Source organism: Carex rostrata, chromosome 22 (genome assembly GCF_964058835.1).
Source record: "Carex rostrata chromosome 22, lpCarRost1.2, whole genome shotgun sequence".
Classification (NCBI taxonomy): domain Eukaryota; kingdom Viridiplantae; phylum Streptophyta; class Magnoliopsida; order Poales; family Cyperaceae; genus Carex; species Carex rostrata.
In genome coordinates, this window is record NC_135939.1 from 3,098,989 (window position 1) to 3,243,167 (window position 144,179).

General features: G+C 34.5%; 11 protein-coding genes across 17 annotated transcripts; 5 read left to right on the forward strand and 6 right to left on the reverse strand.

Moving 5' to 3' along the window:
* The first annotated feature begins 20,968 nt into the window (after positions 1–20,968).
* Positions 20,969–24,495, forward strand: LTA2 (2-oxoacid dehydrogenases acyltransferase family protein). Its single transcript, XM_078323861.1, has 7 exons — positions 20,969–21,704; positions 22,038–22,346; positions 23,302–23,493; positions 23,578–23,665; positions 23,757–23,827; positions 23,923–24,006; positions 24,155–24,495. The coding sequence occupies exons 1-7, from the start codon at positions 21,141–21,143 to the stop codon at positions 24,257–24,259; spliced, it is 1,413 nt and encodes a 470-aa protein (XP_078179987.1). The 5' UTR covers positions 20,969–21,140; the 3' UTR covers positions 24,260–24,495.
* Positions 24,496–26,381: 1,886 nt separating this feature from the next.
* LOC144573824 (Copper transport protein family) lies at positions 26,382–27,553 on the reverse strand. Its single transcript, XM_078323580.1, has 3 exons — positions 27,132–27,553; positions 26,867–26,948; positions 26,382–26,735 (listed from the first exon to the last, which is right to left on the reverse strand). Exons 1-3 carry the CDS (start codon positions 27,297–27,299, stop codon positions 26,554–26,556), a joined length of 432 nt encoding a protein of 143 aa, XP_078179706.1. The 5' UTR covers positions 27,300–27,553; the 3' UTR covers positions 26,382–26,553.
* Positions 27,554–29,685: 2,132 nt separating this feature from the next.
* On the reverse strand, positions 29,686–34,966 carry LOC144573823 (Agenet and bromo-adjacent homology (BAH) domain-containing protein). 2 transcript variants are annotated; one of them, XM_078323578.1, is made up of 6 exons: positions 34,487–34,966; positions 32,823–32,908; positions 32,606–32,734; positions 31,067–31,729; positions 30,727–30,949; positions 29,686–30,639 (listed from the first exon to the last, which is right to left on the reverse strand). In XM_078323578.1, exons 1-6 carry the CDS (start codon positions 34,776–34,778, stop codon positions 30,152–30,154), a joined length of 1,881 nt encoding a protein of 626 aa, XP_078179704.1. In that variant the 5' UTR covers positions 34,779–34,966; the 3' UTR covers positions 29,686–30,151. The 2 variants fall into 2 exon arrangements, with proteins under 2 accessions (XP_078179704.1, XP_078179705.1); XM_078323579.1 differs by lacking the exon at positions 34,487–34,966 and adding an exon at positions 33,090–33,350.
* Positions 34,967–50,913: 15,947 nt separating this feature from the next.
* Positions 50,914–59,758, reverse strand: MSH6 (MUTS homolog 6). The gene is made up of 20 exons (XM_078323862.1): positions 58,666–59,758; positions 57,423–57,519; positions 56,810–56,912; positions 56,677–56,730; positions 56,500–56,574; positions 56,034–56,102; positions 55,867–55,950; positions 55,277–55,468; positions 54,694–55,172; positions 54,458–54,587; positions 53,763–53,854; positions 53,466–53,644; positions 53,177–53,379; positions 52,985–53,086; positions 52,741–52,903; positions 52,162–52,595; positions 51,984–52,063; positions 51,802–51,901; positions 51,566–51,695; positions 50,914–51,380 (listed from the first exon to the last, which is right to left on the reverse strand). Exons 1-20 carry the CDS (start codon positions 59,531–59,533, stop codon positions 51,148–51,150), a joined length of 3,867 nt encoding a protein of 1,288 aa, XP_078179988.1. The 5' UTR covers positions 59,534–59,758; the 3' UTR covers positions 50,914–51,147.
* A 2,726-nt stretch (positions 59,759–62,484) lies between these two features.
* On the forward strand, positions 62,485–65,698 carry LOC144573872 (ultraviolet-B receptor UVR8-like). The gene is made up of 11 exons (XM_078323646.1): positions 62,485–62,665; positions 62,758–62,902; positions 62,998–63,108; positions 63,210–63,270; positions 63,481–63,599; positions 64,053–64,138; positions 64,228–64,429; positions 64,535–64,588; positions 64,952–65,062; positions 65,185–65,241; positions 65,334–65,698. The coding sequence occupies exons 1-11, from the start codon at positions 62,619–62,621 to the stop codon at positions 65,538–65,540; spliced, it is 1,200 nt and encodes a 399-aa protein (XP_078179772.1). The 5' UTR covers positions 62,485–62,618; the 3' UTR covers positions 65,541–65,698.
* A 1,778-nt stretch (positions 65,699–67,476) lies between these two features.
* Positions 67,477–68,860, forward strand: LOC144574078 (protein CURVATURE THYLAKOID 1A, chloroplastic-like). Its single transcript, XM_078323929.1, has 5 exons — positions 67,477–67,744; positions 68,030–68,133; positions 68,219–68,326; positions 68,425–68,496; positions 68,591–68,860. Exons 1-5 carry the CDS (start codon positions 67,600–67,602, stop codon positions 68,654–68,656), a joined length of 495 nt encoding a protein of 164 aa, XP_078180055.1. The 5' UTR covers positions 67,477–67,599; the 3' UTR covers positions 68,657–68,860.
* Positions 68,861–71,637: 2,777 nt separating this feature from the next.
* LOC144574079 (cyclin-A3-1-like) lies at positions 71,638–74,381 on the reverse strand. Its single transcript, XM_078323930.1, has 7 exons — positions 73,816–74,381; positions 73,037–73,269; positions 72,837–72,912; positions 72,636–72,746; positions 72,409–72,558; positions 72,137–72,271; positions 71,638–71,719 (listed from the first exon to the last, which is right to left on the reverse strand). The coding sequence occupies exons 1-7, from the start codon at positions 74,146–74,148 to the stop codon at positions 71,642–71,644; spliced, it is 1,116 nt and encodes a 371-aa protein (XP_078180056.1). The 5' UTR covers positions 74,149–74,381; the 3' UTR covers positions 71,638–71,641.
* Positions 74,382–81,803: 7,422 nt separating this feature from the next.
* On the forward strand, positions 81,804–84,854 carry LOC144574040 (14-3-3-like protein GF14-C). 2 transcript variants are annotated; one of them, XM_078323864.1, is made up of 5 exons: positions 81,804–82,201; positions 82,879–82,957; positions 83,578–83,700; positions 84,301–84,417; positions 84,518–84,854. In XM_078323864.1, the coding sequence occupies exons 1-5, from the start codon at positions 81,804–81,806 to the stop codon at positions 84,575–84,577; spliced, it is 777 nt and encodes a 258-aa protein (XP_078179990.1). In that variant the 3' UTR covers positions 84,578–84,854. The 2 variants fall into 2 exon arrangements, with proteins under 2 accessions (XP_078179990.1, XP_078179989.1); XM_078323863.1 differs by having other exon boundaries at positions 84,301–84,854.
* A 19,748-nt stretch (positions 84,855–104,602) lies between these two features.
* LOC144574041 (uncharacterized) lies at positions 104,603–109,669 on the forward strand. Of its 4 annotated transcripts, none has more exons than XM_078323866.1 (11): positions 104,603–104,934; positions 105,644–105,799; positions 105,961–106,027; positions 106,351–106,437; positions 106,518–106,639; positions 106,945–107,027; positions 107,244–107,456; positions 107,916–108,170; positions 108,420–108,644; positions 108,785–108,976; positions 109,224–109,669. In XM_078323866.1, the coding sequence occupies exons 1-11, from the start codon at positions 104,705–104,707 to the stop codon at positions 109,472–109,474; spliced, it is 1,881 nt and encodes a 626-aa protein (XP_078179992.1). In that variant the 5' UTR covers positions 104,603–104,704; the 3' UTR covers positions 109,475–109,669. The 4 variants fall into 4 exon arrangements, with proteins under 4 accessions (XP_078179992.1, XP_078179991.1, XP_078179993.1 ...); XM_078323865.1 differs by having other exon boundaries at positions 109,221–109,659; XM_078323867.1 differs by having other exon boundaries at positions 107,292–107,456; positions 109,221–109,659.
* A 2,037-nt stretch (positions 109,670–111,706) lies between these two features.
* Positions 111,707–118,237, reverse strand: LOC144574043 (ubiquitin receptor RAD23d-like). Its single transcript, XM_078323869.1, has 12 exons — positions 117,951–118,237; positions 117,597–117,758; positions 116,795–116,848; positions 116,062–116,108; positions 115,906–115,965; positions 113,867–114,047; positions 113,348–113,512; positions 113,156–113,230; positions 112,999–113,046; positions 112,407–112,516; positions 112,189–112,267; positions 111,707–112,075 (listed from the first exon to the last, which is right to left on the reverse strand). Exons 1-12 carry the CDS (start codon positions 118,014–118,016, stop codon positions 111,950–111,952), a joined length of 1,173 nt encoding a protein of 390 aa, XP_078179995.1. The 5' UTR covers positions 118,017–118,237; the 3' UTR covers positions 111,707–111,949.
* A 7,826-nt stretch (positions 118,238–126,063) lies between these two features.
* LOC144574214 (protein FLX-like 3) lies at positions 126,064–128,833 on the reverse strand. Of its 2 annotated transcripts, XM_078324118.1 has the most exons (5): positions 128,461–128,833; positions 127,854–128,131; positions 127,622–127,761; positions 127,051–127,201; positions 126,064–126,444 (listed from the first exon to the last, which is right to left on the reverse strand). In XM_078324118.1, exons 1-4 carry the CDS (start codon positions 128,713–128,715, stop codon positions 127,062–127,064), a joined length of 813 nt encoding a protein of 270 aa, XP_078180244.1. In that variant the 5' UTR covers positions 128,716–128,833; the 3' UTR covers positions 126,064–126,444; positions 127,051–127,061. The 2 variants fall into 2 exon arrangements, with proteins under 2 accessions (XP_078180244.1, XP_078180243.1); XM_078324117.1 differs by lacking the exon at positions 126,064–126,444 and having other exon boundaries at positions 126,686–127,201; positions 128,461–128,832.
* Between the last annotated feature and the right edge of the window lie 15,346 nt (positions 128,834–144,179).

Consider the following 144,179-nt stretch of genomic DNA (forward strand, 5'->3'; position numbering starts at 1 on the left):
ATATATATATATATATATATATATATATATATATATATATATATATATATATATATATATATATATATATATATATATATATATATATAGAGGTGGGCTACGGTGAGTTGCGAAGTAAAACGCGTTTCTACTTCACGCCGTATTTTTATTTTGAAAGTCCAAATGACCGATCCGAACCGTTAGATGTTTAATCCATATTGAAATGTGCTTGGAGACCAAATTTTATATTTTTTGGAATTTTTTTACTATTTATTATGCATTTTTGAAAATTATTGTTTTGCTGTGAACAGTAGAAAACAGTAAAATTTTCTGGACCATCAGATCAGCGACTTTCAAAATTGCTTAATAAATAGTAAAAAAATTCTAAAAAATGTAAAATTTGGTCTCCAAGCACATTTCAATATGAAGAACAAGATGAACGGTTCGGATCGACGTTTTGAACTCTAAAATCGCAAAATATGAGCGTGAAGTAAAATAGTTGCTTTACTTCGCAACTCACCGTAGCCTAGCTCATATATATATATATATATATATATATATTACAAATTGGGTTGGCAACAGTTTTTTTGTATGAAATTAATCTGGCTACATCTCAATCTGTGCCACATAACTTTATTTCAAATGCGAACATAGGCTTAACTTAAATTAGCATTATTCAAGTAAACTTAAATCTTCTGAATTGTTCTCAAATTATCATAGATACAATTTCAAATTATTATAACTTAGGGTTCCCCTAAGTCCGGATCCCCGGATCCTCCGAAGTAACTCAAATCCGGGCCAATCCTGCCGAGGTCGAATGCATGGGGTTGCATTAATATTCATGCTAAAACGGATCGACAGTTCGGATCTAAACGCAGAATTTGAGTTACTTTCAGTGGATTGTATTTGGTTCCACTGGACCTATGTTACCCTGATACTCAGGGATGGTCCTCATATCCATGTCTGACACGTATCGGACACCGACACGGCCTCAATACATTTATTACTGTGGGATACCTTAATGTGATAAGGCGGAATTGGTTATTTTTTTTGTTCCCCTGACTCCTCGCGTGAATCAAACCCACGCCTTCTTAGTTAAAGGCCAAAATGCTTTACCCCACTGTACTAGACAATCCTTTATGTTATACGTTAGTAATTGTTGAATTTAATATATACTTGGGTTAAACTCTTTTTTTTTTTTTTTTTTTTTTTTACAAATATTAAAGAGTAGAACTAGGGTGTTCTTAAGTTCACCAAGCTCCTTGGTGAACTCAAGTCTAAAATCCGTCAAATCAGCTTTAAATAATGAATTCAAACCGTTGAAACCAGCCTACCTTACGAGTGATCTGTCTACATGTGCAAATTTTAAACATTCAAATTAATTTAGTATAAAGTCAAGCGGTAAAAAAATATTCAAATAATGAATGCATTAAAATTAATTTATTAACCTTCTAATTTTGACCGATTTTGACTTTATACTAAATTAATTCGATGTTTAAAATTTTTCACATATAGACGCATCACTCAGAAGGTAGGTGGATTTCAACAGTTCGAATTCGTCATTTGAAATTAATTTAACGGATTTTAGACTTGAGTTCACCAAGAGACTTGGTGAACTTAAGAACACCCTAGATCTACTCAATATTAAAATATTATAATTAAAATAATTATGTTATAAGTTAAGTTATGATTATGATTAATTCATATATTATAATTAAAATAATAAAAAATAATATATATAGAGAGAGAGAGAGAGATAGGCTAATGTGCTTTAGGTAGCATATGAGTCGAAATACACACGGTCCAAATTTGAAATTTCAAAACTCAAAAAGTCGATCTGAACCGTTCATCTTGGTCTCCATATTAATATGTGCTTGGAGACCAAATTTTACATTTTTCTGATTTTGTTTACTATTTATTAAGCCACTTTGAAAATCGCTAATCCAACGGTTTTACTGTTTTGTTAAGCCACCGTTGGATCAGCAATTTTCAAAGTGGCTTAATAAATAGTAAAAAAATTCAGAAAAATGTAAAATTTGGTCTTCAAGCACATATTAATATGAAGAACAAGATGAACGGTTCAGATCGACTTTTTGAATTTTGAAATTTCAAATTTGGACCGTGTGTATTTCGGCCCATATGCTACCTAAAGCACATTAGCCTATCTCTCTCTATATATATATATATAATAGATATATCGTATCCTATATTTTTTCAAATTGCCGTATTCGTGTTGTATCCCGTACCTGTATCCATGCAACATAGCACTGGAACAGTGGCATTTTTAGAGAAGGAGAACAGTGCAGTACAATAATTCGACCCATTTTCTAGACTATATATGTAGACTTGCTACACCATACGTTTACATAGCCGCTGTTGCCGAAACTTTGGAGAAAAATAGTTTAAACGTCCTGAGCCGTGCGATGGAGATCTACATAAAATTATCCAACGGCTCGAGCGATCGATCCGTTGAAGACCCAAAACCCCGTTTCACTATAAATATACCCATATGATCACCATAACTTGTCTCCTCCTCCTAACTAGCTACCATGGACCGAAATTTTCAACCATTGCCAATTCCTGGGAGAAATTTTGAGCCATTACCAATTCCAGGGAGATTTTTTGAAGATAGCAGGATATTGGCTATGGTATTCCTTGCCAGGCATAGAAAAAGGGAAGCATCTGATTCCCTGTTTGCTGCACAAGAAGCATTTCGACCCGATGACATTAATACAATAATGTCGCTGCATGTTGCAACCTTGAATTTTCACCAAGCTTGCGTCAATTTTGAACATGCTATCGAAACTGGGAAGAGGTATGGAGAGAATTCAATGATCATCCTGAGACACGTTGTGCCAAACCTGCACCCAGTTGCACCTGCACCTAGCTAGGCCTGAGCCCGTTTGGCCAGTTGCTTTTAACATTAGCCCTATTCCCCTCCGCCGCACTGTACCTGCCCTCCGTCGCACGGTATCTGCACCTGGGCGCATCAGGCAGCTGGTTGCGGCGAATGAGCAAGACGAGCAAAACTCGGCTGCACCCGCACCCAACGTGCAATAATAAATAAGCCAAATTTGTGATTTTGGTGCAGCTTCTTTCCTGGGAACATATTGAATTACCGTGTTCACATTTCTTGATTGTTCTTTATTTTTTTCTTGGATTCTTTTTTTTTCTTGTTTTCTTGGAATATGTCCGTAGATAATATACAGAGGAAAGCTATACATGTGATGTTTATGTGATGTTTTTCTGACATGCTACGGTTTCTATGCTTGTGTTTTTATTTTTGCTCCAGTATTTGTTTGTTTTATGTCACTTGTGTTTTTATTTTTATATTTATATTTCAAATAGGTGCTGACATGCTCATCTAAACCAAACTACATAGCCTAGCTTTATATTTCAAATAGGTGTGATATGCTGCTGAATTGCACATTGTGCTTATATGAAAAAGAATGGTTCTCATATGGTTCTTACATGATACTTGAAAAGAAAAAATGGTTCTTATTTTTTTAAAATTGGCGCACTTGTTCTGGCCATGACCGTCCTCTAAACCCTTCTGCTCCAATTTTTCTGACAGAAGCAAAGTCTCTGAATCCAAAATAGAAAAATTAATTCCCTTGAGAGACGAATAGAAGGATTTTTGTTTGTTGTTTAACGGAGTGGGAGAGTAGTTAACAGACGTTATAATCAATTGATGCAATTTTGATGAAAGATTAATCGTACGGTGTAAAGAGACTTCGGACAGTATCTAGTTCAAAGGCATTTGGATAGGTTCCGAGTCCCCTTTCGAATACCCGAACGAACGGTCCAGCGCAAAAAAAATTTCTCTAATTCGAACTCTGATTTGGTATGCGGACGGATTCAAACTCTAATCCAGTATGCGGATGGATCCAATACGCGAACGGATTCGTTCAGATTTGGCGTCCGAATTTGTGGTGGAATCTGAATTTAGAATAAATAGATGATATTCATAAATTCATTTAATTTTTATTTTTAATTAGAGTTGTAAGAAAAAAAAATTTCGGGGACTCTCCCCACGGAATCCGTATCCTCTGTATTACTACAGAGAATCACCTTCACTTTACGGTTTGAGATTAAATCTCAACCGGTTTGGGATTCGGATAGCAATAGGGAACAGTATTTTTAGCTTTGAGATTCGTGCCACCCTAAAAGGAACGGTTCAGATCTAGTAACTTTACGGAACAGTATCTCTATTACTACAGAGATACAGATTCCTCCCCACGACCCTATGGAAAATGTTAAAGAAATCATAATTTCCTAAACCTAGATTGCCTCCTCTCTCTCCAGCGCCCGTCCTCCGATCCTCCTCTCCCCCGACACTCGCGCTCTTCTCTCTCTCCCGACAGAATCATAATTTCCTAAACCTAGATTGCTCTAATTGTTTTGGAAATAGATGCAAATTGGATAAGTAGCTGAAGTGATGCTCATTTATGATTCTGTCTAAAAAAAAAATTGTATTTAAACAATTGGTACCATTACCACCTTAACCATAAAAAAAAACAATTGGTACCAGCTTCTATTTTCACAAATATAAGTTAATTATGTGGCAAATACTATATTACTGTTGTGCTCATGAAAGATAGCAAAATTCAATAATACTATTTGATTTTTCTTAACACTACATTTTTAATATTATTTGCAGAGATTAGTAAACAAGAAAGGAAGAGGCAATAGGTGCAGAATTCAATATTCTTAGCTAATACAATGTAGGATGCTGGCTAAAGAGATAAAAGTTTTCTTTTTTTTGGCATAGAGAGAACAATGTTTTGGTATAGATTGAATTTTATGTTTATAGTTTGAATTTTTGATGTGTTCAGGATTTTTTATTTTTAATGTCATTGCTTTGGTAATTAAAAACAATATTGATATTATTAAAGAGCTTGTGTTGTCACTATTTTCTATGTTCATATTTGTTGTTATTGACAATACTTGTTGTAATTGAGATAAGAGATACTATCTTATGGTTGAAATAGCAATAAAGTTTAATTTCACCTTCATTTGTTATGAGATAAACAAAAGAGTTCAAAATTATGGTATCCTGACAGCACCCCTTTAATGTGAAACATTGTGCCAAGTAATGTAAAAACTGCTGTTATGTTATCTGTTTTGATTTGCAAGAACTGAGTTTACTGTTGTTTGGATGCACCTGTTTTGAATCTGTGTTTTGAATATAGTTGTGCACTTTATGAGAAAGTGTTCATCTAAAACTAGCAATCTAATCTCACTTATTTCAAAATCCAATTTTTACATTGCATGCAACGATATTGCACACAGCTATTATAATTACAACATACAACCATAACACACATATCCAGTTAAAAGAACAATTCACAATCATAATATAATAACTACAACAAAAATGAAACAAACACAATGATAAATTCACAATTGGTCCCAACTATGTACTTCACATTCAACCAGGGGAAAAATAAAGTTAATTCACAATTGATAGCAGCAAATTTTACAACTAAGATCTTGTTACATTCACAATTGAGCACATGTCATTTTTCATTACCATTTGGATCCTGTCTTCTACTTTGAACCTCGTCGAATAAATCCACGACGAGCAGTGTTTGCATTTTTTTTTTCCGTTAGCTCAGCTCTTATCCTTCGTGCCTCAATATAATAGTACCATCTCAAGTTTCAATTTTGCACCTTTAATTGTTCATAACTTTGAAATTTATCAGTTTCATACCAGTATAAAAAAAATTTAGGTAGTCAATTGCCATCTTAAGGTTTTCACTGATTAAAAAATGTTTACAACGTAACAGTATCAAATTTATCAATAACTGCTCAATTTATCAGTTTTCTAGACATTTCTAATTGTATCTCTGCTATCCTATCAATTTCGTACCAGTATCAAAGTGATAGCAAGCAAGTCCTTTTTGTGGTACTTAAGAACTGGATTCAATTTTCACACTTTGTGGTACTAAAATTTTTGTAACAGGTTAAATCTATAATTGCCTCTGCTAAAACCCATTAGCACTAGTGTCCTTACTGCCTCTAACCCTTGTCCCAGAGGCATATAAATCTGGAAAGAAAAAAAATACAATCTCTACAAGAAAGGTGTTTAAATACACGTTGCTCCTCATAGTTGAAATTTTTAATCCAGTTTTTCACTGTTGTCGTTGGAGAGAGAGGAGGTGCTGGGCGCGATAATGAAGAATGCGATACAGAGGGGGTCAGCGAAGAGGGTCATGGAGAAGAGGTGGGATCGTGAAGGAAAGGGTCATGTCGGGATGGAGAGGGTGGGGCGCTGTCAGGATGGAAAGAGAGGAGAAGGGGTTGAAAATAAAAAAATAAAAAAAATTTGGAGGAGTGGACTGGACGCCTCCAGTGATAGGGCAAAATTTTAGCGACAAAATTCGCTGATCTGAGATGCATTCCGCACAGTTTTTGAAGCGCATCCAACGTACCAAAAACGTAAGAGTAAAAACTCAAATTACTGTATAACTCAGCGTAGCTCATCTCCATATATTATATATGAGAACGGATTAAGTTACAATAATTTTTGAGTTACAACAAGTATTTTCTACATTTTCAAAGTTAAAATTATCGATTCAAATCTGTTAATTAACGAATATAACTTACAAGTTACTCCGTTAATCTTCGTGCGGAAGCGAACTTTGCGAGTGGAGCAGTATCACTGGTTCTGCAAGGAATCACAAGCCAAAGCCGGAAGCCTTGCGTTTTCCACGACCTAAGACCTTCTTGTTTTAACAGAGTATTTCTTGGTGTTTTTCTTGTATTACGAAATTAGTGGATATGTTATTTCTGTTAAGTAACAAAAAGAGAGAGAGGGATTGGGTTTATATAAAAAAACCAATGCACCTCTTCATAATTGATCAGCACCTTTTCATAACGGGTCAGGTTTTGAATTCGGGTTTCCCATAACGGGCGTATTATTTAATAAATCCAACATCTCCCACTCGCAAAAAATGGGATACCCGCTATAAACTAAGAGAACGTAATCTCTAATCTTTGTTAAAATTCATACAAGGAAATAGGCCGTGACCAGCATATTTTAATTTGAGAGTCTATGTTGTTATCCAACTGTTAGGTATGTATAACAACATCTAAGTAGAGTAAATATGCAGTACCCCAGATCATCAAGTTACATTTTTAAGTATTACAGGATCTCTTTTATTTATTGATACAACCATACTTATATATTCACAATTATGTTACATAAACATAATTGGTGCACCAGTGAATATAACCTAATGTAACACTCAAATGATCTTTTTCTTTTATCTAGAATCTCTTCATTCCAAATCAATTGCTATTCAGATATGTTCCATTAGATCGCATCATACATGATTATTGGTAACATTCCAAAATAACTAATTGAAAAGAAACTTCAAGTATTTAGTAAAAAATCAAAGAGTACTCTGAGATCCTTTTGATCTCGCGGGTCTCACACAACAAAGAAGAATAGATCATATCTTCTGTTACCCTGTTGGTCAATTGCACATATGGTATGAAACATATGTTACGGTATTATTCTCCATTTCTTATGGAGCGTATGTCTAATTTAAAATCCAATACTGTACAAGTGATAGTTCATGTATACATAATATCTAACTTGAGTCCACAACTCTATTTATCATATAAATTCAATAACAGGACTCCCACTTGGCATAAGACAGTTAAGGTGAATAGTGGGTATTTCACCTTTGGCCATAATAATATATTCATATGACCTCATCTTAATTCTCTATCAAGGCGATATATATTTTTAAGCACTTGCTCTCACATTTTGTATCATGTCTAGCTTAAAATCAATCCAATTTCTACGTCCTACCAAGACATAGAAGCGATTGCCTGTGTGAGAAGGCCAATCCACTGTCTGACATACCTTTCATTTTATACCTCATGTGTTATGCTAAATATATTGGTATTAAATAATTTGTAACAATTATCACATAAATGAATAAGAAAATAGCATTCATTGCATTTATCCCACAAATATAAATATACATAATATATACTGTTCAATCAAAAATATAACTACAATCTACGTAACCCCGGAGATTTCACATGGCCAATAAACACATCTCTATGTATTGCCTTTGTAAAAGGATCTGCCACCATTTTGTGTGTAGATATGTACTGCATGCAAACTTGCTTTCTCGTCACCATGTCTCTAACGAAGTTATACTTAATATCAATGTGTTTGGTCTTTGAGTGATACTTAGGATCTTTTGTATAAGCGATTGCTCCTTGGCTATCGCTGTATACCAACACTGAGTTAGTTTCATTTTCACCGAAACCGAAGTGATTCAAAAAACTTTTAAGCCAAACTGCTTCTTGTACTGCTGCTAAAAATGCTACAAATTCAGCTTCCATTGTGGATAAGGATATGCAACTCTGTTTCTTACTACTCCAAGAGATAGCTCCATTACTAAGTAAGAAAACATAGCCTGAGGTAGATTTTCTTTCATCTAAATCTCATCCCCAATCAGCATCTGCGTAACCCATGAGTTGCATATTTCCTTCTTGAAAACACAACGAATAATCTGCAGTACCTTTCAGATATCTAAGTATTCTTTTTACTGCTTTCCAATGGGACTGTCCTGGATTGGCTTGATATCTACTCACCATCCCAACAGCGAAACTGATATCTGGCCTAGTACACATCATAGAATACATGAGGCTGCCAACAGCACTTGAGTAAGGAACTTTTTCCATTTGTGTTTTTTCATCTGGAGTCTTTGGACACATTATTAAACTAAGACCTTCGCCTTTTGCTATAGGAGTATCAATGGGTTTATAGTCTTGCATATGGAATTTTTCAAGTACTTTCTTGATGTAATGCTCTTGCGATAAAGCTAACATCTTCTTGGAACGATATCTTTGAATCTTCACTCCAAGAATGTATGCTGCTTCACCCATATCCTTCATATCAAAATTGGAGGATAACCATTCTTTAATGATCTGTACATACTCTTTATTGTTACTAGCCAACAGTATGTCATCCACATAAAGTGATAGAATCACAAATTTATCTTTGGATCTTTTGACATACACACAATGGTCTTCATCAATCATTTCGAAATCAAATGATATGATTGCTTCATGAAACCGAATGTACCATTGTCTGGAAGATTGCTTGAGATCATAAATGGATCTCAATAATTTGCACACTTTGTGCTCTTTTCCTTCGGCAACAAAACCGACAGGTTGTTCCATATATATCTCTTCTTCCATATTGTCATTTAGAAACGCAGTTTTAACATCCATTTGATGCAATTCCAAATCTAAACTGGCAACGATAGCTAGTATCAACCGTATGAAAGTAAATCTTACAACAGGAGAGAAAGTCTCTTCGTAGTCTATCCCTTCTTGCTGTGTATACCCCTTAGCAATAAAACGTGTCTTATACCTCTCAATTGAGCCGTCAGCTAGACGTTTAATCTTGAGAACCCATTTGTTCCCAATTGCCTTGCGTCCTTCAGGGAGATCAACTAATTCCCAAACATTATTTGATCTCATTAACTCCATTTCTTCTTCCATTGCTTTCATCCATTTCTCTTTAGCAGGACAAGTGAGAGCCTCTCGAATATTTCTTGGCTCTTCTTCATCTTGCATTACAATCATGTAAGATTCATTTTCGATTGGAAAATGACGTTTAGGAACTCTAGCACGATTGCTATGCCTAATTTGTGATTGTGCTGAACTTGGCTCAGCATCATCTGACTTGCTTCCACTTGGATGAGATACTGTTGGAGGTTCAGGAATATGTACCAAACGATTTGCAACAATCAAATCATCTTGCTCCTCTACTTCATATAGAGAAAATTCCTGACATGTCTCGCCCTTTCTTGGAAATTCATTTTCCAAGAAAATGACATCTCAGGACTCAAATTATGTTACACTCTCACTCGATTGTTCACCAATGAACACATAACCTTTGGAATGTTCAGAGTATCTTATAAATATACTATTTTTACCTCGTGGACCCAATTTACCATGTTGATGAGATGAATCATGAACAAAGGCAGCGCATCCCCAAGGTCTCAGATTACTAAGATTTGATTTTCTATTAGTCCAAAGTTCGTAATAAGTTGAAGAAACAGATTTAGAGGGTACACGATTGAGGATATAGGCAGCAGTCAATAATGCATCACCCCAAAAATTAATTGGCAGATTTGCTTGAGCCATCATTGACCTAACCATTTCCAAAAGAGTCTGATTTCTCCTTTCATCCACTCCGTTTTGCTGTGGAGTATATGGTATGGTTAGTTGCCTTAGTATTCCTTTTTCTTCGCACATTTGTTTGAACTCATCAGACAAATATTCGCGACCGCAATCTGTTCTTAAGGCCTTAACCTTTCTGCCTAATTGATTTTCACATAAGGTTATAAATTTGGTGAAACAAGCAATAGCTTCAGATTTATGAGAGATCAAATAGACGTGACCATATCGTGTATAATCGTCAATGAAGGTGATAAAGTATCTACCTCCATGCCATGCCCTCACATTCATTGGTCCACAGATGTCTGAATGAATTAATTGCAACGGAAATTCAGATCCGGTTCCTGTTCCAAATGGTTTTCTCGCCATTTTTCCTTTTAAACAATTTTCACATGTTGGTAGACTAACCCTTTCAATTTAGCCTAACATGCCTTCCTTGGCTAATCTATCCATTCGTTGCTGTCCAATATGGCCTAATCTCATATGCCATACATTCACATCAACATTTTCATTAGCATATGATGTAATTAAAGAAAAATGAGTATTAGAAGAAGTCATCATATTAATAACATCCAGAATTATAAAACCATTTGATACATATCCATAACCATAACACACATCATCCAAATACAACTTAATACTAGTGCCACACATGTTCAAAGTAAATCCAAATCTAAGAAGAACAACTACGGATACAAGATTCCGTCGAATGTCAGGTGCAAAGAGAACATCATGTAAGAGGAGGGTTCGACCATCACGCATATCCAACTTCCATGTGCCCATACCCTTGACTGGTACACGAGAGTTGTTTCCTACATAAAGTCATTTTGAACCTTGTGGAATTCGACGAAAATCCACAAACAAGTTACGGTTTTAGGCTACATGGTCTGTTGCCCCTGAGTCTACAGTCCACAAAGGATGTGAATCAGCAATAAAAACAGAACTGGAAACATATGAAAAATATGAAAGTTTTTCTATAATTTGTACCTTGCGGGACTCTTTGCATTCACGAGCATAGTGACCCTTCTTGCCACAATTGAAACACTTGATCTTAGCTTTATTATGCTTCTTAAAATTCTGAGAAGCCTTTCCCTTGCCACGATCTTGCCCCTTATGTTTTTTCTCTTGTTTGCCCTTATGACCATAATTTGACTTACGCTTCAGGTCTTGCCCTCCATGAGAGCTTGAACTAGCCAAATGCACAGCAGATTCAGTTTCTTGAGGCTTTGATGCCTCTATACAATCTTCCTCGAATTCCAGATGCCTTGCTGCATCATTGAGAGTTGTAATACTCTCATTGTGGGTCAGATTCACCTTCATGTGTTCCCAAGTATGAGGAAGTGAACGAATCACTGCTTGAAGTTGTTGCTCATCAGTCAAAACATGGTCAGCGTCCTTCAACTCACTAATCATATTTGACATCTCCCTAAGATGTTGCCGCATGCTATGATTAGGACGCTTCTTGTAAGTGTCAAACTTGATGGTGAGTTGTCTCAGTTTTGTAACAGAAGTTCCACCGAACTTTTGCTTCAAAGCAAGCCACATCTCTTTTGCAATCTCATATTGCCTAAACTCACGCATCACATCATTGTCCATACTGTTGGGTTTTGCGCGGTGTGCTAACCGGAAACCCTTTTAGGCTTAAGTTGCGGAATGACCGCAGAACAAAAATTTCTACGGCCAACTTAAGCTCAGGATTAAACGGGGTATGTCAGGAAACTTTCCAAGGCGGTCCACCTTCAGTATTCCTTTGGCATCAAAACCCAATTTAATCCTTTTACAGATCTACTCCATGATTGATTTCTAAAACTTTAATCTACTTACAAATTAAATAGATTAATATAACATATTTATACCTTGTTTCCAAATCACAGTTGGAATGCAGACCGAGCGAGTAGAGCCTCACCAGGGAAGGAATCGACTCGGAGTATCACACGTGTGATACCTCTATCGGTTATCCACCAGGACTAACCGGAGAGCGGTTTATTTCTTCTGCCAGAAATACCGTAAACCGCGGAATTCTGCAAAAACACTATTCACGGGGAAAAGACGAAAACCCGTAAACACGAATTTTCGGTTGCTCAGTTTTATCAATATGCAAAACTGACATACCGCTAAATTCGGTAAAACACTATTCATTGATCCCGTAAATATACTCCACAACAACCCGCAAGATTATACGTCAACTACGTATAACTTTCTTTTCTCAACCGAAACACTATTTGGGAGAGAAACCGAGAAAGAGAGAAAATACCGATTCGTTTCTGCACGAAAAGATACATGTGAATGTGCATATGTATATATGTGAATATATCTTTCTCTCTCTACCCCTCCACCCCTATTTATAGTGTTTAGATTCGGTTGCAAAAGACCAAAATGCCCTCCAAGTTCGGCCTATTTACAAGATATGCCATTGACACCTCATCCTTTTATATGTGAAATGACCAAAATACCCCTTCCACACCCTTCCACATTCTTCTCCATGCTTCTACACATGCAAGGTGGCATAGGTGTGAAATGACCATTTTGCCCTTGTGGATAGGATTGATGACATGTCATCTGGATAGGATCAATGACGTGTCATGCGGATAAGCACGAATCTGAAAAGACCCGAATGCCCTCGGCCCGAACACAAATAATATTCGTATAATTATTCTGAACAATTATATATATATTTTTCTTTCGGTTATTTGTTTCGGTATCGATGACGTGTCATCTGGATAGGATCGATGACGTGTCATGCGAATAAGGACGAATCTGAAAAGACTCGAATGCCCTCGGCCCGAACACAAATAATATTCGTATAATTATTCTGAATAATTATATATATTTTTCTTGCAGTTATTTGTTGTTTCGATAATTTATACAATGTGTCCTGCACATTTATAAATTAACCGGTTAACTTTTATACAACGTGTCATACACGTTTATAAATTAACCAATGTTTTTGCTTGTTATTTTTACATAACATTTATAATTTAATTATAACATGTATAATTAATTATAACCATCTTATCATTGATCATAACCAATTTATAATCAATCAAAATAAGATTCTCCGATTAACTCCTATATGGTGTGACCCAATAGGATCTGTGTTATGTTGGTAAATAGAGTTAAAACCGTTTTAACTTCTATAATCATGGGTGGCGTCTGGCAACACATCATGACCATCCAATTACACAGATGATGCTGTACTGTACAATATCACGATCCAGTAAACAATTTACTTGTGTCTGTTCTTCTGTCTCATAGCTATCAGATTAGTTTCAAGGTAGATGTGTGTCATCCTTGCTAACTTAATCTTTTCTTGATCTTGAGCAGATTATCAAATATAATTACTCTTGTAATTATACCGCTAGCAGATAATCTTACTCTATCAAGGGGCCCAGTGATGCTATAGCTCGTATAGAGATACGAGGGACAAATAGTATTATTGGTAAACTATCACTTCCTCAGCTAAGCTATACATATGGAAAAGCTACCGTTATGACTGCTTTTTACGGACAGCGGTGGATAACAATCACACATACATATTTCTCAGTGGGAACGATAAATACCTCATACTGTAGAACGTGACACTGAATGAAAACATAAATGACACGAACACAATTCTATTTAATGTTTCATTCGGGGTCTGTCAAATACCATGTTTCTAAAACATGTATCTATGTGATTAAAATGACATCTCGTGTCAGGTGGTTTGTAAAACTTAACCATCTTTTAATCCACATACTAACCTTATCGCGGTAATTAGTGTTCCTGCTAATTACCTTGGTCAGTGACCTTTTAAGAGTATATATCATCTATATTATGGAGTTTCACAATTTCAGTCATGAACTCGAAATGATCCATAAATTCAATAATACTCAAGGCAACAAAATGCTATATAAATAAACATTCAATTCATGAACAAAGCTTTATGATAAATTATCGTATTATTGACTTCTAGATTATTACAAACTAACACATACTGCTCAGCAATGTAATGCGAGCAATGGATTTCTTCTTTTTCCAGGACTCATATGCAGCACAATCAGCAATGTGCTTTTCAGTTGTACCTTTTTCTGGTTTGGTTAGAATATGATCCAAGACCGAAAGAACCTCTTGTTCTTCCAGGACATACTGAATTTTCATGGCCCAAATTTCATAATTATCGTCATTCAGTTTTTCATCCTTATTGAGTTCTGCCACAATATTCCTAGATGCAGATGACATTTCACTAAGAAATTACAATTAAACTAAGTTAGGACATATCACAATTTTGATGGCTTAATAGAAATTATTTAATACCTAGCATAACACTTCTAGTTTTACAACAACTGTGAAATAATTTAATAATAATAATACCTATAGATTAAAATCGAAAGATCACTAAGTTTCACAATCATCATTTAATTCTATAAATTTTATTATCATTAATTATTCACTGTGCAAAACTCCCACTGAAAATTATACATTTAATATATAATTTTAACAAACAAAAAAAATCCGTACAACACATAATTAAAATTTCAGTGGTGCTAATATATATAATATATATATATATATATAGTGTATATAGATTATATAGAATATTAATAAAAAAAATTCGAACATAATATATATAGTTTACATTCAAAAAAAATTATTCACTATACAAGAAATATTGAAACTATATAGACTAGAAAATTTATACAAGTCGTATATATAATATACAAGAATCAAAATGGTAACAAGAAAGTTATTCTAGTATAGTGGTTAGTGTACTTGGCTCCCACCCAAGAGACATGGGTTCGAGCCCCAGTGGGAGCAAAAAAATTTCTCTTTTTTCGGGGTTCATGAGGAAGAAATGGACCAAGTTCATTTAACTTGAACCGGTGCGATAGACTGTTGGGTTTCGGGGTAACCAAAACCCGTTTAGGCTTAAGCTGCGGAAAGAACATAAAACAAAAATTTTACTTATAACTTAAGCCAAGGATTAAACAGGGTATGTCAGGAAACTTTCCAAGGCGGTCCACCTTCAGTATTCCTTTGGCATCAAAACCCAATTTAATCCTTTTACAGATCTACTCCATGATTGATTTCTAAAACTTTAATCTACTTACCAATTAAATAGATTAATATAACATATTTATACCTTGTTTCCAAATCACAGTTGAAATGCAGACCGAGCGAGTAGAGCCTCACCAGGGAAGGAATCGACTCGGAGCATCAGACGTCTAATGCCTCTATCGGTTATCCACCAGGACTAACCAGAGAGCGGTTTATTTCTTTTGCCAGAAATAATATAAACCGCGGAATTATGCAAAAACACTATTCATAGGGAAAAGACGAAAACCCGTAAACACGAATTTTCGGTTGCTCAGTTTCATCAATAAGCAAAACTGACATACCGCGAAATTCGGTAAAACACTATTCACCAATCCCGTAAATATACTTTACAACCACCCGCAAGATTATACGTCAACTACGTATAACTTTCTTTTCTCAACCGAAACACTATTTGGGAGAGAAACCGAGAAAGAGAGAAAATACCGATTCGTTTCGACACGAAACGATACGAGTGAATTAGCGGTTTTTCTCTCTACATGCACCCCTCTATTTATAGGCTTTTGAGGAGGTTCGCAAAAGACCGAAATACCCCTCAACATATGCCTATTTACAAGATATGTCATTGAATGGATAAGGATGACATGTCATGTGGATAGGATTGATGACGTGTCATCTGGATAGGATTGATGACGTGTCATGCGGATAAGGACGAATCTGAAAAGACCCGAATGCCCTCAGCCCGAATACAAATAATATTCGTATAATTATTCTGAATAATTATATATATATTTATATTCTATAAGAGAATTAGCTGATTTGTTCTTGCAATACCAGTTTAAATACCACGGATGTTCGCGAAACATTGTCTCCGACCGAGATACTCGATTTACCTCTCACTTTTGGGGAAGCTTTCAAGAAGCCATGGGTACGAAGCTGAGATTCAGTACAGCCCATCATCCGCAAACCGACGGTCAATCCGAACGAACAATACAAACGTTGGAAGATATGCTTCGATCCTGTGCTCTAAGTTTCCGAGACTCCTGGATCAATCATTTATATTTGGTAGAGTTTGCGTACAACAACAGCTACCATTCGAGTATCGGAATGTCCCCACATGAGGCACTTACGGGACAGCAATGTCACACGCCGCTGTGGTGGGGACCCGCAGGTACATATTCACCTACCGGGCCTCAGATGCTAGAAGAGGTTGCTGAAAAGACGAAAGTCATTTTGAGTCGACTTAAGTCGGCCCAAAAGTGACAAAAGAAATATGCAGATGTGCATCGAAGACCATTGGAGTTTCAAGAAGGGGATCACGTGTGGGTTCGAGTTTCTCCCGTCAGGGGTGTACATCGATTTGGCGTATCGGGTAAGTTGAGTCCTCGATATATTGGACCGTTTCAGATTATGCGGCGAGTGGGACCGGTGGCATATGAGCTTGCATTGCCACCAGCATTGGACCGGGTTCATCCGGTATTTCATGTGTCACAATTGCGCCGGTACGTACGAGATCCATCTCATTGCATTGATCATTCCGACCTGCATGTCCAAGATGACCTGTCCTATCAAGAAGAGCCAATGCAGATATTGGACCGGAAAGAACAGCGACTTCGGAGCAAGACAATCAAGCTTGTTTTAGTCAAATGGGGATGCCATTCGACTAAGGAAGTGACGTGGGAACATGAGGAAAGCATACGTGAGAAGTACCCGGAACTATTCAACGACTCAGGTACGCAATTTAGTTCAGAAGACTGAACCTTATTTTAAGGGAGGGAGAAATGTTACGTTACGAAATCTTTACAATAAAATTTCAAAGGGTTAAGTGTGAATCGAAAATCGTTCTAACAAAATAGAAGTTTAAACCTTAATTAATAATTCTCTAAATAAGTAAGTTAAGTGTGAATCGAAACCGCGTCGAAATTTCGAGATTTTGAAACTTTGTAGGCTCAGTGCGTCCGCACTGATGGTGGGTGCGGGTGGCTGACCCGCACTGGCACCAGTTTTCCCTTGATTGGATTTGCAAAATTCTGAAATTTGGTGCGAGTGCGGATGGTTGACCCGCACTGCGGGTGGGTGCGTCCGCACTCATGAAATTTTCTGTGTTGACCTAAAATTTCTGAAATCTGCTAAGTGCTGAGTGCAGATGGGTTGACCCGCACTGCAGTACAATGCGGACGCAGTAGGCTCAGACTTTTTCTGAAATTGTGCCGAAAATTGACTAAGTGCCAAGTGCGGATGAGTGTGTCCACACTCGGGGATTTTCTGTGTTAAATTTCATATTCTGAAAATTGACTAAGTGCCGAGTGCGGGTGAAGTGACCCGCACTGCAGATGAGTGCGTCCGCACTGAGGGTGATTTTAACCCAAAACCCAGATTTTTCTTTTTCTTCCTTCTCTTTCCCCTCCACCCCTCCTTCCTGTGCTTGTGTGTGTTCCGCCAAAGTGAGATAGAGAGCTCCAAAACCCTCCAAAGCTTGGGAAATCGAAGGTGGAGCCGAGAAATTGGTCTTGAATCTCTACTAGCTCTCTTATTCGGTATTCTCTTCTCTCCTTCCTTCTCACTCACAACCCGAATTTCTCAATTTCTCGGATCTTCATTTTAAACCCGAGACTTGTGTTTGAATTGCTTGTAGACTAGTTCCTTGAGCTTCCTTGGCTATTAGTTGTTGCTTCTTTCCCCGATTTCAACTCAATTTTGGGATTTCAATTTTTAGGGTTTTCGTGCCAAAACCAAATTGGGAATAATCGTGAACTGTTTAGTTTAATCCCACCAATTAGACTTGTAATCGATAGGATTGTCTCTTGATCTTGAATTGCTAGAACGTTTAACGGCTAATTTGAGGTTTTGACCAAATTAGAGTTTAACCAATCGGTAAATCGAATTGTTATGAGAACCAATGTTAAACCAACTATATGTGCAATATAGGCGTAGGCTCGGTTGAGCAAGACCTTGCGGGACACTTCGAGACGTCTGATCCATAAGTAAGCAGTACGCTCGTCGTAATCAGGTGCGGGATTCTTGGACTTGTTTGATATTTCATTTTCAGGAATTAAACTGTTCGTTTGTCATGTTGAATGCTTAATTGTTGCATATTTTGGAATTCATGTTGTATATTGATTCTTGCATAAATGAGAATGATTTGAATTGTTCGGTTAAGGTTATTTGGCATGTTGGTATGGTTATTATTTGATTAGTTCTATTAATTGTTCTTTATGTGAATGAATCTGCTAGGCCGACCTGTTTAGGTGGCTGGATAAGGTGACGGTGACCTATCCGTTGACTGTTCTGAATTTGCCAGGCCGACCTGTATAGGTGGCTGGATAAGGTGACGCTGCTGACTTATGCGTTGACCTGTTATGAATTTGCAAGGCTGACCCGTATGGGTGGCTTTGATATATTTGCTTGAAATTTGCAAAGTTGACCTGTATAGGTAACTTTGATTCCATGTGAATGCATTTGTCGAGTTGAGCTGTATAGCTGACTTGGAACCAGACTTTAGGAAATGGTTAAGCCAAACAGCTACAGATGGGTGTCAGATAAAGGGTCCAGCTCGGTGGGACGTCTGTAGGTGTCAGTAACCCTACAGACGAGGGTTTGATAAAGGGTCCAGTTTGAAAGAACATCTGTAGTTGCTACAAGCCCTAATGAGTCGAGTTAAGCCAACTACGTGTTTATTTTGAAATTCATCTTGAAAATTCTGTAAACTGTGATTCGGTTTATTATTTGTTGTCGAGCATATGCATTCTTTTTTATTATTATGAATATGAATTGATTTGAATTGCTATGGTTTGGGTTTCATTTTTTAATATGGAGTTTGATTGCAAGTCCAATAATCTAACTGTGGCAAATATCGCACTGAGAATTTATTCTCACCCCCACCCTTCGGGTTATTTTACAGGTACTGGTGAGACTGATTCCGGAAAGGCACGTGAGTAATAGGCCTTAGTAGTCTACCATCATATGACCCTAGATAGGTTTTGTTGTATAGCTTTAGGGTAGGCCTCATGGTGGGTATCCGGGTGAGATACTTTTGGATGTATTATATTCTGACCAGACTGTGTACTATGATTTATATTTAGAAACCTGTTTTATATTATTATTGTATGACTGAATTGTTAATTGTCTTGTAAGAATACACGGTGTTGTATGCTTACGGCGGGGTACTGTTGCAACCCGTGGCCGTGGGGTGTGACATTAATAAATCCAACAAAACCGTTAGATGTGATCTCTACTATAAAATGTGCTTGGAGACCAAATTTTACATTTTTTGAAATTTTTTTACTATTTATTAAGATAGGTACAAAAACTAGTCAAATTCAGCTCATTGAATTTTGTACCCATCTTAATAAATAGTAAAAAAATTCAAAAAATGTAAAATTTGGTCTCCAAGCACATTTTATTGTAGAGATCATATCTAATGATTTGGATCGACAATTTGGACTTTAAAAATGTAGAAAATGCTTGTTGTAACTTGTTGTAACTTGTTGTAACTTAAAAATTGTTGTAAATTAATCCCTTCTCATTATATATACATATATATTATTAAAAAAAACTCAAATTACTTTATAGCTCAGCGTAGCTCATCTCCATATATTATATATACATATATACATATACATATATTATAAAGAAAAAAAAACCCTAAAACCTTATTATTTTTAATAAAATATTTTAAAAAATGAGTAAAAATAAAAATGTCGGTGCTGTGAGGATGACTGGGCTTTTTATATTTTCAAATTATAAACAACTTTAACACATGAGATGATTGGACTTTTGTGTTTGCAAATTATAATACCTATGCAGATGTAATACATCTCTACTATTAAATGCTCATAGCGACTTTTTAATATTAAACTGTATCAAATATTAAAGTGTGTTATTTTAATATACATATTAAATATATAATATTTAATAAAAAAATCCATATATACAGCTGCATATCATATATGTCTTCCGCATACTGTATAAAAAAAACGTATTTTAAATCACTGCATAGAACACTAGCTAACTCAAATTATCTCATCTAAAAAATATATATATCACCGGCCCAAATTACACGCGTAGGCCAGCAATCCGTCAACATAGAAGGATCATTAAATGCTGATTCAGCCCAGGATATGACCACATCAACTTCTGGGCCGGGTTAACTGAATGTCGGAGTTTTCAGTGAATTTTTTTTAGAAAATCTTGACAGTGAATATTTTAACAGAGTAACCTTAGCTTCATGCAGCGCACGAACTATAAAATCAAATTAGCGCTGTATATGGTTCGTCCTCTGCATGAAGCTAATACTGCTCTGTTAAAATATTTACTCGGAATTTTCCTTTGCAGTACTCACTGGAGAGAAGCGGGTAAATTTCGCTGTATGTCACTAAACTTTGTTATTTGTCACGAATTGGTCACTCAAGTTTGATTTGTCTCTTTTGAGTCACTCAACTTTGTTATTTGTCCCAATCAAGTCTCTCTATTTTTTTCATCCAAAATTTTAACGGAATATACTAATTCCGTTAGTATTTTGGATGGAATATGCTAATTCCGTTAATATTTTGGAGGGAATGAGTATATTCCGTTAATTTTTTGGATGGAATAAGAATATTCCGTTAAATTTTTGAATGGAAAAGTATAGAGAAACTTAATTGGGACAAATAACAAAGTTTAGTGACTTAAAAAGAACAAATTAAACTTGATTAACCAATTCGTAACAAATAACAAAGTTTAGCGACCTCCAGCGAAATTTACCCGGAGAGAAGCGCACTCCAGTCTTCAACTCAAGCTAGAGCGTCGATGTTTACAAAGCTAAACTCCTCTAAAGCCCCTCACCTCGTTACCTCCGCCGGGTCTCTAAAAACCATCACTCTCTCGTCTCTCCATCCCACCAATCCCGGCACCTTTCCGCATTCCATACTCCGACAATGGCGACGTCTCACATCTCTTCCTCTTTCACCTCCTCCCGGATCCTTCCCGTCCGCTGGCTCCGCGCTGTCCCACGCCGCTCGCGTGTCCTTACCGTCCAGGCCAAGATCCGGGAGATCTTCATGCCGGCGCTTAGCTCGACCATGACCGAGGGAAAAATCGTATCTTGGACCAAATCCGAGGGGGATCGACTGTCGAAAGGGGAGAGCGTGGTCGTGGTGGAGTCCGACAAGGCTGACATGGATGTAGAATCCTTCCACGATGGAATCCTCGCTGCGATTGTGGTGTCAGAGGGAGAGAGCGCCCCGGTAGGAGCGGCGATTGCTTTCCTTGCCGAGACTGAGGAAGAGGTGGCTATGGCCAAAGCCAAGGCTGAGTCAACTTCCAGTGGTGGTGGTACTGCTGCTCCTTCTGGTGGTTCAGCTACTGCGGTTGAGACTGATGGAAAGGTTACGTCTGCTCCAGCCGTGGCTGCTCCGACTCCTGCTGCGACGGCTGTTGCTGAGGGACCAAAGAAGATCGTTGTCACGCCTTATGCCAAGAAGCTCGCTAAACAACACAAGGTATGATAGTTGTTTAAAAATCAACTTTCAAGTAGAGATTGGAAGAAGTAGGAAGAACAGATGATCGTGATTGCCAACATTTTTGGAATAATTAGAACTCATTCTCTATACCATCTTGGAAATATTAGATGTTGCATACGATCAGGTTGATTACTATTGTTTGTTCAAGTGATTTCCGTGAGTAATAGCCGACCACCAATTCAAACTTATAGTCAATTGTGCCTCCTAATACAATATACATTTGCATGCAAGCAACCCATAACAACCAATTGAAACAATGAGCAAAAGATTAGCCTTAATAAAAAAAAATTAAAGTAAATCAGTTGATGACAGGTGGACATCAACAAGGTGGTGGGGACAGGATCATACGGGAGGATAACACCTGAAGATATTGAGGCTGCTGCTGGGATCCAATCCAAAAAGCCAGCACCAGCTCCTGTAACTCAAGCTGCTTCAGCTCCAGCAAAACCAGCTGCTGCGGCTTCAGCATCTCTGCCTCCTCCACTTCCAGGTTCTAGTGTGGTCCCTTTCACTACAATGCAAGGAGCTGTCTCCAAGAACATGATGGAGAGCCTCTCAGTGCCGACTTTCCGGGTTGGGTACCCAGTAATGACCAAGGCTCTTGACGATCTTTATGCAAAGGTACTTGGGTTATTTTTTAAGTTTATGTACTATCAGATAAATTAAATTTCGGTATGCACCTACTTTGCAAAACTGATTCACTGAACTTGCATTATAAAGGCAAACCAATGTCACTAGTACCAGTATGTTTCTATTGATGTAAATATAGCCAGTATAGGACATGGCTAGCTAGTTGTATCTCTCTGCCTGTCGTGCTGTGCCCGACCAAAAACCCTTAAAAAGGAAGACTAAGACAGATCAATTAAAAAGTGGGATGCTAATAGTCACCCGGGTTGTTAACCCTTGGCTTGTGCATCAATTGCATCATGCTAGGTTACCCTTTTTTTGGCAATAACCAAATCTATTGTTAATGTAAATGTGGATCTAGTAGATAAGTAGTGTAAATCTGCTACTCTCAACTGTTAGTAACAACTGCAATGACTCTTAATTTGATGGGGTCACTCTTGAGTCTTGATGCAATTAAGTGCCAACCATGCTGGATCAAAATTTTAATCTGGACAATTGAAGTTTCTTTTAGATAAATGATGTATCAACCTAATATAATTGAATTTTAAATGTAGATAGAATAGTGCCAACCTGATTAAATTTTAAACGTAGATAATCATAATGCCAACCTGCATTGATTAAACTGATAACTTGATTATCAAATGCCCAGGCTTGTGAAAACTTGTTCCTATTGAAGTGTTCAAATGCCAGACAACTTTCACCCAGTACACCACTGGGCATCTGCTTTTCCGTGTTCTATTCTTGTTCTTAACTGTGTGTTTATGCATGTTGTTAACTGGTTAGGTTGGTATCGACCCGGATTATTTGAATTACCTGCTTTGGAGAACCACATTTTTAACTTTATAAGTCATTCTCATGATATGAACATATATATGCAACATGTCTGGTACTGTTTTATAAATGCTTGTTTTCTGTGAAACAACAATTAATCTGAAAAATGTGTGTGTAGCTGAAACCAAAGGGTGTCACAATGACGGTTCTATTGGCAAAGGCAGCAGCTATGGCACTAGCACAACACCCGATCGTGAATGCAAGTTGCAAGGATGGAAAGAGTTTCAGTTACAACAGTAGCATCAACATTGCTGTTGCTGTGGCCATGGATGGAGGCCTTATCACCCCTGTTTTACAGGATGCCGACAAGGTTTTCAATTTGGATCAAATTTTGTAATTGTTGTCTTGTACTCTGATTACTGTATTATTGATTGGGAATGTAAATGCAATGCAGTTGGATCTGTACTTGCTATCTGAAAAATGGAAAGAGTTGGTCAAGAAGGCCCGTGCTAAGCAGCTCTCCCCCAATGAGTACAATTCAGGTTATGTTTACATGCTTGCTTAAAATTTTCACTTTAAAAGTTGAAAAATGTGTTTCCTAATGGCTGATTGGAAGGTGATTTAAATGTGTAGGTACATTTACCCTCTCAAACTTGGGTATGTTTGGGGTTGACAGATTTGATGCCATACTTCCTCCTGGTCAGGTGGGCTTTTTTATTTTACTTTCATTTTACTTCTATAGGACCCTTTTTTTTTGTCATTCCATCATGATATAAAATGTCTTTGACTATGTAACCAGGGAGCAATTATGGCTGTTGGAGCCTCGAAACCTACCGTTAGTGCTGATAAAGACGGCTTCTTCAGTGTCAAGAATAAAATGCTGGTAGGTGTTGGATTTTTATCATCTTCATTTCAAATGTTTTATATAGGAACAATAGAATTTTTTGTGTAGTTTCTTACTATATTACAAAAGATCATGGATTTTTGTCAATTAATAAATCATATTTTTTTTCCCTTTAAAATTGATGTAGGTGAATGTCACTGCTGATCATCGAATTATCTATGGTGCTGACTTGGCAGCATTCCTCGAGACTTTTGCAAAGATTGTTGAGAACCCTGACAGCTTGACTTTGTGAGGCTATTCTGCTAATAAAGTAATAACGGTGGGTGTTGTAAACTTCAGTTTGTTAAAATATTCATGTTGAGGCCTGTTTTGCTTGTGGAGTTTCTTTTTGGAATAAGTATTTAGATGTTAAGGATTTTTTTTTTGTTTGGGAACTAGGTACTATTTTGTATTTTGTATTTTTTTTTCTCCTTGAAGAGGAATTTAGAAGGTGCCAATTTCCATATGAAGTGAGTATTTTTCTCCCCTTTATTGGGATACCTTATTCTGTCTTTATAGAACAGCATAATAATAGTATGCCGTCTTTTGATAGTTTGGACCTCTAGCCCCAAGTATCGCTTTGCTCAAATTTTAAATTTAGTAAATTGGGAATCTATTGTGTGTTAGCTTGATCTTGCATTAACAGCTTAACACCCTAATTACGGTGCTCTTGGTAACCCAGGTATGGAAGCATTAATATTTTAAAATCATGAGATATGAGTGTCAAAAAAGATCAAATTATAATTTGCATTTAAAGGAAAAGGCAAGGTAAGATATCACACAGGGAAACAAACTATAGAATATTATGTAATGTAACAAAACATGTTTCCTTTTTCGACACGTGTTGTCCCAATTTACCGGTCCTAACAGTTAGTTTGATTTATGGTTGGAACAAAATTGCTAATTTATTAGATAAATTAAAACACTGGCTATCTTCCCTTCTACTAGGCAGGAAATTGGGTTGGTGAACAAATGCTCCTTGGAAAAGCTAGTTCTGGTGAGAAGTTGCCACAACTGTTTTTGTTCAATCTGAAAACATGGCCTTGTGCGGATGTTAATAGGCTGCACCTATCATATAAAAAATGCAAGTTCAAAATTTAGTACATATCATTAAATATCAAGGTTCTAAGTAGCGATTATAGCAGCATAGCGGAGCAACCAAAAATAAAAGCTATTGCGAATAGTGTAGCTATAGCGGAAGCTATCATACATAACGTTTTTACCTTTTCAAATTTTATATTCTATATTTTTACTAATTATTAACATAATCAATATTGAAGAATTAAAGTAACAACTAAATGACAACTAATCTAAGTCTATACTTTTTATCAATTATGCAAATAAGAAGGCAAAAAAAAGATCTAAAGAGTAACATTATTTAATAGTTCATACTTCATATTATTACATATTATAATAGATGAAGAGCAATTAATTTTATAAGGTAAATGAAGTCAGTATACATATTTAAATATTTTATATATTATAATAATAATCAAAATCAGTTTTCAATTAAAACGAATGGTAATAATTTTACAAATGAATACTATATGAAGAGCAATCAAAAGGAATAATTAATATTTGAATATTTCTCGATATCGAATGAGAGAATAAATCACAAATAAAAACAGAAGCACGTAGTTTGGTTTAGCATACTTATCGTAGAAAATCATGTAGTATTAGAAATAGAAATAGAAGTACAGAAGCCCATATAAATTGCAAAAAAAAAATCCATGTAACATAGTGGTAGCAATAGCGCGTCGTGCATAGCGGAAATAGCGGTCAGCTATTACAGCTATAGTGGTTTTGTGGCTGAGTTAGCACACTTTTATCTCATAACTTAGCGTTATGGTTCAAAAAGCTATAGTGCCGCTATAGCTTGCTATTTAGAATACTATTAAATATGACTTAGAGGATTTCGACCATTATCTCATTGTACGAATAATTCTTTTTGCTAAACTCTATAGTTAATATTTGATGTGTTCGAAGGGTTCTTCAATTACTAATTTCAACGAAAATAGGAATATATAAATCATGCATTCTTATGTGAATGTTTTATCACTGAGTACATTTCATGGGTTATCAACCGGTCCAAGTTTTGAAAGTGGGAATTTTTCACTTAACAATTGTAATTTTCAAAAAATATTACATATATGAATTAAAATGATACTTTTTTCCCAGTTTAGTATACATTAAGAGTGCCCAAATAAGTGTGATATTTCAAAGGAATAAAGTTCGAATATATTGGAGATGTTCTATACTTTCGCTAACGATCCATGAACCATGATAGGTCACTTTCAAATAAATGAGGAAAATAAATATTTTCTCGGCCTTGTTATTGTTACATTTATTTTTAAACACTGGAGGAAAAGGAAGTATGAAACTCAACTAAAACTGATAGATAATAAGAGTATAACCCTACTTAGACTAATCTTTTTTTCTTTTCTTTTTACATACTTTTTTTGCACAAAGCCTTCTACATGCAATAAATGGCAAACACACAAAGTCTGCTGTCACTACTAATTACATCAAGGTAAATTCAGGATTTGTTTACGGTTGCGAAGGCCTGTGACCGGCAATCTCTTGGCCCGCAGCTTCGACTTCCTTGATATCTAGTATCTCAACTCTTCGATTGGTCTTCTTTCTGATCTTGATTGCCACATCTTGAGGGTTGAACACGCCGCAAACACTCACTCGAGATTGCTTCTTCTCTATTAAATGACTCTCCAACTCTAGAGGAATTTAAGAAAAAGATGAAGAAAAATAAGAGAGAGAAAGGCAACCGATTCTAAGATCAATAGAAATGGATATTTATCATTTTTTTCATTTTATAGAATAGAAAACTTTAAAGTTTAAACCAAACCTTGCATTTGGAGAAGAGCGCTTCTGATTTTCCTGTAGCATCCGTTGCAGTCTATGTTCATCCTCATAGTCATGCAAATGAACTGTAAAAACCAAATGATCATAAAAAAGGAAAAAGAAAAAAACTTCAACAACAACAAATATATATAATAAGAGGTACAATGGAACTTAACTCTAAAGAGATTGCTAGTTCATTTTACAAAACTCTAAACAGTTTGTCAAAATTATTTCCATAGAAAGAACAAAAAAATCAGTAACTATCTTGCCCTGTGGGTGTCTGTCATGAGGAAGCTCTTGGAAGGAAAAGATAGCTCTGGCTTTTCTGGCTGAAAAGTTGAGACTAGAAAGCTTAGAGTGAGAATTTTAGAGAGTGGGGAAAGCGAATTTGAGAAGTAGGCTTTGATGGCTTTTCTTGTACCACTGAGGGGGGCCATTGCTTAGAAGATTCGTTACACAGAATCAGATTCTCAAAAGATAATAGAGGAAAGGAAAGGTAGGCTTTAGCGTGTAATTCTTTTTTCCTAGTTCTAGGCTTTCTCATTGCATGGTTTCTTGCGGTTCTTGTGGGATGGTTTTCTGACTTTGTTCTGTTGTTCACCTCATAAGGTTGCGGGGGTTGCAAATTTTATAGGTAAATTGCACGGCAAATAAACTCTATGCACGGTTTAACCTAGTTTCCTTGGAACAGTTGTTGTGGGGAAACAACAAGAGAAAATAATAACAATATCAGTTCAAAAATTACTCAATATTAAATTAAAAATATATACCAAATTGGGGGAAGATATATGGATCAGATTTGGTTAGATGTCCATTTGTTAATACAAATCAGTGGTCCCCACCGGCTACCTTGAGTAGTTAAGCTGATGGGGTGGATTAGTTAATTATAAAGTAGTGGAATTTTAAGATTTTCTATTTATTGCGTGTAAAATGGGCCTTAATTAGTTATATACTTCTGCAATTCATCTTTTTGTTGGACCAAAGCCAGCAGATTTTATTTTTTATTATTCAAGTAATAATTTTCTATACCCGTCCGTCTTTCGTAGAAAGAAATAGAGGGTTCAAATACCTTGGGTTTAAGATATTAATTTATATATTTTATTTTTATTTTTAAAATCTAAATAGTCGATCTAAACATATCTAACATGATCTTCATATTATAATATATTTGAAGACCAACTTTTATATTTTTTTGAGAACCTTTTACTATTTTTTTATATAGATACAAAATTATTGTTTTTGAATGAGTCAGAACAAATAATTTTGTACGTAGCTTAAAAAAATAGTAAAAAAATATAAAAATTGATCTCCAAGCACATTTTAATATTGAGATCTATTGATCCAAACACATTTTAATATTGAGATCTATTGATCGGTTGGGATTGATAGTTTGTACTTTAAAACTGAGACAGGATACGAAACATAAAGACATTTTAACCCTCAAAAAAAAATTAAGACGTTTCAGCCTTTTGTTAGAGAAAGATAAATTAACACGTACATGCTGTTGATGTGGAAAAGAAACACCAAAGGCTGATCATCTTCTGTCAACTCAAAAGTCAAATCGACAAGGCTAGCTAGTTAATATTCGCTTAAAAAGATAAGAGGCGTTTATCTTAAATCTAAGTGGCATACAGCTAACACAACACTAAAACCAGCAGCTCTGTGACATTATAAAATTTGCAAAAGATATACATACGATGGCAGATGGTAGTAGGATCGAATGATTATCCAGAAGTACAACTCACTTCTGGTACCTGACGCAACCAACTCTCAATTCTAGTTTCTTATCAGATTTTACCCAACCAAAAATAAAAATAAAAATAAATTGGTATCAACGAAACTTGTTTCACAATGCCACAAAAATTAGAAATGTTAGTTTGATATCTCAACCCTCAACATATGCAAGAGAAATGTTTCATTTCATTTCTCCATGGTTCATAGTAAATCTTAATCTCCAGCAAGAAACAGAGTTGTTATGTCAAAAAAAAAACCTTGTAACTTGACACAGAACAACCACAACAAATAAATAAGGTATCCCCGCATTAACAAAGTACCATTGCCTACACAGTAATTAAACCTTCCTCGTAAAGTCATTCTTCTATTTTTCACCTTCCCAAGAGTTGATCCTTGGACAGTCTAGGCCGAAAAGAAAAAAGTTTCTCTAGTTCAAACAGATATTCCCAAATAAATTCTTACCAGTTATGATCACATCAAGTGCCCGTACAGAACCTGTAAAGACTTTGTAATTAACTAGGTATTTGGACCTTCAGTTCGCTTCCAGAATTCCACAGAAATTTCAAATTCAGTCTGTTTATCTAATGTAATCAAATAGAGGTGAGATCAAGGGCTTCTTTTATTTTTTGAAACATTAGATATCAAGGTCTTCATTGGGCACATAATGAACAAATATATAAATAACATGTAAAAGGCAGCATTCATGGAAATAAGTACCTGAATAGAGCCACATTGAACTGCTCACCCTTGTAAACTTGCAGTCTGGCACCTACACTAACATGCCAATTCTTCTCATCGATGACCATTTATTATTCTAATTTTTTTTCCCTTGTCTTTTTGTTTCTTTCCTTTCCTCTTTTTCTGCATCTACTTACTGTAAACTTCCCTCAGTTTCATCCCGTTCTCAATTTTTTTTCTTTTATTATTCTTATATTTTCCCTATCTTTTTATTTATTTCCTTTCCTCCTTTTCTGCATCTACTTATTTGACCTTTCATCAGTTTCACAACGTTCTCATTTTTTTTATCTCATTGTGCTCTTCGAGCCAATTTAGACTAGAACAGAGCACATACTGACAAATCAGATATTGAGCAACAAGATCAGCAGAGATTTATAAATATTTCAAGAGACAAAAAAGATAACCATCAGAATTATGTAAGACTAACTAGTAGAAACATCTATTACATTCTGAGACAAAATCACAACTAACAAAGGTTAGCAATATGATCAGCAAACACTCAATATATATTTTCAGACTAAGTTAAAACAGCTACCAACATCTACTACCCTACCAGACAAGGGAAAGCAACAAGCAAGGTCAGTAAATAAAACTCTGGTTAGGCTTTCCTACCAAAGGAATTCAACATCCCTCTCTCATCCCAGCACTAACTGATCCAAACAAAACTTAATCATGCAAACAAAAAGATAAGTTTCTAACCTAGCGAAATTTACAGTGTGGATCCAATAACCACCTCAGCTCCCAATTTATTCTAAAATCTCAAAAGAATGACCATGGGGATGCAAAGAAAAACTCACATCACTCCAATAGCTTGTTGTTATTGTGACATCACCAAGTTTGACATGGCAACAGGTGGCGCACTAAATATCGGATCCCTACTAGTCTTGCAATTCTCATGATCAGATGAGTCTAGTAGAACAAAACTACCACATGCACTCGGCTCAGTCTCTTCCTGTGTGCACTCACTGCTTGACCCAGGGCTCCTTTTGACTCGATTCGGGCTGAACCGGCGGCGCTTTCTTGATTTCCACTTCAGCCCGTCTAGCATCAGATCCTTTTTCAAGTCAGGTGAGGAAGGAGTGCAGTTCTCCTGAGCAGCATCATCTGTTGGAGTAGAGGTTTCTCTAAGGGTTTCTGACTTCAGCTCCTCCCGTGAACTGGAGGCTTCCTTCTGTCTGCTACCTATGGTGCCAAGTATAGCATCGGCAATATCCTTCCTCTCTTTCACAGGGCTCCATTTCCCATCAACCCACTCTGAGGAATGTCTCAGCTGTCCTGGGGCAAAGATAGATACTCGCTTTTCACCTACAAAGTATAGCAAAAGAAGTCAGCAATGAACTCAAACAGTTTTCTCTGTTATGTAACTGTAGTAACCAGAGAGTTATACAATACCTGGAAAGTAGACTTGGATTTTTTCATCAGACTCGCAGTGAATGACTATCCCTTCCCACCAGCCATTCATCCACCGAGCATCCACCATAGAACCAACATTAAAAGAGCAGTCTGAGCTTAAGATTGGTCTCTCCGACGAAGGGGCCGGCCGCACTGTTGGCCTTTCGACTTTGCGTACACCTAGATCATCCAGAGTAGCAGCCCGACTGCACAAGACCCATTCCTAAACAAAAAATATTATAATAATAGGGTAAGTATTTGACTAAATCAGTTGAAAAACAAGCTCCCAGAAAAAGAAAAAGAAAAAGTTTATTGTTGCATTAATCGTGCATCAATTTACCTCTAATTTGCCTGTTCCGTCAGCATCTTGGATATCCAAGTACTGTACTTTGATTCGATCCTGGTGTTTTCTCAAAATAATGCACCTAAACCAGCATCCCCTAATACCACTATCTTGTGAAAGTACCTCCACATTCTGACCTGGCAATGGCTGCCACTTTCCACTAGCTGCCTTAACAGAAGCAATTTTCTCGTCAACACCAATAGCATCCCGTTTCCTCTTTTTACCTGTTGAAATCTTCAACCTCAATTTTAAAGAAGTTGGTGCAAACATAGATCTAACTGCTTCCTGACTCCAATAACCCTGTAACTGGGTTACATCAAAGGCCTTTATATCATCATTGTCTATCAATCTACGGCACATGTACGGGTACAACCGATGATTTGGTCGGGCCTCAGAATGAAATTGATCAAAGTGGGCCGGGTTGAATACACAGGCAAGGCCGTCGATGCACTCTACGCTGAGATCTTGGAAACAGAGAGAGAAGAAAATCTCTCGATCGGTCACATCAGGAGGCAAGACAACAGAAGCTCCAACCTCATCTACTTTGTGAAACCACCGCACAGACACCATGTTATTCTCTCGCATGTCTACATACAGGTCATCCACATAAGCCACTAGTCTCTTATTCTCTTCAGCCATTATGTACACAAAGTCATGCACCTGTATGTCCAAGGGTTAATAAGCATAGGTTAGTAAATCTCTAAGCACAACAAGGTATTTATTGGCCTGTTTAGTTCAAGAAGAAATAAAATTTTCCAAAAAAGGAAAGAATTTTGTGTATAATGTAAACCAAACCAACCAAATAAATCTAATGACCAAACCAATAACTGACCCAATGTAACCAAATTTGAACTCCCAGTTTAACCAGGATTAGTGCTTCGCTAACTCATTGAAAAGCAATAACATGATTGCTGACTAGCTTATCTTGTATTGTACTACTATAAGAAGATAGTCTTTACAAGTATTCATTTGTTTAGCTTTCAAATGTCGAAACCAAACCAAAGAAAAACAACCATACAAAATTTAATCAGTTAAAACCAAACCAATTAAACACACAGCATTTGATACCACCTAACATCAGGAGCCTAAACATAGCAGGCTACAATATTAAGGTCGCTTTTCCCAGAATTTTAATTTTACTTTATTTTGCAGACATTGCGAGCCAATGTAAAATACAGCCTCTTTATGGAAATGAAACCCACCTGAAGACTCCGGTTGGGTTTCATTTCTAGCCTACCCCAACTTGTTTGGGACTAAAGGCTTGGTTGTTGTAGTTTTGTTGCAGACAATACCCAACCTTTCTGAAGGATCTGCTACTAGCACTAAGCAATTGTTTCCTTACATTTGACCCAAAAATATTTTTTCACTACTGGGGTTCAGAATGTATGATAATACTTTTCGAGTATCAATTGCAAATAACCCCACCATGTTTATTGAATGATAAAGACATGTTTGAAGCATTTTGTTTTCTGTTCGTTTGCACTAAACTGTAACAATTAGAATGGTTTGCAACCTAAGAGGTGACAAGGCACTTACAGAAATGGTGATTCCCCTCCTACAGAAAGATCGGTAGTGCTTTCGTCTTTTCCTACAGGTCCATGCAGAGCCCATCCATGAGAAGTTTTTTGACTGCTGTTGGTTTGGTATTGACGAAGATATGATGATCTGAACATAAGATAAGAAAAGGCAAAGAAAATTAGATGATTTGAAAAGGATATATATATTATTCTGGATGGAAAGGACAAAAATCTACCTTTGATGAAGGGCCATCCATGGGGTCGAAGTCTTCATAGTCTGAAAATCTATCATCAGTAGGGGATGATCTGTAGGTACTGCAACCTATTAAAGAAAAAGGAGGCACCATTTTTAGATTCACTCGTAATGCAACAAATAGTAAAAGATAATTCGCTTTTTAGAGTTGCACAAAGCTGAACGATTCAAGAGCTAAAGATTCAAGTACTGTGCTGATTAATTTCTTTATACAAGGAGATCAACCATAAAGAAGGGTGAAAAAATTTACCAACGCATCGCATGACAAAACTCCAGATTAGACAGAGTGAAATTACTTGACAGTTCCAAAACAGTAAAAGAAGGAATACGACTAAAACAAAATAACCAAAATTAAGAAATATAGGAGAGTTTCATTCCTTAACACTGATAGGAAATTAAAGTATTGTCTTTATCAATTACTAAGTCTAATATGACGTATCTAACCCATACCAGATCTATGGCGTCTATGGCGTAATGAAGTTTCTCCAGAACTCTTGCCAAGGGAGAAGACCTGAAACCTCAGGGAGTTTCAGGGATGATTACGTCATTGAAAATTAAATATACAAAATTGTAGATCAAAAAGCAACCTGTTCAAATTAAACATTGTTGAACGGTTTTAGCCTCGCTGGATTCCATACTATTTCTGAAAAGAAACAGAAACAAAATCAACTTGTGCCAAAGTGGGGCGAAACCTCTTTGAAATCTTATGGAAATACAGATGCTAATTGGATAACAATTTATTCAAATTACAGAGGCAGTAACAACTCAGAAGGCTTCAATCAAGAATTTCAGAATATTTATCTTTTTCAAAACAAGCATAAGATGTATTTAAGGTTGTAGATCCTTTCAAATTTTGAAGCTCTGGCAGACTGGAACCAATATAATCAAACAGAAAACGTTTTTATTCTCTAATTTAAGTGTATCTGGCCAAAAAGATGGTAAAAAAAAGCATCAGCTAAGCATTCATACAAATTAACAAGCTTGGTAGAAAGAAAACTCCAGAGTTAGTTAAGAGTTGCAAAGTAATAGCAGAAAATTTACAGGAAATTACTCGGAATTATGAACATAAGAAGACCCGAAGGTAAATTCTTTCCAACAAAAACCTATAATTTTATTATCTAGGGTTACGTTAAACTCTAATTTGGTCACCGCCTCAAATCAGCCTAAGCAGCAAAACAAAAGACCAAAGACCGAAACCTTCACGAATTCAAACTGAATAACAGCCACAAATAGTAGATCGATTGACTTGCCGCTCATCAGAAAATTATAGTAATATTAGGATGGCAAAATTGATTCCCGATTTTACAAATAAAAGAAAATTTACATAGAAACAGCCGCGAGGAAGCCGCTTCTGCTAGTCCATTTGCCAAAATTTAAATAAAAGAAGACGAATTTGTTCTCTAGAGTTTGAATTAAAACCAAATATTTTTTATTTTATCGGATGGAGACCTCTCCCTGATTTTGACGAGATTTCTGCCCAGGAAATCTCCTGAGCTAACAAAAAAAAAAAGTACACCGAAGTAATAAGCACTGGAAGGTACAAATCTCTAAATATTTCGCAAGGAAAACTCGAAAAAACCGCAACGAAACAGATTCTTCGACAAAATACATGGTAGAAACAGAGATGCTGAAAAATTATAAAACTACCTGAGATGAACGAAGAGAGCCAATCAACAACCTCACGCCTGGTCTTCCACTTGAGGGCCATTGACCCATCAGCCAGAGGCGAGCAGTGGGGCGACGGCGACTCCATGTGGCACGACCGGAGAAATCCATCAACTGTCTCGTAAGTCATGTGGCGGAGGCTCCTCTCCCTCCCCACCACGGCCAGATCCGAGCTGCCGCAGCTGTCTTTCAAATAATAGTGCACTTCTCTCTTCCCTTTGTCGGTTGACACCACCACCTCCTCCCATCGTGTGTATCTCTTCGATTCGTCCATGGACGCTACGAAGGAAGAAAACCCTAACCCTAGCTCTAGGTTTAGAAAGAAGAAAGGGAAGAGGGGCTTGCTTAGTTTTCAAAATCGTATTATGGCAACTAGAAAAATAGAAAATAAAAAAAGGGAAGAGCGAGGTGAGGGAGAAAGTTCGGGCTTAACAAGGGAAAAGATAAGAGCGAGAAGAAGAGAAATCTTTAGATAGAACCGGTTCATAATTGATCGATGACCCGGAACTTGTCCCCCGCAGCCAAGTTTGCATAGGTCCAGAAATACAAATTTGTAAATTATAATAATTTATAGAGTAAAGTTAGGGTGTGATGTGCTCACGAAGAGGATTTGGTAAGCATAACTCCAAAAGTATATTGAATCAACTTCAAATATTGAATTCAAACCGGTTAAATTCATGTACTTCATGAGTGATGTATGTATATGCAAAATTTTGAAAGTTTCGAATTTATTTGCCACAAGGTTAAGCGGTCAAAGAAATGAATATTTTATAAGTTAATTTATAAGTTGTTTTATATATTCAATTTTTATCATTTCTTCGACCGCTTGACCTTGTGGCAAATAAACTCGAAACTTTCAAAATTTTGTGTGTACATGCATCACTCATGAAGTACATGGATTTCAACGGTTTTGATTCGATATTTGAAGTCAGTCCGATATACTTTTTGAGTTGTGCTCATCAAACCCTCTTGATGAGCACATCACACCCTAGCTTTACTCTAATTTATAATAGAGTCTGGCTAGTATAACATCAACATCAACTTCAAAACCTATTGAATCGACTTCAAACAGTGAATCCAAATCATTCAAACCGATCTTCTTCATTCGTTGTGCGTTTACATGTAAAATTTATAACTTTTTAAATTTATTTTGTATCAAGTCAATCAGTCAAATGTGTGAGTTTTTAAGTTAATTTTAATACATTCATTTTTTAATTTTTCTACCGCTTGATTTGATACTGAAATAACTCGAAAATATAAAAAGTTTACATGTAAATGCATCACTTATAAAGTAAATTGGTTTGAACGGTTTGAATTAGTCGTTTGAAGAATATTCAATCAATTTTAATGTTAGTATCATGTGACACTGGTGTCATACTAGCCAGACTCTTTATAATAACTTATTAATAACGAAAAATTATAATAATTTATAATTTTCGATACCCATTTTGTAGATGTTTTTATTATGGGTGAATTTCACATATACCCCTCAAAAACTTCAAAATTATGTATTTCCCTCTCAAAATTTTGAAATTACATATTTCCCCCTCTAAACTTCATAAACTCACAAATTTACCTATTTTATTGTCCTTTATATTAAAACTCATTCTAAATTTATATAATACCCATTTTACCCTTTATTAAAAGCATAAAATGCCCATTGGACTCAAATTTGAATTTGAAGGGTTCATCTACCGTCCGATCCATGTGCATCTCATTAAGATCTGTCCACGTTGCTTCAATATACGTGTGTGTTTTGCTTCAAGATTAGTGTTGATTTAGTGTGCACAGACTTAAAGCAATTTTGATCCGCACGCAATGCATCAAGATATGTGCATGTCACTTCAAGATACGTGCTTGTTCGCTTCAAGATTCGTGCTGATCTAGCACACACATATCTTAAAGCAGTTTGGATGGTAGAGGAACCCTTCGTGATTCGAATTTAAATATGATGAGTGTTTTATGCTTTAAATTAAAGATAAAATAGGTATTTTATAAGTTAAAAATGAGTTTTTATATAAAAGACAATAAAATGGGTAAATTTGTGAGTTTTTGAAGTTTAGAGAGGGAAATACGTAATTTCAAAATTTAGAGGGGGATATGTAATTTTGAAGTTTTTGAGGGGAATACATGAAATTCCCCCTTTTATTATAATTGTTGATGTAGTAATTTTATATATGATACAAAATATATTAAATATTATTTTATACGATATACTATGTATTTTTTGCCGCCTAATCACAAATAAAATAATTCACGCAATTGATTATTTGAGGAATCATTAGTTAAATTAGTAAGATGTTTAATACTAAGTACTAACCAACTTGTCATAAGTTGAGAGAATTATTGAACTAGTCAATTTCGCTATAGGTCACTAAACTTTGTTATTTGTCACGAATTGATCACTCAAATTTGATTTGTCCCTTTTTAGTCACTTATCTTTGTTATTTGTCCCAATCAAGTTCCTCTATATTTTTCCATCCAAAATACTAACAGAATATGCTCATTCCGTTAATATTTTGGATGGAATATGCTCATTATGTTAATATTTTGGATGTAATGAGTATATTATGTTAATATTTTGGACGAAATGAGAATATTCCGTTAAGATTTTAGATGGAAAAGTATAGAGTGACTTGATTGGGACAAATAACAAAATTGAGTAACTAAAAATGGACAAATAAAACTTGAGTGACCAATTCATGACAAATAATAAAATTTAGTGACCTCTAGAGAAATTTACCCTTGTTTTTAATAGTCTGAATACATTTCTATTCTCAACCTTTAAATAGTAACAGATATAAATTATGCAGGAGTGAACATTAGCTTATGAAGTTATAAAAAGTTCGTGTTTAATTTTCAAAAAACGAAATATAATATGAAAAATAAAGGTAAAAAAAAGTGATTCTGATATTTTGTATAACAAAGATGTTGGGACCTTTCTCTTTTGGTAGATAGAAAATCACTTTCATCATATGATATAGAAATTTTAAAATCAATATTTTTCTCCATCCAAAAAAACTATAAATAAAATGGGATTTCCTACGACATTTTGTTATATAAATTTAAGTGAGACATTTTGATATATAAACTGAATTGAATTGAGTGATTCAAATTAATTATTTGAATCTCAAAATTTAAAATTGAGAGCGATAGTATAGATCAGTGCAATAATAGCACGATAGATTCTCTCTTTTATGTCCTAAATTGTTTATTTTATTTATTTTGAATTAAACTCAAGGGAAACAGGAGTAGCTTAAGATTTTATTCATATATTGTTTAGATGATAATGTTTCAATCTCAATCATTACTAGATCGATATTAAGTGAAAATACAAAAGGTGATTTTACTTGAACTAGATTATAGACGAAATCATCGAGTTAATGTCATTATTATCGATAGAGTAAGATTATATAATTGAAGAGGAGGGTTTTAATACCTCATATTTTATATCTTCGTTTTCAAAGACTAAATTATTGATCCGAACTGCTTAATATGATATTTATACTAAAATATGTATGGAGGTGAAATTTTAGAATTTTTGAAATTTTCTTACTATTTTTTAAGATATGTACAAAACCACTGTTTTTTTACCGTTCAAAAAATAATGATTTTCTACCCATCTTGAAAAATAGTAAAATAATTTCAAAAATTATAAAATTTTATTCCAACTATATTTTAGTTTGAATATCGTGTTGAATGATTCGGATCGACAATTTAAACTTTAAAATATAAATATAAGATATGAGTTATAACGAAGTATGAAAAGTACAAGCATTGAAACCATCCTCATAATTGAGATACTGAGTCGTATTTACTTTACATGGTTGTAGACATTAAACCATACGCCTCTTCTACCTAAAACTCTACTAAAAGCGCCGAGAAAAATAATGTCCACGGTGATCTCGGTTCACAGGTGCGATCACACTGGTAGTATGAACCGAGTTCATCTAGGAAATTGGAAATCGACGGCCTTATATTTTGTCCGCCCGCTGTTCTTGGCGGAACATCCCCGAAAGTAACTCAATTTTTGAGTTTACACGTGTCCGATTCCTATTAGGGATCAGTATTATTTGAAGGATCCAGATCCATTAAGGTTCGTGTTAGATCATCTCTAACGGTCTGGATTAAAACTAAAAAATTGGGTTACTTGATGGGAACCGGATTCCCCAAAACGGCGGTGCAGAATTACATGTTGAGTCAGATCCGATGTTTGTATAAAACAGCACAACATTCTTATCGACCCCTAGACGATTGACACGTTAGAGTTGATGTGAAGAGCACAAGAAGAACGGGGGGACCCGACATGGCGAAACGTTTCGCGCTGTTGACCTAATCAAACCGCGTGGGCTTCATGAACTACGTGGAGAACTCTAATTCGGCAGTATGGCTGTTTGTTAGAACTTAGAGCAATGTTTTTTCGTGTGGTAATTTAATCCAGGTTAAGGATCTAGTGTGGCGAATTTCATATGTTGAATCAATTTGAATTGGAGTTCTGAAATTCACAGGATCAATTTTAATATTTATAAATCTTTGAAAGATCTAGCTCATTCATAATCATATTGTATAACAAATATAGTATCTAAAATAATTATGTATATGTAGAATCTTAAACAGTCTTTTATATATGACGGGCTCTAAAAATATATATTTTGTTTTTAATGAAAGAGAGCATTTGTATCATTGGTTCTGTTAACAAAAATTATTAAAAATATCATTAAAGTCGAATTACAATCAGCAATGCTTCATAAAGTTTAAAAGTTAATGTAATTAAACAAAAATTTAATATTTTTTGTAAGATAAAATTTCAAAAACTCGTAAAAATATAACAAAAAATATAATACATCAAATGTTAGTAAAATAAGATCCGAATTAATGATTGTTCCTTGTAAGTTATGATTAACATAATCCTAAATTATTCACAAGAAAGATACAAAAAAATAAATTGGGGGTGGGGGGGGGGTTGGTTTTTTTTATTTTGCTTATTTATTGTACCGAATGATTTTTGAATTATACCCGAATCACAAATTTTGTACCCTGCAGAACCGAATATGAATTATTTGTTTGTCACCGTGGTCTTGGTTGCACTTTCGGCCGCAGAAAATCATGTCCAAAGGATGATTTGTCTTTTCTCCAGTCAAATTCGGACTGATAATTGTCAGGCTGTAAATGGGTAAATTTTCTTCGGATCTGATCTATGATTCCTTAATTTCGCCAATATCTTGTCATCTAATTGATTGCTTTCAAATGAAATTGATTGGTTCACTTAAATGGTGTGACGGTCATTTAGTTGGAGGCTTCTCTTGGGTAAAGATTTTAACAGATCAGTTTTAACTTCATTCAGTGCATGGACTATAGAATCAAAACAGCTCTGCATATGGTTTGTGCGCTGCATGAAGTTAAAACTACTCTGTTAAAATATTTACCACTTCTATTGTGCGTTTAGGATCTTAAGTTGCATTTTCTGAATAATTTGTTCCTTTTGTTCTCGCTTAAATTACTCTAGCTCATTGCTTGATAAAACTAGTTTAATTTTTCTTATCAAAGCTAAAATTATCTTATCCGAAATATGTATATTGTGAAAGATAATTTAAAATATAAGATAATAGGTAGAAAATTATCAGTTAGAGATTTATTTTTTATAGTTGGTGGTTAAAATTACCACTAACAAATATAATGACAAAAAAAATTATTTACAGAGTGAGTTAGAGATTTAAAACAAATCTATAATTAAGTCTATAAATACACCGTATAATCGTACACAAAATATGCAAAACTAATATAATATTTATTTCCTCCTTTTCTTTCTTGACTTTTTTAAATAGAAATCATGTCGATTTTTCTAAAATTTATGTTGCATAACCCAGCTCGTTCCAACTAATAACACCAAACAAATATTCTAGAAAATAAATCTTTCAATTCTTTTATTCTGTCTTTTATTCCAGTATAAATATGTGTTGTAAATAACAGTATGCACTCGTCAAACGGACAAGATACTGCTAAGTGATTAATTGGTACGCGGTTAATTAGTTGAAATTATACGGACTATTAATTATTTTCATTAAAATTATGTGTATATTAATAATTTCATGTAAGCAACATATTTATTCAATGAAAATAAGTTCGACAATTAAGTTTTTCAATTAAGAATAACATTTTATTTGAAAGAAATAAAATATTCCAACACAAAATTACTAAATTTAATTTATAATAACAACTTATTTTTTATATGAACATGTTGTACTAATTGAAAAAATTACATCAGTAAATAAGAACAAATATATGATATATAAATAATAGAAGAATTAATCAATTTCAAAGTAAGAAGAAAAAACACATAAAAAATATTGGATATATATCCAAGCACAAATAAAACTACCATATAAGATTTATAAAACTTATTGTCACACGTAGTTAAAAAAAAACAATGTAAAAATAAATATTCACCATAATAAATAAGAAAAAACATAAGTAAACATGAAGATTAAATGGAAATAAATGAAATAATCGGCCGATTAAATAGACGAATCCGTTAACAAGCCTCTAATTAGTGTATTTGTAACGGTTTGATTGCCGTTAACGATTAAACAGACGTTTTAATCGACCGGTAAAGCCTTTTTAAACACTGATCCCAATACTGGCGAACATGCCTATGCTCATGTCCTTCTTATACCTGGAATAAAAACTCCTAGGATCCTCTTTATACCTGGAATAAATATTTCCTTTCTATAATTCTATTCCATATTTAAACATCTATTTGTTTTTTATTTTATTAAATAAACATAAATTCCCTTCCATTAATAAGCATCTAATTCATCTTTCTCTTACCTCTCATAAAGTCTGAACTTCTATTCCAAATCTTGACCCTTAATTTATCTACATCTCCAAAAAAAAAAAGCAAGCAGCTGATCTCGCCAAGTTCATCGATGGCCTCTGTTGCTGCACCATCCACGCCAACTCGAAATGGCCACACCGCACCGGACATCACGTTTGCCATCCTAAGGCGTCGGACGTCCCTGCTCCGCTTCTTCTGAGATGCTTCTCCGACAGTGTCGCCGCTTCTTCGTGAGCTGAAACGACACCTTGTCAAAACGTGCTCCGCTGATCTCCCAATGAAAGGCGAGGATCAGAATGGGATACTGACTTCACGGGTCCATTTCAAGATTTTTGATGTGGTTGTCTTACCCGAACCCGGTTACAAGTCATTACCTTGATTAACTGGATCCGAACTTTCTAACAAAATCCCTCCAAGAAAAATTATCAGTTTGACTAAGTTCAAATTATCTTATTATTTTTCTTTGTGAGACTTTTATTCAGAAAAGGACAGATATTGTTTCTGAGTAAAGAGTAAACAAAAAAAAACCAGTATTATTAACTTATTGTCTATATCGTTGAATTTTGCAAATATTCCAAACTACAACAATGATTGGTCGATACGGATTCAGAAAGTTATATTATATATATATACACAATATATATACTATAGACTACAGCTTGTTGCAAAACAATTAAACGAGGTACCTCGAACATTCTCGCCTAAAGGCTAAAAGCCTAAAAGTCGTTCTAGTCAAGATTCGTGTACTAGTCCATTAACGACAAGTCATGTGTCATTTTCTCCGCCACTCAATTTGTGAGTTCTTATGTGTATCAGGTCAGTTCGTAAGTTGAGACGAGCTGAAACTAGGGTTGTTCAGATGGTTCCGTTTGTTCGGTTTTCAACCGAACCGAAAAACTTCGGTTTAAATGGTTCGGTTCAATTTTTGAATCATTTCGGTTTAAATGGTTCAGTTCGATTTAGACTTTTCAAAACCGACTAAATCGAACTGACTGAATTATATTAGTTTAAATATAGTTTATATTTTATTTGGTTCAATCATTGCTTCATTTCTTTCGTTTTAGTTTAAATATTTTAGAACATCTACATATTTTGTATGGAATTGAACAACTTATGTATGAACATGTTTAATTTTCCTTAATAATGACATCAATATGTTTACTTCGGTTTGAATCGAACAAATCAAAATTTACTTCAGTTTGTTCGATTCGGTTCTATTTTTTTAAACCGAAAAAAATGGTTTGTTTTTTTTAGTTCGGTTTCAACCGAACCAACCGTTTGAACACCCCTAACTGAAACTATAGTAACAAAATTTGCGTTTAATTCAAGAATTATTGGCAAATTAAACGTTTTTGAGTCACCAACAGATCAATACGTGTTTAATACAATGATTCGCAAATTAAATGGTAATTTATGAATTATTCGCGTATTTTACGAATTTGTCATTTTATTCACGTTTTCTTTTCAAAAATTCGTCACTCTCGTCGAGCAAAGAAATCTCCTGTCTGCTATGGAGGCGACACGTGGTTTTCATTTCTCACTTTCCAGCCTAGTGTACATGGTGGGGCCAGTCTCTTGTCTGTTGTAGATGTGATAGGTGGTTTCCAAAGTTTTGGTTTAAACTTTAAAAATTAAGCAGTAAGAACTCAGATGGATTTGATTTAAACTTTAAGTTTTGATCCAAACTCAAAATGGCCCTAAAGCATCTTCACGTGGCAGTCTGGCAGCCCATGTTTGACACAAATTTGGATCCCTAAAGTAAATTATTATGAATCACAAATACAGGGTGTAATTCTGAATCAAGATATAATTCCAAATCATTTCCAAATTCAGCCCGTGTTTGACACGTGGCAGTCTGGCAGCCTAAGACTTTTGGTCCAAACTCAAGGTATAATTCCGAATCATTTTCAAATTATATTCAAATTATTTCCGAATCACAAATTTTTTATCTCGCCGAACTGAACCCTAATTATTCCTTTGTCACTGTGGACTTGAATACTGGCAAATGAATTCGGATTCTGTTCGGCGAGATCAAAAATTCATGATTAGGAAATAATCTGAGTATAATTCGGAATTATTCGGACCAGAGATTTCAGTCCTGCAAGAGAGCAAATAAAAAAATTTAAAAAAATGTTATGGGAAAAATTTAGAAAAAATTCGGAAAATTCGCAAATTATTTGTATTTAATTTTGTCAAAAATTTGGTCAACAAAATAATACGGTGTTCGGTTCAGCATCACTAGAAAAATAAATTATTCGGTTTTAATTCGCGAATAATTCGTGGATCTTTGGACTAAGTTGAAACTTGAAAGGAGCGCTTCAGTTCTGCGTTAGGAGTTACCTGCCACATAAGATCTCATTTTATGTACTGCACGTGGGGGGACCCAGGGCTATGACGCCGTTGGGACATCGGGTCCATGCATTCTGAATTTCTGATGATCCATCGGCTGGTACCATTTACAATTACATCGTCTTCAACTTTTTCAGTTTCGGCGGTTACGCAATAAATCGAATCGGGGTCGCACACGGAATTTTACCAGATCGAATCGGGTCAAAGGAACTTAAACCGGGGAAGCAATTGCAGATCCGCACATGGTGGGGCCCAGCTGGATGGGATACTGGAGAGGATCCAATACAAAAGTTAATGGATGAACCGTGAACGTCTCACAATCTGTGGCTTTGAATTTTAATTCTTTTGTTCGGTTGCTTGTTCTTATAGCTTATCTTTTTCTTTTTTAAAATCTATGAGAGAGTGACGCCGCAACAAAAAAAAAATTGAAGATCTTAAAATATAGCCATTGAAAAAAAAAAAAACTTTGATGTCACGTGATATCAAATTGAAACTTGGAATTTTTCTCTAAATATCATCGTATCATATTTATCCTTCTGAATTTTAAAAAACGGAAATTTACCCATTTTATTGTTATTTTTATTAAAACTCATTTTCTATTTTATTAAATTTCCATTCTATCCTTTATTAAAAATATAAAAAATATCTAGCATACTTAAACATAATGTTGCTTTTCTAATTGATCGATTTTCAAGAGCAAATAATTAATTTGTTTACTTATGTATACACGGTGACATTTAGGAATAAATTTGTGTATGTGTAAGAAGTAGAAATATGTATCATTTTTTTTTGAAATCCGACCAATTAGAAAACTATAATTTTTTTTAAACATGCTACATTTCTTTTATTTATTTATAATAAAAGGTAAAATGGATTTTTAATTTAAAATGAATTTTATTAGAAAATGCAATAAAATTAATAATTTTTTAGTTTTTAAAATTTAAAACAGTAAATATGATATTATGGATTTTTTTTTTTATAAAAGCGGAAACAATTCACCGATTTTTATTAAAATCAAAAGCTTCCATGTACACAAATTTTAGAAAGTGACAAAACTAAAAATTACAATCCAAGTGGAAAATGACGGCCAGCTACATTGCTACAAAAACCATAAATCCTGTATGCCAAAACTGTGTAACAGACTGTATCAATCTTCGGTGGCAATAAATCTGCTGCGATCCAAAGGAATTGCATTGTCCCTGTTATCCAAATCAAACCTTTCATTTTTTTTAAATGCACAAACTCAATGGAAGTTGTTTTTGTACACGAATCTCAAAACAAATGAAAGGTTGGATTTGAAATAACAGGGTCCTGCAATTCCTATGGATCACAGCAGATTTATTTCCATCTTCAGTGGCTATGACGTGTCCACACCTACGCTGATGCAATACTTTCAGATCCTCCATCTCTCTCATAAACTTGATACCATATTCTTAAAATCACGTGACAAAATGGGATTTCTTTTTTTTTTTGGGAAAAAATATGGGAGTCTATCTCTCGTATTTCATGAATTCAAATCGGCTGAAATTTCAACTCTTCTTTCTCTCTCTTCTCTCTCTCATCAACTCTCTCTTCTTTCTCTTTCATTAACTCTTTGATGAGAGACAAAGAAGAGAGAGGAGAGAGATAGAGAGGGGAATTGCAGGGACTCTAAAATTCTCTTTAGAATTTCAGCAGATCCGGATCCATATTTCATATATACTTATATAGAACACGACAAGTGTCAAATTTTTACATCAAGATAATACTATCTCCATTTAATCAAATTCACCTTAGAAGTGTCTAGCTGAATGCCTTGAAAATAATTTGAAAGTTTATATACATTCTTATATATATATATACCGACTAATTGTTTATCTAGATATATATTATGTTGATTATTACTAAAAAAATATGCAACTTAAATTGCAAGATTCGCCGCAATCATAATCATGAACATTCAGAATACATGCGTTTTAAAACAAAAATTTCCTATCCTAAAGCAAAACGTTGAAAAAAATGACATTTTTACCATTTTCTACAAGTTTCTCAATCCCACATTAATAGTATATCTATATCTAATATCTTTAAGAGTGAGGCTGCTAGTGAGCCGAACCAGCTTGTGAACCAATGAGTTTAACATATCAATATTTTATATTGAGTCAGACTCTAAATTTAAAAAAGTCTAAACTCGACTCTACTCAAATTTTGATCTAGAACAAGACCGAATCCCAAGTCGAGCCGGTCGGCTCATGAACCCATCAAATCGAGTCTCCTCCTCTTTGGCTCTTTTGTTCTATCGCTCTCTTTCTCTCTCTCTCTCTCGCCTCTCACCTCGCGCTCTCGATCGCTCTCATCTGCTCTCTCTTGAATGTGATATGTTAATGGAGGTGAAAGTTAGGTTCCGTTGACCTTATTTAAATTAGAAAAAACATATATAAAAATTTAGTTAATTATTTGAGTGCATTTTAACGGAGTAAGAATAGCATGAATCCAAGAATAACATTATTCTTGTGAACTATTCGATGTTTGGATGGAGCAAGAATAGTACTAATTGTATCTCTACAAACAATCTATTAACGCATGGCACTAACAACCGAGCTAGGCCCAAATATGGTATGAGCCGGGCCGAGCCAAGCTAAGTGTTTACATGGGTAGAGTCGAGCCGAACTTTTTCTTTCAAAATCCAGCCAAGCCGATCGAGCTGGAGCTGATTTATTTTTCTTTTCTCTTTGAGCTTAACCTTAATCATTAGCAGCATAGAGTACATATTCAAAAAGTTAAATTTTTTGATAAGTTATTGCGAAAATTATACTTAACCTGTTAGCCAACAAATAACTTAAAAGTCTTAAACCGTTGAATCATTAATTACATCTAATCCACTATTTTACCAATAAAACTTTATTCACTATTTGTAAATTTATTACCGCTGATTCACATTTATTCTCGCTTCTATCATTGTTATCTTTATGTAAAAAAATACAATCAGTAGGAATCAAATTCACATTAAAATTAAGTTCTTTCCATATTGTCTTTTAAATTTTTTACAAAAACTGGAAAGTTACAAGAGAATTAAATTTTCAATTATCAAGTAACCAATAATCTTAAAACTTTTGTTCTAACCAATTATACTACTTCTTTCTCAATTCTTTACATATTGTCAGATGAGTCCGACCTAAGGGAGGAATGTAAAATCTGATACTTGAATGTAGCAATTTCATAGCAGTTTAGTGGGTAGTTTCTTTTAGTCGGTGTTTTGCTTAACTGGATGTATGCTCTATTTTGTCGTTATGTTTTGGTTATATTTTTTTTGTTATGCTATAGGTTTTGTACTGTTGTTTTAGCTCAATAATATTGAACTTTATATATAGTTGTTTGTTCAAAATCAAGTCTGGTACCACTAGTATTAGCACTTTTCAAATTTGTAATATGTAATTGCTTGTTCAAAATCAAGACTGATACCACTAGTATCAGCACTTGTCAAATAATGTAATGTTTCGTTTTGTGAAATGATTGGAGTAGTTCACTGTTATTAAAAAAAAAAAAAAAAAAATATTGTCAGCGAGTCGATCTGACAATTACTTTGGATCGGTCGATCGGACAATCTAAATGGAAGAAACACAATGATAGCAGAAACGACGTTACTTGACTCTGCCATAGAAGATCCGACACCTGTTTCTATTTCACGTGCGTGAAAGAGTGTTAAATAAACAAATCTGATTACAGCTAGCACCAGCTCACTCGGTCTCGGTTTTTGGATTCAGATTTCAGAACAACACAAATCTTCTCATCGCACGCCGATGCGAGCGCTTACTTTATTTTCCTTCTTGTTTTATTTCGGCGGCACGCTGTGAGCCACAGAAATCATATCTTGCTTTCAATATGAAATAATTTCATGTCGCATCTATGGGTTTAACCAGAAGATACGCATAATTACATAATATGCTCCGAGAACAGATTTGACCCGGTTCTAGATGCTTCGACTTTCCTGACCCTCGTTTTATGTTTTAGGATGCATCTGAGCCGTTGATCAACGTAATCAGGTCACGACAAAGGACAACCGCCGTCTCACTGCACGTGATAAAAGACGGGGCAGTCATGTTCAGTTTTTTTTTTTTTTTTTTTCAACTGAAAAATAGTGTGCTTTTTTCGATTTTTCCCTTTTGCAATTGGAAATTCAGCCGACAAATGGGAATGGGCACAGGCACGGAAATTGAATTGAAAAATACTGTTTCTGTGGAAAAAAAAAATTTAGTTCAATTGAATTTTTTTTTCCCACGGGAACAGTGATTCGGCCGAACAAGCCCTCAAAGTGCGGGTTTTTTTTTTAATTTAATTGAAAAATACTTTTGAGTGTGATTTTTTTTCAATTTCTTTTTCTTTTGCAACTGGAAAATACTTCCGAGTACGATTTCTTTAACTTTTTTTATTTATTTTTGCAACTGAAAAATACTTCTGAGTGTGATTTCTTAGAATTGCAACTGAAAAATACTACAAAGTGTGATTTTTTCAATTCCAGAGAAATTATATTACAATCGGACCCTCAGTGCAATGAATGTGTATCCCGAAAATTTTAAAAATACCTCTGCCCAAATATTGATAAACTAAAAGAATACCGAATCCTAAAAATTCAAAATTTAGCATGATCGCAATGTCAAATGGGAGATTTATTTTTGAAGTCCTCCAATTAACATTGCTGATCGTCAAATTCATCATATTCCCTTTATTCAACGCATATTATCTTTTGATTTTAATATGTTTGTTTATTTATTTTCAATAATAGTAAGAATAACTTGTAATTTGAATATATTAACAGAAACATCAAACAAAATAGATCAAGTTTATTATTTTTGACATTTATAATTTTTACTCTTGGCTATTTTGTGGTTTTTTTGTTTATTTTTTTTTGGGAGAGAGTATTTATAAAAAAATTGGGTTAAAAATTGATGCACTACTTTAGTTGGTTTACATGTCTGTGTTTTTTTTTTTTTGATTTTCTTGACAGTTTAAGCGTTCAGATTTTACGAGATAAACTTAAAAAAATATGTAATTAGTTTGTTCAATTCTGATTCGACTCGTCATGAGCGAGTTTAAACTAAATTTAGCTCAATTTGTGTTAATTTCACTCGTTGTGGAGAAGATGAATTTCTTTTGAACAACTCTTTCCTAATTTTTCCGTACACATCACGATAATATGAAGTCATTTGTCGGAATAATATTTAATCTTTTTACACAGTTCGCGGTCTATGCTTAGTTCACAAAAAAAAAAAATTATTATTTTTTATATATAAGAACTAGCATCTGATTTAGTAGCAAAAGCACATGATTTTCATATAAGAGATTATGAGTTCGAAATTCGAAATTCGGATAAGAAAAATTATTTATTGTAATAACAAAACTATTATATAGTTGGATCACTTGACTTTAAATCTTTTAAAAAAATATTATTTTTTATTTATGATGAAACTCACAGCATAAACAAGCTGACTGGACTGGATTTGTAATTGGCTACACTAGAGCCGATTCATTCTTGATATGAACCGAATTCAAACTTTATCTAACCACAGTATTGCATTTCTATTCTTTAATAAAGTTTCCAATTTTTACGAACATAAATATTTTTCGCCTTTCTCGTAATAAAGTATGCACTGTACTAAATACAACTCTCCACACTCAATTTTTGGTTTTCGTCAGATGAACTTTTGAGTTTTGATCAGGCCAAGTCAAACGGGTTGAGAACTTGAGATGCATTGGACGTTTTTAATCTTATAGAATTCCTCTTTTAAAAACTGTGAACTTACTCTTATAAACAGTACGGAAAATTAAGTTGGCCACCGTCTTCTTTTAACAAGTTTATGTAGCAATAACTACGAGACGTCCAGCACATGTGTTCTTGCTTGTTATTACTGTATCAATCGCAATTCGAAACCTTACACCAAAAATTACTGTTACGAGGAAAGCAACTATTTGAAATAACTATGGGTTTCAAAAACAAAATCTTGCTATTCGAAATAGTTGTTTTTCTCACTAATTCACTGATTTTTGTAGGAGATGGAATGACAGCTATTTTTGGATTGAAAGAGAAAATATTTCTTTCTTGAATTTTTGTAAACACCACATTAACTATTTTTTCATCTTCATATCATGACAATTCATTTGAGATCCTACTTATCTATTTTTTCTCTTAATTAACACCACATTAACACTACTTTTTTCTCAGTTACAACTATTTATTTTTCCAAATGTATAATCTAAATAATATTTTTACCGATCCGAATATATCATTTTTATACTAATATAAAAATCATTATTTTCTCTATTCTCATCTACTAATTTACTAATATCTCTATTCTTACATTAATCCTTGCACAATCCAAACGTCACAAACGTCAAAATAGTATACTCACATCAGCTTGCACATGAATTAAAATATTTATTTAAAAAATTGAGAATAATGTCGCTCATCCAGACTACTCATTTGAATTTGTCCACCAACAATATTGTGTGCAACTACAATCAGAACCTTTCAAAATATAGATGAAACCATTAACCTTCTTTTTTTTTTTTGCCAAATTACCCGTAGATCGAAACATTAAATTTAGGCACTTAGTCGAACACAGACTGAAGACGTGACTGTCATATTTTTGACAAAACATTTCACCAGCCACTAGCTTTGTTATACATCCAATTAAAAGGGACTGTTTGGCAACAAGAGATTAAGAGATTAAGAGCTTAAAAAGCACTAAAGAATTGATGTTTAATTATCTTAATCCGTAAATGAAAGCTAATGAAGCTAAAGAAAAGGATTAAGATCCAAACCAAAAAAACTAAAGATCTTAACCTGTACTAAGAAAACGATGTTTAGTAGAGTTAAACAATTAAGGAAGCAGATTAAGCCTTAAAGATATTTAATCCCTCTTGCCGAAAATGAGTTGAACAGATTAAATGTCATCGCCCAGATAAGTTTGCGGCTAAATACTTAATTAAAACAAACATGAAATTAGATATTTCATCTTAATTAAACATTCCAATCCTCTGGTATGGATAAGGTTTTGTTGTCACAAGGAAAATATCTGGACAAGGAGATATCATCTAATTGACAAAGAATAAGGTTAGCCTGTAAAAAGTTGAAAACAACTAGAATGAGAGCCGTTACAATTAGAGTTGGAGCCGCCAAATTTGACCCCTTCAAGATTGCTATGTAATCTGGCCAGAAACACACCGCAAGACAAAAGGTTAAAAGGAGATGTCACAACTTCCCCATTAGAAAACAAAATTACATATCGCTGGACCATATTTCCAAAATTACTGTTCGGATTCGTATGCCATTTACAAAAGCCATCGAAATAGAAAATGGGGGTTAATTGTTACAAATCTTCCAAAATTACCTTCAGAAAACCAATAGTAGCCAAACAAGCATTCTCCTGAGAATGCCGAAAAAGCACCAAGATGGCAAAATTAGCAAAAAATGATAGCCTGATCAGCTTCCTGAAATTAGCAACCTGGTTCTCATTTGTGCTTTAGAGATGGCTTCTAGATGAATTGAGTCTCTATCGTGCTTCCTATCTGTGCTTTTTATACTGGTAAGGCTTTCCATGACAGTTACCATAACATCTGAGATATCGTTGCTGGATTTGGAAGATCGTTTTCCATAGGTTGATTCAAACTCGTTCGATTTCTCAGCAGCCTTTTGAAGTACACTTGCCGGAATTCCTGTTTAGCACAAAACGAGAATGCATATCAGTAAGAAAATCAGGGATCTAGTGTGAATAAAGGAATTATCATGTAAGTACACTTGCCCAAATATAAATGCCATATGCACTTCTATCCATAAATTTGCTTCAGTGCGAGGAGAATAGCACAAATACAGACAAATTGAAGACTAATTTGGGAACTACCTGCTAATCGTGCCACATTGACACCATAACTTTTGGGACAAGAACCAGATGTGAGCCGGTACAGAAAAGTGACTTCCTCAAAGCCTCCTTCCCCTATCCCAACTTGGCAAGCCATGTGACATAATGCAATCTACCAAAGGAAGCATACAGACAGTATGTCAGAGTTCAGACAGTATGCAAGCGCTAACCGACAGATCAGATAAACTCTAGCCAAAAAATAAATAAAAAGCAAATACCTTCGTATCTTTCTCATAGTCCACTGCTAATCTATGGTAATGTGTAGAAAACAAGCCACGGCATTGCACGTGACGGACGAGATACTCCAGAACAGATGCGCTGTTAATTAAGAAAAGGATAACAGTAAAAATATAGTCACGTGAACACAGAGCGGGGGGGGGGGGGGGGGGGTGTGACTTACGCAATGGCTTGTCCATCAGATGTAGATGTGCCCCGGCCAAGCTCATCTAAAACCACTAGGGAGTTTCTAGTAGCAGCAGACTGCGAGGAAAATTCATAATCCAGAAAATAAATTACAACCTAACTAACACAGAAATTTACTAACAATATTTTAAAATGCAAAAAGAAGAGAAACAAACCAGCATTGAAGCAGTCTCAGTTAGTTCAACAAGGAATGTGCTCTGCCCCGCCATGATATGATCCCGTGCTCCCATCCGCACAAATATTCTATCAACGAGAGACAGCTCAAACCTCTCTGCCGGAACGTCTGCACCAATATGGGCCAGGATAACAGCCATGCAGACCTGACGTAAGAGAGTTGACTTTCCACCCATGTTGGGCCCTGTTAGAAGAATGAAGCTGGCATCACCCGGCCCACTACCAATCTTAACATTGTTTGGCACGAATGACCCCTTGCCTAAAGAGTCACTACGTAATATGGGATGACCAAGGGATTTCGCATATAAAGAAGGAACACCATTGGTGGAATCACTTGCTTTATTTATGATTGGACGGCATGTGGGGCCCTCATAGTAGTCACCAGCAATAGCAAGGCTGATCAACACGTCTAGCTCTGCATATTTTCACCAGGGATTTGATTTAAGAATCAGAGATGATAAGTTGATGATAATAAACAAGCAAGTTGGTTTTACTTCTGATTTATATTATAGGATGAATCTTTAAAACTTGGAACTTGCAATTACAGAGAAGACTGCTACCTGCAGTAACAGAAACCAATTGTCTCCATTTACAGTGGTTCTCGCTAAACTGCTGGATCAATCTCTGAAGAATTCCTTTCAAACTTTTTTCCTTCTCTTCCTCTGCTTGAGAAAGCTCTTGCAACATTTCTTTTATTTTGGGTGTCCAGTACCGAAAATATCCCTAGATTTGTAATAAATGAAAGAAACAAAACATTATAAAAGAAGTGGTAACAGAGTTATCTGATATATGTACCACACATACCTTCTTTGAAGCCTGCAACGTATAGTTACGAGGAACAGATCCTCCTAAGCTCTCAGGCACCTCAAGTAAATATTTGTCTTTTCCCACATTTACATAATTTATCTGCATCAGAGAGACGTAAAGCATTAAATGTCTGCCCATGTAATGACTTTATATATATATATATATTAATAGTATGCATATCATACATACCGAGGAATCCCCCAACAACTTGCGTTGCTCCTTCAGATACTTTGTAAGACTGGATTGAATCTCCTTTATGGTACTAGAAGCAGTGTCATAATCCACATCACAGCCTTCATGGGGGATGATACGACCAGTACGCTCAGCCTCTGACCAATCAAATGCATCTCTGAAATGATCCAGAACATCTGATAATTCTGGTAATCCTTTACCTGCATAATATAAATACAGAAGATGAAATAAACCACAAGTCAATTTTGCAGAGAAATATAGAGATTGTGGTGCACAATAACTATACCTGGTGTTAGCAAATGTTGGAGTAGAGTAGACTCAGTAAGGGACAGAAGTGAGGTAAGAGAGCAGCAAGCTTTTAACATATGCTGGCAACCCCGCAGAGCAGATACAAATTCCAAAAGCTGCTTCTTTGATGCATCTTCATATAGTATAGCCCTCTTTCCACTAGATCCATTTCCCTCACTTTAATATAATAAAAGGACAATGTTCAGGCAATTATAATTAACACAGAACAATATTATGATGGCATTAATTCACTGAATTAGACATGGTGTTATAGTACTGGTCTGCAGATTTATACCAGATTGAAAAAAGACGCGCGAGCAAGCGCTCCATATCTGCAAGCCTAGTAAGTTCCTTCCTGAAACCAAGTGTGGCCGAGAGGCCTGCACCCTGATATAAATTAAAGGTAAAAATCACAAAGTTGAAACTTGAAACCAGTTTGTTCAGACAAGCTGGGATATATGGTTGTTGATTGAGGTAAACAATATATGTATTTTGATACTACAAGGTGGACAAAAGACATATCCCTGATATGGATGTATACCAGGGGATGCACGTTGAATGTTTACTTACTAGGTAATCAATTATCTCTAAACCATCAACTGAATATCCATAATCTTCTTCCTTATCTCATTCTTTGGATGGAAGAGAAACCAAAGGCTTAGACTTTCCTAATCTTAACCTCAATGGAATTACTTAACCTTGAACACTGGATAAGGGGAGAATGACGGATGGAGAATTACTTACCCTTCTACCAGTTGGAAATAATCTGTAAGCAGCATCCGAAGGTTTATTTCAAACCTTAATTGGTTAGTTTTACTTCAAACTCACTCCAAAGAATAAAAGAAAAAGATAACTGCAGCTTCTTTTGGAACAAACCAGTTAACTTGAAAGAACATACAAACATTTATGTCGCATTTCAAGGAAATAATTGCTATTGCGTTGTTGAAGTGACATTATTTGAGTGTAAGGCCAAATTTAGAAACAAGTTACCTTGAAAGATGCAATTGCATCTTGCCTTTCCAAAATAGCCTTTCTGTCATACAGCGGCCGAGCAAGCCATCTCTTTAGCAGCCTCTTCCCAAATGGGGTTACACAGTGATCCAACTGTGCAAATAGTGTCCTGCAATTACCAACAGAAAACAATCATAAAGTAAAATAAATTAACCTTTACCAAACTAACTAACTAAAAACCAACCAACAAGCAAAATATTTCAAATTATAATTACCCAGAAGATCCACCACTCATGTTCTCCAACACCTCAAGATTTTCAAGTGCAGCAGAATCAAGGACCATGTACTTCTGAATACTTCCACCAAGGGACCCGCATGGAAGATGAACAAACTCAGCACATTTGATTAACTTCTCATCTAGGAAAGCTTGCCTTAGGTAGAACAAACAGCCACCAAGAGCCGAAAGGGCACATGAGCTGCTGTTTCCTGAACTTACCAGCTCTGTTAGAACTTGTGGCAATGCGTCAGATTCACCTTCAATGGAGCCATAATATCTTTTCACCTGTTCTATGGTTTTCTCGGTGTCCCAAAATTCTATCAACGGGACCAACTCATTTATCAAAGGATCTCTCGTGTTATTCTTGAGTGCCTTTTCAGTTTCAGGTTTTAGTGTATTGGAAGGTTTTATGATCTCCACTGGCCTTAACTCGGATAAAATTGAGCATAAATAATGGCGGTCAGAGTCATCTTCAAACTGACAAAAAGTAAATGAAAAAAGGATTTTTTTTTTTTATCAGAATATAATCCATATAAAAACGAGCAAAAAAATAGGAAACTAGGGTTGCAGCAATTAAAAACCTGTCCGACAACAAATTTGCCAGTAGAAACATCAACTAAGCAAATGCCTATAACAGTCTCCTTTTCCCTATCTTTCTCAGTAGAAGTTTCAGTAATTGACATCAGGTAAGCTGCATCTGGGTTGGTTAGCAGTGTTTCTCCGTCAGTCAGTGTCCCCTTTGTGACCACAGCACATATTTCACGCCTCACAACCTTAGAATAATGAAAAAGAATACTTCAAACAATGATCCCTCAACAATTAATAGAGTGAAGTGATTTTTGAACACTGAAACTGTTATTACCAAAAGCATCACCAATATGCCTTAGTAATATCATGACTTTGCTCGATGTGCATTGTATCCCGTAAATGACCTTTCCCAACCCAACATATTGTTATAGCCATTTGATCCAATGTATCTTCTCAGGTCTGGTATACCTCTTGCAGATTATTAAGATAGCAGATCACTATTGCCATGTGGTTTTACTTGGGATGGATCTTGGGCGGTTACCAACCCTTGAGAAATTGTGCACCATGACATGTTATTTAAGAATTTTTCTTAATTTTAATGAAAAACACACACAAGGAAATTAATACCAAATGAACGACTAACCTTGTCTTTAGAACCCAATTCCTTGCGCCGAATGTCAAGCTGTTCAGGTGTTTCTGTCTGCTCCACAACAAGCACTCTATAGCCCTGAGAAAAGAGAAAGTATTTTTAAACTCTCTGATTTCTAAATCAAAATTAAAACTGGTAGATAGATATCATAACATGCAAACCTTTCTAGCTAACTTGTCTACATTCAGAGAGAGATTCTTCTCTGGAAACCCACAGTGAGGCTGTTCTCCCTATATTGTTAAAAAGAAAAGACAAAGAAACAGAGCTTAATGTTTCAAGTGAAATAGAAGACATGTATGAATTATGAAAGATTAAACCAGGGTTGGGAATTGTTTCTTTCTCTTATTCTTGTAGCTTCTACAAGAAAGACTCGGAAAATGGACATCAGAATAAAGTCAACTTTTTGGAAAATAATCAAACAAGGCATGCTAATTGGAATTAAACATTTACCATGATCAGATAATATTCTAACAAAGGTTGTAATAATATCAGGTGTTGCTAGTGAACTGTATTATAAAAACTAAAGAAGAAAAAAAGACCACACCAGAGTCATATTTTACCGCCTTACTGTGAAATGGAAATAAATTAACATATTAACTTTAAAAAGCAACTAAGAAAAAGAAGCACCTTCATGTATTGAAGATCAAGCTCCTTGGCACCAATATGAGCATCCATTTCAAATAATTCATAGAATTTCCCCATCTACCAACAAACAGAAGAATGCAGCAATAAATTTTGCAATAACATATATGTGCCAAAACTAAATTATAGAGTTTAATCAAAAGGAGGTAATAAGATGCTTACCTTGAAGAAAAGGACCTTATCCATGTGCTGTGACTTGAATTCCCACCATTGCCTCTGTTAATGACTAGAATCAGTAATTTTGTATAAGACGGTGTGGCTAGAAATTTGCAAATTTTGAAAGAAAAAAAAATACCTGTCCTCCAGACAAACTCTTTAAGAAATCAGGAGGCAGGTACAGAGTTCGAGGATCATAATTCACATGGTCAGGCCTTCTCCCCTTTGCATCTTTTTTCCCTCTAGATAAATGCAGCAGTAGAAAGACATATATTAAGAATGGATTTTAGCAACCAAATTCAGTGGTTGACCACATTTGCAAATACCCCAAATTTTCCTATTTTCCAAGTGAAGCCCAAACAATTTCAATATATTCCAAACGACACGCCAAGGTAAAACCAAAGTTTAAGTTGAGAAAAAAGATCACTATATTGTCCATGGGCTATAAAGTAATCAAACAAATTACTTTATGGTGAGTTCCCACAACCTAACAATAAATATCCAGATTAGCATGATTATTTTAGTTCATTTTGTGATAAAGCTTATAGAGTTAGGCCGCAAAAGAATAATACATTAAGCAAGTACCTTTACAATTAGAATAATATAACTGTTTAGTACTCTCTGCAAGCATCTCAAAGGATGTTGACATAGTTGCACACATACCAAATGTTAGGCACAATTGCAAATATGTATAATTACCAACGCTATTTTATTAGGGTTATATGATGTATTCTGCACAAAAATATACTCACTCTCTAAGAAATTTAAATTTCTCAGCTTCACGGTTCCCAAACCGCTCAGCGGCATCTCCACTTAGATTGTTATCAGTCATAGCCTTGGCATTAGAACCTGAATTATCCAAACAAAAATCCCAAGTTAATAGGTTATTCCAACTGTACGGTAAAGTAATAAAACTACAAATCATTATCAAGGCAGTCAAGGACACAAGGCGCGCTTGAAATGGAAAAGTCCACGTGATGCACAAAGAAAAGCACACGCATGAGTAACATGATACATTGACTGTCTTATTATGGCAAGATAACTATAAGCATAAAATACTAAGAAACATGAATTTATCATGATAATGTATTGCTTATGCAATCCATCTTAATTACCAAATTAAAAACAAAATGTAAAATTGTTGGCTATTGATTCATTTGTAAAAAATGATGGCAGATTGTTAAGACAACTAAAATTAAGATAAAAGGTGATTTTTATGAACAAGGAACGCTCAAAATATAAAATAAAGTGAACTAAAATGTTGTCCTGAAATTTTTTGCATGTTTCTACTTTGATAAACGCCAACAATACTTACCATCGTAACATTTTGCTATAAAAAATATAGAACTAAGCGGCCAATATTTAATATCCAAGATATCCAGGTCTTCTGAAAACTTATTTATCCATGTAAAAATGCAGCGCTGCCCCATATTAAGTATATAGAAGATTGCAGGCAATTTAAAATTAGTTTGGATCTTCAAGACTGATACATAAAACTATCCACTACAAGAATGTAATTAGGCATAGAAACATGACGGCAAAAAAGTTCCAAAAGTAGGGATTAGTCAGCACTAACATGACGACAAAAAAAATCCAACAATGAATTAAGTTTGTATTTCAAAGAAAAGCAGTCCATTTAAATAAACGGTAAATGAAGATTTAACCAACAACAAAAGCTTTGTGCTCGAGCAAAAAAGCGCGCTAAGGTGCGCGCCTATTGAACTGAACTCGCCTGACATATAAGAAAAACATGAATACTAATTTTACCTCACTTTAGCGCTTAAGTGCAGTAGACGAGCACTTCTAACTGCACTGATCATTATAATGGCTTTACATGTCACAAATCTAGCTTACAAGTTTACACAACTCTTAAAAAACTATAATTATTAAATAGAAGATGCAAAGCATGTGAGTGGGCAATATATATGTTATGAGTGGATGTATGGTAATAACAACACATTAAGCTGTATTATCAACAAAGAATAGAACTTTCACCTTTACACAAAACCTGAGATAACATCTTGCTTTGATTATTAACACTTCCAATTTCTGGGCCCACCTTAACACCTTTTAAACCCTTCTCTGCCTGGGGCATGCCTTTCTCTACATCCCCTTCAAATTTAAACTTCTTAACACAGCCCATTTTACCCACATCAACCTTCTTCCTTTTTCCCATGCTCTGTAAACTCGTCGATCTTTCTTTTCTTGACCTTACTGCAACCACCTCTTCATCTTCCTCTTCTAATTCTACCTCCTCTGAATCCCCATCCGAAATCTGTTTCCCCACATTCTTTCCCCAATCTTCATCACTTGAATCATCATCCGCACAATCAAATTCACACTCTTCACTTTCACTTTTCTCTTGTTTGATTTCAACTTCGTCAGACAGCTTTTTCAATCTACGGAGTTTCTTTGGAGGTTCATCTTCAATCCATTTAATCTTCTCTTTTTCGAGCTCAATCGATTCTTCTTCGCCGTCGTCATACTGGATTTGGTGCTTGTCAGACTTGGGATCGTACGACTTGATCTCACCAGTGTACCAGACCTCATCGAGAGGCCAGTAGACCTTGATCCGCCTCCCAACAAAATCGGATTTCTGAGGTTTTGTTTCAGCGGAGGGAGGGGTTTTGGGCTTGATAGGTGGGGATGGGGTTCCCGATGAAGGGATTGAAAGAAGGGGTTTCTTGTGCTTTTGGGATGTGGATGGAGAAGGAGACGGATCGGAGCTAGGGTTTAAGCTGGATTTTGATTTGGGGGTGGGATTGGGAGGAGTGGAGTTCGGTTTGGGGTTAGAGAAGAAGGCGGTGATCTGGCTTTGCTTTCGAACCAGAGGCGAGCGGCCGTTGCTTAGGCGACGAGACATGGGGAAAGGGTTTTGGCGTTTCTGACAGGATGGTGCTTTTGATCGGAGAGAGGGGAGAAGTATGGATGGATATGGATGGGTAGATGACTGAATGGTAGCGGTACTGTTGAAATGAGAAATTGACGGGGCGGGAGATGTGGCGGGAGATTTGGCGGGAAAGAAGCGAGGATACCTAGATATTCTGGTTTTAGGGCGCGGTTGCTCCGCCGGAGGAATTCACAACCTCTCCAATACTGATTAATAGATCTGGACCGTTCTTTTTAACTTGGCACGAATCTCTGAGCCCAATAATACTGCCCCACGCTATCCCGAATCCAAAGGTGATGAGATTTATGAAGCCCATCCGCTAAACTGTTGGAGAGAAGTTGAATCCCCGCCGGAAGACATAATTTGAGCGCTCTCCAGTTTTTTATCGACGTGGAGGCCTCTCTTTTGCCTTATTTTAGATGTTATATTGATATGATTTTAAATTATGAGAAGCTAATAGTTTATGCATTACACTTAAATTTTTTTCATGCTTGTATTCCAATTTCCAAACCTCATAAGACACTCAAGAAATTAAATTATGAAATTCATACGGCATCACTTTAAGATTTTCTTATTGAAGTTTATTTCAAACAATTGGCTGGTGTGCGTGGGTTTGATTTCATGCCTAGTGATTATCTTTAAAAATATAAGGATAATTCATACGAACCAGAACACGAAAATTAATGCATGGGAATGGATTTTGTATTAATAACTCTGATTTTGATATTTGACTGTTTTAAATTTTAATGTTCGTGTCATTTATTTAGGTCTATGATTTTGAAGTCTTTCTTTTAGTAGACATTTCACCTGCTCGAAATTTCGAGTTCACTACGAGAAATAATTTTTTTACAGTGCTATAAAGCTCTTGGGCAAGGAAAAAATTACAATAAAAAATAATAGAAAAAAGAACGATAAAAATAAATAAATAATAATAACAGCAGAGGAGGTGAAGACCGAAAAGATTATCGTTAAAAAATATTCTTGACCAATTAATGTTGAACAAAAAATAATAATGATGGAATAAAATTCAAAAAAGATATAGCAAAATAGTTTTGAATCAGTACTGAACAAAGAAAGATAAACTTGCTTCTTAAATTTAAATAACTAATAGTCGAGGAGTAAAAAAACTAAAGAAATAAAAAAAAAAATAAAACGATCCCAGTGTCTAGTTCACGATAGCAAAATGGTGTTCAGATTCAGAGCGAAAATTAATATGAAATATTTTCATTGTACGAGGATAGAAAATCTCAACCGTAAAAAAATAGAGATAGAAAATTTGAAGTTTTAAATTCAAGGTTCGTAATATTTATGGTTATATTGTATATAATTTAGGTGTTTTGATTTGTATTATGGAGTTTGTTTCAAATTTACCGCTATAATTTGTCGTGGACTATTGATTAAAATCCCAAAAATTTTATTTATACCCTTTCAAAAAAAAAAAAAAAACTAAAACACCTCGAATTATAGAGAATTCAAAAAATAGTTTCCAAACCAATCTGCGGCTCCATTCTTAAAAAACAGCAGATTGTTTTGAAAGCCCCTCGAAAACTTAAATATATTAAATATTATAGTTGTTATCTGAGTTTTTGGGAGTCGCTAAGTCAATATGCACCCCTCCATGAATGGAACTGCATATTGATTTGGAGACCCTGGTATATTCTTAAATCCCACAATTTTTTTTTTTTTAACATGGTATAAATAAAAAAAATCGGATTAAGACCCTTTCTCTCCTCAAACCATAGTTTAAATTGAGGAGTAACATATATGATATTAAGAGTTAATAAATATGTTCAATTATGAGACAAACACTTGAAAAACTATTTCAACGATGATATGTGATGAAAGGAACACAGATCTTGTTGGTTACATTTTACATCTTTTTGAAGTTCCAATTTTCAAGATGAAAAAAATATTGCTCGATCAAACTAATTTTGCTCTGAAAATAATAGAATCAAATTATTCTCATATTTATTAAAAGATGTATTCATAATTTACTCGTGGTAGTTATTTCTCAAAAGAAACTAGAAATATAACTTCGAATGCAAACCGACATTAGTTTTATACGACAAATTATAATTAAAATACGATTATTGAATGAATGCTTAATACAAAGAGAGTGTTACTTGAGATATAGATACATTGATGATGCGATTTTTTTTTCTTGTGTTCGGGTGCTCATCAAAATAACAATTCAAAGGCAAAATTGTTTTAATTTTAGTTGTTATTTTTGTATAATCATCATTTTTATTCTTCAACAAGAATTGTGAATTAATAGATTTTTTTCGATGTGCAAAAATATGCATGTATTAATTTATTATAAAAAAAGTTCATTGATGAACATTCCAGCTACAGTGTTCTATATCTACTGAATAATAATCTTTTGATTGATAATGTTAGGGGTGGCATAGAGCTAGCTGGTCATGAGTTGGTTTTAGCTTGAACTCGTTACGAGCTGGATCGTTCGAGTTACGAGTGAGCTGGTTTGTTAGGTTTGGCTGGATCTTGTTTTAAGAAAAAAATAAATTATACAAATTTTTTGGATCGAGCTGAACCGAACTGAACAGTATAAAATACACACAAATTCATAAATTAATGCCTATCCAAACTAGCTCATGAACTGATGAGCAAGTTAAACCTCAGCTTAAACTCATTAATTCTAGATCAAATTAGTAACAAACTGATTTATTAATAGCTCAATCCAGCAACAAACAAGTCAGGCCACGAGCGAGCTTTTTTTGCCACCCCTCATAAGCTGTAATTTAATTTGAATATTTTATCAGTGAGCTAGTTCGGAGTTCACGGACTAATCCGTGCCCACAAAACACAACCCGACCCGACCGAGCTCCAGTCTCCAATATCGAGCTAAAACCCTTCTCCGCACGCACCAATCTCCAGTCTCCACCAACTTGTTATTCACTGTCCGCCAGCACAGCACAGCACTTGCTCACACGCACAATTACAAGACAACGCACCAGCTAAATTCACTGCTACTTACCAGTGTCTCACTGTCGCTTCCCCGCTTCCTCTTCCACTATCTCTCCACTGCTGCACGGCGCGCATGGCCTCCGCCTCCGCCGAGTCGACCCACTCCCTCGTTCTCGCGTGGTAATTAAAAACCTTTCCTCTCTCCGTCACCCCTCATAGCCACAGCTCGATTTTGCTGTTTTACTGAAGTCTGGGTTAAATTTCTTTTGTAGGGGTTCAGGGGAGGATGGGCAGTTAGGAATGGGGAACTGGGAGGAGATGGATTGGGCTTCTCCCATCAAGTCCCTTGAAAAGTACAACTACACAGCTGTTGTAGCCGGCAGCCGCAACTCTCTCGCCATCCGTGAAGACGGCCGTGTATTCCATCCCAATTGATTTACTTTCTTTTTGGTTCATAGTTGTTGATTTATTGTTTTTGGTATATTGATTTTGTTAATTTATTGTTTTTGCAGTTGTTCACATGGGGGTGGAACCAGAGGGGAACCCTCGGGCATCCGCCGGAGACTAAAACCGAGAGCAAGCCGGGACTTGTCAAGGCCCTTTCCGATGTCAAAATTATTCAGGTAAATATATTATAACTGCAATTTTTTTTGGCATTTTTTATGTTTATCTGGGTTTTTTTCTCTGGAAAATTAGTGATCTTGTTTTTATTTTGGTATTTCAGGCAGCAATTGGTGGATGGCATTGCCTCGCAGTGGATGATCAAGGCAGGGCTTATGCTTGGGGTAAACAAAGCTATGATTTTTTTTGCAGTCTACCTCCATTTTTTAATTTATTCCTCCTTTCTACAATTGTATATTTTAGAAATCCATCAAATTAGAAAATATTATATATAATATCGAGGTTGGTGGTTTGTAAAGAATATTTTATTGCCATTTGGTTTTATTTTGTTTTAAAGATTATAGTGCAATAAAAATCTATATTTTAAACCGTAGGTGGTAATGAGTATGGACAGTGCGGAGAGGAGCCAGAGAGGAAAGAGGATGGAACAAAAGTTCTCAGGAGAGATATTGCCATCCCTCAGCGATGTGCACCAAAGCTATCTGTTCGCCAGGTTATTTGAGCACATAAACTTGTTTAATTCATACACTGGAAACATTATGAAAACTTTTTGGGGTTCTTGGCTTAAATGCTTAGATTACTTTATGCTAACTGCTAGCTGCAAATTGCAATGCATGGTTCCCACAGTTATTCCTTGTCACTTTATTCTAGTTCTCCTGGTCTTTGTGGTATCAGCTTGCTTATAGATGAGATTTGAACTTTTAAAGATTTATTATTCTGTCCTTATACTTGCTAAATTTACTGGCCAAAGTGGTTCTGTTTTACATTTAACACTGGACCTCTACAGATGTGCATTCTTGCATATTTGTTTTCATTTGGATGACATTTAGTGTTTTTCAGATTTTTGTCAATCTTTCATACACAGATTGCACCACTTTTCTTTGCATGCCAAATCTTTTCGGTTATCCAGGTATACATGTATGTATATTTTTGTTTGTAAATTCAGGTAGCTGCTGGTGGGACCCATTCAGTGGTGTTGACACAGGATGGCCATCTATGGACCTGGGGGCAACCTTGGCCTCCTGGAGACATGTAATTCCTCCTCTCTATCAAAAAAGAAGAAAATAACTAAAAGCATCAGATGTCACCAAATCTCACATTGAATTTGTACCCCCTTGTAGAACACAGATATCTACACCGGTATTGGTGCAAGGCCTTGAACAGGTACAGGTAATAGCAGTTGGCGCATTTCATAACTTGGCACTTCTAGAAGATGGTGTTTTATGGGCTTGGGGCAGCAATGAGTACGGCCAACTGGGGACCGGTGACACCCAACCGAGATCACAACCTATTCCCGTTCAAGGGTTATCTGGTTTAACTCTAGTGAGTTCTCTCAAATTTTATGTGATGTGATCTTGTTATTAACTTGTTATGCTGGATGCTACCAAATACTTTCAAAATTTAACATATTTATTTATTGTTTTACAGGTTGATATTGCGGCAGGAGGATGGCATTCAACCACACTGACAGCTGATGGCGAGGTGTGCATTATGCTTCAGCTTCCTTTTTATCTTTTTTTTTTTCCAAGATGCATTTACTATTTATGAAGTAAAGATATTTCTCTTCCTTGCATTTTCGGAATGAAAAAGTAGTGTTATTGTGTACTGTAAATCAACAAATATTACTTATAGATGAGTAATGAAGATTGTGGATTAGGTCAAGCCATGTCCAGGCTTCTTTTCTGCCTCCTTTTGAAAATGTTCTATGCTGAAGTGTCCAAAGCAGAAAAGGGCTTGGCCTAATGTAGCAGTATGACACCAGTGACCATTGCGTCTTCTCAACGAAAACTTAGTGATTTATTGCAAGTGTTAAACATTGCAATATATTCCTTTGTTTGACCTTAGGTGTATGCATGGGGAAGAGGAGAGCATGGCCGACTTGGATTTGGAGATGATAAGAGCAGCAAAATGGTTCCACAAAAGGTTCAACTCTTAGCTGGTGAAGATATTGTTCAGGTAACTTAACCGTACTTAAGTTAACCAACATATCAAATACACACCGTAGGTCATGTTGCAGCTCATTGTTCATTTTCTACTTTCGATTATGAGTTTATGACCCATCCTTTTTCATCTACTAGGTTTCTTGTGGAGGCACTCATTCAGTTGCATTAACTCGAGATGGACGAATGTACTCTGTGAGCATTTGGACACCTCTCAACCATGCAATTTAGTTTTGATTCAGATAGCATATATATAAAGATCCTTTTTCTTTTTTATGAAATCACAGTATGGGAGAGGAGACCATGGCCGACTTGGCTACGGTAGAAAGGTTACGACTGGCCACCCGATGGAAGTACCCCTTAGGTTACCACCACCTAAAGACAGTAGCAGTGACGATGGAAAATGGTGTGCTAAGCTTGTTGCATGTGGTGGTCGCCACACTTTGGCAATTGCCACCTGGGTTGATGAGCCTAAACTGACATCGTCGATTTAAATCTGCTAGGTTGTTTGGTACCAAGCTATACCTTTATTTTAGAAATAAGCCATGCTGTCCTAAAACACAGGTTTGTTTTATAGAGGAGTGTACTAAAATTATGTGGCATGTGGGTTCGTTGGATGTTATAAAGATACTGTAAATTGGGTTGGCTTTCCTTTTCACTTTTTACTTTTTTTTTTCGTAGATTTAAAAAATGGAAATTAACGGATACTTTAATGGGTGCTTTTAAATAAATATTCATTTCATTTCGTCTGTACTTTTTTTAAAGAGAAAGTTTGCATTGAATAGATACACAATAACATTTAATATTTAGATTAACACTTCTTAAATTCTAAGAATTCATTTGAAAAACAAAAACAAAAAAAACTAATCGTTTATGTTCTGCTCTACTAAAAACAGAGAAGCAATTGAGAGAGAGGGAGAGCTTCCTGTTGAGAATTCAGAATTCTAGTAGCAGCAATAAGAAAAAGATATATACCCATCATAACTTCATCAATTAGATATATCCCCATTAAAATCTTAAAATTAGTTATTTCCCCATGTAAATTCACTTATACATTTGTTACTTGAATCAGAATTGCAAGAATATGGGTTAAGAGTTGTCGGTTTGTACATGATATTCGGAAAAATATTAATTCAAAGCCTTCTTTTTATAATTATAGCGATAACAATAATAATAAATTAGTTTTTGAAGAAGATTTTCGGAGGCGACCAATAAACAACTTCCTGCAACCTTTTTATAATAATTTTGCTTTGAAATTAACACCCTGGAATTCAACAAGCAAAATTGAGCTCCACTTGTAGTGGAATGGACATTGCATGACTGAAAAACAATAGTTTTCTTATCTGCACTGGTTTGACAGATACATCCACTGCTTTTTAAATGAATATACAATAACTAAAATCATCTACCAATACACCAAACATCGAATTAAAACATTTTACTGAAATACCTAGTTGGGAGTCGCCAAGACAGTTCGGCTCACTTACTGGTACGTTAAACAAGGGTTGGAGACAATAGGCGCCAGTGCGCCACGGGAGAACAGCCCCAGTCACAGTCCGATTGAGTATAGGAGATACGAGTGCTACTGGTACATTGATACTGGTGCATTGTATATAGGGTTATCAAATAGTATAGAATTTTTGGACTGTGCTAGCTTTTGAGTGTATTAATTGGTAACAGTAAACTAGACACGTGTAATTATTTTTTTTTTAATTAGTGAAAATTGTAAGAAGGCACCTCGCCATCTTACTCCAAAAAAAAAAATAAGGCATAAACATATGGAGAGCGTATCCTCTGCGGAGGTTTTACCTGCGGTGCTGTGGTTTTGATCTTGTCCGTTTGTTTCGGATCGGACGGATCAGATCAGATCTTGTCCGAATTTTAAAAAACTCAAAATTTGGTGAACCCTTAATCCAGTCCGTCCGATCCGAAACGAACGGACCAGATCAAAACCACCACACAGCACGCAGAGGATATCGTTTCTAAACATATGGTGGCTATCCAGAATTCATGTTTTTTTATTTTTCCCATTCTTTTCAATTTTTTTAGGAATGAGATATGTCGATTGTTATTCACATAGCATTCTTCTGGGACTTTGCATTTGCTTATATTTATACGGATGATTGTGTATTTCCTTATGATACTGGTTCATCAATCATCAGTCATCACCACATGTAGACAGTTGACATGGTGTAAGAGATCCTGCCTAGAAGTTTCTGTCTTTTGGATTGAACAGTTGGCACCATTTCCGGCAGTTTTGCAATGTTTTCTTTATATCAGGCCCAAAGCCCAAGATCTAGGCCCAGAAGGCATGGGATTTCGCGATCGAGAACCGACCAATCAGGTACAGTATTTTCGCCACGTGTCCGTTCTCATTCAAGGAGTGGACAGAGAAAGATAAACAGATTGTGGAACCTAAAAAATTTCACGAAAGAGCCCTCAAAAAATAAAAAAATAAAATCTAGTCAAGCTACTGTAGTGAAGCTAGTGGAGCATCCAAAGATAGCATCAGAGAGCTAGTCAACTACCTAGCGCCGCAAAAGCCGAGATAACATGGCTTCGATGGCGTGCACGGCGGCGATCGGCGGCTTGCGCCTCTCCACGCCGCGCGCGCCACTTCTTCCTCCTCCGCAAATCCGATCTGTGTCGTCCTCTTGCGGATCTGGCACTGGCCTCTTCGCTTCCACTCGCCTCTCGAGTAATTTCTTGAACCCTGTAAATCACTCTTCTAAGAGATGATTGGTACTTAGTTTGCAATGTGGATTCCAGTTCTGTATGTACTAGTTGAATTTCGGTGTAATTTCCACTTCTAATTTAAATTGTGATAAACTTGTTATAGTTTAGTTGACTTTATTGTCCCTTCTCTTTTGCAATTATTCGGAAAAATCACACCTATATAATTTAGTTGTTAATTATATGCTACGAAATTCATCAATGAAACCCTTGTACATCATCTAAGTTTGTATTAAGTTGCATTTGACAGATGCTACAAGATTTCCTTCAATCCAACTTAGAGCCACTTCTTCATCTGAAGACACCTCAAGTTCTGTTCAAGGTGACGACATCCTTGCAGATTTAAAACAGAAGGTATATCAGCCTGTGATTTATATAAAATAAAATATATTATACACTAGAACAATTTTATTCAGTGTAATTATCTTTATCTCTATAGTGGGATGCTCTTGACAACAAATCCACTGTTCTGTTGTATGGAGGTGGTGCTATTGTTGCTATTTGGGTTTCTTCTATTGTTGTCAGTGCTATCAACTCAGTTCCTCTGGTACCGATTCAATTTTAAGTAAATTTCATTTTTCCTACAATTTGATCTGTATATATATTTGTTGGTGCATTAATTCCTTTGTATTGTTGTTTCATCAGCTGCCAAAGATCATGGAATTGGTAGGCCTTGGATACTCCGGTTGGTTTGTCTACCGTTATCTACTCTTCAAGGTTTGTGTGCTTGTTTATATCCATTGGTATTTTAGTAAATCTTTTTAATATGGTGAATTTCTAATACTATGATCACTTCTTTCGTGTTTATCAGGAAAGTAGAAAAGAGCTAGTGAGTGATATTGAAGCTTTGAAGCAAAAGATTACTGGACCGGAGTAACTGCAATTCTCAGAAATAAACATAATTTTTCAGTACTGTTGTATTTAGATGATTCATGGTGGTAATTGTATCTCTTCAATCTTTGTAAACACATTTAACATTGTTCAATCTTGTTTCTTCAGGATTTGTTCTGTTTATATGGTTGAACTTATGTGTATATTGGAGTGTTTTGATAGTTTATGGCTTTTTACATTCTCAAAGAAAGGAAGTTAAACTAAATGATTTATGGTTATTTACATTTCGATGTCTCTGAGTTCTGATTCAGTATAAGCCGAAGTTAGGTAAATTTTTAGAGACTGCATAATATAAACGAATGGGCTGCATTAACCACACCTTTTTTTACCACCGTAATTTTACACAACAATTTCTGTTCATTTTGAAAATCAACATGTCATACATTGAGCGATTTTTAAAATTATTCTCTATGATTTTAAAAAATTTAATTGCTGACCAAATAATTTTCACGTTCCACCTGAATTGATACATTCTTTATCTTAATAATAGATAATACATCTATCTATAATTTAGCTTTTGATTTTGAAAAAAATTGCAGTCTGTTATGGTTGTGAAAGCTATTTGCTATATGCCAAACTAGCATAGTTTCTTTGATTTTTTTTCTTTTCTTTTTTATTAGAGGTAAGTCACAAAATCCCCTTAAAGTATTCGTTTGTGACAAATAGCTCCCAAAATTTTATTCTTGACAATGACTAAACGAACCCCCTCCACCCAATTGGATATTAATCTCACTCATAGTTGTTAAATTTAGTTAAAAACATGACTAAACGAACCTTCAAGTTTATACTCCGATTATTTAAATAGATATTTATCTAATAAAAAATAAAGTAGTTTTTAAATAATACAAAATTGAATGATATGTCCGAACATATCAAAATGTACTTTGTTTCTATTTGAAATGTCAAATAGAAATAAAACATTTTTGTAGTTCATAAATTGAAAAAAAAGTTATTTTGTATTATTTTATATTATTATTTATAAAATAAAAACTACAAAAATTAATTTTGGTAGTTCATAAATTGTAATCTTTTCATGCAAAGTATTCTTCTACATCTCTCCCTTCAGACTACAAAGCACATTGATATGTTCATTTGCCTAGCTTGCAGGGGAAGTAGAGTTTAGGAGACTGCTGGAATTCTCCCTTCACAAAGGAGGCACATTGTCTCAGTTCTGGCATGATTTCTTGTAGTTTCATCATCAGCTGGGTGGTGAATTGACATGCTCCAAAGATGTGATTAAATGTCTCCTTTGCATTTCTGCAGAGGTAACAAATGCTGACCATGTGTCATCCTCTCAGAGTCAGGTTGTCAATAGTGAAGATTTTGTTTGTTAACATGGGCCATTATAATAATTACCCTAGTTGGTGCCTTGATCTTCCATATTTTGTGCAGTCTTGTTTGCACAATGGGGCCCATTTGCATAGCCTGGTAGAAGGACTTTACAGTAAACTTGTTAGCGGCAGTCAACCTCCAAAGTGGAATATCCTCTTGACGAGTTCAGCTTGGGTCCGATGCCCATTGGACCCAAAGTGGTTTCAATGGGTTCACTCACCATCGGATCTGCTTTAAAATTCGCGCTAGAACTTTTACATATGCTTTAAAATTCGTGCGCACAAATCTTAAAACAGATCTGATGGTGAGCGAATCCATTGGAACCACTTTGGGTCCAATGGACATCGGACCCAAGCAGAAGTCCCTCTTGACTGCTTGTCTGTTGCAAGTTGCAACATGATGTTAACTTATTCTTGTGATTCCATATTTCATAACAGAGTCTAAAATAAATTAGCTATCATAATTTACTTTTCTATTTGGAAACATGAATAAACGAGTGTCTGTATATGTGTTCATAATATAACCTGATCAGCCTAAGCAGCCGCTGTCAGGTTTTCTCAAAATATATATTTGTGTGTGTATTATCTGATCAATGTCTAAATGTCTATGTCACAATGATTCATAGAAATTGCACCATCTGTAACGTAAATATACAATTTCTTATGTATCCGTAATGCATATCAGAAAAAAAAACATAAGCAAACAAAGACAGGCTGTTGTAAAATACTGCAGACTAATACTAATATCCTAAATCATCAAACGTTAGGTCCATAATATTACATCTGATTGTAATTAGTAAACATAGCACACTAAAGAGATTAGAGGACTACAAAACAAAATAAATAGTCCCTTGACTATATGACATAGCAAATTCACTGTCAACCTGAAACCACAAAAGCGGAATGGATGAGGAATAAAAAATTTACAATGCAAAATATAGTTCTAGTTCGTAAATTTGAAAGAAACTGATATTTCTAATTAAATATTCACAACATGACAAATTATAAGTTAATTTAAAATAATAATTATACAACTAGAAAGCGTATGAATATTAATAATTCTACGTATAGTAGTAAATCTAAGTTCAAAATTCTAACACAGATCACTATCCGCATATGTACAAGATACAAGTATTGAAACTTTTTGTCACTAACAAACAATTGCACCAGAAATGAAAATGAACAAGGTACTTCTCAAAAAAGGCAAAAACATGAACAGGCTACATATTCTTAACCCAATAAATTGCAACAGGGTATTTCTATTTTCTTTCCAACAAATTGAAAGAATAAACCACAGTTCCAATTGAACTCTGAACATATTCATTGTCCCTAGAAAACTTCACATGGCATCAACAAATTTAAAAAGAACAAACAATGAAATTTTGGTCCTTGCATTGCACCTCTATGTCCAAAGTAACATAACATAAAAGAATGTAATACTTACAAACAAATAGTAAAAATAATAATGACACCAGTATAAAAGAGACCAGTATAGACAAATAATAAACACCAGAGAAAAATAAAAAGTTGATCACAAAAGTTAGGAAAACTTCATCAAAACATCTACTATTTTTTTTCAAACATAAAACTATAAATCTATGCAATCTACCAGTCAGCATCTCCCATAATTTGCAGCTTCCTCAAACAGATTGTTTTTTCAGTTCAAAGAACAAATCCAGCAACTTCTCCTGAGGGAGCAGGGTAGAAACGCAGTTGAACTGTTTCAATGAATTATATGAAGACTATCAGACTACAATTATTACCAAACCAAACTGGAAATGAAAATTCTAGGGTTCGACAAAAAGAAACCTCAAATATCCTACCAACTCACCATTCAGATATCACCAAAACAACAAATCAACTATACTGGTAGATAGTGCATTTCAACATGTGTTTGGGTGGGAATATCCTGTCATTTTAAATATTTTATAGGGCCATAAAAAAGACATTTCTCATTCACAGGCACAAACGAGCAGTGCCCCCATTTAATGCCTCCGTCTGTTTTCAAAAGAAGAAAACAAAATTTTCTTCCTACCCCCACAACTTAACCATACAAAAGGTGGAGAAAGTTCAATTCTCTCATTTTTCAGTCAGCACGGACATTTTTAAAAAAAAATAAAATGAAATAAACTTACCCTGTGCTGCTTGTATTTGTCTTTAACAGCTCGTAGGGAAGAACATCTCTTATTCGATTGCAGTTCAAGCAACACATATATGCACTCCTTCAACTCACTCATCCTATATCCAGTGCTTCTCTCAAGCTTATTACTCTGTAATCAGTTCACAGAAAAATTAAATTGTTAACTTATCTTAAATTTCACCAAACGTTTAACTTTAAACCCCCAAAATAAATTTTCCAAATGACATAAAAATCTCATTAAAATGGAAGAAAGAAAAGGAAAATTACCCAAGGATAATTTCTCGGCTGAATTGTGAATCTTGCCAAGAAAACAGCTGAGGCAGCAACAACCGAAGGTAAAAACTTGATGCAGCCATAATCCATTAGACTAAGCTCAGCGAGGTAATGTGCCATGAATTTCAGATCCACATTTGAATCCTACAAAATTGGATAAGACAACCTTTAGAATTTTAGTTCATTGGCATATTGAAACCAAATTAGACAAACTAAACTACCTGGTCATTTTCTTGACCATCCTTTATGAACCTTCGAAGGAAAGTCATAGTGGTTGGATTTCCCATTTCATATTGCAAAGATCGTAAGACATCCTTCTCCATTTCCACAATCTGCATTCAAGGGCAACAGTTGTAACAACTAGTCCAATTTTTCTTTTGAAAAAGAAAGAAAGATCAGACAGAGTAGATCATTAGGCCAACCTCTTCCTTACTGTAGGTCCCAACAGTAAGAAGACAGACATCGACAACATGGGGCGGAAATATATCTTCATATTTCCTGGATAGAAATCATCCGAAACCAATCAATAAGACATATATAAATTGCACCAGATGGGACAAATATTGTCAATCTCTAAAAGGATACTGACTATGACAGAAACAAAAACCAATTTCATACTTACGATGCAATCAACATTGCAGTGGCACCGAGGAGCTGAAGCCTTTGTTTTTTAACAGCATTGTAACTGAGAAACCGGTCAATGTATGATACTGTCAGGTATAAGGTATCTGATACAAGATTGTACTCTTCAGCCACGTCAACCAACCAATCAATCAAGAGCCCTCTCATATCAGCAGTCACATCTACTTGAGTTGTTTCCATGTAGTTAGGGAAAGGTCTCCTCTTTGGCTCCACCTGGAAGAGAAAAAGAACAAAGAAATTCAGGTCATGATTCCGAATTCAATATTTGATGGGGATATTAGTGGTGTTACTAGATCATAACTGAGTTGGTTCAAACAAATGCCTGCAATTGGAAGTGCTATGGTTCTTTCTAAAAGAACGGCAATTAGAAGTTGAGAACCTTCGTCACCAACAGTTTTGTTAAACTTCTGATCACAGCTGAATCAAAGAAAATAGGACGACCCAAAGAGATAGCATTTATTAAAGATGTTTAAATAGATAGATACACCGATTGCACAAAAAGTAACAGGATACCCTGATTGAACCTCATGCTAGTCTACTCAGAAAATTTATGAAAAATAAAGGGAAAGGAAGAAATAGATCTAACTGACGATTGAAAATAATTCTCAGTGGCAAGGAATCAAACAGAAATGAAATTTATTGATAGAAACAAACTAAATCCCAAACCAACAACAACATTTCATATTTTCTTTGGCTCCCTTAATTAAAAGGCTACATGTGAATTTCTTTAAATATTTGAAGGGATAATTAAATACCAACCTCCATTGATCGGAGATACTGATCTATGTCTGATGCATACATCGCAACCTCGTCATCTTGACTGGATGTGCCAGTGGTAGAAAGGACGAAACCAGATATCTCGACATCCTTGCAAGAACTCTTCTGGCGCTCCAAGACATGCTCTTTCTTCTCCGATATGGTATTTTTGAGCGCACCAGGTCGTGAAGGCACCGCGTTTGATGGACTGGGAATATAGCTGAGCGCAACTCGCCTCTTCTTCAACGGGAGCTGAGAACTCGAGACTTCCAGGGCTGAGGCGCGCTTGGCCGAGGCACCAGGGAGGCGGGGTGAGAAGTTCTCTTTATCCGCCATGGCTACTTCCTTCGGAGGTGGAAACTAAGGTTAGGGTTCCGAGAAATTTGGGAGGAGGGAAGGAGCGAGAGGAACTCAGGGGAGGGGGGGATGAATTTTTGTAGGCACTGAAGAAAGAGCGGCATTTTTGTTTTCTGAATTTTGGGGAAAAAATAGAGGGAAATGCTGTTGAAACAAATTTTCAAGAAAGACTAAAAATGGAGACGGGATATATTGGGTTGGAGACAGGGAGCTATTTTGAGATTCGAGGCGTGCCTCCACCCCGCGAGCGGGAAGAATTCACGACTGGCTGGTAGCGGTGTAAACGGGTCAGATATTATCCGATTTTGTCCGGATCCGAATCCGAATCCAAAAAATTATTTAAATTATCCAATCCGATCCGTGTTCGTATCTGAAAGTTTCTATATCTGTATCCGAATAATTATAATGAATGAAGATATGATAAATTTTTTTAACTATCCGTATTTGACTGTTATACCCTAAACCATACTCTATATTCTTAAATTGTATATAGATACTAATGGTTTATTAAATTGCATATACATATATATTCTGATGAACAATGTAACACTGTGATATAATTAGTGACTAATATTTTGATAATATGATATATGTTTTGTAACTAACAAATTTATTATGAAAAATACTAGATCTACTTTTTAAATGAAAAAATTATTTTTAGATATTATTTTTTACTATAATGTACATTAGTAATTTATTTTTCATTATCCGAAGTATATTCATATACTTATTTGTATCTAATCCGTATCCGAGACTATCCGTATTTGTATTTGTATCCCTATCTGAAAATTATAATGGATAAGGATATAGTTTGACCACTATCTGGTTCATATCCGACCGTTTACACCCCTACTGGCTAGGCTTGTATATATATATATAGAGAGAGAGAGAGAGAGAGAGAGAGAGTAAGGCTTGGGTGCTATGGATAGCATAAGGCCATCCCGTGCTACGGCCTCAAAAACTCATCATATGACCTTCAAACTTCGATTTAAATAGCTCAATAAATTGGTTATATAATAAAAATAATAATTTTTACTATTTTTGAAATTTTTTTACTATTTAGTATTTATTATGATTTATGAAAAATGACCAAAAATGAATAGGAAAACAAAAGAGAATTTAGACTATTTTTGGCTATCTTTCATAAATCATAATAAATGGTAAAAATTAGTATTCTACAAGTTTATTATATAACCAATTTATTGAGCTATTTAAATCAAAGTTTAAAAGTTATACGATAAGTTTTTGAGGCCGTAACACGGGATGGCCTTATGCTATCCATAGCACCCAAGCCTTACTCTCTCTCTCTCTCTCTCTTTATATATATATCCTTATTCACAGAAGCCCTCGAAGAATGTCAAAATATTATTAACGAGTTGTAATTATCAAGTAATTTGATTCCAGAATTCAGTTTAAATGCTAGCGTTCATTTAAACTGAACAGCTTTATTATTAATTGCATTACTTTATTAATAATGCAAACTTGAAGTCCAAAAAGTTTCACATAAAATGCTAGCGTTTATTTTGCACGCAATTAAAGTCAAATTTCAACCTTTCCACTTTCGGATAATAAATCCCTCTAATTTTAAGGTTCCAAATACAGGGGGAATCATATTTTCAAAAAAAAAAAAAAAAAAATGGTTGTGGCAACCAAGAAACCACACTTCACTAACTATTTGCATAATGTAGACTAAATATTATTTTATACAGCAAACATGTTAGTAAATAATAACATTGGATAGATAAACATTTGAATTTATAGAAATTTGATTCTGTTTGAACGCAATATCAATTTTATTCGCTCGCTTGAGCTCCATTCGATATCGCTTAATATATAATTTGATTTGATAACATTCAACTATTAATATAACATAATATGCTTATTTTCTAAAGAAAAGTATTAAGTTTTATAAAATTAATCATTAAATCATTCAATATTGATAATTTTAATAGACGTAAACATTAATTATTTAAGATAATATGAAATAAAAATCAAAGTTTCTAATTATTTACTTAAAGTGGGGCTCGATCACAATTCGAGTCGAATTACGCAATTTATTTTTTGTTTTGAGCTCGATAGCTCGAATTAAACCTTCCTGCAATCTGCTTTCTTTAGTCCCGTATTTCTCAAATGGCAACCGGTTTACGTAGAATTGATCTAATAATAGTGATTTCTAATAAAAGAACCAGTATTTGGTTTAGTGATAAAGACACATGATCTCTGTGTAAGAGGTCATGGGTTCAAAATCCGGATAAAAAAAATCATTTGTTGTAATAACAAGAGTATTAAATAGGTAGGTGGCTTGACCTACAACCTTTACTAAAAAAATAATGATTTCCAATAAATGAAATTTGTTCATGTGAGTTTGGTTGTGCACCATATATTAGTGTGAATTAATCAGTCATTTCTAATATTGATTTCTAGTGACAAATAATAGAGCTCAAATGAATATCAACATATGAACAAACAATTGGCAATCAAATGACCATATATTAGGAAATTTTAGTTCCTAACTATGTGCACCAAGTCTGTTAAACATACATACAAATGGCCCACAAGCCTACTTTAATAGATTAGCCCACCAAAACCCACATGTCTTGCCTCCAATTTCGGATCAAATAAACAATTTCATGTGCATTAAAATTTGTCTCATGAACAATGACAAGCTTGTGGTTCAGTAATAATTTAGTAAGATTTAAAATTCTTGATTCGAATATATATAAAATAAGAAGAAGATGTTGATCATTTATTTGTCACTCAGGTTTGCCGAGCGAATTTGGTTTTGGATGGGACAGTTTCAAGATGTTTTTAACACTTGGAATTCTTCATGTGATGTGTTAGAATTTATTCTTTCTTTACCTAACAAACAAAGGATTGCAGCTTTGATTGTTTAAGTGCATTTTGCTGGTCTGTTTGGAAACATCAGAATGATGTGTGTCTTACAGGGGCTGAGATTAAGAGTAGGGGTGTTCAAATGGTTCGGTTTGTTCGGTTTTCAACCGAACCGAAAAATCTCGATTTAAATGGTTTAGTTTTTCAGTTCAAATAGATCGGTTCGGTTTAGACGAACCAACCGAATTATATTTAATTTATATTTGTTCAAGTATGATTAACAATCCAATCTTTCATGTTGTAGGAAGTTGGTTTGCACAACTAAATTTCTGAAATTTCTTAGGTCTCGTCCAGCTCTGATGCCACTCCGAAAGTAAAACTGAGGGCACTTGTGTAATTTTTTATTTAATTGAGGTTATTAAAAAAAAATCGGATTATACATCCACCAAAATGTTCTAATGTGAAAGGAGACTAAGTTTTCTTTCCTGTGAAAAAGAATAATTATCAGGCTGACCTTCTTGTTATAATTTTAATCTCAGTTCTCTCAACTCAGTCCGTAAAACAGTAAAAGTACGTAATCAAACGATATATTTAAATTAGTTGTTGCGTTTTCATACCTGAGGTGTCAAAATTAAAAAGTCAAACAGCTTCATTGGTCGAGAAAACGGTGTCAATATGTCCCTTTCACCAAATAAAAAAATAAAAAAAAGGATCGCCATAGCAGTAGTGGATTGAATTCGGGTAGGGTACGGGTATCTCGGGTACAGGTAGGGCGGGTAGTCGGGTAGGGCGGGTACGGGTAGGGCGGGTAGTCGGGTAGGTCGGGTAGGGTTTTAAAAAAGTATACCCTACCCGTTTCAAACCCGTGCCCGTCCCGGGTAATGGGTACGGGTACCTCGGGTACGGGTAGTCGGGTAGGGCGGGTAGGGTACGGGTATTTTTTTTTTTTTTTTAATACTGTTTTTTAGTTTTTTTTTCTGTTTTTAATATTATTTTTTTCGGCGGCAAAATAATTTTGAATTTTGAATTTAAAAAAAACGGGTAAACGGTAATGGGTAAACGGGTAAAAGGGTAAAGTAGGTCGGGTAAACGGGTGCGGGTACGGGTAAAATGGGTGCGGGTAGACAGGTTTCGGGTACGGGTAAAACGGGTACGGGTTGGGCGGGTTTTTTTCCGAATCATTGAGTCCGGTCCGTCTCAAACCCGTACCCGTGTACCCGTTTACCCGCCTATACCCGGGCACGGGTACGAGTACCTCGGGTAATGGGTACGGGTCGGGTAAAACGGGTCATACCCATTCGGGTAAAAGCAAACCACTACATAGCAGTACTCATATTATAGACAAGATCCGAAAATGCAGTTAACACCACCGCTGTGATAACACAGTTGAAAGTGGTACAGACCTTCATTCAGAAGGGCATATGTTTCTCAAAAATTCCAATAACAATATTATTAGCGATAGAGTGACACGAATATAAAAGTTTTTGTGATTTTTGAAAATATGATATCTTAAAATTTAGATCTACTACAAAGACTATAATAAATAATTCAGATCAAGTTTGGTTCGGAATCAATGACTCGGATTTATATATTTTTTAGAAGGTCAACCTTCTCATTATAATGTTGTTTTTGAATTTTAATTATTGCATTTTTTTCTAGTACATCAATACTCTAAAGTACTCCACTATTTTCTTAGGAAATAAATCTGAAACGATACAAAGGAATTGCAGGTCTCTGTTATTCTATATCCAACCTTTTATTTTTTTGAATGCACAAATCTCAATATGCGGTGTTGTTATGCACAAACTTCAAAACAAATGAAAGGTTGGATTTGAAATAACAGGGTCTCTGCAATTAATTCCTTTGGATCGTATCAGATTTATTTCTATTTTCTTAGTAGCATTTTTATATTTTTAATATTTTAATATTTTCTTAAAAGAGCTTTTAGGAAATTAGATGGAGTACTTTAGAATTTATATATATTAGAAAAACTGTAATAAATGATCCGTACCCAAAGTTTAGACCAGAATCAATAGTTCAAATCCAAACATTTTTTTCTTCTTTCCAGCAACACACCAAGCAACAATATAATGAAAATGTTAACAAAAAAAAAACATAATATAAAAAATATTTGGATTTAATCATTGATCTCGGTTCAAATTTTTAATTCAAATCATTTGTCGCAGTTTTTATAGTACATCTAAATTTTAAAATATCTCATATATTTTCAAAAATCATAGAAAAATTCATATTCATGTCACTCTCTCTCTCTTAGCGGAATTGCTAGCGGTACTAAACAAGACAATGTTAACTGTAGTGTTATTATATGAAAATTTAGATTTCTGATATTACGTTTGAATTTCGTACTTCCTTTTATGTTATGGATAAAATAATCGGCGAAAAGAATCTAAGCTCCCCTCAAAATAGGAATCTGTGTCCTCTTAGGTACCTGACTGAACTTGACTGAAACAGACAGTTTAGATTTACTTTCAGCCCACAAGTTTAAATTGGTACGAATCCCAAAGCACAAAAAATACTACCCTTTGCATTATTCCGAGTAGGGGTGATTAATGAGCGAGCATGAGCGAGTTAGGGTATGCTCATGCTCGCTCAATTAGGGCCTGTTTGGCCGACACACGGGCACGGGCACGAGAATTGAACTGAAAAATACTGTTCCCGTGGGAAAAAAAAATTCAGTTCAACTGAATTTTTTTTCCCACGTGAATAGTGACTTGGCCGAACAGGCCCTTAGTAAATGAGCGAGTTGGTAAATGAGCGAGTCGAAAATGAGCGAGTTATGAGCGGCTCACGAGTTATAAATACTAAAATTTAATAAATTGTCATAATTCATTTAAATAAAATAGAATAAAAATCCAACAAAAATAGAATCATATTACAAAAATCAACAGTATCATCAATACTTCAACAGTGATACTCAACAAATTTAAAGCGGATTGATGTACTTCATTAAGATGTTGAACCATTGATGCTCAACAATTGTAAAAGGTAACTCGTGAGCATGATCAACTTAGCAATTATTTCTCTACACTTCAATTGATCATAACACCCATTCGGGTTCACATCAGGTATAGTATTACCAGGTTCGAATTTAAGAAGACCTTGATTTCTATCTAGTGCCCTTTTTATTTTAGAACAAGTTTTAATGTGTCGTCCAAGAGATGTTGTGGGAGAAATTTGAATGTATGATGAAATTATGAATATTACGTAGGATTTACTGAGACAATGTTGATGTGGCATAAATTTATTTGGGATTGAATGTGGCAAATTCTAAATAAGCGAGTTGTGAGCGAGTTGTGAGCGAGTTGGGGCATGCTTATGCTCGCTCATTTATTAAATGAGAGAGTTGTTAATGAGCGAATTTAATCGAGTTGATAAATGAGCGAGTTTAAGTGAGCATTTAATGAGCGAATTATGAACGGCTCACGAATTATGAGCAATTTACTCACCCCTATTTCCAAGTAGTCACGGCTGAAAGTATATCTGCATCGTCCGTTTCAGCCAGGTTCAGTCACGGATCCCTCAAATAGCATGCAGCATGTGAGATTCAGATTCCAACCTTGTTTCCCCAAAAAAATAAACAAAGGAAAAATGTCCAGGTCAGGATTTAATTTCCAGCCGCCTAAATTATTACTTTGTTCATTTTTTACCAATACAAGCCGCCTAGACAGTAAGACAGAGGTGGCTAAAACGAAGGGGTCATTAATCACTAAGCACGGTCCAAATTAAAAGTGATCAAAGTCTGGTATCTCCGTTTCTATTTTTGTCGTTTTCCTTGCTGTCCCTCTAACCGAGGTCCCACCACGTGGCGTGTTGCTATTGGCTTGTTGACTCTTATTTCGGGGGTTGATTCCCCACTTCTCCCCCCTTCAAATAAGAGGCGGCCTCCCGATCAAATCAAAATCGCAACTAAAGAGTAGCAACGAGAGAAGCTTTCAGAGGTTAATTTCTTTTCTCGCTTTCTGTATTTATCGTGGTTTATGTGGTGTAATGATAAGCCCAGCTTGATTTGATCTACTGGTTAGGGTTCTTTCGTTCCAGACTTCGCCGTTCCTTGGCTAGGTTTGAAGCTTTTTGTCAGTTCAAAGTGTAAATCGCATTTAAATTTGCAGCGTTGAGATATCTGATTAATCAACTGAGTTGTGAAGATGTACTGGAAATAATTGCATAGCTTAATTGCATCATATTTAGCATAGTTCAAAAGGGCAGAACGACTATCTTTATTTATTTATTTATTATTTTTTTTTTTTTGAGGTTGAAGCCCATGGGCATAATGCTTTACTAGAAAAAAAGGATCATTACATGGTTCATAATAAAAACTCCTGCCTATTACACGAATTGAACTAAAAAAAAAAGCTGAAAAGAACTAGCTGGTACCGTACCAGTACTGGCAGAACGACTATCTCTAAAGTTAATCTGACATAAAATTTCATTATGTTAATTCACAGTCATAAATTTATGCATAATTGACATCGAATTCTTTGAACACCACTCCCAAAGTAACAAAATGTCATAGTTGCTCATACAAACTATACCTTATTATAATATACTTGCAAAAGCAAAGAGAGTGATTTGTTATTTCAAAGAAGTTAAGAGAGGGAGTTATATGCAATTTTCAATGTTATAGATAACAGATTTGTTTTTCATACTTTTTGCACTGGTACCTTGGTATTTTGATATTTCTGAGGGGCACATCATCAAGTTCTGAGGGGCACATCATCAAGTTCTAATAAATAATACTTCATGTTTTAACTAAACTACAGAGACCACAACAAGTTCTAAACATGACTGACGTGCCTCGTGATGAGATTGTGTACCTGGCCAAGCTTGCTGAGCAAGCCGAGAGGTATGAAGAGATGGTAGAGCAGATGGAGAAGGTTGTAAAGACAATCCAAGATGAACTGACAGTCGAGGAGCGCAACCTCCTTTCAGTGGCCTACAAGAATGTGATTGGTGCCCGCCGTGCCAGCTGGCGCATCATCTCGTCGATTGAGCAGAAGGAAGAGAGCAGGGGCAACGAGTCACATGTGGGGCTCATCAAGGAGTATCGCGGGAAGATCGAGACTGAGCTGAGCAAGATCTGTGAAGGCATCTTGAAGCTTCTGGACTCTCACCTTGTGCCATCAGCTGGCGGGGCCGAGTCGAAAGTGTTCTACCTCAAGATGAAGGGAGATTACTACAGGTAACGAGTACCTCCATGCCAGTATAAAATAACAAATAGTTGGTGAGTTATAAAATTTAAATACTTTTTGCTGGGTAGGCTGAAACCATAAACCAAGTATTGGTCTGTACCTGGTACTATAATTCAAAAATAGGTTAATTGTTTTTGGTTCGGAATGTATTGTGTGTGTGTCAGAGACCAAGTATCAGGTGTTTCCAGCATTTTTGCCAGACCTTCTACTTATTTTGTGTATTCTGTTTTATTTTTAATGAAATAGGTAGCCTTTGAGTTTCTTTTTTTTCGAAAAAGAAAAAAGCAAAATTGCAATATGAATTTAAAGGAACTAATTTAACATTGATGGTGTAAAAAATGATTGAATTCAGCAGAAATTCATAGAAACAAAAAATCAGAAGTCTCCTGAACTGCAAGGTTTACCTGGTAGTAGTTATTAATTTAGTATATGCTTCAAATTTTACTCAGGTCGCCTTACTAATTGATGGTTACAGTTGAGGCTAGCTTGTAAGAATGAATTATTCACCTTTTTTAGAACCAATCTTCTATATTTGCAACAGTGTACTCATTTATGATGTTTGATTTTTTGCTGGGTTGAGGGGTGTGACAAATATGGTATTTTTCGAAAATTCTTTGCAGATTTTTTTTTTTTTTTTTTCTTCTGGGCTAATAGTTGAAATGTGCAGGTATCTTGCAGAGTTCAAGACTGGTGCAGAGAGGAAGGAGGCCGCTGAGAACACCATGGCGGCATACAAGGCTGCTCAGGTTGGTTACTTGTTGAAACTTCAAATGATTCAATTAACCAAAAATTACAATGTCCTATATACTTGTTGAAAAGATTTCTTGAGTACATTATAATGTCTGTTGTATATCCAATGTAATCCTATACTCTACAGAACAAGAATACATTCATGGAACTCCTCCTATGTTTCTTCTTTTTATTAAAAGAAATCTCAAATTATCCTCCTATAAATCTTTGACGAGAAAGAGTGAGGAGCGATGGACAGTTTGGGTAGTTTTGAAGAAAAATGGTAAAGATTCGTAGGGTATAGAAGAATTTTTGTGGTTTCTAATAGTGAAGTGGAGGGCGTCCGATGGGCATCGGATCCAAACCGGTCCAATGCCCGCTCAGAATCGTCCGATTCGCTCCAAGATTCATTCGCACTGCTTCAATATTCCTGTGCGCCGCTTCAAGATTGGTGATGATCAAGTGCGAACAAATCTTGGAGCAAATCAGATGGTTCTGAGCGGGCATCAGTCCGATGCCCATTGGACGCGCTCCGCTTCCTTCTAACAGGGGTATAGATGGTTCTTCTAGATTTTATGGGCCTATTGAAATTACCCTAGACTTAGTGTGATATTGTCATATTGTTCTCTCTTTTCAGGAAATTGCATTTTCTGAACTGGCACCAACTCACCCAATTAGGCTTGGTCTGGCACTGAACTTCTCAGTGTTCTACTACGAGATTCTCAACGCCCCTGATCGTGCTTGCAATCTTGCCAAGCAGGTTTGCCTTTCTTGTTCTTAAATTCTTCTTTGATTAGTGTTACATTACATTTGCACTGTACTAAGCCTTTCTGCTATCACATATTTCATGACTTCTATCTACAGTGGGGAGGCTATTCATTAGCTTTCAAAAGTTAGTACCTGTCTACCTGAAACTTTGAATCTGAAGTGTATCTTCGCCTATGTTTTGTTGTTCTTTTCTCTAATGTCACGTGATTCTCTCCATGGCTAACTATTTATATGCTAGCCTCGGTTTCCCTTCATTTAGAAAGGGGAAAGGCCAGGACCTTGGTTTTAAACAGTGATGATCATCATACCTGGTTACAGAACATGTCAGCTGGTACTTCTGGTAGCTGCATTATGATTCAGCATGGACATGCTACTTTACTGCTTACTTGCATCCATCTAACTTTTATGCACCCATACTTAATTACTCTACCTAATCTGGGATTTGTCAAAATCTGGTACAAGAGTATTGTGTTGAAGCTAAATGGGGGTCAAACTGTCGATTGGCCTTATAAAGTTGGGTTACTAAGGATTTTATTTTTAATAATATTAATTCAAATTAAGTATTTATATTTACCTTTTGCACTGTACTCAGGCATTTGATGAGGCAATCTCAGAATTGGACTCCTTAGGTGAGGAGTCCTACAAGGACAGCACATTGATCATGCAGCTGCTCCGTGACAACTTGACCCTCTGGACTTCTGACATCACTGTACTTCTTCTTCTCTTATTTGTTTTCCTTTTGTTTCAGTTAGTTTTAAAATCTCCTCTCTCTTTCTCATGCAACTTTATTGATGTTTGTTTTCTGACAGGAGGATGCCGGCGAGGAGGTCAAGGAAGCTTCCAAGCGTGAGCCTAGCGAGGAGAAGTGATTTCCATGAGATCACCTATTATTGAATTTAGCAATTAGAATTATTAAAACGTTTCTGTTGTATTTTCTGTTTACGCTGATCACAGCAGAAGCCAAGCTGGGTGTGGTTTCATTTTATCGTAGGCTATTTGACCTTTGTTGGTCTATGAATTAGTTTATTTTCCTGTTGGTTTATTGGAAACTATGACGAGATTTATCTGTTATAGATGATTGTAGAGGTGGTAGAATGTTTCTGCGCGTGGGCGCGGTGTGTTACCTTTGTTTATTTTTGTATCATTCACATTGTAAATAACGGTATGCGGGTCCTGGGACAGATGGGGTACTGCCAAGCGATTAATCAGTATGCGGCCGATTAATTAGAATTATGCGGATAATTTAACGTTTTTATTAAATTTATGTGTATATATATATCATAATTTATTAAAAATAATTTATTTAACTCATTAAACTTATCAAATAAATTTAATTTAACTTAATTTCATTATTATAACATGACACTACACTTATTTTGTTTTAACGCATAAGCACTTTACATGTGTCAGTAACACATTTATTTAATGAAAAAATAAATTCAAGAGTTAAACTTTTTTCAAATACTAATAACATATTATGTTAAAGAAATGAAACATTTCAACATAAAATTACTAAATTTAATTTATAATAACAACTTAGTTTCATAAATGAATATGTCGTATTAATTGAAAAAATTACATCAGTAGTTAATAAGAAAAGTATATGATAAATAAATAGAAGAATTAATCAATTTTAAAGTAAGTAAGAAAAAACATATATAAAAAATATTGAATGTATATTCAAGTACAAACAAAATTGCAATATATGATTTATAAAACTTATTATCATGCACTATCACATTAAAAAAAAGTCGATATGAAAAAAAAAAATTGAAATAAATTGAAATAAATGGGAATAGTCGGCCGATTAATCAGGAAAAATGGCCGATTAAACGTTTTCCACCGCAAACATGCCTCTGTTAAGAGTATGCGTGACGGTTTAACCACCGTCACCGATTAATAGGCTGTTACAGGTGTTTTTTACAACACTGATCATTAAAATTCAGCTGTTTTCTGGGTTTCCTTCACCTGGCCTATTGGGCTTGGGTCCGCATGGGCCCAACTAATAATTGAAGAGAAAGAGCATTGGTAAAATATTCAATGAATAGGGACCTTGGTGAATAACTGCATCCATTTACCCGTACAGATCAAGTATCTCTCCATTACTGTAAAATATTCCCTTCAGTTTATGGTTTGAGATTAACTCTCTATCCTCTTGGGATTCGAGCTAGAACACAGGTAGAGTTCAACTTTGAATATAGAGAAATACAAGATGATATAATTCTTCACTATTTGATTTTATAAAAATTACAATAATTAACGAATTAATGACAATAAATGACATGTTTAACAAAAAAAAAAAATAGCATATACATCATATTTTTTTATATTATTTAGACCTATGCTTTTTTAAAATATTAAATTCTGCATAATCTCATCTCATTTGAGTTAATCTTATTAGTTATTTCATTCTCGATATAAACAAGCATGTAATCTTTAAGAAACTCATCACGCATCTTGTTTCGAAGTCCAATTTTAAACAAGCATGTAATCTGAAAAAGCTCGTATTGTAGTAGCGGTTGAGATGGAAGAGTAGTATTTAATTTGAGTGAGTCTATGGTACTATGCATATCACGGGTTGTTACCGTGCTACGGTTCTATATTCGAGTTTTCAAATCCTAACGGTCGATCTGAACCATTCATCTTGTTCTCCATATTAATATGTGTTTGGAGACCAAATTTTCCATTTTTTGAAAATTTTTTACTATTTTTTTAGATATTTAGAAAATCACTTGATCTGAAAATTTTGGACCATCCAAAAACAGTGATTTTCAATAAATCTAAAAAAACAGTAAAAAAATTTGAAAAAATGTAAAATTTGGTCTCCAAACACATATTAATATGGAGAACAAGATGAACGGTTCAGATCGACCGTTATGATTTGAAAACTTGAATATAGAGCCGTAGCACGGTAACAAATCGTAATATGCATAGTACCATAGACTCACTCATTTAATTTTGTCTTTCTTATTTTGAACTTTTTTAACCTCAAAAACTAATTTGTTACTTTTTAATCTATCATTGTCCTTTCCTTTGATTTCTCTTCTTATAACTTTTTTTTTAGTTCTTCTAAAATTACAATAACTTTTATATTTTTTCGGTAACCATGATGTGCACGTTGTCCTTTTCCTATTTGAGTTTGTACCTCTCTATATTAAATAACGGTATGCGCTCGTCGGACGGACATGGTACCGCCAAGTGATTAATCGGAAATAATAGGAAATAATCGGTCATAATCGAAAAAAATCGGTCGATTAATCGGAAAATTCTGTGACTGTTTGATCACCGCCAACGACTAATCTAACGATTAATCGGCCTAAACGGACGCTTTTTACAACATTATATTAAACAACTTTCCAAATTTTCAAGTAAGATGTTTTTATTTACTCGGTTACATGATCTGATAAGTTGAAGAACCAAACTACCAAAGCAAGTGAAGTTGACGATACTCTTATACATACACCTTCTAATTTTTTTGTATTATCAGGGGGGCTGAAACATATAAAATAAATATTTTAGTAAATTTTTTAGATACCTTTTAGAAAAAATAAAAATCTTGGGGTTTACTCAGCCACCTTTAGATACAACTACCTTTCGCCCTTGGACGGTATTATTGGGCTTTGATATTCGTGCCAAGTTAAAAAGAACGGTCCAAATCTAGTAACTGTAAAAGATTCTCTATTACGGTACCAAAGAGGATCTGAATTCCACACCCAAGTGAATTCGTGTCATCTAAGGTAACAAAATATTTATGTTTGAATATGGACTATCAATCAGAATCCACATGACTATTAAAGCGGTCCTATGTGTTTCATCTCGGGTCGAATTGATCCGAATTCGAATTGAACGACTATGATCCAAACAGAAATATCATGTTACCTCAGAGAACATGGATTCCACCCATGTCGCTCTTGGAAATAAATCTGCTGTGATTCTTGAGAATCACATGACTCTGCTGTTTCAAATCTACTCATTTATTTTCTTGAGATTTGTGCATCTAAAAAAACAAATTTTGAAATTTGTGTATTTAAAAAAATAGAGAGATGGATTTGAAAAAACAGGATCCTGTGACTCTCTTTGGAATCACAGCAGATTTATTTCCGTGGCTCTTCGGACAACATGTCATACCCGACCCCTGTGAGCTTCACAACACCCAAGTTCTAATCACTATTTTTTTTATAAGTATTTATATCGAAAATTTTATATAAATTCGATGTATTTTCTAAAACTTGAACACGTTATACTTTCGTATCGGTAACCAATATATATCCGAGTCTACCCATAACTGCAAACCTTATTCAAAAAATTAAAATGAATACGGACCGAAATTTTTAAAAACACCATTTTCGGAAAATTAATAAACCAAAACATCCTTTCTGGAATTTTTTATTAAAAACAGCATGACCGCTTCTGTGGAAAGCGGTCACATACAATCGGGCCGCTTTGGAGGGCAGCGGCCACTGGATTTTGCCTTTTTTTTTTTTTGGAAAACAGAAATTTTTTTTTTATTTTTATTTTTTGTATTAAAATATTAGAAATGTTGAATATATTTCTTTGAATATAGATGGAATGCAATATAATTTGATTTATTAGAAATACTGCAACAAATAACCCGAATCAATATTTTTCAGGCCGGGTTTTTCGCGGTTGTAAGAAAAATTAATATATTTCTTTGTGTTATTGGAAAAAAATAAAAATGTTTATATTCTGAGTTATTGATCCCGGTTCAAAAGTCACTTCTAGATAATTCAGAAAATATTGTGATCTTTCTAATACATTTAATTTATAAAAAGTTATATCTATTTTGAGAATTATTTTTGAAAAACAATCATTAAATAAATTAAAGTTTTTATTTTTTTTTCAAAAATAGATACAACTTTTTATAAATTAAATGTACTAGAAGGATCATAATATTTTCTGGATTACCTAGAAGTGACTTTTGAACTGGTATCAATAACTCAGAATCTAAATATTTTTTTTTCCAATAACACAAAGAAATATATTAATTTTTCTTACAGCCGCGAAAAACCCGGCCTGAAAAATATTGATCCGGGTTATTTGTTGCAGTATTTCTAATAAATCAAATTATATTGCATTCCATCTATATTCAAAGAAATATATTCAACATTTCTAATATTTTAATACAAAAAATAAAAATAATAAAAAATTTTCTGTTTTCCAAAAAAAAAAAAAAGCAAAAAAAAGCAAAATCCAGTGGCCGCTGCCCTCCAAAGTGGCCCGATTGTATGTGGCCGCTTTCCACAGAAGCGGTCATGTTGTTTTTAATAAAAAATTATAGGAAGGGTGTTTTGGTTTATTAATTTCCTAAAAATGATGTTTTTAAAAATTTCGGGAATACAGATATGATTTAATCATATCGGTAACCAATATATATTCTGTACCTGGACTCAACGATTTGGTACTATACTCGAATGGTGCATTTTTTTTTAAATACATTTGGATGAGAACTAGAATAACTAGAATAGTGAATGAGAATAGAGAAAAAATAGTGAATTTGTACATTTGGATTTTGGAATAATGAATAGTTGTGACTAATAAAAAATAGTGTTAATAATGTGTTAATTAAGAAAAAAAATAGATAAATGGGTTTTAAACGAATTGTCACGACGTGGAGATAACAAAAGTAATGTCAATTTTGTTATTTTGAGACTGTATTGGTAGAACTCTGAGAAGAAGGTATTTTTTTCTCTCTCTTCATATTTTTTGAATAGTAGCTATTTTAACATTTACAAGGAATAGAGAATAGCAACTATTTTGGCTATTCTAGATAGCAAAAATATTGTTTGAATATATATTGTTATTCCAAATAATTTCTATTCTAAAATATAGCTTTTATTCTTGACACATCCAAATATACCCATATTTAAGAAGTGGCTTTAGACAGCACCATTAATGGCTATAGACAGCACACATCCAAATATTCCCATATTGTATTGATTTTGGAGGGGGTAAAGATTGGGTACTGTCAACATCATTGTTAAATAATATATAATCACAAACAGTCAACATATGAGGTTTATGCATGGTATGATATAAAATATAATTTAACAAGGAATAACATGATGACAAATTAATACCAGGGCCCGAAAGCCCGATCACCCGCCCGGTAAGATTTATCCTTCTCGTCTAACTTGTTGACCCCACGACATGCTTTTTGTAAGAATTTACCTAACAATTTCCGGTATATAATATCTCGGAAATGTGACACGCAGATAAAATAGCATAGATCATATTAGTATGTTTTTATAATATCACATAAAAGAAAAATCGAAATGTGGCATATAGATAAAATAGCATAGGTCACATCTAATGATTTTATTTTGAAATTTATGATTTAAATTTTAAGTTATTAACCTTTTAAAAATGGAAGAAGCTAACAGTCCCCCAAAAATCCCCGGACTAATTCTGTAAACATCAATACTAAATCATGTAAACATCAATATTAAATTCTGTAAACTAATTCAACAAATTCTGCCAACATAAAACTTTCAATTCTGTGTGGTCCCCAATAACTTCCACTTTAACTTCCACTTTAACCACCACTTTAACCACTTTAACTACTTTGACTGGGACCACTTTTAAACCTTTGACTAGGACCACATCTAGAAGATCTCTAACAGTTTTTCAAAACTAAAAACTAACCATGACTACATTAAAACTTTGTAAACAAAAATGTGTAAAAAATATTCGAGCTTTTTTTTCAAATTTTTTTTTTTAAAACTTTATTTTCGAACTTTTTATTCGGAATTTTTATTTTCGAAAATTTATTTTCGAAATTTTTATTTGGAATTTTTTTTCAAAATTTTTTTTCAAAATTTTTTTTCAAAATTTTTTTTCAAAATTTTTTTTCAAAATTTTTTTTCAAAATTTTTTTTCAAAATTTTTTTTCAAAATTTTTTTTCAAAATTTTTTTTCAAAATTTTTTTTCAAAATTTTTTTTCAAAATTTTTTTTCAAAATTTTTTTTCAAAATTTTTTTTCAAAATTTTTTTTCAAAATTTTTTTTCAAAATTTTTTTTCAAAATTTTTTTTCAAAATTTTTTTTCAAAATTTTTTTTCAAAATTTTTTTTCAAAATTTTTTTTCAAAATTTTTTTTCAAAATTTTTTTTCAAAATTTTTTTTCAAAATTTTTTTTCAAAATTTTTTTTCAAATTTTTTTTCAAAACTTTTTTCAAAATTCTTTTTTCAAATTTTTCTTCAAATGTTTTTTGTCTCCATCTAGATACTACTTTTAATTATTTTGAATTCTGTAAACCTTACTACATAACTCTGTAAATAGTTTCGTTTAATCCTATAAACTGGTAAAAAAAATTCAATTTTTAAAATTTTAATTTTTAAAAATGTAAAAAAGAATTCGATTTTTTTTTTTTCAAATCTCCTTCTAGATAGACATAGTATTCTATAAACATGTACATATTATCCTGTAAACATACACATATTATCCTGTGAACATACACATAGTATCATGTAAACATACACATATTATCCTGTGAACATACACATAGTATCCTGTAAACATACACATATTATCCTGTAAACATACACATAGTATCCTATAAACATACACATATTATCCTGTGAAGATATACATAGTATCCTGTAAACATACACATATTATCCTGTAAACATACACATATTATCCTGTAAACATACACATATTATTCTGTGAACATACATATTGTACTTGAAATTATGACAGTTGAAAGCGCGTTAGAACTAAGCTAAAAAGGGAAGGCGCGTTAGAACATACATATCCTGTAAACATACACATATTATTCTGTGAACATACACGGGGATTTTCGGAGGACTATAGCCCGGGGGACGTTACCTTTCAAAGATCCCCCAACTCCAGTCCTCCAGAAATCTCCCAGATATTTTCAAAGATCCTGTAAACTAATGGAACAAATTCGGTAAACTTCAATACTAAATCCTGTAAACTAATTCAACAAATCCTGTAAACAAAATTTTTTTTCGAATTTTTTTTTTAAGTTTTTCTTCTAAATTTTTTTTGTCAAATCTCCTTCAAGATACTACTTTTAATTATTTTAAATTCTATAAACCTTACTACATAACTCTGTAAATAGTTTCGTTTAATCATATAAACCGGTAAAAAAAAATTTAATTTTTAAATTTTTTTCAATATTTTATTTTTTTAAATGTAAAAAAGAATTCAAATTTTTTTTTTTTTTGAAATCTCCTTCTAGATACTACTGTTAATTTTTTTTTAATTCTGTAAATAGTTTTGTTTAATCCTGTAAATCGGCAAAAATAAAATTCAAATTTTAATTTTTTCAAAATTTTAATTTATTTTTTAAATTTTGTTTTTTTAAATTTACATCTAAATGATATTTTCAATTGTTTTGAATTCTGTAAACATGTTCACATAACTCCGTAGACAGTTTCGTTGAATCATGTAAACTAGTAAAAAAAATCAAATTTTAATTTTTTTCAAAATTTTATTTTTCAAAATTCACATAAAGTCCCCCAACTCCAATTATTTTGAATTCTATAAACCTTATCACATGACTCTGTAGACAGTTTCATTGAATACTATAAACCAGTTAAAAAAAATCATTTTTTTTATTCTATATTTAGATGATACTTCAGATTATTTTGAATTCTGTAAACCTTATTACATAACACTGTAAACTGTTTATTTGAACACTGTAAATCTAATACATGAATTCAAGTACAAGCATGTAATGTATACAAATTATAAAATATTCACTCAGCCTATACATCAGTTTTGACATCAACCATGATTAAACATGTCTACAAGTGTTGCAATTCAAAATTGAATTTAACCTCTAAAACTTGAGTTGCTTCTTGAACCGATTAATGAAATCATTGGCTCTAGGCTATATATAAAATAAAATAAACCAGATATTTACTAAATTACAAATTATCTAAGAAAATTATATAATAATAATATGATGATCCTATTTACAATTTCATCCAAAAACAAGTGACATTCAAACCTTTCAAATGGATGAATCAAAATAATACAAAATTCTGCTCCAGAACACAAAAAATGGAAATTGAAAAAAATAATAATATTGCATTCAATTCTTCTATAAATTACATGACAAAGTTGTACAACACAATCATCATTTTCATTGACTGATGGATCCCGCTACACAATTTTATTTGAACCAGGTCGGGTCCACAAAAAAAATATAAATTATCCTATGGAGTGATTATTTGCCCAAATACAATGACTTCCTCCTAACCCCAACACTTTCAACAATCTCCAAAGTTTTAATCGGAGCAGTCAAACAGTCACAGAATTTCACCAAATTGGTACTTCAAATTGTAATCTAATAATAGGTCCTGGAGACTAATTTTGGGAACAACACTTGTAGACTTGTAGTATGTGTATATTTTAGATTAAGGTACTCGGAGAAGACCATGTGGTAGGTCAATTTTATTTTTGCAAAAAAATGACTCTGAGAGAATAAACTTGTCTCAGAATGCCACTCAACTTGCCTCAGAATGCCACTCAACAGGATCTGAAACGCCTAGTATATAACCAACCATAGTAGCCTGGACATTTAATAAGAAGAAGTTACAAAACAAAAAATCAACACAAGGTCAACAGCAATATAGATCATCTAAACTTTGCCTTCGTCTATCATACCCAGTAGATTTGTCACCTCCAAAATATATGCAGAACTTGAAAACAAAGATGAAGTTGGGATCCTTGACCTCATACAGGCTAGCCAATTTCTCCTTCAACTCCACCTAACCCCATTCATTAAACCAATTAAAAAAGCCAATAACATTTATTTCTAAATAAAAGTGACATCGGTAGTTCCAAATAATTAATTTATGCTTGTTCTAAAAAACAATACCATCTGAGATCATAATTTGAAATTCAAACTACATAGAAGGTAGATTGTTCATAGAAAACAACTCAACTTTAAGTTGGTTATTTCAGTAATATACTAGAATCAGTATGGGGTAAGATGCTGTTGTACATGTCAGTTGCTGGCATGAAAAATGGATCATAATACTCTGCATAAGTTGCATGAGAACATAATTATTTTATAGTTGCAATGGTAAATCAAGAAAAAAAAACCCATAATTAAATTTTTTTTTGGGGGGGTGGGGGTGGGGGGTGGGGGTGGGGTGGAAGGCTTTAACTCTCTTATTATGTTGAAATTATTGAAATTCTGCAAACTAATTGAGCTTGAGTTCAATTTGCTTATTAGTCGCACTTGAGCTGGAGACCAATTGAGCTATCAAGCTCCAACTAATTTGAACTCAAAATTATACATAATATAACAGAAAAAATGTCACTTGAATAAAAAATGACACTTGTGCCCCTTTAGTATACACTTGCACTCGAATTTTCAGCGCCAAGTAACAAGTTTATAACCAAAGTGGAAGCTGGTACTGAACTGTACTTCCTAAAGTTGCGGATCAAGATATATCAGGTTAATTTTGCTTTCCATTGACAGCCATAGTTTGTGAGCATTTCATCAAACACATGTAGTGCATAATTGCATGACAAAATGACAATAAATGAGCAAATCAAATTCATCCTTTTTTTGTGTTTCTGAAACTAAGCACCTTCAAACTAAATAACCTTTGCATGCGGCCGCTGGATTAATGGAGCAAGGAATAGAGAGTACAAGTGTCGATAGAGGAGAAAGAGAGAGAGAAAACCTGTACGGCCACCAGCGCCGGTGACGAGAATTGTCAAGCGAGGACCATCCGCCATTGCAAGGGACTGAATCACCGACATTTTGTCGCTAGCTTAAATAAAGTTGAGGTCTGACAAGTAAGAGAATTATAATTAAATTATGATTCAAATTGAACCAAACATACTTCTCAAATTGAACGAGACGAACTGGTACTGTATTAAAGAAATTGAACCAGACAAACTGGCTCAAATCAAAATTGAAGAACGGATAAGTCACTAAATATTGAACTCCCAAACATAATAGTGGATAAGTCACCAAAAATAGGATCTAGTGTGTATACATGGAGCCTCTGATAAATCTGGCTCAAATCCAAAAAAAAAAAAAAAAAAAAACCAGATCTAGTGCTTTACCTGTGACCAAATCAGGCCCTCATTCTTCTTTCTAAAATGGACTACGGGATAGAGATCGATTCAGCAAGGACTCCGGGATAGAGATTGAATCAGTTGAAGTGATCTCTTGCTCTATTATTGAGGGTTAAGCCGATCAAATATCAGAAGCCGTGTAACAAAGCAAGGTGGAGCTGCTCCCACGAGGCCCGCTGTGGCGACCAAATGGAAGTACTCGCTGTTGAAGAGGTGCCGCCATTTTCGTCAAGTGACGACGAACTGGTGTTTCGCTAAGAGAGGATCCCTACTCTTAATCGACTCGAGGATCTTCAAGCTGACGCCGAATTAGACCGCTCGATTGGGATCAACGAAGAAATATTTGATCGGATTGAGAAGAGAGGGAGAGAGAATTTCAGGAGAGAAACAAATTGATCGGATTGAGAAGAGGAGAAGGGAAGGGAGACGGTAAAATTCGTATAAACCGTTTAGAAATTTAGAAGCGGACCGTTAAAACCTTATCCAAAACCTTATCCAGAACGTCCGGGGATTTTCCGGGGACTGATGATCGGGGGACAATACCTTTTCTCTTTAAAAATAGAGGCATGATGGAGACACAAAAAATAAAGATATTTTAACCTCCTCTTTATAAATCTTGGCTAAAAAAGAAACTCTAAACTTTTTCATAGCAAGATATGCACATATTATTGCAATTTGTATGATTTTTTTTCAAACTTTTTAATAAAACAATATCTTATTATGTCATACAAGTTAATTAAATTAAATTTAGGTTGATAATTTTTACTCTTATAATATAAAATGATTTACTTGTTAATTAATTTGTTTGAGCCGTAAGTGTATTTTTATAAAAGATCGAAATATGATTCTAATAGAATAAAACATCCTCTCAAATAGTCAATATGGATTCACATTTGGATCTTCAAATTATAATTGAATAGATTCTACATGTGAATATTGTATATTCTTAATAAATTCTTATTTTAAATCATATTAGAATTCGATCCGTATTCAATTTAAAAGCGATAATATATTTTGTAAACGCGACCCTGCAGTGCTTCTACCAATCTTTTGTAATTTTTTTTGCTCTTAATGACATTATACAAAAATAATCTTTAGCTAGAGGGACTAATTTGCATTCTAATTGCGCTTATTAATTTTATAACATAATCATAGTACAATAAAAACATCAAACCTCTAAAAAAATAAATTAGTTCTAAAAAATACTTGAGGCGAGGCACCTTTGTCCCAATCTCAAAGTTTTTTTAGAAGGTTAATTGGATGGGTTACTGATTATTTGGACCGACCGTTAAGAGCAGATGAGCAAATTACTAATAAATTAAAAAAATTACAAACATGTTATAGTTAATTAATTGTTGTAGAAATTAAAAAAACATAAGTATGTGCTACATGCTTGGAGACATTACATTACAATAATTGAAAACCCAAAAACATACAATAAATAACAATTACGGCATTGACATGTATTGGAGATGCATAACAATGTAAACATAGTGGGAGATGCATCAAGGGATGACATTTAGCAATTGGAAATTTGCAGATTCAACCCTTCTCTTACATTCTTCTCGTTTTACTGTGATTTTTGAAGCTTACCAGAAATAGAAAAAAATTAATCATCAACACTTCATTTCATTTTTTAATCTAATGGCTAATAAATTTTTTTAATCAATTCAATTCAGTAAATTAATAATAAATATCTCTCCAATCTCATACACGCAAACACAAACACATCACAAATAGTACATAGCCTCAAAGTAGAATTATTGTACAAATACAGATCACATACCAAAAACAAATTATACATATACATATCATTTTACAAACACAGAATATACCAAGCACCATAACTACTTGCTGGTGGTGGCCGGTATCAGTGTGGGTTGTGGATGTAGAGGCAACCTCAAACGTGCAAGGCCATGGCGAACACAAGCACAACATGAGATGCCCGCATCACCATCCTTTCCACGGCAGTGTATCTCGTGGGGTAGTCAGCAAGCAACCATCCAATCCGTATCATCCCGATTCCGAAGAGAAAGATAATGGCGAGAGCAACACCAAAAGCATACTGAATGTGAATGGGAGACATCATGACAGCGCGCGGCAGAGGCGTCAGCATTGCTGAAAAGGCAGATGAGGAAATGAAGATTCCAACTTTGACCAAGTTCGTCGCTACTGTTGCTGGATCGGGGGGCGGGTTGAATGCACCGGCAGGAAGCTGTTCGCGAGGAGCGAGGTTGTCAGCCATTTGATGGTAGTTTTGTTGATAACTTTTTCTTGCTAAATTTTTTGGAGGGAGCTCGAAGAGGAATGCTTGGCTTGGCCGTTTGAGAGGGAGGAGGAAGTGTTAATATAGGAATTGAAATGATCGGGCCGGGCTCGGGTTCGGGCTTTCCAATTGATTAAGACGCTGAGGCTTGGGAGGGAGACTGGGAGAGGCTTCATTAATTAGTTTTGGTAAAAAAAATTTTGGTTCTTCAATATTTTTTTTTTCAAAACAATACTTGGCTGCTAGATTTTCAAATTAGTTTGAATTTAAAAAAAAAAAAACTAATACTTACACATTTGAAGAATGACAAAGTTGGTCCTAAAACTACCATTTGCATTAACTTAGTTCTTTAAGTTCTGCAAAAATAACTAGATTGTAAAGATTAATTTAGTTAATTTGAGAGAAGTTGAAGGACAAATTTTTTTTTTTTTTTTTTTAAAGTTGAAGGGCTGATTTAGTGTAACTTAATGTTCAGTATCCAATTTGAAATTTTTTTCTGAAAAAAAAAATTCAAACATTAATTCCACATAAATGAAAAAAAATTTAAAGACTAACTTTTGTGATCAAAATCTTTTTTTTTTTTTTACTCTTATTTAAGTCCTCAGCTGAAACTTTTAGTTGTGTTATAACAAAAGTAAATAAGTAAAACATGATTCATAATTCAAAATTTTCAATGCATATATACTCTATTCATAATAAGGAAGATTTTTGGTTCTATAAATGCGAAGCAGAGAGTGTACCTTATTGCTTAATAACCTTCTCAAAATAGAAGATTTGAGTTAATTTTATTACATTAATTTTTTTCTCAATTTTGATCACTTGACTCTATACTTCATAAGTTCCATAATTTATAACTTCTACATATTAATTAGGGGTGCAAATGGATCGGATACAGATCAGATTGTGATAAAATCATATCCGTATATGTTTTCAATTTCCGGATACAGATCGGATATTACACATATACGGATCAGATATCGGATATCCGTAGATATATACATAAATATTTTCATAATTTATGGTTAATTATATGGTATATATATAGAGAGATGAGCTACGGTGAGTTGCGAAGTAAAACGTGTTTCAACTTCACGCCGTATTTTTATTTTGAAAGTCCAAACAACCGATCCGAACCGTTAGATGTGATCTCCATATTGAAATGTGCTTGGAGACCATATTTTTTGGAATTTTTTTACTATTTATTAAGCAATTTTGAAAACTACTGTTTTGCTGTGAACAGTAAAAATTTCTGGACCATCGGATCAGCGATTTTCAAAATTGCTTAATAAATAGTAAAAAAATCCAAAAAATATAAAATTTGGTCTCCATGCACATTTCAATATGGAGATCATGTTGAGCAGTTCAGATCAGTCGTTTGAATTTTCAAATTGCAAAATACGAGTGTGAAGTAAAATAGTCACTTTACTTCGCAACTCACCTTAGCCCATCTCTCTCTCTCTCTATATATATATATATATTATTTGAATATGGATAATTAAAATTCAAAACCATATCCGTATCCATATTTGCACGGATATTCGAATATTCATATCTAATTTTCAGATACGGATACGGTCGGATAATATCCGATCCGTTTGTACCCGTAATATTAATGCATCACTTGTTAAGTTTTTCAGTTTCATTATTTTAAATTTATTGTTTAACAAATATAAATGAGTTGGTCTTGGCGCTAAGGTTAACAGTCGATTTAGTCAGATGTTGTATAGGTTTTAAATTGGGTTCGTCTAAGTTGAATGATTACACTTTCAATTCATAATTAACTTAATGTTATATGTACGTAAAAAATTATCCAATTAATCTTTGTTTTGAGGTACTTTTTGGTTCATAGGTTTTGTTGACAAAAAAATTCAATACAAAATTTAACCCACTATTAATGACCTAAGAAAATAAGATCAAGATGCTAAGCGTAAAGTTCCTTTTGGTAAAGAAGTAAGAAAAAGAAGTAAGAATAAAATTGAACAAGGATCAAGATGGTCACCTATCGGGTGCCCGAAAAGCCCGGTCGGAAATATGTACTCTTCAGGTTAGATAATAAAAAACAGTATATAAGAGTAATTTTAACAAAAAGACTGCTTATCGAGCATATGTGGCCATGTGGGGGCATGGCATGTGTGGCATGCTGTAAAATTATAATAAGGTTTAACAAATTAGTAACAGGGCCCGAAAGCCCGAATATCCGGTCAGATTTAATCTGTTTTGTTCTACTTCTTGACCCCACAAAGAAGGATACCCACCACGCGTTAAGTACAAATATGAAAGAAATATAAAGCTAATAGAGCCGGGTCAAATTCAATCCGACCTGTATAGAGAGTTAGAGACTGTTCGCAGTTTCTTTAAGATTCGTGCCAAATAAAAATAACTGTTCGTATTTAACACTTGCACCTCAGGTACCTGGAATGACACGGCTCCCCCTCCCACAGCAATATTTTTTTTTGTTCGATTGGGATACAACTATTTTTGAATCTGTGTCCCTTCTAGATAGAGGGGAAAAATGACACGGGCGCACCACAGAGCCAGCTTTTTCACGAAATAGTATGATATGTGTGTCAGTTATGTGTAAAGACAGATTTAGGATTTTGATCATAGTAGGCACAAAATATTGATAAGAATACAATTTTTTTCTCTTGACGAATCAGAGCGGAGTAGTGAATAGAAATTTAAAAAAGTCATAGCACCACCGAATACGTCACGACATGTACGTTGGTTACGTGTTGTGACCGTCCATGTGACGTGACTATCTTTCAAAAATTTGAAATAACAAGGCATGTCACGCAAAAGATTTGATCACGGCATGACACATGATCACGTGCAACTAGAACCGTTAGATCTTGATTGAGTGGTGAATCTTAAATAAATTAGCCTAAATTATATAAAAAATAATTAAACGTGATTAAACGTGACAAATGTGATTGGTCACGTTTTGACACGTTATATGTGGTAATGACGTGATTAATGTGTTGTGACCATTCACGTGCCATGGTCATTCTTTCAAATTTGGTCACGGCACGACACAGCATGTGATCCATGTTACGACGTGACTAGTTACGACACGTACATATTTATATTATTAGTAGCGAACATCTTTTTTCTCCTAACAAATCAACAATTATTCTAAGTGGAATAGCTAATCGAACTGCATCTTTTTTTTTTCTTTCTTTTACGCGAATTAGTATGGACTGACTTACATTTCTACGTAATTTTCTTCTACTGGACCGTAAATTAAATTCAGAGGTAGACATTATATCCATTCAGGGGTAGGCACAAATATAAAATACCACTGGATCTAGTTTTTTTTTTGAATTCAGGGGTAGGTAAGTGCCTACCCTTAACCCTTCCTGGGTCCGCCAGTGGTTATGTGTCTTGACTATTCGCATGCCGTGATCATCTTTTGAAACTTTAGCACAGCACGACACATCATGTGAAAGATCTAATTAGGGCACAGTACATGGTCATGCTAGTCACGTGTAATTAGGATCATTAGATATTGATCAAATGGTGAATTATCTTGAATAAATTAACCTAAATTATGATTAAATGGTCATGCGAGTTATATTTGGTCACGGCACGTTTGGGCACGGCGTGACCAGCTTTAACATTTTGGTCACGGCATGGCACAACACAACACCAGACCAAAGTCACAGCGTGTTAGTCATGGCTCAGATTAATCCTAGCCGGGACAAAATTAATTGGGTGCCCATAAAAACTATAAGAAGAGATCCGTTTTAAGATTAGTGTCAAGTTAAACTAATAAGTATCCTAGTTCACTATTTTTGCTCCCATCTACGATGTACTTTTTTATACAACTGATCATTATTAATCGATAACTAGTAAAATTATATTGAGGAGGGTTCAAATGCCTCCATGTTTTTGTGCCTCCATCATGCCTCCATCTCCCTCCAACATTTTCAAAGTTCAAACAGTCGATCCGAACCGCTCAACCTAAACTCCATACTAAAATATGTTTGGAGACCAAATTTTATATTTTTAGGAATTTTTTTACTATTTTTTTAGATAGGTAGAAAAATACTGTTTTTAGATGGTTCAGATTTATTGATTTTGTACCTATCTAAAAAAATAGTAAAAAAATTCCTAAAAATATAAAATTTGGTCTCCAAACATATTTTAGTATGGAGGTTAGGTTGAGCGGTTCGGATCGACTGTTTGAACTTTGAAAATGATGGAGGGAGATGGAGGCATGATGGAGGCACAAAAACATGGAGGCATTTGAACCCTCCTCAATTATATTTATTGAATGGTCTCAAAATTTGTAAAATTAATAATTTTCTTCCAATCCAAATAATAGTAAAAATTAAAATTTAATTTTCAATATCATTTTGATACGTAGATCAACCCGAAATTTTTAAAAATACCATAATCCAAAAAAAAAACCAAATAACTACTAATTCTGAAAAATTTCAATTTTGACACGGTCGCTGCGGACCCCCTTCCTGGAGACTGTATCCCCTAGTTGCCGCCCAAAAAAGGAGGCCTCTACTAGGGGCTGAACCCCCCCCCCCCCCCCCCCCCCCCCCTTTTTTTTGTAATCAAACTTTCGCCTACAGGAGAAGGAAAAAGAAAAGAGAAAAAAAGGGAGGGGGGGGGGGGGGGGGGGCTCAGCCCTTAGTAGAGGCTCTCTTTTTGAGGTTGCAGCTAGGGGATGCGGTTTCCAGGAAGGGGGTCTGCAGCATGTGAATGCGGCCATGATATTTTTAAAATTTCCAACAAAAGATGATTATTTGTTTTTTTTTGTTTTTTTGGAGTATGGTACTTTTTAAAATTTGGGTAGATCAACATTTGCAATTTTCAATCACAGTTCGACTGATGGTGTTATGCATATATAATACCCTCGCGTTCTCTCCTCAGTGTAGGGCTACAAACGAATCGAACCAAGTGGAAATTACATTAGTTTGAGTTTGAATAAGATTTAAACTGAACTGGTTTAATTTGTTTCAGAACGAACTAATTTTAAATTAAATTAATCACGAACTACAAATTTTTTTGGCAGTCCTAATTAATTGTACCGGTAGTTTATGTATTAGTTTTTTTTCTTGCGGAACAAAATTCACACGGTTTCCTTTTACCTTTCACGAATTCACACTGATAGATTATGGATCGGTTCAAGATTCCCTTACCTTTTACGCTGCTGTATTGATTAAAATCACGGTATGTGCCTAGCCAAATGAAACTTATTCTATTGTTAATTTGTTACGCTGATGAAACATTTTCCTATTATTTATCATTATATTAACAATTTTGAGCTTTGATATAAGTTTGGTTTCTGCATTATTAAAGATTGATAGTTGAATTCATTAGTTGTATTATTTGAGATTCGAGCCTAAATAGTCCGCGAATCAATTTCGAACGAATTATACTCAATTTGAGTTTGATTTGAATAAGATTCAAACCGAACTGATTTGATTTGTTTCAGAACGAACTAATTTCGAATCAAATTAATTGTGAATTTTTTCGAATCAAACTCAAATCGAATTACAAACTACGAACTTTTTGTGCGGCCCTACTCGACATACACATACATATTTGTCAATCTTTTTTTAATAGTAAGATATGCATCTGTGCTTGTAATTTGTATGATTTTATTTTTCAAACTTTTATCATTTTTACGTCATACACGTTAATTAAATTAAGTGAGACCGCACTATTAGGTAGTTCCTCTTAAGTCATATCAGTAGACAATTGCTAAAACCCGAACGGGTATGACCCGTTTTACCCGACCCGTACCCGTGCCCGGGTATAGGCGGGTAAACGGGTACACGGGTACGGGTTTGAGACGGACCGGACTCAAGAATTCGGAAAAAAAACCCGCCCAACCCGTACCCGTACCCGAAACCCGCCTACCCGCACCCGTTTACTCGACCAACTTTACCCGTTTACCCGTGTACCTTTACCCGTTTACCCGTTTTTTTTAAATTCAAAATTCAAAATTATTTTGCCGCAAAAAAAATAGTATTAAAAACAGAAAAAAAACTAAAAAACAGAAAAAACAATATTAAAAAACGAAAAAAACAAAAAATAAAATAAAATACCCGTACCCTACCCGCCCTACCCGACTACCCGTACCCGTTACCCGAGACGGGCATGGGTTTGAAACGGGTAGGGTACACTCTTTTAAAAACCTACCCGACCTACCCGTACCCGTCTACCCGACTACCCGTCCTACCCGTACCCGCCCTACCCGACTACCTAACCCGGGTATACCCGAGGTACCCGTACCCTACCCGTTAGCAAACCACTACATATCAGTAACGAATTAAAAATAAAAAACAATTTGAACATTATAAATAGTTTCTTAATAAACAAAAAATTAATATATACTTTCTACATAACAAACTATTACATATCTCCAAAACTAAACTAAAAACTGTCATATCAAAATAGAAATTCTAATAATATCTACGATTAGGACTGGCAAAAAAGCTCGTGACTCGTGGCCCACTTGGTATTTGCCCGTGACTTGATCGGTATCAGCTTGTTTGTTAGTGGATCGAGTTAAAATAAGCTCTCTCGCTAAATACTCGAGCCATAATTAATGAGTTTGAGTTTGAGTTTGGCCTGGATCAGTACAAGCTAGCTCGGTCGTTAACGAGCTATTTAATATACATAGTTTAATAGTTTAATCGGATCTGTTCACTTAAGATTGGAGATATTATGGTCTATGGATATTATAGCCAGTGTTATGACAATTGCATTTTGGACTGTGTTAAAGTTGATTGGTAATTTTGTATGGAATATGTGTGAATTAATTATAAGCAATTAAGTTAATTTGTATGAATTTGTTTGATTTGGTATGCATGAATTTATTATGTGAATATGTTTGTATGAATTTAGGATTTTGATATATTTGTATGTATGAGTTTAGCTGTAAACTTAATTTATAGCAGTTGATTTGCTTAATTACAATTGAATTAAGAGTATTCTTCAGTAATTAGTCATATAAAAATTATTTTATTTTAGCCATAATTGATAAGATGTGTTATGAAAATTTAAGATATAGCAGGCAAGAAAATATACAAATATATAAATCTGCTAAGCTAGTAACGAGCTAGCTCAACACGCTTGGATAAACCACGAGTCGGTCTTGAGCAATAGTTTTAGCTCGAAACCTAAAATCTAAACTCATTCGCTCAGCTTAATACACCAACAAACTGAATACGAGTATGGCCTAGCTCGCTCGTTGCGACTCCTATCTACGATGCTTTTAAGGGTGTGCTCCAGAACCTGTCGCGCAGAGGAAGGGGACGGGAGACGAAGGGAGGGTAACACGGCTCATGTTACTCCGTCTACACCCCGAATCGGGGGGTACGAATTTCGGAAGCTTTCAACGTAGAGTTAACCCTGCAACAGTAGCGTTTCCCCTTCCTCTCCTCTCCGATTTCTTCGTTCTGGAGCGAGTAATCGTGGCGGGCAGCTCCGGTCTGCCTTCGTCTCCCCTTCCTTCCCTTTAATGAGGAGTTTACTCTCCGTTGTGGAGCACGCCCTAAGTAGATTCGAATCGGGGATGTAAAAGTATGTGTTGTCGACAAATCATGCTTCTTTCGTTGACTCGCCACATGTAATCTACAGAACGTGCCTTAGAGTATCTAATTTCATTGATCACACTAAATGACCCTGGGCAGTGTTCTCTCTCCTCTCGCCCTTTTTCTAGAAAAGGAGGAAACCTTTCGTCTTCCTATTGATCGGAGAGCAAAGACGAGACAGGAAATGGCTTTGGTGGTGGCGACACCGCATCCAGATCTCGACATACATACTCTGTTTTCTTACTACAACTCCATCTACTTCGACAACACTCTCTCCTCCTGCTTCGTCGAATGGAGCTCCCCTCGCTTGATCAGGTTTTTCTTTTCTTTTCTCAGTTTCTCTTTGTTTCCTTGTCAATGCTTTAGCTTCTATTGATCATCTTGTTGATATATTGTAATACATAGCATATTAGGAGTCTGGGAGAACGATAGCCTGTACGGCTTGTACAGTGCATATGTTATTCTTCTTCGTCCTTTGATTTTGTTTTTTAAGTCGGATTATTTGTTGCTGTTGCTGTAGTATGTAGATTTGAATGTGTGAAAATCTCGGATGTTTTTTTTTAGTTTTATGTTCTGCTTTGTTTTGTTAACTACTAGCGAGTTTCTAAAAATGGAATGGGTTTTTGGGGAGTGATAGTGCACTTCAAAACCCTCTCCTCCCACTAGTAGATTTTCCAATTTTTAGAGTGAATTAATTCTTAACAAATTTATCCTCTCTGTAAGCTTCATTTTCAAAATTTTATTTATCCTCTCTAGAAATGGTAGCTGATTACTTCACCTTCTTGATAAAATCAAAGTACTAAATTGATGTCAGTAAAATAAAAATAATCCAAGATATCAGTGAGCTTCTAAAATAATATCATACAGAAAAGTTGGCATTAGCCAGCTTGGAAATTTGAGCTGAATCTGCACTTCGTCTGTTTCCTAACAGTCTAAGAGCAGTGATTAAGCTTCTAAAGATCGAAAGTAATCGATTAGACCCAACGGAGTCAAGCTAAATTTACCCAATTTTCATACTTCACAGTTGCTCTGCCACCTGCAATTATCTGAAGGGGTATTGTCAGATTACACTTTCCCAGCCGCTACTGAGATATCTCTCGGCTGATCATGTGAAGAACACTTTGCTTCATGAAATGATCCACGCCTTCCTGTTTGTTACGAAAAACTATCGCAACCATGGGTAAATTTTGCTTAAACAATTACGATTTGCTTAAATATATATTTTTTAATTTCTATCCTTGAACTTTCATATGAAAGTGGAACATTGTTTTCTCTTTTGTTCATTTGTTCTGATAATGATAAATAACTGTTTGATATTAATTTAATTCTGAACACCTGCAGTACTCATGGGCCTGAGTTCCGGAACTTCATGAATTCTATAAACTCCAGTACTAAAGCTGATAGCCAGGTTTATTTAATTGTTCTACATTTCCAGAAATTTACTTCATGTGGCAAATTACATTCAAAGTGTTTATTCTTTTGTTTCTTCTATGCACATTATCTTTTCAAGGGAAAAAAAATCATCCATTGAAAAGGAGGTTCAACATTGAGATCCTGCAGTAACATTTACAACTGGCTGGGATGGGTTCTTCAAATGTTTGCATTAGTTACTCTGCACCTAATTTGCTGAACAGTCTTTTCTGTATCGTGTGAAAATACCAAGCAAGTTGATGCAACAAATATCTTTTATTAAATTGTGATATGATTGCATTTTTTATTTTGTATTAATAGAGACCACCTTTTGGCTACAAAATCACTCTATTTCATGGCTTCCATGATGAGGATGTAGTGGACGACAATATTGCTCATTGCTGGATGGTAACGGCAGTTTCAATTTCATTTTTCTTTCTAAATAATTAAACTGTCAGCGAATCCTTGGTGCAATAATTGTTTTTCAGTGTGCAAAATGTGGCGATACAATCAAGAGAGCGACGACCACACGGCCTTCACATGCTGATTGCATCGTGCAGGCCCATCATGCCAAGAAGACGTGTGGCCTTGCTGACTGCCGCTGGCACAGGTAAACCATGTGGGGCCCACAAGGGGCGCGGACACACATTTATGCATCATTTCATGGGAAACAGAGTAGGTCCGATGGGCATCGGACCTACTTTGGTTCCAACGGGTTCACTCACTGTCGGATTGGCTTTAGGATTCGCGTCAGAACTTTTGCGTCTGCTTTAATATTTGTGTGCACAAATCCTGAAGCAAATTAGACGGTATATCTGCCCATCGGAACCAAACTAGGTCCGATGGGCATCGGACCTACACCTTTCTCCATTTCATGACCATGTTGATTTATTATTCTTTTTAATACTTTTGAAGACATAAGGTGAAGTGTGGTGGTATTTACTCAGAGATACAAAAGCTTGACGAGCATCATGATAAAAAGAAGGTCGTCTCGAATGGTACAATTTTACTTATTCAAGTCAGTTCCAGTGCAAGTACATGCCTATTTATCTGGTTAATTTTTGGATCTTCTTTATTCTTTTGTTTCTATTTGTGTGTAAAATCTTGGAATCTTGTCTATTGATTTATTTTCAATTTGGTTTCCTGACTAGACATAGATATTTACTATATTTGATTTCAGTTATCTCACAAACTTACAATAACCAACCAATCAGGCTCAATAAGGCTCCTTGACGAGGAATCTCTTAAAAATACTATACCAGAGAAGAAGGGAAAATCAGTTCCGAGCAATGATAAGTTCATCCCCTGCTCAGCCAAGGCCAATTCAAGTGCAACCTTACCCTGTCTGACTTATCAAAGGAATTTGAAAGAAACTTCTGGAAGCAAGCTTGGCTCTAGTGGAATCAATATAAAAAATAATATACAAGGTGACAATGTTATTCTATTATATTTATTTGTATACCAAGGTCAGACTATCAAATGCGGTCTTAACGTTGCAAATCACTGATAGTACTTGCTTTGGTAACTCCTATTGGAGCCTTGGTTCATTAACTTCTTTATTAGCATTCTCTTAATCAGAAGTTACTGTTTGCTATGTCCTTTAACAAATAAATGAGAGCAATAAATTTCTAACCTTCATAGCAGTGGAATGCCATCTAGCACTTGAAGGTTTGTTACTTAAATGACAACCACGAGATCGATTTAAAACTAATCTAACATTGGGTCGTCTCCATTTCATAGTCTGATATAACTCCACCACATTTCACGGCATTTTCTATAATCTTCTTATATTTTTTTTGGGTGTTTTATTTATAAACTGAATTAATCTGTGTTAAACCAGAATCAAGTTATTAGGCACAAATTTTATTTCCTAATTAATCTATCAGGTTCTTTAAGCCTCATTGATTGGAAATCTCCAGAAGCAAATATGTCAGACAAGAACGGCAAATCTGTCACAGAGCTTAATAAAGAAATTACAAGGTTTGAACCATCATCGGCCAATTCCCACAAAATCTCACAACCCAGAATTCCAAGGAATGTGGTCCCTCAAGAAAGGCAAGAGCATGTCTCACCAACTGCTGAAGAATCTTCTACAAGAAGGAAGCTTGGAGCCCAACTCGACCAAATACTTAACTTGAGGGGTGAAATTTTTATTTATCTAATTTAATTTTGTCCAAACGTTGTATAAATTTAAGTGAAAAATTATTTTCACTAATGGTTTGGCGGAGTCAATGAGGGTACTGGAATTGGTTGGTACCAGTACCTTTATGGTCATGAGTGCTTTAAATGTTGAAAGTTTCATTTAGAGCCTTATAAAACAATTGTGGACAAACAAAAAGTACCAGTTGCTAGTAATGTCCTACTTACAACTTGATGTCTTGACAATTCAGGTCTCTCAAGCCCAACTGTAAAAAATCCTTCAGAAGGAAATATATCAGAGAAGGGAAAACCTCCTCAGGTAACGGTTATCAAAAAGGAGGTTGCCTCTAACCAAGCTGCACGATATTTACCATGTTCTGCAAAGGTAGTCCCACTAGAAAAGCCACAGCGATCTACTCGAGATAGAGAAGTACTGTTGAGGAAAGCCAAAAATAGATGTCCAGAAATGGAAAAAGGTGAGTAGATAGTTTCATTTGACTTAAGCTGTGAAAAAATGGTTGGTTTCCCAATATAATTTTCAGATGAATTTCTTGCTATTGTTTTTTCTCACCTCCATTATAAGTTTAGTGACTAAACTTTGGCAATGGTTGTTCAGCTTATGAAAAGCCAAAGGCATCAAAGAAGGAGACTACCAGAGAAATTACAGGGTTCTTTCCTTCTCAGGCCAGCTCACACACTGGTTCATCTTCAATGAAGGTGGTCCCACACAGGAAACCAGAGTTTTCACCACCAAATAAGGAGTCTTGTAGAAAAAGGAAGCATACCAGAAAGGAATTTATTTCGCAAGGTGAAGATCTGATTTAATCTTAGTAATATTTATCTAGATGTTGGTTTATATGGTTCACATAACCAAGTAAATTTCAATGATTGTCCCAGCTCTTGCCCGCTCCCCCTAAAAAAAAATAAAGGAAAAAGGAAAATAGGAAAATAGGTACAACTTCCTGTGAATAATGTCTCGTCTGATTGGAATTTCTCATTTCAAGTTAATTACTCCGAGCTTCTTCATCTTTTTCGGCGTCTCTTTTGCTCAGCAGACAGTAAATATAAAGTGGTGAGTAAATGGTTGGAGTATTATGAGGATGAGTCAACAGATGAAGAGATTGAGCCCCTGGTGAACAGGAAAACGATCAGAAACAAGAGGATGAAGATTTTGAAGGAATCCATCAAGAGAGAGAAGGAAGAAAAGGAGAGGAAGCACAAGGAGGAAATGGAGACAAAACTGCTGTGCCTGCCTGGGTTTCCTCAAGGCAATGTACTGGAGATCTCTGATGACGACTCCAGTTAAAAAAAAAAAAATGTTAATTATTAGCTGACTGTTACGTGTCTTATGCAGTAAAGGAAGGTTAAGTGTGTTAGACTAGGGACCTTTTGGTATTGGTATAGAAATCTGAAGTTACTTGAAGTAGACAGAAATAGTGATATAGCGTATGATGCCTTTTGAATAGAACGTACGGCAGAAATAGATAAAAACCATTTCAAAGTCTAATTCTACGCTTAAATACAATTTTCTGTCGTACGAAACCTCCGGGCACTTAACTAACAAATCAGCTAACTACAGAAGAAAGCCCAAGCGTCTGCTTTACTACTTGGTAAACGCTATCACGGCCCAAGAAAGCCCAAGCGTGCCTGGTAAAGTATAATCTACCATTAAAATACGATTTCTGCGATTCGAGTGAGTCTATGTTACTATGCATATTACGATTTGGCACCGTGCTACGGCTCTATATTCGAGTTTTCAAATCCTAACGGTCGATCCGAACCGTTCATCTTGTTCTCCATATTAATATGTGTTTGGAGACCAAATTTTACATTTTTTTGAAATTTTTTTAATATTTTTTTAGATTTATTGAAAATCACTGTTTTTGGATGGTCCAGAATTTTCAGATCAAGTGATTTTCTAAACATCTAAAAAAATATTAAAAAAATTTCAAAAAATGTAAAATTTGGTCTCCAAACACATATTTATATGGAGAACAAGATGAACGGTTCGGATCGACCGTTAAAATTTGAAAACTCAAATATAGAGCCGTAGCACAGTAATAACCCGTGATATACATAGTACCATAGACTCACTCCTGATTCTGTTGTCTCAGCTCGCCGGGAGCGAGTTCGAACTTTTACCATCTCAAATCGCATTTTATAATTTTATTAGATAAATAGTCCAGAAAACTTGAATGATTTGACTATGTTTCAGAAATGATAATAATTACGATAAATGAAACATTTTGCATAAAGTTAAAAATTGGTATTCACGGGAACTACTCAGCAAAAAACGTTATCTCTTCTCCTTATTAAGGAACTTAATGTCTAGATCCTGCAAAGGTTCTGATTTATTGATTTTTTTTTTGGAGAATGCTCAGCCGTTGAATTTCCAGATCGCACATAAATGCATTTTTCAAATTATGTGCTTCAACACTTAAGCATGCACTGGTCGCGCTGCATATGATCCTAGCACCCGTAGACCGCGCGCTTCTGTTGGTGCCAAAATTCTTACCACTACACTAGAGTTCACATGTGTTATCATATAGATAAATATAGTATTTAACTATTTTTCTCAATAAATTTGATTTAAATTATAATTATATAAATATCATATATATAAAATAAATAAAAAAATATATATATATATATATATAGAGTAAGGCTTGGGTGCTATGGATAGCATAGAGGCCTCTATGCTACGGCTCAATATTCGAGTTTTCAAAATTCAAACGGTCGATCCGAACCGTTCATCTTATTCTCCATATTAATATCTGCTTGGAGACCAAAATTGACATTTTTCTGAATTTTTTTACTATTTATTAAGTATTTTACAAAATTGTTGATCCAACGGTGGCTGCACAAAACAGTAAAACCGTTGGATTAGCGATTTTCAAAGTGGCTTAATAAATAGTAAAAAAATTCAGAAAATTATAAAATTTGGTCTCCAAGCAGATATTAATATGGAGAATAAGATGAACGGTTCGGATCGACCGTTTGGATTTTGAAAACTCGAATATTGAGCCGTAGCATAGAGGCCTCTATGCTATCCATAGTACCCAAGCCTTACTCTATATATATATATTAATAGCTATATCGTATCCTTCATTTTTGAAAATTACCGTATCACCGTATTCGTATCGTATCAATATTATTATTGCTTTGAGATTTGTGCAGCACGTATTTAAACGGTTGATTTTCAAAAAAGTCATGCAAATAATGAAACGCTTGATCTTCTTCATTTTATAATATTTTATAATAAAATAATCTGTTTTCGTTGCAACGCACGGCTACGATGCTAGTTATCTGTTATGCGAATCCAAGTGTTGTTGTCAGACCAAATTGTCTGGCCTGCTATTCACATATACTCCGCTATAAGGCTTTTACTGTCATAAATTTCCCAACATATTATTCCTCCAGAGTCTAGACGGATTAATCTAAGTAATGACTTGAGTTGTAAAACTAGGTGTAAAATATAAGATGAAATAAATAATTTATTCCTCCTCAAATTTAAATAGCAACCAAACGTGACCAAAAGAAGAACTACAATTTATATATTCATAGCTCAGCAATGCAGCTCCAAACAACATTTACTAACACATTTTGCATTAAAGGCTAATGTCAAATAAACATAAAAGAACGAGTCAAGCTAACACCACCATTGCAAACCATAACCATGCAAGGTGTAAGACTGGTAACTAGTAACAACTATCACTGATACAACAACATAATCTTTTAAATAGATTCATGCAAATTAGAATTGTCCATCTATATTCTCGTTCTATTGTTGATCATCTTCAAACTCATGCATATGGTCCAGAAGATAGTTTGCAGCCAATTCTTCATTCTTGTTACATGCGAAAAACACCTCCAGTACAAGTGCCCGGTCAAATCCCATTGCTTCAAGCTGTGTCATTAAGAAATTAAGAGGATAAATAAATCAACCAACAAAAATGTAACTTAAAAACATCACAGAGAATTTACAGGAGACGATTGCAAAAAGTGGGATAGTATACTTACACGTTCTAGAGCTTCACGCTCCTCAGGAGTGACTTCTACTGTTTGGGGCATTGCATCAGCCAATTGACCTAGCAAGTCTCTGTTCACCATGGAAAAAAATAATAATAATAATAAAATTTTAAACATGATAAAGCAATTACATAGCAAAACAAGATGTGATAATGAAATTGAAGATTTGTTAAGAGTTTTCACTAACTAAAAATAGAAGAAGTTCTCACCCCTCAGCTCCTTCAGGTGCTTCGTTAATGAGGCGCATAAACTCAGCTTGGTTTTCCTGTATAAGACGCAGGATCTGTGGGTTTTGTTTTCCCAGCTCCTGAAGCATTGGCTGTTTTTCATAGCGTTGTCAACAAGATACGTTAGAAATTCAAATCTGGAGACTTAAAATTAGGTAAAAAATTTTGGCTGAGGTTAAGGATAGGTTCCAGGACAAAGGATTAAGGTCTCATACATACTGGTCTGTTTCAAAAGAGGAATTTCAATATTATATTGCTCTTCCAGTGTTTATTGTTTGCTTGCTTGTTCACTGTCTGTAATTTAAGACGTACAGTCAAGTCACTAAACATTAAAGTCCAGCCATAAAAGGTATAATACCCAACAAAGTACTGGAATCCTACCACTCAGGCTTGGTACCAGACTACTGGTAGATCTTAGAACTCCAGGGGCATTTTAGCATTAACAGTTTAGCAACAATATATTGTATGCCAGGGCTCAGAAAAAAATAAGCACACTTTATCTCTTCTATATAGAACCTTCGCCCTTGGTTAAAAAAATAGTAAAAATATAATCAATAAATGTTTCTGACAATACCTGAAGGATCTGAGGGTTAGACTGCACCAAAGCAAGTAAGGCTCTGAACTGCAAATAAATAAGCCCCAAGTCTAATCTCAGTGACTAATAACTGAGTAACTCAACTTGACTATAAGTCAAAAAATAAATAATGTTTTTAAAGTCACACGTAAGATACCTGAGGACTATTGCGCAGCATCTCCAAACTGCCTATGCCACCAGCATTAGCATTAGGCCCTGCACTGGGAAGCTCCTGCTAAAAGTAATTACGGTTAATCTACCAAGAATCCAACATGTTTGACACCAAGCATTTATATAACAAAAAAAAAATAAAAAAAATAGAACTAGAATATCATTTGCACATGTATACCCGAGGAAAGAGGTCAAGAGGATTAGCATTGGGTCCAGAAGAAACCACTGGAGCTGCCGGAGGTTGCACTAAAGGATTACCAGCTGAAGGAGGTGCAACACCAGTTGCAGGTGCCTGAGCCACAGGTGCTGGTGCAGGGGCTGCTTGTAGATGTTCCGGGATTCCCTGAAAAAGATAATAAGATAAATTTTAGGGAAAAAAAAATTACCTATACTATTTACCTGTGCTGGTACCACCTGGCAGGCTGATATTTTTATCAGTAACATAAAAAAGAAGTTTGAAATTTCACCCATACCATCAATCTCGTCAGATTTTCAAAACTACCTGGACCGCTAACTTTACCAGCGGGTAGGTCCAATCTGGTCCGCTGGCAAAGTTAGCGGGCCAAAGCCAACACCAGATTAGAAATCTGACGAAATTGATGGTATGGGTGAAATTTAAAAAAATATGTCATTGATAAAAATTTCGGCCTGACAGATATTGGTACACTGGTAAGCTTGTAACTTCTAAGAGACTTACCGAGTACAAATACTCAACGGCTCTCTCAGGATTGTTAAAAGCAGCACGAAGAGCACGGACAACAGTGTCTCTATCCCAAGTCCCTCCTCCCATCTCAATCAGCTGCTGGACTGTTGTCTCCATGCCTGTGCCGCCAACAAGATTTGATGCAGCTTGGCCATATGCATCTCCCCCTTCATTTCTGAATAAAATTTATTGATTAACAAAGGTAAACATTGTGTAAGATATTCTATAATATATTATCTTCTAGATATTAAACAAAATGTAGATAGATATGCCCAGATTTTTCAATGTCAAATATCTGATTTTCCAATGAAATACCTAGGACTGCCCCTCCATACACACAAACTGAAAAAAAAAGATTGGTTCTTTCTCATTGATAAAATTGAGAAAAAACTACAAACTTGGAAAGGGAGTCTGTTATCTATTGGGGGTAGAGTTACATTACTCAATTCACTACTTTCTGCTGTCCCATTGTACTTCCTCTCCGTATACAAAATTCCAATGTTTGTCATTAAACGGATAGATCAGATAAGATGTAGATTTCTTTGGCAAGGGACGACAGAAAAGAAAAAGTACTCTCTCCTCAATTGGCAAACAGTGTGCCTCGCCAAAGAATTTGGGGGAATGGGTATCCTTGACCTCAAACAAATGAATATCTCTCTCTTATTGAAGTAGAGGTGGAAGTTAAAAGATCCCCATTACAAAAGTGCTTGGAAACACACGATCCTCACTAAGTATATTAGTAATACATGTACACCTCATTCTGAATTTTGGGCCACAATTACTTCATTACATCAACTAGGTATCACAAGTGTGGAATTTGAACCAGGAACCCATACTTCTGTTTTGTTTTGGACAGATATTTGGTACCAACAATGCTCTCTCGCTACCAGATACCCATATCTCTTTGAAATATGTACTAATAGTTCCATTTCTTTGCAAACTGTGGTGAATTCACAAGGGGATGTCCTACAATTCAAAAGATCTTTGTATGGAATACTTTATACCGAATGGTTAGAATTGCTAGATATAGTTAGTCATATCTTCTTTACTCATTTGGAAGATAAGCTAAGTTGGAGATGGGACCCCCAAAGAAAATTTACTGTCAAGTCCTTGTATCAATTTTTAAATTTTAGAGGGGTCAAACCTAGAAATGCTATGCTTTGGTGGAAAATTCCAATCCCTTTGAAAATAAGAATTTTCATGTGGTTGACTACCAAAAACAGAATCCTCACCACTGATAACCTAATCAAAAGGGGATGGCAGGGGTGTGATAAATGCCAATTTTGTGATCAGTCCGAAACTAGTAATCATTTGTTTTTCACATGTAGCTTTACAAAACAAATTTGGTTTTATTTGGGGGCTTGTCAACAAGTCAATTGTAAGTGGACCAAATTGGCAGATGTGGTACATTTTGCTAGACATCTACCATATACACAAAAAATTGCTCTGCAGCTCGGTGTGTTGAACTATTTGGAAACACTGAAATGAACTGTGTTTCGGTACTGGTAAAAAGAAAACACATAGACAACTTATTTTACTAATAATTTCACTTGTTCATTACTGGTCAGGTCAAGTCAAACAGGAGATTAAAGACAACACCGCACTTTGGCTACCAACAGATCTGGATGTTCTCCCCATTGCTAGTTGGCACCCAGAAGATGATGTTGAAGACACCAATCAGGATTCTGATGAAACACCGGAGCTTCGGGTTGTGCCCATATGAAGCAAATAGGATATGAAGACTTGAAGGCTTTACAGCCAAATTTTGTGAATTTTATACTATCCAGCAGCCCCAAAGTGTGGCTTATTTTGATGCTCATCTCTAGTTTAAGGTTTCTTTGCTTTTGTTGCTTGCTAAACAAGTGTTTTGTTTTGCTATGCTATGTGTTAGGGTCTGTTCAGTTTCTGCTCATTTAGACAATTACCTACTGGGATGTAAGTTAACCGTTTATTTTCGTAATGAAAATGGGCTTGCAGCCTTTTTAATCAAAAAATATATATATATATTAAATAAAAGAAAAGAAGGAACTTACGGAATAACAGAGACAGGTGGTGGTACAGCAGCAGTTGTGGTAGCTGGAGCTGCTGGTGCTCTGCTTACAGAAATTAATAATAATACCAGTTTCAAAACATCACATGATATAATATAAGTATTAATAAATCTAACTAGATATAGAGAAATGACTCACGGTTCTGAGGTTGCCGTTGTAGGAGTTGATGCTGGAGGAGATGGGGCCTACAAATAAAGAATTTAAAAGCACTACTAAGAAAGTAGATAAATTACAAGATATCATAAAATATAGGCAAAAAAGTTATCAGATTGCTGAAACCAACCAATAGAAGGGAATCTTCTATCATAATCTTTACACTACATTCTTTTATTTTTTTTCCTTTCTTTCACAGAATTAGTTTCGCACTACATTTCTGGTACATAAATAATCTTCTAGCATCCCTCGTATTTGACTCTAATTGGCTAATAGCACAACAAGAAAGGACCTTGGTAACAGCTCTGACTATTATGTTAAGTGGTATCATTTTCTAATTGACTTGGGAGTTGGCAAAAAAGTGCGACAATTGACTCTAATGAAAACTAAAATAAACTTTATTTCAAAGTGGTCATGCTATCCTTCCTTCCTCTTTCCAGATTATTATGACTGCTCATCATCATTGTTGTTCTTTCTTAACAAGGATAATAGAAAGAGCTCCAATAAAATATAATAAAAAATATATTGTTGTAGAAAGGTTTCCCACAATGGAAACACGCAATGCATTTGGTGTTGAACTTATTTCTAAGATACCAGGACCAAAAATTGATTAAACTAAACTTCAAAAGCTTCACCTATGATCTGAGAGAGTGTGGGGAAAGCCGAGAGAGAGGGAGGAAGGGGGAGAGAGAGGAAAGAGATTAATTTTATTTCTTACCGCATTTACAGGTGCCTTAGAAGCGGCAGCAGATCCACTGGAGGTTGCTTTACTCTGCATAATATATACAAATAGGCATTTAGAGACCCACTCGATTCTAGCATAAATATAAAGCACCACCAAATGAATAACTACCGTACTTACAATGCCTTGAACGTCACTGGACATATCAAAGAAACAAGCAGACAAAAGATACCAAATGATTCTCGCTAAGATGGTAATAACTTGGACAATGACAATTTTCTAAATTTCATAACCAATATCATCCACAAAAAATAAATAATAAAATTCAACGAGCTAACAAAGATAACAATATTCAGTTACCAGTACCTTCATTTTTTTAATGATCGTACGGGGGCTAAAGCTTGCCAACTTACCCTTTTTAAAATTAGAAAACTTTGTGCATCAACCCTAACATCGGGTTACGGACTCCCAAATAATTAAAGCACTCTGAATAATAAATGCAAATTAGCATTTATACATATCAAAAGCTCTTGACTCTAGTATAAATGCACAACACTGACGAATGAATATCTACAAACTTACATGGCTTTCAACTTTACATGTATGCAGGCAAAAACACAAGCCAATAGCAGGTATTCAATTTAATGGTCCTCCATAACAACAAGATTCATTTACTCAGACAAAAGCAATCTTTCTAATTTCAGAACCAGTGTAACTAATAAAAAATAATCTAATAGTTCTCGACTTGTGAGACATCCATATTCAGCTATGGATAAATTTTAATTTATAGTTGATCTAGTTTCTGATGATTGTTAAACTGAGGCAAGAAATATAATACCTTAGACAGCATTACGACAACAAAACTATTTTCAGCAACTTTGCTCTCTGCCAAAGTTGTATCATCCTTCAAAATTGACCCCTGGTATATGAGCATGAGCTGCCCGGCCGGATACACGCTGCTCCCTTGAGTACTTTCAATGGTCCTTTTCATATCAGCGACCTGATAAAACAGATTTAAAACCAAAAATCAGATCAATCGAGAGAAATATAACTCTTTTCTTATTGCTCAAGGTACAAGAGTAAAAGATCAGAAGCAAACACTTCTAAATTCTACAAATATAGTAGAATTCACCAAAAACTAGAACATTTGCAACAAATTTGAAGGCCAGGTGAAAGAGTGGAAGAGAATAACCGTATCCTCAAGCTTGACATCGATCTCGAAGCTAGATCCTTTGAGCGTCTTGACAAATATCTTCATCTCTCTTTGATCTCTCTGTAACTAACCAAAATCTGGCTCGAATTTAGGGTTTTCTCTTTTTTCCGACGGGATTTATGGCGAGGAGATTTATAGGAGAGACGAGAAGAGAAAGAGAAAGAGAAAGGAGATATAAGCGCCGTCGGCGTATATTTTCTCGCCTTTTCCCAATTTAGTCGTTTTCCAATTTAGTCGTTTTCTTTCGTGTTTATGTAAACGGAGCTGTTTGTCGCGACAATTTCCTGAATCGAACGGAATTATAAAGGTTGCGTTTGGATCGTAAAAATATAGTAACACAAAAATAGTACTAAACTTCTTACGTATGTTAATTATTTACTATTTAAAACAATATAAAGATTATTAATTGGATTATATCTTTTAAATATTGTTAAATTTACTATTTAAAACAATATAAAGCCATTATTATAAAAATAGAGAGAATGTTTAGGTTATATTTAAATGACACTACTGCTATTTTCATACGGATGAGGTTCCAATATCTTATTTTTTTCATACCTCATTATACCTCATATTGTATATCTCTGTTTTCAAAATTCAAACTGTTGATCCAAACTGTTCAACATAATTTCCATACTAAAATATGTTTTGAGATGAAATTTTATAGTTTTTGGAAACTTTTTACTACTTTTTAGATAGATACAAAATCATTGTATCTGGACCGTTCAAAAACAATGATTTTATGCCTATCTAAAAAAAATAGTAAAAAAATACCAAAAATTATAAAATTTCATCACTAAGTATATTTTAGTATGGAAATCATGTTGAACGGTTCAGATCGACAGTTTGAATTTTGAAAACAGAGATATACAATGTGAAAGAGATGTAGTATTGGAACCCTCCTCTTTCATATATTCAAATTATTTGAATGCTATATGTAGTCTGGGATTCTGGATTTGCTAACTTTTGTCATAAAAAAATAGGGGGAATTTCACGTATACCTCTCAAAAACTACGTATTTTCCCCTCTAAATTTTAAAATTAGGTATCTCTTTCTCTAAATTTCAAAAACTCACATATTTATCCATTTTATTGTCTTTTATATTAAAACTCATTCTAAATTTATATAATACCTATTGTACCTTTCATTAAAAGTATAAAGTGTCCCATCAAACTCAAATTTGAATCTGAAAGATTCCTCTACTGTACGAGCCGCGGGCATCACAACAAGATTATTGCGTGTTTGCTTCAAGATTTGTGCTAATCTAGCGCGCATGAATCTCAAAGAAATTTTGATCTGCGTGCATCGCATAAAGATTTGTGCACGTTGCTCCAATATTCGTGTGTGTTAGCTTCAAGATGCGTGTTGATCTAGTGAGCACGGATCTTAAAGTAATTTGAACGGTAGATGAACCTTCATATTCAAATTGGAGTCAGATGAGCGTTTTATGCTTTTTAACAAAAGAGTGAAATATATATTTTATAAATTTACAATATGTTTTAATATAAAAGACAATAAATTTAGGTAAATATATGAGTTTTTGAAGGAGAGGAAATATGTAATTTTAAAATTTAGTGGGTGAATACACAATTTTGAAGTTTTTGAGGGGTATACGTGAAATTCTCCCAAAAAAAATAATACGGACCCTGTTGCTTAATCCGAGTTAAATAACCATCCTATTAATCGATGCCACGTAACCCATATGTCAGAGCAAGTTGGGATTGCTTATCCAGGTTGCAATTTTGAACGGTGGTGTGTCATGTGAGCATGCCGTTTGCACCGTTCGTCAGTTATGTCATCCTAGTGATATCTGTAACGTCCAGCGGAGTCCGCATCGTCTGCATTAAACTCAAGAGAGCATTTTGAGTTAATACATATTGATCGTCTGATTGTAAACGGAGTCCATCTGCTTTTTGTTAAAATTTAGGAGTCTTTAATATTAGTGCAGATTTAATTTGCACAAATTTTAAAACTGATCGGACGGTTTAAATACATTAACTCATAAGATTCCTTTTTGATATGAATTCCGTCCAGGAGAGTTACAATTAATAGGGTTATTTGATTCATTAATTATATACGATTTTTTTTATATATTTTAGAATAAAATGATATAGACAGTGTAAATTGACCTTCATTTGTATTATTAAAATTTTATGTGATTGATTTTTATAGTTTGAAAATCTGACTCCGTATCTAGTTACGTTTGACAAAAATTTTCTAGCAAAAAAAGAGAGATTAAACTGTAAATTGCAGTGATAATAACAATAAAATTACATTTTTCTTTAATTATAAATTTAGTGGAAACTGTTTGACGAGCAGTTTGGCGCATGTCCAGGTAGACAATCGTTGTCATTTTCCCTGCCATATCATTCATTCTATTTCTTCATGTTGCCAACTTGCAATGGTACTCGCTATCAATTATCATCAACTTTTTATTAGCCCTTGCTGTGATGTCCCCGTAAAGTCTCAAAAAGGTTGAATAGTGGCGAGCTATCAAATAATCAAATACAATTATTACTCGGAAGGACACGCACACCTCATAAGCTTTCGAGTTTATGTTATCAAATTTTTAAAGGATGCGAATAAATCAATAATAATTAAATTTAACTAAGAAGAGGGTTCAAATGTCTCGATTTTTGTGTCTTTTTTATTTTTGAAATATTAATAACTTAAAATTTAAACTTAAATATTAAAATAGAACTATTAGGTATAATCTGTAGTATTTTTTCTAAGCACATATAAAAAAAATATGGTATTTCAATTTTCTTTGATTGTCATTAAGAACCAACAAAAATAAATTGATGTAAAAAATTTCAAGATGTTGGATTTTTCTCAACTTATTTATTCATATAAAAATAAAATTGAAAAGTAATAATTATTTATGTGTACATGGAAAAAAAATATAAATCACAATATCACATCTAATTGTCTTATTTTGAAATATAAATTTTAGAATTTTTTTTATTAGAAAATTTAAAAATAGAGACATGATGAAAATACAAAACAACAGAGACATTTGAATCCTCGTTAAATTGATAATTTTCACTATTTATAAAATAACTTATAATTTTTTAATTCACTTTTAGAATGTGATTTGTTTTTAATGATATTTTACATAAAATATGATCAAATTTATGTAAGTTTTTTTTCATCAAACAACTTGAAAATTTAAATAATTTACATTAATTAACAGATTTTATTGATATCAAATAATATTCAAATTAGATTAAGATATTCAACTAACTTATAAGGCTGATAAATGTCTATAAATTTCTTTTTATTGTTAAATATCTTTTACCGGAAATACTTTTCTTATCTATTGAAGAATTCTTCAATTAGATAAAGAGAAGTGTAAAAATATTGTTAAAATTGTCTAATCTCAATCCATTTGTAAGGAATCTAACATTCATTTATAAGGAATTTGGGTACACATTTCGACAATGCAATTTTTAATTCATGCAAAGCGCAAAGTATGCACATGACTGTTTTCACTTTATTGTCTATTCGTTAAACTAAACTACAAGCATTTTATGAGGAGTTAGAGTCGTTTTATTGTCTAATTATTAAACTACAAGTACACATTTAATATTGGGAAAATTTCCAGTGTACCCATGCAAATTTTTGAAATAGCCAATATCCCTATCAAAACATTATAATAGCCAATATTCCCATACAAATTTCAAATTCTTTCTTCTATCCCCTTTTAATCATTTAATCTTTCATTTATTATTTTTAAATTTAAATTGACCATAACGCCCTTCAAATTTTAATGGAGGTGTCCTGTACCTTTCTTCTTTATTCTTCACACCTAGTATTTCCTTCTGTATTGAAGCAGAAAAGAAATTTCGCTCCATATTTCCAGCGTGTTTGTGCCTCTGTCGCCAATGAGAGAACCAAAGCGGGTTTAGTAAATACTTTTCTCTTATTGGTAGTCGAGATTTTGCAGGTGTTTGCATTACCTATAACATCTCCACGTCTTCAGCATTAGTCTGGACCCTTCACGATTACATGTACCAATGTCTATTGATAGTATGTATTAACACTCCAAAATCGCAATTTTTACCTGAAACGAACTTGTGTAGTGCACATAAAGAATATAATTTTGATATGTTATTTCGTTATGTGTTTGTCAGCACTCAGCAGGCTGCTATTGTTGATTGCCCCAAAATTGAGAAATGGAAAAATAAAAAGTTATTTTGTGTCGTGGTGTGAATGCCCAAAAGAAATAAAAATATCTTTCTTTTCTTTATGATCTTTGATTGGCTGGATCAAATGAAATAATTAAATTTTTGATATGTTATTTTCGTTAGGCATTTTTGGTGTCAAAAATTCTAGAAATTAAGTCATGACCTACATCCTTAATTAATTTCAACCTATTTTGTGACTTGAAGCTATATCAAATTTGAGTGTTTCTCAGGCTCAGTTCTGTACCAGTTGTACCAGTTTTTTATTCTTATTTTTTAGTATCTCAACTTGAAATGGCCACCAAAAAATTAGATAAAAATCCTAACATGGAAATTTTTGTTTCTCTGTACCCATGAGTGTGCTTTATAATCCTGTAAAACATTTTTTATTAATTCATGCTTTAAATACCTTTTTAGTTTTGGTTTACAAAAATGCTGGTTTTGGGGTTTATTGGTACCAGCAGGTACATGACTTGGTTCATCTGGCCCTGCTACCTAATGCAATGTTTGGGCATGCTCAAAGTTTGCATTGGGGCTTACTGAGCATGGAAACTAAGCTAACACGAGAAATTTAGAATTAAAAAGGACAAAACTGAATTTCAATCCAAATTTCATTTTTAATACGCTCTTAGACTTTCTATTAGAAACAGTGAACGGGAGGGAGAGTATAGGTGGAGAAGACGGGACAATGAAAGTGGGAGTTACGATAAATCATTTGGTTTTCACCAATTTCAACTAAATCCTCAAAATTAGATTTCCAGTGAAAGGGAATATTATGATAGACGGGAGTAAATATTAGACATGAAGACAAAGTGTATTTCATTTTCTTCTTGAATTCAATCATGTTTAAACATTAATGGATATGTCCATTTACAATCAAAGGGATATAATGGTCAATTTAAATTTTAAAATAATTAAATAAAAGATTAAATGATTAAAAGGGGATAGAAGAAAGAATTTGAAATTTGTATGGGGATATTGGCTATTATGATGTTTTGATGGGAATATTGGCTATTTCAAAAATTTGTATGGGTACACTGAAAATTTTTCCTTTAATATTTTATGAAAAGTTGAACCATATAAAACTTAAAGGAAAAAAAAATCAATTAAATTTCAATATAAATAATTCAAACTTTAAAATCATACGAGTGACCAAGCACCTTTATAATTAACTGTAGATCTGTCTCTAACTAACATAATTACTATTTCACATATTAAGATAACTACCCGACAAGATAAGATGCAAACTCTTGTTAGTGTATAGGTTTCATCCAAAACCATCAAATTCCAGGTACACATTTTGACGGGGCAACTTTTAATTCATACAGAATATAAATAATAGAATGAAAACTATCATGTGTATACTTCATGCTCTACATGAATTAAAATCTGTTATGTTAAAATGTGGGATCTAAATCTGCTGTTATGCTCGTGCATGAACAGTAACACTGCTATTTCTTTTTTTCAAATCTAGTCGTCGAATTGTTTCGAGAATCGTGCACAGGAAAGTTATAAAAAAAGTTGCTTTGAGATGTGTTCCCGAAACCTAAACCCTAAAACCATCAAATTTCGAGTACACATTTTGACAGGGCAACTTTTAATTCATACAGAGTATAAAATAATAGAATGAAAACTACCATGTGTATACTTCATGCTCTACATGAATTAAAATATGTTTTGTCAAAATGTGTGATCTAAATCAGCTGTTATGCTCGTGCATGAACAGTAACACTGCTATTCCTGTTTTTTCAAATCAAGTCGTCGGATTGTTTCGAGATGCGTGCACAAGAAAGTTATGAAAAAAGTTGCTCGTTCCCGAAAAAAATTGAACGGCTGGATTTGAAAAAAACAATGATAGCATGGTTACTATTCATGAAAAGAGAATAACAGCGGATTTGAATCCCAAAATGTGTACCTTAGTTCAAGCCGTGATCAATTGTGTACATGAGCAGATTGTAGAAGAACAAATTAAATAAAAGTGCCAAGAGCACTACACCAACAACAGAGAAGGATCAAATTGAATTAAACCATAAAACCAACTTACAGTGCTGAAAAGAAAGTCGTTAATTTTCCCACTTTTTTTTAGCAAGTTGTTAGTAACGAATTTTGCCCATTTGAATATGATATTCTAGAGGATGTGAATTGTGAAGTCGTAAGGAAATGCCGGATATTTCTGACCAAGATTAACTGAAGCTGATTTATTTTTCTACCTGAAAAATACGGGGCTTCATTTACCACTTATATGTATTTGATTTTCCTATTATTGAAAATTGAAAGTCAAATTATTCAACTATTTAATATCCGTAACAATTTTTCTATATTAATTTTTTTGTTTTATTTAAATGGCTCAAATAAGTAATTTGTGAATGAATCTCAAAATCAAGATGATCTTTAAAAAAGTTATCCATACACAATTGGATGATTTGGACAGTGTCCCCAAAATGAAGTATTAAAGTAGATGCGAACTCCGGAACGAATGTGATGCTATTAGGGCCCCGTAACATTACTCTGTTCGTGCATCTAGAAAATTTTAGTATTTATCAAGGTTCTAAATAGCGTTTATAGCATCATAACGGGAAGCCGAAAAAAAAGCTATAGCGAAAGCTATGCTACATAGCTTTTTTTTTTTTTTTTATAAAAATTATATCATATATTTATACTAAATATCAACATTATCTAAGTCTCATATAACAATAAATAATATCAAATTGATTCAAAAATTATAATATTCATATTGAACCAATACAAAGTCCAAATTGTGACTCAAAATATCCATAGTAATACTAATATCATAAACTATCGATCTTTTTCTATTCAAAATATATTCAACATTATGACATAATGTATCTTTTTTCTATTTAAATTTTAAAATAACTTAGACATCATAGTATAATTAATTATCTTAATCTATTCAAAATATTCAAACTACTATATAGTAAGTATCATTTTGTTACTTCAAGAAATGTCTTAATATATTCAATCTGAGCCTTTATTTTAAAGCCCATATAAATTGAAAAAAAAAAAAAAACAACTCATGTTGCATAGCGCGCTGTAGCTTTCTTATTTGATTTCGTTTGATGGATCTCTCATTTAATAATTAATAGTTTACTATAAAACTTAGTACGTCAATTGCAAAAAAAAAAATCACGGTTAAAATCCAATCTGAGTCTTTATTTAAAACCCATATAAATTAAAAAGAAAAAAAAAAAAACTCATGTTGCATAGCGCGCGCTATTTGCGCTACACGCTATGCGCTATAGCGGACCGTTATTATCGCTATTACCGCTATAGCGCCCGTAGCTCAAATAACGCGTTTTGATACCATAGCTTAGCGTTTAGGATCCAAAAACGCTATAGCAGCACTATAGCGCGCTATTTAGAACACTGGTATTTACTGGGTGAAAGGATTTGTACATGGTTCGAAAAGTATTTATACATGCTTCAAAAATTGTTTATACCATGTATTATAATGTATAATAGGAATTATTGGAAATCCAAAGTCCACATTGTCAAGAACAAAATGTGATTAGGGGTGAATAATAAAGTCATAATTTTGGAATAGAAAAGAAGATACTAACGTGCCATCTGAGCCCACCTATTTACGGTGGATATCTAAATTGTGTTTATAACTGACGCATAAAATGTTTTAGCAGACACTGAAATAATTTTAGAACTTCTAAGAGACATTTTTTATAATTTAAGTGTTGGCTGAAGCTTCAAGACCCAATTTAAGATGTTCATACATAAAAATACCATTAAAAAATAAAATGTAAACTGTTAAAGTATTAATACACAAAATATCAGACAAAACCAGACCAGAAAAATACTTATTTCGTGATTTCAAATACAAGTATTAATACGAAGACTTAGAAGTGTTTAATAGTCTGCTATATTTAGACTTGAATCAATTAAACACCTAATTAACATGGAATGCATTGAGATTTCTTTCAAAAATACTTTGTCAACCTTATTGAGACTGCAATGCTCCTGGGCCAAGTTCTCAAATCAAGCATGCAATTTCTAAAGAAAGCTTTTACAAAATTTTGGTAAATCATGCAGCAACGTTAAAAAATGCATGTTGATACATGCTATATACAAAACACTAGTTACATTACACAGATATTTTATGTAGCTGAACCATAATGATTTTCAATGTTGAAGAACTGCAACCTGATTATATACGAAGTACAACTGGAAAAGGTGGCACCCGAAGAGCCAAGGCCGGGGCTACAATTGGAGGGCAGTTAAGCCATTCATGTCGCAGGCTTGTTGAACTACCACTTTCCAAACTGATTACAAGAAAATTGATAACAAGATTTTTTTTTAAAAAGCAAGGTTTTATTCAACATTATCTCCTTACAACTGCGAGGAAAACAAAACCCAGATTCTCCTTCCTTTTAATTAATAAATACTATTGGAAAGACATGATTAATCCTCAATATAAAATTCAAGCAAAAAAAAGGGCCAAGAATCACAGCAGCACCTAGTCAAATGGACTAGCTGCACCTCTGTTTAATGCATAAAAAACCATTGGTTTTTTTAAATTTCAATCATCTGGTTGTATTAGGTTTCTTAATACTACAAGCAACAAATCAAAGTACATCTGCTAGGTAACACAGAAGTCACAACTTTAAGTGCAGAGAAAATACAATTGCTATCTGTAAAAAAACTATCATCCCCAATGGCATGAAGAGAGATACAGATTTTAGATTTTTTTTTTAATATGAGCAGTCTATGAGCAGAGCATTGAGAAGCTGCTCTATGTGCAGCAACAAAAAAAAATGGTTAACTTCTGGAACTAAGTACAAATGACATCTGAACTACTCTTGCATGAAAATCTCAGTTAGTATACATATATCAGAGGCCTTTATGGATAAAACTAATAATATATTTACCCATAAGATGGTTAGGGGAGGGGTAGACGCCCAGGATGGTCATATGGTGAATGCCGGGGCCCACCACCATAATCTCCGTCAGGCCCATAATTCATCCCATACATCTCAGAAATGCCCATCTCCATCCTTGGCGGATCATAAGCCCCATAATCTGCAAAAGAGAAATTTGGCATGATCATAATCAATAAAAGAAATAAAATGCGCACATAACATGAGCAATTGAACACCTTGCAAAACTAAAAATGCATCATAAGCCAACCCAAGTAACATGGAAATTTTACCATATTTCTTCTGCAAAACAAAAAGGAATACAACTGATAACCCTCTCATCATTTCTAGAAAAATTGTAACATCAATACTCCATTATCTCTCCTCTCTTATGAGTACGAATGAAGGGGCAATTGGGCATTCTACAAAAATTAAGGATGAGAGGAGGCACAAAGTACTTATTATGTATAATAGAGAGGTTAACTCTGATTCTGCATGTCTATAATATTCAGAATTCTGAGATTATACAAGATTACCACATAATTATGGAGAAGGTTGAAATATAAAAGAAATGCAAACTTACCAGGACCCCTTACTCTCCTCCTCATGAGCTCTGCTCGTAGCTGCTCAGATTCCCTGGCCATTCCCACAAGGCTCTGCTGCATCACCTGCACCTGTTCCTCCAGCTCAGCACCTACTTTCTTCTCATGTTCGCGTGCCGCCCTAACCAGTAAATAACACAAATTTATTCAGTTAGTACAGGCAACGGCAGGCAGAAAACTAAACTAGACTTTTAAAAAAATTGAAATGCAAACCTTGCTCGAGCAAGCTCCTGATGCAGTGCTTCAATCTCAGCTTTAATATCCGCAAATTTCTCATTCTCAGACTGGAGGCGCTTAAATTCCCCCATTAGTTCCATGATTTTGGCTGAAATCTCATCCTTGGACGATTCTGTTCTCTGCAGATCTGCCCGTAGGTGCATTACATCCGACTTCACCGGCTCCAATGACCGCAACTCACCTTCTAATTTCAAAACTTTCTGAATCCACTCGCGTGATTCCGACTCCTTCTCAGCTCGCAATTGTGGCACTGACTGCTCAATCAAGTCAAATAAACTTCAGTTATACTTCATGCAATTAGCTCTATATGAAATTCAGTACAGCCTCACTATCTACATCATAAACAAGTAACAAGTGATGTCAGAAAAAGCAAAAACAAGAAATAAAAGACACCTACACACCGAACATGTACTGTAATGTGCTCTAAATCTTGCTTCAAATTAACCCTAAAATTAAAGTTAAGACCACTAAGATTCAATTATACAAGTGAAGACAAAAGGTAAACAAATTGATCCTCAATTTAATTAAACTAAGACTCAATTACTCAAGGACTTATAAGCAATGCGTACAATAATACACGCACTTCGCTAATAAAACGGAGCTTCTTCAAAACAACGTCGTTATCTCGCTTCAGGAAAGAGATCTCATCCAGCATGTGACGATTTTCAGAGTGGATCCTACGGTACTCCTCCCGGCGCATCGCTATCTCCTCCTCGATTGGATAAGCTGGTACTGGCACGGGCCCCCCGCCGCCGCCACGGGGAGAGGGATGAAGGTAGTGGTCGTCGCGAAACCCGCGCATTTCGTGCTGCCGTGATGTGCGATTTCTTCCCGACATATCTCTAGCAATCTCTCGTGCAAAGAACGAGAAACCCTAACGTCTAGACAAGATGAAAAGAGAGAGAGAGAGGAGACGAGACTCGAGAGAGGAATTCAGATCCAACGCGTGACCGGACCGAGATCTGAAACGTCTTCCGACACGCATCTTAAAGCGGATCCCATGTATTTGAACAGGTTTCAATTAGCCCGGTACTACAGTGAGAAACAAATAGTTCCGATTCGATTTGATGAGATCAAAAATTAATAATTACCACAAGAAAGTAATAAAAAAAACAAATAAAACACAAATTATTCGCAAATTTATCACGAGTTGCTTGAACGCCGAACGGTGATTCCAATTCCTCAACCATCAAATTAATTTGATACCCACATAAAATTACATTGTTTTTTTAATATTATTTTATATACCTTGACAACTCGTATAATCTTTTTATTTGACTCTTAAGACTCAAATGTATCTGAATTATTAACTCTAGTTTTATTATTATATAAATTTAATTTACCTTTTATTAAAAATTACAAAGTTAAAATTAAAATTAAGCTTAACTCTCAACTGAAACTATGATCATCAGTTTCGCTTCAATTGAATATCGGACGTGCGCTTATCAATGCTTTCATATTTGGGTCATGTTTGGTTGTGGAGTAAAGTTAAACCAAATTAAATTTCTTACTCCAAGCTAAACCGGAGTAAGTTAATCATGTTTGGTGGAATAAGCTAAACCACCTCTCTAGGTGGTGTAAGTTACTCCGGTTTAGCTCAAATCTTACTCCATCTTAAACCGCCTATGTTACTCCTCGTTTGGCTCCTTAAGCGTGGAGTAAGGGGTTTACTCCACCTCTTACTTCACAACCAAACATGGCCTGAAGAGTAAGACTTAGATGCTATAGATAGTTTAAGGTCTTCCGTACTATGATATCAAAAATTTATCGTATAAATTTTAAACTTCGACCTAAGTAGCTTAGTAAATTGGTTATATAATGATCTTGTAGAATATCAATTTTTATTATTTTTGGAATTCTTTTACTATTTTTTATGATTTATGAAAGATGGTAAAAAATGTTTTAAAATATTGACAAATTATTTTTTAAGCCATTTTTTTGCCATCTTTCATAAATCATAAAAAATAGTAAAAAAATTTCAAAAATAGTAAAAAATTGTATTACTGAGCTACTTCAATCGAAGTTTGAAGTTTATACGATAGGTTTTTGAGACCGTAACATGGAAGGATTTATGCTATCCATAACACCTAATCCTTACTCATATTTGAATACATATTTGTGTATACTTTAAAATTCAGCCAGTTCAGTATTTGTGGTCTTAAAAATCAAAACCAAACCAAATATAAAAAACCAAAATAATTCAAAAATTGAAATGAATCGATAATTATTAACCAAAAAACTGAATCATTTAGTCCAAACTTTTTCGTATCGGTTAAAAATCAAATAAAGTAAACCTAAGGGTAGAACTAGAGTGTTCTTAAACTCACCAAGCTCCTTTGTGAGCTTAACTCAAAAACCTATCGGGTTGACTTCAAACGACAAATTTAAACTTCAAACTGTTAAAATCAATCTACTTCAGGAGTTATGCTTTTACATGTAAAATTTATACAATTTAGAATTAATTTAGTATAAAGTCAATTGGTAAAAAATAAATAATTTATAATTTTTTTTGAAAGCCTTCACAGTGTCTGTCAATGGTATTTATTAAACAACTTACATGCTTAGTACATCTTACACCACCAATGCATCAAGTAAACTGCACAAAACAATCATACAAAGAAAAAAAACATCAAAACAACTATCAATCTTTCGAACATAACTTCAACCAGAGCAACCCTTCTTGCAAAATCTGTTGTGCGAGTTCATGTGGACACATCTTGTAATTTCGAAAGACTCTTGTGTTGGATCTTAATCCAACGTTGAGCATATATGTGATATAATTATGAATTGTTTAATGTCATATATGATTGTCATAATTAAAGTGATATAATATGGAATTAAGATATTAGACAATCTATGTATTCAATAGGATGTGGTCTATAAGTGTGTAGAACAATTTGGACAAAGATCAAATCATTGATGAACTGATTCTGAGATTTGCAATTGAGAAAACTGCTTTTTGGGAGCCAAGTACGGGTGGCTCACCCGCACTGGATCTGAGTGTAGACGCACTCAGTACTTAGCCAAATTCTGGGAACTTCAGAACAACACAGAAAAAAAGTCCGAGCCTAGTGTGGACGCACTGTTACGTTACGAAATTTTTACAATGAAATTCAAATGAATTAAAAGCAAGAATCAAGTTAATTGTGCTAGCAAAATGGAAGTTAAAACCTTAATTTAGGTTCCTCTAATTAAGTAAGTTAAGTGTGAATCGAAACCGCGTCGAAATTTCGAGAATTTGAGACTTTACAGGCTCACTGCGTCCGCACTGGTAGGTGACTGCGGGTGACTGACCCGCACTGACTTCTATTTTCCTTAAACTGCCTTTGAAATTTCTGTGAGTGCGGATGAGGCCACCCGCACTGCGGGTGGGTGCGGCCGCACTCATGATTTTCTGTGTTGAACTGAAATTGGCTAAGTACTGAGTGCGGGTGAGGCCACCCGCACTGCGGGTCAGTGCGTCCGCATTACGCTCGGACTTTTTTTGAAATTTTGCCAAAAATCTACTAAGTTCTGAGTGCGGGTGAAGTGACCCGCACTACGGGTGAAGCCACCCGCACTGCGGGTGATTTCTGTGTTAAAATTCATTCCAAAAATCTACTAAGTCCTGACTGCGGGTGAAGCCACCCGCACTGCGGGTGATTTCTGTGTTAAAATTCATTCCAAAAATCTACTAAGTTCTGACTGCGGGTGAAGCCACCCGCACTGCGGGTGATTTCTGTGTTAAAATTCATGCTGAAAACTGACTAAGTGCTGAGTGCGGGTGAAGTGACCCGCACCGCGGGTGGAGGACCCGCACCGACACTGATTTTTGCAGTGGAAAGTGCTGGAAGGACCTACAAACTGCCGAGTGCGTCCGCACTCAGATCCAGTGCGGGTGAGTGATCTGCACTGGGTGATTCCAAGGGCTTATTTGCATAATTCCTGCTCTCTCTCTCTCTCCCACTTCATTCCTTTACCATTTTAAGTGAAATTTCTGCCAAGAGAGAAGAAAAAGAGCGAGAGAGTTTCCCGTTCCTCTCAAACCCCCGATTGTTGTGAGAAATCGAAACCGGAACCGAGTAAACGCCCGTGGATCTCTTCTAACTCTCCTATTCGGTATTCTTTTCTCTTTTTGTTTCTCTCTAAAATCTACGATTTCTCTGGTTTTCGTTTTAAACTCAAGATTTGTGTTCGAATTGCTCGAGGACTAGTTCCTCTACACTCCTTGCTTGTTTATTTGTCAATCTTTTTCTCGATTTCTTCCGATTTGTGAAATCTGATTTCTAGGGTTTCGTGCCAAAATTGAAAGTTGGCATAATCGTGATTTGATTTGCTTAACCCAACCACTTAGACTTGTAATCGGTAGGGTTGCCTCCTGATCGTGAATTTTTAGAACATTTAACGGCTGATTTGAGGTTTTGACCAAATTAGGGTTAACCAAACGGTAAATTGAAATGAACTGAGAACCAAAGTAGTGAAACTGTGACTGAATGGTTACCTAATTATAATTGTGTAGGGTTTGAAGGAACCCGAGATAAATGGTGTGATTTGAAAGGTTGTAAGTAAGAAATCAGGAATTGAACGGATTGGTACCAAAGGATAGGAAATTGATTAAGGTGTAAGCCTGATGTAACTCGAGTAAATGTTCCCAATAGTGAACCAATGTTAAACCAAGTATACATATAATATAGGTATAGGCTCGGTCGAGCAAGAACTTGCGAGACAATACGAGACGTCCGATCCTTAAACTAAGCGGTACGCTCGTCTTAAACAGGTGCGGGATTCTTGGACTTGTTTGATACTTTATTTTCAGGAATTAAACTGTTTATTCGTTTGTCATGTTGAATGCTTAATTGTTGCATATTTTGGAATTCATGCTGTATATTAATTATTGCATAACTGAGAATGATTTGAATTGTTCGGTTAAGATTATTTGGCATGTTGGTATGGTTATTATTTGATTAGTTCTATTAATTGTTCTTGATGTGAATGAATCTGCCAGACCGACCTGTTTAGGTGGCTGGTTAAGGTAACGGTGACCTATCCGTTGACCTGTGTTTATGAATTTGCCAGGCCGACCTGTTTAGGTGGCTGGATAAGGTGACGCTGCTGACTTATGCGTTGACCTGTTCGAATTTGCCAGACCGACCTGTTTAGGTGGCTGGATAAGGTGACGCTGCTGATTTATGCGTTGACCTGTTATGAATTTGCCAGACCGACCTGTTTAGGTGGCTGGATAAGGTGACGGTGACCTATCCGTTGACCTGTTTAATGAATTGTGCAAGGCTGATGGTTGTTTGTGATTCTATTTGAATGAAATTGCAAAGTTGAGCGGTATGGTTGACTTTGATTCCGTGTGTTTGCATTTGTGTCAAGTTGACCTGTATTGGTGACTTGTAACCGGACCTTAGGAAATGGTTAAGCCAAACAACTGCAGATGGGTGTCAGATAAAGGGTCCAGCTTGGTTGGCCATCTGTAGGCGTCTGTAACCCTACAGATGTGGGTTTGATAACGGTCCAGCTCGAAAGAACATCTGTAGTTGCTACAAGCCCTAATGAATTAAGTTAAGCCAAATATATGTTGTGTTTTGAAATTCATCTTGGAAGTTCCGTGAACTGTGTTTCAGGTTGATTAATTGTTGTCGAGCATTGGCATTCTGTTATTTATTATTATATATATCTGTTTGCTTTGTTATTGTTTGGGTTTCATTTTTGAATATGGAGTTTGATTGCAAGTCCAATAATTCAAACTGTGGCAAATTCGTACTGAGAATTTATTCTCACCCCCACCCTCTCGGTTATTTTTACAGGTACGGGTGCGATTGATTCTGGAGAGGCACGCGAGTAGTAGGCCATAGTAGCTTACCATCTTATGACCTTAGTACATTTTGTTGTATAGTCTTAGGGTAGGCCTCGTGGTTGGTATCCGGATGAGATACTTTTTGTTGTATTATATTCTGACCAGACTGTGTACTCTGATTGGTGTATATATAAACTTGGTTTATATTATTTCATTTTGAATTGTTAAGTATAAATTGAATAGCCTTGTAAGCATACACAGCGTTGTATGCTTACGGCGGGAGACTGTCGCATCCCGTGGCCGCGGGGTGTGACACGCACTGAGCTCCAGTGCGGGTCAGCCACCCACACTCAGGACTTAGGCGATTTTTTTGAGGTTAAATGCAGAAAAGTCCGAGCCTAGTGCGGACGCATTGAGCTCCAGTGCGGGTTAAGCACCCGCACTCAGGACTTAGACAAAATTTAGGGCTAAAACAGAAGCAGTTATTTGGACACGTCTCAACCCAGTGCGGACGCACTGAGCCTAGTGCAGGTCAGGCACCCGCACTCGCGCTGCCAGATGTGTAAACCTATATATAAAGATGGGTCCCCAAGGCACAAGATAACTAACTAACCTTAGAATTTTAAAAGAGGTTATTCTTAGACATAATTTTGAGAGCCTTCTTCATTCTTTCACCATCAAAGAATTGAGAGGAGAAATTCATTAGAAATTTGAAAATGATTTCTCAAAGATGATCTTGTTGCTTTGGAAGACCTAATCTAAGATTCAACCAAAAGGCGCGAGAGAATAGCTAGGCATCTAGAGTCTTGTCTCGCGCTCATGGAGACGGTTGCTGCTCCAACTTTGGATTTGATATTCAATGGCAAACGACATGGAATCAGGTATTGTATTCCGCACTAAAGATTATGTTTTGGATCTCTTTGGCATAGGACGGTCATTAGGTTAAGATGGGGATTGTTTCTTTTTCCCCGGAGTGTAAGTGTTTGATCCCTAGATGAGATGTAATTGTTTGATCTCTAAATAAGACGTAATTTCCAACACCTTGCATTACGTTATTTCCACAAGTGCCAGCATATACTGATAAAAAACACTGCCCATACATTCTCATGCATCCTTAGCCAGCCCTCTTATGCGAGAAGCATACTACACTCTTTTCACCGTTTCATGTGGAATCATAATAGCTTGACCCAAAGTCTTCTCCAGTTTATGCCAAACTTGTTCCGCATAATTACATTTAAACAACAAATGCAAAGCAATTTCAAATGAACAATTATCGCACATGACACACTGCCGATCACAACCTATTCTCCTTTCCTCAAGTACATCTTGCGTTAGAATTTTTCCATTTAGTGTTCAGTAAATAAAGACCCCCACTGTTGGTGGAACTTTGTATTTCCATATTCTCCAGAAACCGCACTTAGAGTTTTCTGCTTCCCATAATACCTTATAAAATGATTTAGAGCTGTATTCACCAGACACATTCCATTTCTAACTGATTGCATCTTGTTGACTTGTGAGAGATATAAGTTAATTTTAATGCATCTATTTTTCTTTATTTTTTGACTGCCTGATTTTATATTAAATTAGTTTGAAATTTTATAAATTTCACATATAAACACATTACTCATGAAGTAGATCGCTTTTAACGATTTGAACTTATCGTTTGAAGTCAACCCGATAATTTTTTTAATTAAGTTAAAAAAAAAACTTGATGAGTTAAGAAACCCAATGAACACCCCTACGGCCCTACTGCAGGAGCCATGGGCCTGATAGCTTATCTTTCGTAATTTTTTGATGGGCCTTTGTAGTCCTCTCCTCTCCGGGAAAAAAAAACGCATCTCTCTAATGGGCTTGCTGGCTTGTTATGGGCCTAAATTTCTCTGTCCGAAGAAGGTCATTTCTAAACATAAATAAATATATAATATGTCAGATTATTAATACTAATGGTTATTGTAGCTCCATAATTCGATCAAAATCGTGATGATACTATTACTGATTTACTGTGCGTCGTCCATTCCTCTTATTTTATGGTGCATTGCATTTAGATATATTTATTGTGGAACCAACAAATATTTTTTGTTCTTTCTTAACATAGTGCGTTATTTCATTGAAGGACTAATGATGCAGATAAAAGGATAAGGATTACCGCTAGTGAATAGATAGTTTTTACACATAGATATGGTAATTAATTATTTTATTGACATGCAATTAACCTTTATGTCATGTTCTTAAAAAATATCCAACTTTCCGCCTTGGTGCCATTTTATCTTTTAATTAATGCATAGATAAGCGTTGAATCAATTGGAGCCGGCTGTAAAGCACTTTACAGTTACATTGGTCTCTATCCAGCAAAACAATGGGACAATCAGAAATAAATTATAGCAACATTCAAATTTTTTGTTGTTGCAAACTTACAAGTATGCCATACATATCTTTAGAATTTGCATTCAATGAGAGTTATGATATGTTTGTCTATACGCTATGTCACAATAACGTGATCTAAATTAATATGAAAAATGAAAAATCTAATCTAAATCAAAGATTTGCCAAATAATGAGAAACATAAAAAATTGAGCCATTTACATGCTTGTAACGATACTAAGAACATTTTACAAATAAAAATTGGAGAATGATCTTTCCCTCAAATATACAAACACAAACAAATAGGATTTTTAAAAAAAAAAAAAACAGAATCAATTTTAATTATTTTAATAAAACAAGCATCATTGATTTTGTTTTTATAAAAAACAGCTTTACCAATTATAGGGATCGGTGGAGGGAGAACTTAAATTTTATTCTAAGAAATCTATGTTGGTCATTTCTATTTATTCCTCGCTCCATAGATATCAGTGGAGCTGTTTTTTTATAAAAATTAACTCTATAGTACTTGTTCTATTAAAATAATTAAAATTGATTCTATTAAAAAAAAAAAAAAAATCAACAAATAGCTTAGAGTTTGTTCATTTTAGTCAAGCATATAAAAAGTTGTTGCGCCTATGCTTTCTCTATATATTAAATAGGGAGAGATACCGAGATACATAGAGCTCACTAGTATTTTAAAATATAATTAACATATTGCTTGTACGATAAAGTGTTTTAGGCATAAAGTAGGTACGTATTACATATTCAATAATAAATTCTAATTAATCTTTAAAGTTCTCTTCTAATCGTATAAAATCAAGACTAATCTCTATCATTTAGTGAATCACATATTAGACTATTTAATTTCTTTTCTTTCTTTTATAATGAAGTGATCTAAAATATTATGTTTACTTTTCGTCTATTTTCATAACATACATCCGCATATATTAGATGCATTTTCTATAATAGTAAAAAAAATTCAAAAAAAATGTGAAATTTGATCTACAAACACATTTTAATATATCCATCATGTTGAACGGTTTGAATCTACTGTCTGGATTTTAAAAATGTAGGATATAATCCGTTGTCACCAAAAAAAGGGTGTAATTGGATCCCTCCTCACATATATATATATATATGAGGAGAGATCAAGTTACAATAATTTTTGAGTTACAACAAGTTACAACAACTATTTTCTACATTTTCAAAGTCCAAATCGTCGATCCAAACCATTAGATGTGATCTCTACAATAAAATGTGCTTGGAGACCAAATTTTACATTTTTTGAATTTTTTTTACTATTTATTAAGATGGGTACAAAAACTAGTCAAATTCAGACCATTGAATTTTGTACTCATCTTAATAAATAGTAAAAAAATTTCAAAAAATGTAAAATTTGGTATGGAAGCACATTTTATTGTGGAGATCACATCTAATAGTTTGGATCGACGATTTGGACTTTGAAAATGTAGAAAATGGTTGTTGTAACTTGATCCCTCCTCTCTCTCTCTCTCTCTCTATATATATAGAGTAGAACTAGGGTGCTCTTAAGCTCACCAAAGTTTTGGTAAGCTTAACTCTAAAACTCATCAAATCTATTTCAGATGATGAATTCGAACCGTTAAAACCCGCCAACCTTACGTGTGATGCATCTACATGTGAAATTTTTAAACATTCGAATTAATTTAGTATAAAGTCAAGCGGTCAAAATTAGAAGGTTAATAAATTAATTTTAGTGCATTCATTTTTGAATATTTTTTGACCGCTTGACTTTATACTAAATTAATTTGAATGTTTAAAAATTTCACATGTAGATGCATCACACGTAAGGTAGGCGGGTTTCAACAGTTCGGATTCATCATTTGAAATCGATTTAATGAGTTTTAGAGTTAAGCTCACCAAAACTTTGGTGAGCTTAAGAGCACCCTAGTTCTACTCATATATATATATATATATATATATATATGAGTAAGGCTACCATACATTGCAATGCATAGGCATCTTTGTGCATTGGACTATAAATCACCGGATTCAAAGTCCAAATAACCAACCAAACCGTTCATCTTGTTCTCCATATTAATATGTGGTTGGAGACAAAATTTTACATTTTTTGAATTTTTTTTACTATTTATTAAGCCACTTTGAAAATCGCTGATCCAACGGTAATAGTCAAGGTTCTAAATAGTGATTATAGCAGCATAGCAGGGAGACAAAAAAAAAAGCTATTGTGAATAGCGTAGCTATAGCGGAAGCTATCATACATAGCGATTTTCCCTTTTCAAATTTTATATTCTATATTTCTACTAATTACCAACATAATTAATATTAGAGAATTGATATAATAACTAAATGACAACAATCTAAGTCTATACTTTTTATCAATTACGCAAATAATAAAAAAAAAAAATCTAAAAAGTAACATCATTTAATAGTTCATACTTCATAGTATTACATATTATAATAGACAAAGAGCGATTAATTTTATAAGGTAAATGAAGTCAATATACATATTTAAACATTTTATATATTATAATAATAATAATCAAAATCAGCTTTTAATTAAAACGAATAATAATAATTTTACAAATGAATACTCTGCGAAGAGCAAACAAAATGAAGAATTAATATTTGAATATTTCTCAATATAGAATGAGAGAATAAATCACAAATAAACATTACACATAGTTTGGTTTAGCATACTTATTGTAGAAGACCATGTAGCATTAGAAATAAGAATAGAAGTACAGAAGCCCGTATAAATTGCAAAAAAAAGCCCATGTAGCTATAGCGGGTCGCATATAGCGGTCGTAGCTGAGTTAGCGCACTTTTATCTCATAGCTTAGCGTTTATGGTCCGGAAAAGCTATAGTGCTGCTATAGCTAGCTATTTAGAACACTGGTAACAGTATATTCAAAAGGCATCGTTGGATTAGCGATTTTCAAAGTGGCATCATAAATAGTAAAAAATTTCCAAAAAATATAAAATTTGGTCTCCAAACACATATTAATATGGAGAATGAGATGAACAGTTTGGGTCGGTTATTTGGACTTTGAATCCGGTGATTTATAGTCCAATGCACAAATATATATATAGAGGAGGGATCAGATGACACTCTTTTTTGGTAACATCGGATGACACCGTGCATTTTTAAAGTCCAAACGGTCGATCCAAACCGTTCAACTCGATGGATATGTTAAAATGTGCTTGCAGATCAAATTTTACATTTTTATGAATTTTTTTACTATTTATTAAGATGGGTACAAAAATTTAACGGTCTAAATATAGCGATTTTGTTAAATACTTAATAAATAATAAAAAATTCCAAAAAATGTAAAATTTGATTTGCAAGCACATTTTAACATATCCATCAAGTTGAACGGTTTGGATCGACCGTTTGGACTTTAAAAACTTTGAAAATGCATGATGTTATCCGATGTCACCAAAAAAGGGTGTCATCCGATCCCTCCTCATATATATATATATATATATATATATATATGAGATGGGCTACGGTGAGTTGCGAAGTAAAGCGACTATTTTACTTCACACTCATATTTTGCGATTTGAAAATTCAAACGACCGATCCGAACCGCTCAACATGATCTCCATATTGAAATGTGCTTGGAGACCAAATTTTATATTTTTTGGAATTTTTTTACTATTTATTAAGCAATTTTGAAAATCTCTGATCCGATGGTCCAGAAATTTTTACTGTTCATAGCCAAACAGCAGTTTTAAAAATTGCTTAATAAACAGTAAAAAAATTCAAAAAAAAAATCTAAAATTTGGTCTCCAAGCACATTTCAATATGGAGATCACATCTAACGGTTCAGATCGATCGTTTGGACTTTCAAAATGAAAATACGGCTTGAAGTAGAAATGTGTTTTACTTCGCAACTCACCGTAGCCCATCTATATATATATAGGAATTAACGTGCTACGCGTAGAATAGCTCCCCTTCGTGCAACGACTCAATATTTGACTTTTCAAAATCCTAACGGTTGATCCGAACTGTTCATCTTGTTCTCCATATTAATATGTGTTTGGAGACCAAATTTTACATTTTTTGAAATTTTTTTACTATTTTTTTAGATTTATTGAAAAATCGCTGTTTTTAGCAAATCTGGACCATAAAAAAATAGTGATTTTCAATAAATCTAAAAATATAGTAAAAAAATTCCAAAAAATATAAAATTTGGTCTCCAAATTCATATTAATATGGAGAACACAAGATGAACAGTTCGGATCGACCGTTAGGATTTTGAAAAATCGAATATTGAGCCGTTGCACAGAGGCCTATATATATATATATATATGAGATAGGCTACGGTGAGTTGCGAAGTAAAACGCGTTTCTACTTCACGCCGTATTTTTATTTTGAAAGTCCAAACGACCGATCCGAACCGTTAGATGTTTAATTCATATTGAAATGTGCTTGGAGACCAAATTTTACATTTTTTGGAATTTTTTTACTATTTATTAAGCATTTTTGAAAATTGCTGTTTTGCTGTGAACAGTGAAAAACAGTAAAATTTTCTGGACCATCAGATCAACGACTTTCAAAATTGCTTAATAAATAGTAAACAAATTCCAAAAAATGTAAAATTTGGTATCCAAGCACATTTCAATATGGAGAACAAGATGAACGGTTCGGATCGACGTTTTGAACTTTAAAATCGCAAAATATTAGCGTGAAGTAAAATAGTCGCTTTACTTCGCAACTCACCGTAGCCCAGCTCTATATATATATATATATATATAGGCTGTGGCTAATTTGCTGCCGGCAGCATTTATGCCGGCGGTGCTGTCACCTTTTTTTATTTTATGATGTTCAAACAACAAATCCAAACCCTTAGATGTTTAATCTATATTATAATATACTTGGAGAACAAATTTTACATTTTTTGGAATTTTTTTACTATTTATTAAGCTGATTTGAAAATCGCTGATTTCAATGCTGCAGAAATTTACTGAAAACAACGGTTTTCAAACTAGCTTAATAAATAGTAAAAAAAATCCAAAAAATATAAAATTTGGTCTCCAAGTAGATTATAATATAGATTAAACATCTAACTGTTTGGATTTATTGTTTGGACATCACAAATAAAAAAGGGGCGGCAGCACCTCCGGCTAAAATGCTGCCGACAGCAAATTAGCCGGACCCTATATATCTCTATTTCTCTATTCTATTATTAAGCACGTTGGGTGTCCGATCCGCCAACGGCTACGATTGAGAGATGAAACTTTGGATTTGATCTCAGCTCTCCAATTACATAATTTGTCTTCTTTTGATTAAATGCATATGTTTTATGTATAGAAGTCTAAATTTAGTTAAAAACATACCCACCACATATGCTGCCACACGATACGTTACAATTAAAATTGAATAAATTCTGAAATTTAGTGATATATTTATCTGTTTCCTTTTTTTTGTTTCCATATTTCTCCTCTTCAATTGAGAAGACTCCACCTTCCATTTTCTTATTTATTGTTTCCTTACTTCTTCGTTTCTATATGGATCACAATGGAAATCATTTTTTTTATTTCCTTATTTCTCTTTCTTTGTTTCTATACATATTGGTGTGGGCAATTTAGAATATATTTCCGATATATAATATATCAGTGTGTATTCTAAATTGGAAACAAAGAAGAATATAAATTGGAACGTGTGTGTGAATATATATTTTTCTTATAATATGTGTGAGTGTGTATATATCCTATACATACGCACAATAACACTTTTTATTTATGCTTTTTGATATCATATTATATGTTAATATTGAATTGTTGTATTATATTTGATATTAGATTCGAATCGAGATATTATTTGATATCATTGGTACTTAAAAACAAAAATTATCACATCATCAAATTGTTATCAGAGATCACGATTAAAGTTAATTAAAAATACATAATCATATAAATTTTCTATTAACATGTGTTTTAATTTTTAGATAATTATTATTTTCATTGATATATTTGTTTCTTATAATATGTCCCCGTTACAACGCACGAGTATGATACTAATATATATATATATATAGAGGAGGGTTAAAATGCACCCTCCTTTTTGTGCTCCTAACGTGCACCCTCTCCTCATATCTTCATTTTCAAAGTTCAAATAGTCGATTCGAACCTTCCAACACGTTCTTCATATTAAAATGTGCTTGGAGACCAAATTTTACATTTTTTGAAATTTTTTTACTATTTTTTCAGAATTTTTGATTAAACTAAATAATAATAAAAAATTCAGCAAAGTGATGATTTTCAAAAATTCTGAAAAAATAGTAAAAAATTTCCAAAAAATGTAAAATTTGGTCTCCAAGCACATTTTAATATGAAGAACACGTTAGAAGGTTCGAATCGACTATTTGAACTTTGAAAATGAAGATATGAGGAGAGGGTGCACGTTAGGAGCACAAAAAGGAGGGTGCATTTTAACCCTCCTCATATATATATATATATATATAGAGTTAGGCTGGGGTGCTATGGATAGCATAGTGGCCTCTATGCTACGGCTCAATATTCGAGTTTTCAAAATCCAAACGGTCGATCCGAACCGTTCATCTTATTCTCCATATTAATATCTGCTTGGAGACCAAATTTTATAATTTTCTGAATTTTTTTACTATTTATTAAGCCACTTTGAAAATCGCTAATCCAACGGTTTTACTGTTTTGTGCAGCCACCGTTGGATCAACAATTTTGTAAAATACTTAATAAATAGTAAAAAAATTCAGAAAAATGTAAAATTTGGTCTCCAAGCAGATATTAATATGGAGAATAAGATGAACGGTTCGGATCGACCGTTTGGATTTTGAAAACTCGAATATTGAGCAGTAGCATAGATGCCTCTATGCTATCCATAGCACCCCAGCCTAACTCTCTCTCTCTCTATATATATATATAGATTCCATTCATACCTTTTAAATCAGAAACTTACTAAATTATAGTATCTAAATGAAAGTGAACTTCAAAAGAGGGATGACTATATATATATAAATATGATCTTACCTAATATTTACTTATTTTATATGATCTTACCTAATATTTACTTATTTTCTCTTTCATTCGGTTGTCTGGTTCTAAAATGTGTTTTGCGTGAGCCGGAAAAAGGTATGAATGGAATAAAGTGACGTTAAAAAAGCAAATAAAGATATATTTGAATTCCAAAGTAAACATTATCTTTAAAATTCTTAAAATAATTGTCTATGATTTACCTAGTTAGTTTAGCTTTTTTTAAGATTTTGTTTCATTAATTTACTCAACAGAGAATGTTGCATATTTTAGTTGAAGAAGAATAATTACTTGATAGTAAAATTGCCTTCACAATTTAAATAATAAGTTTCAATCTAATCCAATTAGGTTGAATTTTTTAAAAGTGAATTTATAGATATCCTCTTGTAGATATAGATAGCTTACGAATAAAATTTATGAAATTTGAGCATATGTATCACTAATTATTCATTTCAAATTATTCCAAAATTCATATCACTTGATGAGCAGTACAACATATGCATAACTATTTATTTATATTTGCAAAAATTGTCTTTAATGCATTTCACTAATTTAAGCGGGTTGTAGGCTTGTCAAATCATAATGATCTTGTAGGATAGGATCTACTTCGATCAGTCAAAAGAAAAAAAATACAAAATATTTTTTGATTTATTCGATCCAACCAGATTTATATCTAAGATAGAAAAAGGTAGTTAAGTTTATATTAAAACTCTAAGAATGTTAAATTAAAAAAAAAATTGATGCTTCACAGAAGTTGCAAAGTCCCGAGGGGGATCAAACTTTTGACCTTTGGATACAATAACCCTAGGACTTTTTCCTAGCCAATTGTACTACCTCCCTTTTCTCCCCTTTACTGTCTTTCCTTAGTTTTATTTTTTTACTTTCTCATTTCTTTAGCTCAAGCATCTTGAGCAAATTGTAATTTTATTTCTGGGAGTTACATCTCCAATGTAATTCAAACTTCAATGAATCAAATACAGGTTAGGCTCATATTTTCTTCAAAAAAAGAAAAAAAATTGATTAAGGTTCAAATGTAATAATTTATAATATAATTTTACATTATTGTTGGACTATTTTGAACAAGACCCGAAAATAACCTTTTCAATTACATGGCAAGTTAATTTGGAAGTTGGAAAGGGGGG

Coding starts and splice junctions, on each gene's coding strand:
- LOC144574078 (XM_078323929.1), top strand. CDS start 67,600: ATGGCTTCGATGGCGTGCACGGCGGCGATCGGCGGCTTGCGCCTCTCC. Junction 67,745..68,029: donor CGCTTCCACTCGCCTCTCGA/GTAATTTCTTGA, acceptor TGCATTTGACAG/ATGCTACAAGATTTCCTTCA. Junction 68,134..68,218: donor TTGCAGATTTAAAACAGAAG/GTATATCAGCCT, acceptor TTATCTCTATAG/TGGGATGCTCTTGACAACAA.
- LOC144573824 (XM_078323580.1), bottom strand. CDS start 27,299: ATGGCCCCCCTCAGTGGTACAAGAAAAGCCATCAAAGCCTACTTCTCA. Junction 26,949..27,131: donor TCATGACAGACACCCACAGG/GCAAGATAGTTA, acceptor TGGTTTTTACAG/TTCATTTGCATGACTATGAG. Junction 26,736..26,866: donor CGCTCTTCTCCAAATGCAAG/GTTTGGTTTAAA, acceptor AAATTCCTCTAG/AGTTGGAGAGTCATTTAATA.
- LTA2 (XM_078323861.1), top strand. CDS start 21,141: ATGGCGACGTCTCACATCTCTTCCTCTTTCACCTCCTCCCGGATCCTT. Junction 21,705..22,037: donor AGCTCGCTAAACAACACAAG/GTATGATAGTTG, acceptor AGTTGATGACAG/GTGGACATCAACAAGGTGGT. Junction 23,666..23,756: donor CCCCAATGAGTACAATTCAG/GTTATGTTTACA, acceptor TTAAATGTGTAG/GTACATTTACCCTCTCAAAC.
- LOC144573823 (XM_078323578.1), bottom strand. CDS start 34,778: ATGGACGAATCGAAGAGATACACACGATGGGAGGAGGTGGTGGTGTCA. Junction 32,735..32,822: donor TGGATGGCCCTTCATCAAAG/GTAGATTTTTGT, acceptor TCTTATGTTCAG/ATCATCATATCTTCGTCAAT. Junction 31,730..32,605: donor GGAGGGGAATCACCATTTCT/GTAAGTGCCTTG, acceptor TTGGACATACAG/GTGCATGACTTTGTGTACAT.
- MSH6 (XM_078323862.1), bottom strand. CDS start 59,533: ATGTCTCGTCGCCTAAGCAACGGCCGCTCGCCTCTGGTTCGAAAGCAA. Junction 56,575..56,676: donor ATAAGGTCCTTTTCTTCAAG/GTAAGCATCTTA, acceptor GTTTGTTGGTAG/ATGGGGAAATTCTATGAATT. Junction 53,855..54,457: donor ATGCAATTGCATCTTTCAAG/GTAACTTGTTTC, acceptor AATTTATATCAG/GGTGCAGGCCTCTCGGCCAC.
- LOC144574040 (XM_078323863.1), top strand. CDS start 81,804: ATGACTGACGTGCCTCGTGATGAGATTGTGTACCTGGCCAAGCTTGCT. Junction 82,202..82,878: donor ATGAAGGGAGATTACTACAG/GTAACGAGTACC, acceptor TGAAATGTGCAG/GTATCTTGCAGAGTTCAAGA. Junction 82,958..83,577: donor CGGCATACAAGGCTGCTCAG/GTTGGTTACTTG, acceptor CTCTCTTTTCAG/GAAATTGCATTTTCTGAACT.
- LOC144574043 (XM_078323869.1), bottom strand. CDS start 118,016: ATGAAGATATTTGTCAAGACGCTCAAAGGATCTAGCTTCGAGATCGAT. Junction 116,109..116,794: donor CTAAGGCACCTGTAAATGCG/GTAAGAAATAAA, acceptor CTTTATTTGTAG/GCCCCATCTCCTCCAGCATC. Junction 114,048..115,905: donor CCACCTGTCTCTGTTATTCC/GTAAGTTCCTTC, acceptor AATTTTATTCAG/AAATGAAGGGGGAGATGCAT.
- LOC144574041 (XM_078323865.1), top strand. CDS start 104,705: ATGACCCTGGGCAGTGTTCTCTCTCCTCTCGCCCTTTTTCTAGAAAAG. Junction 107,028..107,243: donor AAAGAAGGTCGTCTCGAATG/GTACAATTTTAC, acceptor CCAACCAATCAG/GCTCAATAAGGCTCCTTGAC. Junction 107,457..107,915: donor TATAAAAAATAATATACAAG/GTGACAATGTTA, acceptor TTAATCTATCAG/GTTCTTTAAGCCTCATTGAT.
- LOC144574079 (XM_078323930.1), bottom strand. CDS start 74,148: ATGGCGGATAAAGAGAACTTCTCACCCCGCCTCCCTGGTGCCTCGGCC. Junction 72,272..72,408: donor AGCCGAGAAATTATCCTTGG/GTAATTTTCCTT, acceptor AACTGATTACAG/AGTAATAAGCTTGAGAGAAG. Junction 71,720..72,136: donor ACAAATACAAGCAGCACAGG/GTAAGTTTATTT, acceptor TCATTGAAACAG/TTCAACTGCGTTTCTACCCT.
- LOC144574214 (XM_078324118.1), bottom strand. CDS start 128,715: ATGTCGGGAAGAAATCGCACATCACGGCAGCACGAAATGCGCGGGTTT. Junction 128,132..128,460: donor AGCTCCGTTTTATTAGCGAA/GTGCGTGTATTA, acceptor TTGATTGAGCAG/TCAGTGCCACAATTGCGAGC. Junction 127,202..127,621: donor GAGGAGAGTAAGGGGTCCTG/GTAAGTTTGCAT, acceptor TCTCTTTTGCAG/ATTATGGGGCTTATGATCCG.
- LOC144573872 (XM_078323646.1), top strand. CDS start 62,619: ATGGCCTCCGCCTCCGCCGAGTCGACCCACTCCCTCGTTCTCGCGTG. Junction 63,109..63,209: donor CCGATGTCAAAATTATTCAG/GTAAATATATTA, acceptor TTGGTATTTCAG/GCAGCAATTGGTGGATGGCA. Junction 64,589..64,951: donor CACTGACAGCTGATGGCGAG/GTGTGCATTATG, acceptor GTTTGACCTTAG/GTGTATGCATGGGGAAGAGG.